The 105,402-nt window shown below is 29.7% G+C and overlaps 10 protein-coding genes, 1 long non-coding RNA gene and 4 pseudogenes across 11 annotated transcripts; 10 read left to right on the top strand and 5 right to left on the bottom strand.

Moving 5' to 3' along the window:
- The first annotated feature begins 2,501 nt into the window (after nt 1-2,501).
- On the top strand, nt 2,502-4,684 carry LOC126554401 (uncharacterized). Its single transcript, XM_050209476.1, has 2 exons — nt 2,502-3,171; nt 3,213-4,684. The coding sequence occupies exons 1-2, from the start codon at nt 2,502-2,504 to the stop codon at nt 4,682-4,684; spliced, it is 2,142 nt and encodes a 713-aa protein (XP_050065433.1).
- Nucleotides 4,685-13,116: 8,432 nt separating this feature from the next.
- Nucleotides 13,117-13,985, top strand: LOC126554402 (uncharacterized). Its single transcript, XM_050209477.1, has 3 exons — nt 13,117-13,548; nt 13,618-13,933; nt 13,981-13,985. The coding sequence occupies exons 1-3, from the start codon at nt 13,117-13,119 to the stop codon at nt 13,983-13,985; spliced, it is 753 nt and encodes a 250-aa protein (XP_050065434.1).
- LOC126554403 (uncharacterized) lies at nt 13,986-14,595 on the bottom strand (annotated as a pseudogene).
- Nucleotides 14,596-15,310: 715 nt separating this feature from the next.
- LOC126554412 (uncharacterized) lies at nt 15,311-18,799 on the top strand. The gene is made up of 2 exons (XM_050209484.1): nt 15,311-15,921; nt 16,552-18,799. Exons 1-2 carry the CDS (start codon nt 15,890-15,892, stop codon nt 18,599-18,601), a joined length of 2,082 nt encoding a protein of 693 aa, XP_050065441.1. The 5' UTR covers nt 15,311-15,889; the 3' UTR covers nt 18,602-18,799.
- A 7-nt stretch (nt 18,800-18,806) lies between these two features.
- Nucleotides 18,807-20,406, top strand: LOC114125040 (uncharacterized). Its single transcript, XM_050209478.1, has 4 exons — nt 18,807-18,992; nt 19,066-19,401; nt 19,475-19,741; nt 20,327-20,406. Exons 2-4 carry the CDS (start codon nt 19,164-19,166, stop codon nt 20,404-20,406), a joined length of 585 nt encoding a protein of 194 aa, XP_050065435.1. The 5' UTR covers nt 18,807-18,992; nt 19,066-19,163.
- A 4-nt stretch (nt 20,407-20,410) lies between these two features.
- On the top strand, nt 20,411-21,429 carry LOC126554413 (uncharacterized). The gene is made up of 5 exons (XM_050209485.1): nt 20,411-20,596; nt 20,745-20,916; nt 21,015-21,123; nt 21,188-21,257; nt 21,336-21,429. The coding sequence occupies exons 1-4, from the start codon at nt 20,564-20,566 to the stop codon at nt 21,189-21,191; spliced, it is 318 nt and encodes a 105-aa protein (XP_050065442.1). The 5' UTR covers nt 20,411-20,563; the 3' UTR covers nt 21,192-21,257; nt 21,336-21,429.
- Nucleotides 21,430-26,821: 5,392 nt separating this feature from the next.
- LOC126554408 (uncharacterized) lies at nt 26,822-33,427 on the top strand. Its single transcript, XM_050209482.1, has 4 exons — nt 26,822-26,988; nt 27,212-27,370; nt 33,093-33,228; nt 33,309-33,427. Exons 1-4 carry the CDS (start codon nt 26,866-26,868, stop codon nt 33,425-33,427), a joined length of 537 nt encoding a protein of 178 aa, XP_050065439.1. The 5' UTR covers nt 26,822-26,865.
- Nucleotides 33,428-36,707: 3,280 nt separating this feature from the next.
- On the bottom strand, nt 36,708-38,315 carry LOC126554407 (uncharacterized). The gene is made up of 4 exons (XM_050209481.1): nt 38,060-38,315; nt 37,746-37,862; nt 37,476-37,672; nt 36,708-36,912 (listed from the first exon to the last, which is right to left on the bottom strand). Exons 1-4 carry the CDS (start codon nt 38,072-38,074, stop codon nt 36,753-36,755), a joined length of 489 nt encoding a protein of 162 aa, XP_050065438.1. The 5' UTR covers nt 38,075-38,315; the 3' UTR covers nt 36,708-36,752.
- Nucleotides 38,316-40,917: 2,602 nt separating this feature from the next.
- On the bottom strand, nt 40,918-41,607 carry LOC126554409 (uncharacterized). Its single transcript, XM_050209483.1, has one exon. It carries the CDS (start codon nt 41,578-41,580, stop codon nt 40,918-40,920), a length of 663 nt encoding a protein of 220 aa, XP_050065440.1. The 5' UTR covers nt 41,581-41,607.
- Nucleotides 41,608-56,148: 14,541 nt separating this feature from the next.
- Nucleotides 56,149-58,676, top strand: LOC126554404 (uncharacterized). The gene is made up of 3 exons (XM_050209479.1): nt 56,149-56,281; nt 56,896-58,422; nt 58,474-58,676. The coding sequence occupies exons 1-3, from the start codon at nt 56,149-56,151 to the stop codon at nt 58,674-58,676; spliced, it is 1,863 nt and encodes a 620-aa protein (XP_050065436.1).
- Nucleotides 58,677-61,992: 3,316 nt separating this feature from the next.
- Nucleotides 61,993-63,579, top strand: LOC126554410 (uncharacterized; annotated as a pseudogene).
- A 5,219-nt stretch (nt 63,580-68,798) lies between these two features.
- On the bottom strand, nt 68,799-78,790 carry LOC126554411 (uncharacterized). Its single transcript, XR_007606663.1, has 2 exons — nt 78,606-78,790; nt 68,799-68,993 (listed from the first exon to the last, which is right to left on the bottom strand). It is a non-coding gene; the product is annotated as an uncharacterized LOC126554411 (long non-coding RNA).
- Nucleotides 78,791-91,893: 13,103 nt separating this feature from the next.
- On the top strand, nt 91,894-92,768 carry LOC126554400 (uncharacterized; annotated as a pseudogene).
- A 1,126-nt stretch (nt 92,769-93,894) lies between these two features.
- LOC126554405 (uncharacterized) lies at nt 93,895-97,084 on the top strand. Its single transcript, XM_050209480.1, has 4 exons — nt 93,895-94,111; nt 94,172-94,370; nt 94,487-95,126; nt 95,255-97,084. The coding sequence occupies exons 1-4, from the start codon at nt 93,895-93,897 to the stop codon at nt 97,082-97,084; spliced, it is 2,886 nt and encodes a 961-aa protein (XP_050065437.1).
- Nucleotides 97,085-97,403: 319 nt separating this feature from the next.
- On the bottom strand, nt 97,404-98,850 carry LOC126554406 (uncharacterized; annotated as a pseudogene).
- Nucleotides 98,851-105,402: the final 6,552 nt, after the last annotated feature.

Here is a 105,402-nt window from a genome sequence, read left to right on the forward strand (position 1 = left end):
ATTTTGCCCCCCCAGATTATCCAATAATGCAAAATGTATTTGAATGTGACATAATATTATTTAACATCATTTAGATTAGGTACTCAAATTATTTCATAAGAGTTAACATTTATTTTAGGTTTCTCTAGTAAAAGTTATTACAATAATCACATTAATGTGATTAGAATCAAAAACAATCCATTAATAATATTATCATTGCATGAAGCATGAACACGATTTATTAATGTTATCTTTAATTATGATTATGACTACGGGAATGGGAGGTTATTTTTAGATCAATAAGAAATTACAATAACCACCAATAATTGATAATACTATTATTATTTTGTCTTGTGTATAGTTTTATACTTTAATAACTAATTTCATTGCCATATTACCATAGAGTATAGACAAGTATATTACATTGCGCTGTGATAGTGTGCTTTAGTAGTTTAGTGTTTTACTGTTTTACTAAAAGAGTATAGACTTTATTATTCTATTATTATTTACCTTATTTTTTTCTGCTGTAATTTGTGAATAATTATTAATTACATCTTAAAAAAAATGTCCAATAAACGGCAGTTGACATTGTTCAATTTTATGTCATCTAAATCTAAAAAGACTAGAAACGCCCAAAGCAGTGAGTACCCATTACTTAAATTTTTAATAAATTTTTAATTTTTTCAAACAAGTTTTTTCTTATTACACAATATGACATTCTTATACATAGTATACTAAATTCTAGTATAATTTTAGATCGTTTATTTTTATAGTTTTAGTATAACTATTAATTATTATTACTAAATAAATTTTATTTCAATCTAAGGAAACGCAGAAAAACTAGATAGTATTGCCACATGTGTGAATAATACCATACACGAAGACTGTTCAATTGGTAAGTAATATATGTTACATATTATGTTAAGTATTAGAATACAGATTCTTATTATGTATTAATTACAATTTTTAAAAATTATTATTTATTATGATCACTAAATTATTTGAATTGCACTTTAAGGAAACACAGAAAAACTAGAAAACATTGCCACATGTGTGAATAATATCATAAATGAAGACTGTTTAATTGGTAAGTAATAATTGTTACAAATTATTATGTTAAGTAATAGAATAAAGATTCTTATTATTTATTAATTATACCTAATTTTAAAAAAATTACTTATTATGATTACTAAATTATTTGAATTGCACTTTAAGAAAACACAGAAAAACTAGAAAATATTGCCACATGTGTAAAGAACATCATCCATGAAGAAGATTTAATTGGTAAGTAATAAATATATATTATAGAATCATTCATTACCTATAGAAATTTTTGTATTGATCACATTTAAGAATGTTTTTTTTAACATTTATATTTTAATTCTTATTATTAAAAACCCATTTATTTTAATTTTTAAAGATAATGATTTGGAGGCTGTTGTAACTAACACTATTTCATTTGACAATGTTAACGATGAACATGAAAAATTCATAGTTGGTTAGTAAAACAAAAAAAAGTACCAATGTTATATTAATATGTGTTTATTTATTAATAATTCATGATTTAGCTATAATTGTTATATTATATTTTAGATTTTATATCGAATTCTTATTTATTAATGTTAGTTAAGAATATCAGAAATAACATTGTATTTTATTGCTTCTATTTCAATATTGTTACAAAAAAAGTAATGCATGTTTATTATTTTTTATTAGATTTTACTGAAATATCAACTTCTGAACTATCAACAAGTTCTACTGAAAATTCAAAGTGTGAAATTGACTGTGATCGCGATCCAGCAAGAAATTCTAAAAATGCATATAGTTTACTTTGTTCTGGTTTTGGTCCATATCAGCCAACTAATTATAACTTTCCTAAAGTTAAAGGTAGACAATTTAGAAAAGAATGGTATTTAAAATTTCCATGGCTTGAGTACAGTCCTTCAAAAGATTCTGTATTTTGTTTTTATTGTCGTGCGTTACCATCTGCCAGTTGTGATAAAGCATTTGTAACTAATGGTTTTAAATCTTGGAAAAAAATGAACGAATATTCTAATAATATTATAACCTTTTGTTGCCGTCGACAACACAAATAACGCTCTGTGCCTGTCTTAAGTTTCCTTCTAAACTAGTTACCCGTTTTTTGCGTTTTTTAGTTCACTAAATCCGGAAAAGTGCGTGCTTCGACTGGTCTCGTTTTTGAGTCAATCTGATTACTATTTTTTCTAAATTTTTTACTTTCAATCATTTGTTAATTAACGTGTGCGCATCATTGAAAGGTAATAATTTATTATAAGTTATACTATCACCTAATTACGGTTGAATTCTTATCGACATCGATAAGCAGCGTCGACCCGTGGAGGCTATCTCGTAATTCGAATCCGGCACGTGCCAAGGTCGCCGCCTATCTTTGTTGTCTACGCCGGGTGCATATTATTTGGCCTATTTATTTTTTGCTAAGGCGCTTTATTTTTGCCCTTTGTTTATCCGCACGTTTTTCACCAATTAGTCGAAAACACATAATGACTCAAAACAATGATCTTCTTTCTTCCGAGTTAAACAAATGGACTAAAAGCATGCTCGTTGACTATATAGTGGCGCAGACTCTGCCCGTTGGTGTGAAGCTAAGTGACGACTTGTCTAAGTTTTTAAAAGATTCTTCTTCTGATCCTGTATTGCCTCCGCATGGAAACTCAGTTGATATTGCTAATATTCTCCAATCCGTGGTTGTGGAGCTCAAATCCGTGGCTCTTAGTAACGCTAAGCTACATGATAAGCTCAACCACCTCAATGCGGCACCTAATGCCCAAACTCCCAAATCAAATGCTCAACTCTTTAAAGTGCCAGTTGATGTACACCCGAACTCGGTTACGGGTATTCGTTCTACTCAACCCACAAATCAATTGACTGCCAGTCAATCTTCGTCTGTAAAATCAAAATTCATTGTTGGTTCTGTAAAGAACTCATCTTCCAAGTTGTCATCAGTGCCTGTGCGTAAGCATGTTGATATTTTTGCATCGAGGCTTGATCCGAGTGTTACAACTGCCCTGCTAGAATCTGAATTATTCAATGGTTACCCAGACGTGACCATCAACAAAATGGTTACAAGGCATCCATCATACTCTTCGTTCCATATTCGTCTGCCTGCGGATAAGCTGGATATTGTCCTCAATCCTGCATTCTGGCCCGATGGTGTAATGGTCAAACGTTTTTGGGGTCGTCTTGCTCCTGAGATGATTCAAGACGCCACTCCAAAAAACTGATATCTTCATGTTCGTCTACCTGTCCTCCTCTTAGTGTGGCATACGCTCCACCCACTTTCAGATCTGGTGTTGTGAAACACCGCGAAAAACTTATCAGCCAAGGAGTGAAGCTACCCATAGGCTACTATCAAAACTGTAGAGGTCTTAGAACCAAACTTTGTCTTTTTAAATGTAATGTTGCTGTGTTTAATTATATTTTCATTTGTTTAACTGAAACGTGGCTTACTAATAGCTTCCAAGACACGGAATTAGGTTTACACTACTATGTTGTATTTAGGTGCGATAGAAGTAGTCAATCCAGTAATTTTAGTAGAGGAGGAGGAGTTCTCGTTGCCATTCGTAACGATGTGGTCCATAACTTGTTACCTGCACTCATTAACAATGTTGAATATTTATTCGTTAAATTTTATGTAAATAATAATGCTTATATTGTTTGTTCCGTATACATTCCTCCTAGTAGCCCTATCCCGGTATATGAGTCCTTTATGTCTGCTGCTCAATATATTATCGACGCCAATCCTGGTTCCGTATTTATTTTCTCTGGTGATTTTAACCTTCCTGACCTATCCTGGTCTAATGACGATTTTGGCTTAATTTATTCTTCCTCTGGCCCTGTAGTCCACTGTGTTCCTGACGTTTTCGCATATAATAACTTTTTCCAGCTAAATCACATACCCAACTCCAATGGAAATTTCCTTGATCTAGTTTTTTCAAATGATTCTCGGATCATTATAGAGAAATCCGTTACTGGAGTGGTTCCTTGTGATCCTTATCACCCAGCCTTAGTTTTTATGATTCATTTTGTAGATGACTTACCATCTATTGATAGATGTCATAAATATTATAATTTTCGTAAGGCCTGTTATCCTCGTATTAGTGCCTTCTTATCATCGTTTAACTGGTTAGAAACCTTAGCAACAACCGATATTGATTCTGCTACGTGTGCATTGTACGATGCATTGCATTGCTGTGTTACAAGTTTTGTACCTTTAGTTGTTTTCAAACCTTCTAAATTTCCATCCTGGTTCTCTAAAAATCTAAAAAACATTGTTTTTGCCAAGAAAGAAATGCACGCTAAATACAAAGCATCACGTAACCCTGCTGACTATAACAAGTTCTCTAACCTGCGCGCTCAGTATAAGTATTATTATAAAAAGTGCTATAAAACATTTCTGGATAACACTGAAAACAAGCTTAAAGTTAATCCTCGTTTATTCTGGGACTTTGTACGTAAGCGTAGATCTAGCAATGGTATTCCCAACTCTGTTCACCTCAATGATCTAACTGCCACTGGTCCTGAATCCATCTCCAGTCTTTTCTCATCCTACTTTAACTCAGTTTATGTGCCTCCCCAGCAAGTAGCCTACCTGTTATTCCATTTGCGCAGCATACTTTACCATCTGACTGCATCTTTAGTGTCGATGATGTCGAGAACGGGTTAGCTGATCTAAAAAATGTACACTCCGTTGGCCCTGATGGTCTATCTGGGACCTTTTTGTATAACATCAGATCTGTCCTCTGTTTTCCTTTATGGTTACTCTTCAGGCGTTCAATGGATGATGGAATTTTTCCATCAATGCTTAAAATCAGCTCAGTCACCCCTGTGTTCAAATCTGGTGACAAATCTAACGTCACGAATTATCGACCCATTTCGATTCTAAGTCATATTACCAAGCTTTTCGAACACTTAGTACTGCATTCCATTCAGCCCTCGGTTGACTCTGTACTAGTCGACGAACAATATGGTTTCCGACCCGGACGTTCTTCCACTTCGAACCTAATTGTGTTTAATAATTTTGTCCTTGAGGCATTTGAAAATCGCTCCCAGGTAGACGTGATTTACACGGATTTTGTGTAAGCATTTGACCGTGTCGACCACGCTATCCTCATTGACATCCTCTATAAGTCCGGTTTTGGCGAACCTATTTTGTCCTGGTTTAAATCGTACCTGTCCGGTCGTGTCCAGTGGGTTAATGTGCTTGGATCAAAATCTGCTGTCGTCCCTGTTCCATCTGGTGTTCCCCAAGGTGGTCACTTGTCTCCTCTGCTTTTTTCGTTATTTATAAATGGAATTACGAAGGCTGTTCCTAAGTGTAGATTCCTTATGTTCGCTGACGACCTGAAACTTTTCCGAAAAATCGAATCTGAAGCTGACTGTCTCGCCCTTCAGAAAGAGTTAGATTCCATTAGCTTATGGTTTAGCACTCTTGGCCTACAATTTAATACTAATAAATGCAAAGCTATGTCCTTCACAAGGCGCCGGTTGGTATTCGATTATTCTTACACTATCAATGGTTCAGTGATTGATAGAGTTGCAAGCAATAGCGACTTGGGCGTTCTTTTCACTGCCGATCTGAACTTCCGCCCTCACATTGACTCCATCTGCTGCCGAGCCCTCAAATCGCTTGGCTTCGTAATGCGCACCATGAATGAGTTCAAGCTGGCTGGATCTCTCAAGACTGTCTATTGCTCTTTAGTCCGAAGCATGCTAGAGTATGCGTCTGTGCTTTGGGACCCATTTGTGGTAATTGATTCTTGCCACTTAGAGCGAGTACAAAGGCGCTTTCTGTCGTCTGCAGCTTACATGCTAAAAATTGTCCATCCTCCCCATGACTATATTCCAGTATTGCGCGCACTTGGCCTTATATCTTTAGCAGATAGGCGCGTTAAAGCTAATCTGGCCTTTTTAAAAAAGTTAATCGATGGTTCCCTAAACGCCCCTTCACTGCTCGTCCAAGTAAACTTTAAAGTTCCTCATCAGGCCACAAGGTCTCGAGTTCCTTTTGCTGTACCTCTCCACTGTACCAATTACGGTAAAAATAAACCAATTGACCGCATGATGCGGTTGGCTAACGAGGACCCCTCCTTTCTCAGTTTACCTTAATATTGTGTTATTTTTGTACATTTATTGTATGTAATTTTGCTTGTGTCCTAATTATTTTAGTTTATATTTACTGTGCCTGTAATTCCGCTGTATTTTCTTTTTAGGCCGTCACCCCTTGTATATGTTAGCTATCTTATTTTACTGAATTATTGTTATGAACTGTACTAAATAAGGAATTTTTTATTCCGTGAATTAATTAATTAATAAATAAATAAATAATCATTCCAAAAGTGTTGGCCATAAAGAATCTTTGACAAAATATGCTGGTTTCAAATCAGCTATTAAACAGGGTAGTGTCATATCTAAAATTGATAGTAATCACAGCAAAGTAGTAAAAGAGAATAGAGAATACATAAGATGTTTATTGGAGACTATTCTATACTGTGCTTATCAAAGAATTCCAATTCGAGGTCATAGAGAAAATGAAGATTCTGAAAACATGGGAAATTTTTTAGAATTGATGAAATTACGTGCAAAAGACAATACTATTTTAAATCGTTACTTTTTACAAAAATAGAAATCTTTCAGATATGTAACTGGTACACATACTAATGAATTTATTAATTTAATGGCTACATTTGTAACAAAAAACACAATCAAAGCCATACAATCAGCTGGTATTTATAGTTTATTAATTGATGAAACTCAAGATCTTGCTAGGCATGAACAAGTATCATTCATCATACGTTATGTTGATAGTAATTTAAGCCCCCACGAAGATTTCATAGGATTTTTTAGAACAGACCGAACAGATGGTGAGTCCTTGACTAATTTAATAAAAGTAGTACTCAATAGTTATAATTTTAGAATTGAAGATTTAAGAGGTCAATGTTATGATGGCGCAGCTTCTATGAGAAGATCATATAATGGTGTTCAAGCCAAAATAAGAACTGAAAATCCATTAGCATTTTATATTCATTGCCATGCTCATATTCTTAATCTTTGTTTAGTTGATTTGGCAAAACAAGTTTCATATGTAAGAAATACATTTGGAACATTAAAGGCTTTACATAGTTTTATTGGTGCTTCTTCTAAAAGACATGAAATATTTGAGCAATTATGGATAAAATTAGGCAATAAAAGTGGACCAAAAACTTTAAAAAGTTTGAGCGACACAAGATGGAGTTGCAGGTTAGATGCATTAAACTCAATTCTTTCCAATTTTACTATCATTCTCAAAACTCTTGAAAACATATCTGAAAAAGATTCAATTAATGGATCTGATGCTTCTTCGTTGCTTTTTTCCATATCAAATTTTGAATTTGTGTTCTGTGTAGTTTTTTTAAACAATGTAATGCGGGAAACTAATATTTTATCAAAATATTTACAATCCCCTAATGTTAATTATGCTAGTGTAAATACAATGACACTACAGACAGTAGATATTCTAAATAATTATAGATCAGATACAGAATTTAATGCAACTTGGAATAAAGCTATGGAAATAACAAGAATAAACAATATAAGCTCTCCAAAACTTGCCAGAAAAAAAACTATTCCACTGAAATTGGGAGGAGGTCAAGTTAATTCATCAAACATAATAAGTGTTCAAGATATGTATAAAATCAATATTTATAACGTTGTTTTAGATATTATAATAAAAGAAATACAAGACAGATTTAAAGAAAATGATCTTAATATACTACAAGCTATGAAGGATGTTATTATCAGTGAAAACCCTGAAAAGAATTCAATAAAATTAGTATGTGAAACATATAAAATAGGTGTTGATGAAGTCACTACTGAGCTTGCCATATTCAATCGGATGTTTAAGACCAAGTATAATGAGTTTACCATCAATAATAAAATAGCATATTTGTTATGTGGTGATATACAAATAGGATTTATTAACTATACAAAAATAGTAAAAATATTTTTAACTATACCAACAAATACTGCTACATGTGAAATATCATTTTCATGCTTAAAACGTTTGAAAAGTTATTTAAGAACTAGCATGGGCCAAGAACGTTTAAGCAGCTTAGCATCACTACAAATTCAACGATCAGTGCCAATTGATTTTGATAAAATAATTGACGAATTTGTTTCAAATGGAGTAGGAGGTAATCGAAAACTAATGTTAAAATAATAATTTTTATATTTATTTTTTAAAATTTGTTTAATAAATAAAGTCTTTAAATTAGTTGTTGATTATTATTATTTTTTCAGCAATATAAAATATGTGTAAATAATATTTATACTATTTCCTTTTTTAAACTACATATTATTTAACAATATTGGTAGTTACCAACTACCTACAATTAGTTTCTATCTAAACCATACAATGAATAAATTATAAGACGTGTGTAAAACCAAATGATTCTATATAGTGTATACAATACATACAATAAAAATATATTTAAACCCGGGGGGCTTAAGATTTTGCCCCCCCTTGATTTTTTCCCAATTAGGCCACTGTATATAATATTTGTAATAATAAGGTACTTAATTTATATCAAAAATTTACCTTGCGTTCAATACTTAAAGCACTTCGCCTTGAAGGTTCTAACATAAACGGTCTAACCTTATCTATTAGGTTTTTACATAGTTCTTTAAATAGTCGATACATACCTAAGAACTGCCATCACTTAAATCTAAAAACAGTGGAGCATAATAAAATATTAATTTATAATTTGCATGCAGGTAGATAATAGGTTAGGTACCACCTGCACCTACTTTTTATATAACTTATTAATATTATTTATTTAAAATAGGTATATAATGTGACTTACGTTGAAATGGATCTAGTGCTTCACGAGCATTGAGAACAATATCAGCAGCATCCATTTCTAATAACTCTAGGTTATTAATTGCTTGTAAATTTTCAAACAAATCTAAAATACAATTGATTGTGATTATATTGCTCCTACAACAATAATATGTATTTAGTATTTTGGTCATAATAAATAACTGATTGGAATATACTAAAATAACTTTTAGATATTTAATAAGAGATATTGAAAAATATATCATAACTATTAGCTCTTATAAAAAAATTTCAATAGATTCTGAACGAAGTGATGAATGTATTGATTTTACAATGATGTATGTATTTTTTTTGTCTGTGTACAGCATAACTAGTCGAAATAATGCTTCAATTTTAAACTTTGGGGGTGGTTTCCGATGGAAAAAGGAAAATCCTTGGTGCATTATAGAGATCAAAAGTAAACATTTTCCAACTGTTTTAAAAAAAATCGATAAATACAACAAAAAAGTGACGGGAAAACGGGAATTTTTACGCAAAACCAGTTTTAGACCAAATCGATTTTTTATATAGTTGTAATTCAAAAACCAATCACTGTAAATACTTGAAATTTTCACCAAATTTTTATGTTAGTGTTATCTATATACAGTCAAATTTTCAAATATTTTGACTTTTTTTGAGTTATTTATAGACCATTGAAATTTTCGATTTTTATGCGAATTTTTTTTTTGAAGTGTCGGTAAAAAAATTTTGGATGACCAAAAAAACTTGAAAATTCAATACAAGGTTCCTTATGAGTTGTTCTTATTGTAGCTAAAAAAAATTAAAAATCGTTTGTCACAATTTTTTTTTTTTATAAGCGTTTATAGTTCAAGTTTTTACGAAATCTGTCGAAAACGCGAAAATTTGCAAGTAATGTTGAAGTTGAAAAATCATAAAATTATTTTCTTTTATAACTAAGTTTTGAAAAATTGGTACAAGGTTCTCCATACATTTTTCTTCAAATATCTGTAAAAAAAACTCTACCGGATTCAGTCAAAAAATTTTTATGAGTGTTTGAAATTTAAATTTTTACAAAACCGCGTTAAATAACGGTTTAGTCTCAAACGATTCTTGATATTTGTTATTATTCAAAAAGTATAAATCGTAGATACTTGAAAATTTTACCAGTTATTTAAATTCGCATTTTCTTTACATGATTAAATTTTCAAAATATTTTGAAGTGTCGATAAAATTTTTTTGGCCCTATCAAAATACTTGAAAATTTTATACAAAGTTCCTCATATGTTATTCTTATAGTGATTAAAAAATCATAAGAATACATAGGCACAATTTTTTTTTATTAGCATTTGAAGTTCAAATTTTGACGAAAATTCGTTAAAATTATGAATATTTGCAAATTATTTTGTAGGTATAATTCATAAAAATGTTTGTATAGGTAGCTAAGAGTTGAAAATTAAATACAAGATTTTTCATAAGTTCAGCTTACAATAATTATAAAATAACTTAAATTTTGGTGTATTCAGGCCATTAAAACATAAACCACCTTTTTCACCAACCACTGGAAATTATATCCTAGGCTGACAAATCATCTTCGTTCAGAATCGTTTTTCGTATACAATGATACCTATCATTGCATTCAAATTTAACCTACCCTAGTCCGAGGTCAACCCCATCCCCTAATGTACGGCAGAACGGTACCCACTTGCCCACTTTTTTAGATTGTATTTGAAATAATTCATATCCTTGAAAAACGTATTAAAAGATGGACCAAATAAGTAATCAGACAAAGGTACCTAACTATAATTGTATTAGTTTTTTATTGTTATTAATAGCTGGAACCCATGTGAATAATTTGCATAAAAAAAAAGTTTAAAAGGTAATAATAATTCCATAAGTTCAGGTCTATATTTATTATAAGGTATTAGATATTATACAACACATACATTTTAATAAAAAAAATAAAATAATGTTATGATACATTTAAATTTAAATAAATTTAAATAATAATAATAAAATCATGAACATTAAAAAATAACAGTTCTTTAGTTGACATTTTTTTTGTATTTAATAATTTAAAAATATAAATAAAATTTATTGTTGTGAATTGTATTTGTATATTATAGTTCTTACAAATATGAAGGGATATAATATGCACCTGAACATATGGTTTTACATGATATGCGCAGAGGCGGATATTTTTTTTTACGTCCCTAGGCACGAGACTTTTTCGGCTCCTATAATAGATAAACAAGTAATAATACTCGTTCCAAAATATTTTTAACATTAAATATGGTAGACAATAGTATCTAAATTAATTTTAATTTTTAAACATTTATTATCATCTTTAGTCATATTTAGCCTACTTCAAATAAAATTTAAAACAATTATCTGGAACATTAAGTCAATTATTATAACATTTTTTCAATAATAGGCAAACAAAACAATAAATATTTTATATAACAATATTCTTAATTTACCTAACTATTTTATTGTAGGTTTAAAGGTTAGTAAGTATAATTAATAATTTCTTTACCCTACTAAGTACAATAAACTGATGTATGTAGTGGACTGTATAATATATTGTGGAACCAGTTGCAATAGTTTATAATAAATATAAAGAATATAAAAATAAATAAATAAATAACATTCAATAAATAACAATTTATAATAATTCTATAATAATATGTTGGCCCTAAATGGCACAACCAACAATTTAATAACGACCAAATGGTATAATTAATACAAATAATAATTTAGAATAGTTATATAACAATATTATGTTGGCCCTAAACGGCAAAATTAATAATTTAATAATAACCAAATGGTATAATTAGTACAAATAATAATTTAAAATAGTTATATAACAATATATTGGCCCTAAACGGCACAATTAACAATTTAATAATAACCAAATGATATAATTAACACAAGCCCGTCGGCATATCATACTCACAACATGAAGATTGAAGACTGCAATAAGTAGCTGATTTCATCTACGCGACAACACCGGGGATTGTAATTACAAATATTAATACTTTACAATTAAAAGGTACAGCCCGCGTGTGTGCGACTACCTTGCAGCCGTCACCAATTACCATCTACCAACAAGCACTGACTAAAACAACGGAAAAAAGTTTACCAACCACGTGTGCGACGACTACTGTTTGTGTCGTTGCTGACAACTTGACTACCTGCTGAGGAAATATAATTAAAACAATAGACACTAAATTGCCTCCGAACGATAATTACCAACAAAGAAATGCAAGATATCGATAATTTGCTGTCAAACCAACTAGGGGATCAGCGTTCGAGACCGACCTTGGTCAAAACTTTTTTTCGCACTTTTTTTTTACTTTTTTTTCTACGCCTACAGGTTGCGGTCGCCGGGATGTAAAATGTAAAATGCATAAAATTTTACTGCGCGTGTTTCGGCACCGTCGCTCCGCTCCGCACAAATCGAAAATATCCCTCGACTTGCTATGTAACGCCACCTCAAATAGACATTGGATTAAAATACATTGTAGGGTACTACTTTTATAATTCAAAACATTAAAAACAGTAAAATTAATTGCGAAAAATCTCCAAATTAAGTTATTAATGAGGTATTTAACATACATACGATACACAGTAAGCTTTATTTTGTGTAATTGTACCTATTGAGTATTTTATAACGACTTATAATAATTATTATTATTTATAATTATTCGGTTCATAAACAGGTACATTAATAGTGGTAAAACATAAACAATTGATTTGATATCAAGAAACCGATAAATAAATAAAATAAAAATAAATATTTTATTATACATTTAAAAGGTCTACTCTAATTACCATATTATAATATACACATCGATAAGATAAAATGACAAATTTAAGCTTTCAATATTACTTAAATAATATTATCCATTGTGTTTTTGTATTCGTACGCGTCAATATTACCTAATAAAGTATTTAAAATGGAAAAACATATAAATTTGTTCGATTTGATAGAGTGGTCAAAATTAGACGATGGGTTAGGTTTGATCTCCAAATTACAAAGTTTTGGAACATTGCCAATCGAAATGAAATGTATCCGAGGGCATGACATGAAACTGACGAAAGATCTATCGAAAAGCGATAAATACAAATGGATTTGTCGGGAAAAAATAGGAAGTAAAAAAGCGAAAAAAACTTGCAACTATAGGTAAATATAAAAATAATAACTAAAAACTTAGAACTAAAATACACAACTTCAATTAAAAACAAAAATAAAACTTAATTTATTAACATTTATATTTTATAGCATGTCACTCAGACAAAATACATTTTTCTACAAGTCCCACCTCAGCATTTTAGAAATATGTAGTTTCGTTAATTTGTGGATAATGAATGCCTCATTCCCTTTAATGAAACAACAATTACGGCTTGCCCACCAAACCCTTACCGATTGGTCATCATTTTGCCGTGAAGTCACATACGAATACGATGCTATGGTGGTACGTAAAGTGAAGCTAGGCGGGTATGGGCACACGGTAGAAATCGATGAATCTAAATTTGGACGACGGAAACACCACCAGGGCCACAGGGTTGAAGGGCAATGGGTTTTTGGGGGTTATGAACGGGAGACCGGTAATTGTTTTATGGTCCCCGTTGAAAACCGTAACGCCATAACCCTACTAGCCATTATAAAAGAATGGATAAAGCCTGGGACGACTATAATATCAGATTGTTGGAAGGTAGTATATTTTATACCTAACATTTTAAATATAAATCTAATAATAAAATATTAAATAATTAATATTTAGGCTTACAATACCCTAAATAACGAAGGCTATGTGCATATGACCGTTAACCATAGTCTCTATTTCAAAGACCCGGAGACAGGCGTCCATTCCAACACGATTGAGAGTTCATGGAGGCATTCAAAAGCCTCCATGTCAAACTACTGTCGGAAAAAAACATTTTATGCAGGATACTTGGCCAAGTATATGTTTACGAAACACTGTCGGTCGCATAAATTGGACCCGACAGCTGAATTTCTCAAACAAGCCGGTTCAGTTTATAATAAAAATAACACCGAACACGATGGTCACAGTGGCAATGAAGATAATAGCGACGACAGCGACGACAGCGATGACGAGGATATATACGGTGAATATGATGAGCAGGATGACGAGAATGAAGATTCTAGTTTTGTTTGGAAAGCATCTCTAGACTTTCGGTCTTCTTTCATTTCTTCCAATAACGTTTCCTGGAAATTTTTTTTCTTTTTCATCTTAGGCATAACTTCTTCTAGTTCATCATCTGAATTATTGTCATCAATAATTGTTATCGAATTTGATGGTTGAAGGGTTTCAGAAGTGATAGATCCAGAAGAAGTTTCAACTTTTGAATGCTTACTGTTAGTAAAAGAACTTTCAATGAGAGTGCTTTTCTTGGGTTTAACAGAGTCTTTTTTGCCAAAATATTTTTTCATCAAGCTATAGTATTCCCAATTAATACAACCTTCTCCGGATTTATTAGCTCTGCGAACGTTATCCCTAAATGTTGACATCAGGTTTCTAAATTTAATGTTGCAATTTGTTCCAGAAACAACAATACCACTTTCACTTAATTTCGCAGATATTTTATCCCAAATTTTATTGTTTTTTTTTGTTGCCATTAAAATCTTGTTCTGCATCTCCTCTGTTTTCAATTAGTAAGTTAGTGGCTCTTACAGTCCAAACTTTAGTTTCTTGTACCTGTATCTTTAGAAAACTGAATCGATTCTTGTGATATATCATAATTCGATGATGTATCTATTATAAATAATTAAATTATTATAAACTAGGTATGTATAATTTGTTTCTAGAAAAGTCAATAGTAAACATTTTACAAAAAATAAAGTAAAACTGAATATATCATCAAAAAGTAAATTTAACATTCAATTTAAAATTTCTCAAATGTCATTAAGATAAAAATATTATACTTTAATTTTGGAAATGTTGCTTAATTACTACAAAAATGAAGTTGTTTAAAAACAAACTGATAAAACAAATAAAATATTAACCAATAACAACAATAATTGTAAAGTATAATATTTGTGTATAGTATATACAATTATACTGGATATAATTACAAGTGTAAAACAAAATATAGAATATATAGTATAGAATAAATAAAATGGATAAGTACTTGATAAAATAGATTCTGGTTTTTCATTTTTTTTTCAATTGTGTACGAATATTTTTTAAAATTATTTCATATTCCATATTCCGAAGCAATAAATTAAATTGTTATGTAATAAACTGATCGACTAATTTTTATTATTGAAATAATTGCATTATAAGTTTTTACCATTCAGGAATTTCAATACCGACGATTCCATTGTCTTAAAGGATCTACAAAATCTTTTGATAAAAGAGATGCAATGTTTGCACTTAACAAATCTTCACCCAAATCTAAATAATCATCAAAGTAAATAGGTATATAAAAAAAAAAAAATAAAAATAATCCCTAACAACACATGACGTCCACGGGAGCTTCCCAAATGTTTCCTATTCAGGAAAGTCCCACGTTTATGTCCACAAACCAACCTTTAAACTTCCCTTCTGAAATTATAATATATAAATTGCGGTCGTTTACTCGTTTATACATGACGTCCAGGGAACTTCCCGGATGTTTCCAAACTACTAGGGTCTAGGACACTTCAACGCAACTCACGCATGCGTAGACGCAAGACGCAAGACACATACCGACATACCTACATTATTATACTTATCTATCTATGCGACATACCTACTGTCCTATGACCTTCCTTTGGACTTTTCTTCCAGTATACATGAAAACCCCTCCACGCAGCACGCAGCTCACCATTTCCAAAATTCCTACCGAATACAACTGATCGTAACCCTGGTTGAAACCAACCGCGTTATTAACCATGTTCCTAATAATATGTTGTAATCACTAATCACGATGCAGATTATATTCTGTGGTATTAAATAATAAATATTAAATATTAATGTTTTATCTTTAAGACAAGACTGCATCGTCATTGTTTTAAGTTTTTATGAATGATTCAAATGAACAATAATTGAAATGGATCATTTAAAGGGTTTACCCAATTTAAGGTATGTATTACAATATTTATTAAACTATGAAAAACGTTGATACTGTTATTATAGTGTTTAAACTTTAAAACAGTCGTATAGTAAATTAAAGTTTATACAATGGAGCATAGGCTGGAAAATAGATGCTTAAAACACATTATCCGGTCTACATCTAAACTAAGCGTTTGCTATGTTATCTTTAGCATTTTCATAATTTTGAAGTGAAACTTCTTTACTTCTTAACTTCTTTACATACTAATGTATATATAATATCAATATAAATATAAAAACTAAATTAAAAAAAAAATTTAAATGCATTTTAAACTATATTTTTTAGATTTTACCTATATTGCATTTTTTTTTTCATTTTAAATGCATATTTTTGACATTTTTAATGTATTTTTTAAGGTTTTTTAGTGCATTAAATTCACAGTTCTAGTTATGATGTACCTACCTACTAATAAGTAAAATAGGTACTTGCCTTGGTATAAATTTTTTTTTTTTTTTTGTTAATATTCTTTTGAAAAACAACATTGACACCATAATCATTATAGCATATTGAAATAAAATTAGTAGTATATATTTTATTTAGGAATAAATTACAATTTTTACATTTTTTTAAATAACGAATACACATTTTTTTTTTTATAGAAAACATAACAAAAAGTTAAAACCAATAAATGCTATATCTATAAAACAATTTAGGAGAAGAATATTACAAGAGCGTGCCAAAGTTAAAACTTCAATAATAAATACAATAAATACTTTACAGACTAATGTTACTACTGTTACCAACAATAGTTTTGTTCCTGGCCTTAGTCATAAAAATGTGAATAATGATAATAATATAATTGAAATTGACGTGCCTACTTCAAAAATTATTATTAATAGAACAATTTCAGATAACTTAGATAATATTGTAATACCTGAGGATAGCAATAATCAGATTCAAATTGATAATTCTATAAATATTTTATCCAATGTAAATAAAGCTAATTTACAAAAACAATTATCTGAATGGGCTACTCAACATAATATTAAACAGATAGCATTAACTCATCTGTTGAAAATACTCAAATTACATATTAATGATGATTTACCTATTGATGCCAGAACATTATTGAAAACTCCCAGAACAACTATAATTAAAGAAGTTATTCCAGGGGAATATTTTCATTTTGGCCTTCTAAGTGGTGTTATAAATTTTCTTAAACAGCATGATACTTTTTCATTAACTAAAACTGATATTGAAATAATAATAAACATAGATGGTTTATCTATTTCAAAATCATCGAATGGCCAATTATGGCCAATTTTAGGGTCTGTTTTCCCTTATAACCATGTATTTATGATTGGTCTTTATCATGGAAAACAACGTAAACCTGATAATTCAAATGAATTTTTGTTTGATTTTATTAAAGAAACTAAAGAAATATACAGAAATAATATTATTCACGATGGTAAAAAATTTAAATTTAAAATTAAAGGATTTTCTGTTGATGCCCCAGCTAAATCATTTATGTTGCATACTAAAGGTCATGGAGGGTATTCAAGTTGTACCAAGTGTGAAGTTGAAGGAGAATATATTGAAAAGAGAATATGTTTCCTTGATGAAAATGTTCGACTAAGAACTGATAAAGATTTTGAAAACTGTAGTGATTATGAATATCATACTGGCAGAACTGACTTACTATCAATTCCTAATATAGGTTTAGTTTCAAATGTGCCTCTTGATTATCAACATTTAATTTGCCTTGGTGTTACAAAGAAATTAATTTCATTATGGCTTTGTGGTAGTTTAAATGTTAGATTAAATTTTAAAAAAGTAAAAAACATTTCTATGTCCATCGAAAAAAATATTTTAATGTATGTTCCTATTGAATTTCAACGGCAACCACGATCATTAATTCAATGGAAACAGTGGAAAGAAACTGAATTTCGCCAATTATTATTATATACTGGGCCTGTAGTACTGCAGTATAATGTTAATAGTGATGTATACTTAAACTTCTTAACACTGCATGTAGCAATTCGAATACTTTGTACTGATAGTTTAATTAAACAAACTGAATTTACTCAATACTCACACAGTTTACTTTTACATTTCGTTAAATCTTTTAAAACTATTTATGGAGAGCATCATGTTTCACATAATGTGCATGCATTAATTTACATATGTAATGATGTACTAAATTATGGAACACTGGATTCTTTCTCAACATTTAAATTCGAAAACTATATGCAAAAAATTAAAAACACGATCAGAAAGGATGATAAACCACTGCAACAAATTATTCGCAGAGTTGAAGAAATTAAAACAAATTATAAAGGAACCAAGTGCAATTGTGAATTAAGTGACACTTGGATTTATAAGAAACAGCATTACAGTGGTCCTTTACCAATTACTATGTCAAATCCTCAATATTTATCTATTACTTGCAGTTCTTTTACAATAATTTCAAAAGATCAAAAAAACTGTTGTGTTTTTTTAAAAAACAAAGAAATAGTTTTAACTGATAATATTGTGTTTAATCAAGGTTCAAGTTCATATTTCTTGGTTGGACGTTCATTTTTAATTAAAGAAGATCTCTATTTAAAACCTTGTGCTTCTAGTTTATTGGACATATATTCAGTGTCACAATTATCAGAACAAAATACTTGGCCTATTTCTATGATTAATAAAAAGATGTTTTTTTTATGAAATTCCAAATAAAAATGGATGGTATGCAACTTTTCCTTTGTTGCATTCTGACAGAACAGAAGTATCTAGTATTCAATAATATTGAAATACCTTTATAATTGTATATAAAAGATTTTTTAACTGTAAATATTTAAATGCATGTTTAGTTAAGCTAAATTTTATAATACATAAATTAAGTATTTTTAATTTTACTTTCAGAAATTTGAATTCCCAGATGGTCTCCAAGTTGTGAGTAAAAATTGGCAAATTAATCATCTCCAATTTTATTATCCAAATGCCGTAAAAGATATCAAAGAATACAACAAACTGTTAATTAATATGGCTAGTCCAGATAATGGAAGTTTAAATTGGACTTTATATACAATAAAAAAAATATAATATGGTTCTGATGGTTAATATTTTATTATTCTATTATTCTAATTGTAATAAGAAAAAATTGTTTTCATTATAACTTTTATGTTTAGATAACTTAAAAAATGCTATTTCGAAATTAAATCAAGCTAAAAATTATTCGGATATAGATGAGGAGTCACCAAAATATAGACATAATCGTTGTATTAAAATGTTATCATCATCTGATGATGAACTAAGCCCACCTATGTTTCGTAGTAAACATGATATGAAAAGTAAAATAATTGATGAATTTCCCAAACCACCAAATGCATTTACCTCAAAACAAACACGTAAGCGTAAAAATGATTCATGCCTCAGTATACATGATCAAGATTCAGAAAGCTTTTTCGATAGTTTACCAAATGAGCCTTTATGTACTTCAACACAAGTCTCAGTTCCTGGAAATGGTACCTTGACTATTTAAATTGTTTATAGCTGCTCTAAATAATAATTGTTTTTATAATATTAATTAACTTTCAGATTTAACATCATACGAAGAGCCTAAAACCAAAAAAAGTCCAATTATATCGCAATCTAATGAAATTATTGACATTGGTATAAATAATAAATCTGGTTTTTTTAAAGATGCAATTGAGTTATCATTGTTTAGTAACAATCACATTGACCCTGATCCAATGAGAGATAATGATATAACTGGTTTGAATTTCGAAGAATTGTGTACTAATGAAGGTCTTAGTGTTCATAATAAAGTCTCCAGTCAAGTATTTGATGCTTCGAAGAATATCAGTAAATATTTAAACATTATATCATATTATGCAATTATTCAAATCATAGTATCGTATGGCCAAAAATAATTTTCAGCATTTTTCAAAAAATAGTTTTCTGAAAAATTATATTTTTGTCTTTAAAAGGATGTCAGAGCAATATTTGTAATTACATATTATAAAAATTGTAGAGGAAAATTATATCACTTTTTTTAATTATTATCTCAATCCAATTTAAACATCATTAAAATATACAAAAAAAATGTATTTTGAGTCAATTAGTAATATAATATAAAACCTGACCAATATGTCAAACACACAAAAATATTATCCATAAAAATGTTTGTATTTGGTGATTTTACTCTAAGATTAGGTACTCAACAATCATTTAAAAAAGATATTAGATGAAAGATTTTGAGCTATGTTGCTATGTTTGCGTGTGTGTCTGAGAATAAAAACAAATTCACTCTGATAACCTTCTAATGACAAAAATTAAATTTTTTAGAAAACTAAATTTTGTAAAACGCTGTAAATAATTATTGGCAATAGATTGTAGATCAAATTAATTAGTATTCGATATAAATACTTATTTCTATTATTCGTTTAGGAGAAGAAAACAATATTATTGCAGATATAGCAGAATTGAATCTCAAAGTTCAAAAAGTTCTTATCAAAGTTCTTATCTAATCAAAATACAATTTTAGATCTATTAAAAAATCTACAAATATCCAACTCTACATTGGACGAAAATGTAATTTCCAGTGGACAAAAAAAAGATTTTGAGCTGCACTACACATCAATATATCCATTAACGGATCTTCAAAAATTTCAGAGAACAAACAAAATGCTTGAAACAGAATTTTACTATGAGTTAATGGTAACATATTAAATTAATAATGTTGTTACTTTTTAATTTAAATTTTTCTTACATCCTTTCATCTGTATATTATGGTGTATTATCAATTTCTTAAAAATCCAATTATTAAATAAAATTCATGTAACTATTAACTACACATGATTTTTAGAAGAAGAAAGTGGCATCATTTGGTGGTGCTGATGTTAATAGTGCACTAAGAATTATTATGAGCAAATTATTTTCAAATAAATTGGGTATTGATATAACTCTAACTGGAACTTCTTTGATATGCAAAGATAAACAGAGTTTACAAAAGTCAAATTTTTATAAACTTATAATAGGTATTTATAAATATTCATTACCTATTTGGTTAAATTCAAAAAATCTAAATAAATTGGATAATTAGATAATTTTTGATTTAATATTTAATTATTCGCAGAGTCAATTAGAATTTTATTCAACACGGCTACTGAAGAGCAAATTAAAAAGCCTATAGCAAGTTGGTTAAAACATGCAAAAGAGCGTTCAAACAGACAAAATAATACACTGTAAATAATTATATAAATAAGTAATTTATTTTCTTGTTAATCAAAAAAAAAATATATGTTCTAGGTAAATGTTCAAAGACGAACAACACATACAAAAAGAAGATGACATTATTTTAATTAAATATATATTGCAGGTAAATCCTATATCTTTAAAATGTTCTTAATAATTTTTCATTTATTTTCTTTTTAATTTAAAAAAAATGTTGTTCTAGATAATTGTTCAAAGACGAACAACACATACAAAAAGAAGATGACATTATTTTAATTAAATATATATTGCAGGTAAATCCTATATCTTTAAAATGTTCTTAATAATTTTTCATATATTTTCTTGTTAATTTAAAAAAAAAAAAATTGTTCTAGTTAATTGTTTAAAGACGAACAACACATACAAAAAGATGACTATTATTTATACATTTATTATAATTATTTTAATTAAATATATTTTTCAAATTATGTTAATTAATTTTTCAATTTATTATATTATAATAAATAAAGTATTATATTCAGTATACAAATACATTGTTATTTATTTATTTATTTTGTTCTATTCATTCCATTCAATTAATTAAATTAATGAGACTTTTTTTAAGAATGTAAATGTAAATTTTCTCAGACATATATATACATACATAGGCATAACTTGGCGGGAGCAAATGGGGGCAACTTCCCCCACAGCCTAAAATTGGTGGGGACATTGCCCCCACAAACTGAACTATAATATTATTTAATTTCAGGCTGTTCTGTGGCCTATAATGACGTATAGTAGGTTTAATTTATGTTAATGTTTATTAATATTTGTTAACAAATAACAATATTCTTATGTTTAAAAAAAGTTGTTTTTAATAAAGTTTCTATGTAATTATAAATATTAATTATGGTTTTGAAAAAAGTAGTTATTTTATTATTGTTTGGTATAAAACTTAAAGTATTTATAAAAAAAATGTTAAAATTTAAATAAGATTATGAAAATGTGTAGAGATTTGCAAAAATTGTTTTTGCCCTCACATGAAAATGCCCAATAGTTACGCCTTTGAAAGAAAAGGTATGTTAAAGGGACTTCCACAGGATGGTAAAAAGTAAAGTCTTAGATCTATAGTATATATTATATATATAAGTATTATATAATATACATTTATGTGACTGCAGTCCATGGACATCTTTAGGACCATGAAAGGTTATTCTTTATAGACTTAAAATGTAAGTGAACAGGACTTCCGTTGGAGGTACAGAATAATATATCCTGACTTCTATGGGATGGTAGTATGGTTACTAGTCTTCACAGGACATTCCTGGGAAGCGGACATTCATAGTTCTGTTGGATATAATATGTCCATCCCATATGTAGACTGTGACCTACACAGGAAGATCCCAGGATAATCCCGTTATCCTATTGGGAAGGTAATAAAACATGCAACAGGAATTCCTTGTGTTGTCAGGGATAATGATAATTAAAAATCGAGTCAAACTCAATTGTGATGAATAACTGTAGGTGCAGTATACTAGTATAGTCTATGCCCTATGGTAAAAACTAAAAATAGAATAATAAATAAAAGAAAATTAAATTGAAATCATAAAGTTATCAGTAATACAAATTTGGCGCGTAAATTCTTATCAAATCAATCGGGTTTGTTACTATCCAGCCGGAAATTTTACGATTCCTGATAAAGCAATCCGATTGATTACCTCCCCTACAGCGGATTGAAGAACTGCTGTATTTAGGAACAACTAATTCCAGCGGATTACCGATCTGCTGAGTTTCGGAACATAAGGGTTGTAACGCTGCGACTCGATCAGCGGTTCGGTACGATCAATCTACATTGTAACGCGGTGTCTCGATCGGCGGTACTCGATTACAAGTATCACTATGATGAAACGATACTTGCTCGTACTGTCTGTGCTTCCGTTAAATCGGTAAACACCAGATACGGCAAGTGAGAGCGGCGGCGGAATACTACGTTCGGCGGCGGCGGAATACTACGTTCGGCGGCGGCGAATGAAACGGCGATACTTGCCCGTACTGTCTGTACTTCCGTTAAGACGGCAAATACCAGATATGGCAAGTAGGTAGCGGCGAAATAAAACAAGGCAAGTCGCGCTGTTTGTGCTTCCGTTACGACGGTAAACACCAGACACGACTGCTGACGAGGAATGTGTTTTTGCCGGCTCACCGGGGTCTATTTACTATATGTTATGATTACGGCGGATTTTGAGAGCATCGACTTCGGTGTGTGGCATTTTGTTGGTATTTGGTGATACCTCTTCCGCGGATAGTCTCGTGAAGTAGTGGAGTGCGTCCTGAGATACCCTTTAACTCGTGGCGTGATTAAGTTTGCCTGTAAGTTGTGTTTTTTCATCTTTAAATGTCGCTGGTACGCATCGTTCCAAGAGGCAGGCGAGTACCGCGACATCTAGTGCGGTTTACTTGCACTCAGTATGGAGAAAACTGTACGCGATAGTTCCGGAACGGTCTGCGGGTGGCGCGTCGTTAGCGCATTTATACGCTATTTGGAGAAACATAAAATAGTCAATTCTGTCTCGTTACAAGACAAACATAAAATTATAGAATTTGCTAACTATTTAGTAGACACATACATAAGTGAAAATTCAATATTTCCTCCAGAATTGTGGGCAGAAAAAATTTGTAGCTCACAAAGAACAATGAATGCATGCGAATCTTTTCATTCGAAATTTAAAAAATGTTTTGATTCTCCTCACCCGAATATATATAAATTTATAGAAGTTTTAAAAAATATGCAAACTGATACCACAATATTAATAAGAAGTAGTCTAGAAAAACAACGAGTACCTAGAAAAGCAGTAAGACAAAGAATAATATTTATAGAAAATAAAATTAAACAATTAAACAATATAATAGAGATTACAATTAAAGACTATGTTAATACATTAGCCAATAAATATAAATACAGAAAATGATATAATTATATTTTTACAATTCAATTTTAATTTTTTTTATAAATATGTACCTATGTGATTGATAACATTATATTTTTACAATTCAATTTTAATTTTTTTTATAAATAAGTATGTTATTATGAGTTATAATTTATATTATTATGGTATTATTATATTTTTACAATTATTAAATTTAAATTTTTTTGTATAACTTGACATGTCTTTATTTTGGCAACATCACTTTAAGAACCCCTTACAATAATTAACCGTAGATGAAAAGGTAACACGAATTGCGTCCAGGACGCAATTCGTTCAAAAAGGTTCGTTTATCTGTTTTGGTACGCAATTCGTGTGTACCCAAATGAATACACCGTTTGGGTACACCATATATCTAGAAAAATAACACGTTTGGGTACATAGAGCCGGGTACCCAAACGTGTTGCTTTTAGGATCTACTGTACCCAAACGTGTTACAGTCAAGTTTTCATAATTTACAATAATCACACATTTACAGTTACACATTATGAAGCTGATAACACTAGCTGTCATCACTATAATTCACTACATATACTACACACTATTGTAACTTTTTAGGTAACTTCGTATTTAACATTTATAATATCCTCATATATGATAACAAATAAGAAGGTTCTTTTCAATTCTTAAAATTTCCATACATTATTTTTTTATTATAGTAATACACATATAGCGTATTAGCGAGGGTATTTATATTTTTCCCAATATTACGACGACGTCTATCGCCAATAAGAATAATATTCTATTGTTTTTTTTTTTTGTCATAGTCATCCGTATATACGTATTTTTTAAACAAGACAAAAGGTTTGCGCTGCCTATAGCAGCGTAGTTCAACGTGTTAAATTTAGTATTACCAAAAGCTATTTTCTTTACAATACACATATAACTAGAGAATTATTTTTAGGAATTTTGTATGACTATAAATTATAATGAATCAAAAAAAAAAAGAATTAATTATATACATTATTATACAATTATTTTTCGTAAATATAAAGTAGTTAATTTTCCATTTTTTTTTTTATGAACGATACAGTAAAGATTATAGATTTACTACCCCCTTAGTTTTTCCGCCTCATAGGCAGATGTGTCATATGCTTATTTGAAAAGCACACATAAGGGGGGGTTCTAGAATAGTAGGATGTTATTATCATAATAGCACCTTCAGGTTTCAAATTAGCACTCCCAGTTCCCATTTAATAACATATTATAATATAATTATTTTTAAATATTTTGAGTACATATTACATTATATACAGTATAGTTGCTTAATAGATTAAATAAATCAAGAGTAGCGATTATATTAACATTAATGCAATTACATTTTTATTATTATTTATTAGTTATTAATTTGTCTATAGAAGTATAGAAGTATACCTAACTACTAACTAGGTTATTAATGTTTTAATTTATTATATTTGTATTATAATTTAAAAATAAGAATATTAATAAGTAACAATTTAAAATTATTGTAATGCAGTTTATTATATTATTAGAGGGGTATTGACTGTGAGCCCCCACGGATCTGTGTACCATCAATTATTCCAGCACCTCTACATTCACACTCAATGTGCGCTTATGTAAAGGGCCCATAGATTAAATTTGCACCGAGGCCCATCTAGTTCTAGCTACGGCACTGTATGAAGTATAATAATTACTTATGAGTTTCTACTTATTTTTTTCAATCTGTATTTTAAGGTAGTAGTAGCAGTAGTAGTATTGAACCTTTTCAAGTGAAACAAAAAAAAATCAAAAGAACCTAGTAAATCAAATCAATTACAAATCCAAGATATGAATTCTGATTGTCTAACATGTATGTAATACTGTTGTTATAATATCCCTTTATATAATTTTGAATATTTATATTCATGTTTTCATTTCTTCACATAGCTGCTTTAAAAACATTATTCGATATGGACAATGATTCTCAGATGTGTGATGATTATAACATATCCTGTAAGAAAACATTTAATTATTTTATTAATACATTCTTAAATTTATATTGGCAAATATTTAACAGTATTTTTTATAATTATAATTCATTAAAATATTAATTTATGTTTAGTTGTTTCTAACTCTAACTCTACATTGGTTACGTCTTATACTCAAACAGCGGATTCAAATATAAATGATATTAATATGACAGGTATACAATTCCTAACTAACTTGGTGTTAATAATTTTTTGTTAGAAAATATATTAGGTACCTATCTATTAATTATTATTCAACTTATTTTTTTGTAAGTATAGATATACAATTGGATAAAGGAGAAAATGAAAATTTAAACTTTACTGGTAGGTGAATATATAAATTACTAACATTCTTTTATTTAATATATTTATCATCCAATTAATAATATAATCAGGTAGGATATTCTTAATATTATTTAGTTTTTTATGTTCTAGAATTGGACAATGTAGGGATATATTCTAGTAAATTGGATCAAATACTAATGCCGGGTTGCATAAAAGCGATTATTTAATGAATTGTTATTTTAATGAAATGTTTGTTTTAATGAATGATTAAATATTTTTAATGAACCGATTGTGTTGCATAAAATATGTATTAAATTGTTTTTGGTTTATACCTAGTATGTGGTTTTTGATTAAGTTTGTTATCACCAAATCGAGATGATATTAGAATAAACTATGAATCATGATAATATTATCGTAATTGTCATATTGTTAATTGTTACGGTCTTTGCCCTGTGACTGGTGTATATTATTTACTTTCGTTTTCATAATTTCGTTTGTGAATTTGTAAAAAGGTGTAGGTACCTATAAAACTAAAAAAATGGAAGACGTGACGATGTGTGACGTTAAGAAGAGACAACGAGGTAAAAATTTTACAGAACACGAAAAAGAGGTTTTAATTGATCTGATTTTGCCTTATAAAGCAATTATTGAAAATGTAAAAGTAAGTACAATTTTTATTTAAATTAACTGAATTGTTACTTTTTTGTTGTAATAAAGTAGGTACCTATTAAAATATTGTATTTTAATATTAGGTATTGTTCATTAAAATATGAAAATATTAATAAATTATAATATAGGTATTAAAATAATATAAATATTTACTAGTTGGTAATAATATCTTTTTGCCATTCAATTTCTGCATTAATTTAAAATAATTTGTATAGACTGATGCTGTGTGGAACAATAAAAAAAATGAGGCATGGTCAGAAATTGTTGTAGCATACAATGCAAATCAAACGTCTGGTGTGAGAAATATAGCCCAAATAAAACATTTGTATGATACACAAAAAAGGGAAGCTAGAAAAGAAAAAAGTCAGTACAAGGTCTGTATAATTTTATAAATTATAATATTAATTATTAGAATATTTATGGTATCTATCTATATCAGTAATACCTATTTTCTTTAATATGTAGTATTTAATATTTAAATTAATATTAACAATAGTATTTGATAAATTTATCTTTAGTCGTGAAATTATAATATAAGATGATAGGAAGTACTTATTTATTAATCATTTGAATATGTGTTGCTGACAATATTACATCAATTTAAATTTGTACAATTCATTAGTATAATCATTGATTATAAATACTATAGATAGCTCACTGCAGTATAAAATACGCTGCGTGGAAATAATTTCCGATAGAGCGCGATAAGCAATTTTGTCTACAATAAAATTAGATATTATTTATTTCCTAATCGACCACCGCGCCGCCGCATCATCGTTGCCGGCCGTCGTCGCACGTAATCGTCGACTGTCGTCGCGTGTCGACCCGCGACCCGCACTCTCCAGTCAAACAGTTTGCGCCCCCAGACCGACGCGCGGAAACTTTCCATTATGAGATCACATAGCTTACGATAATTTTATTTAGTTGTAAAAAATTGTGTGAATTACGATTTTCGATCTTTTTTCATATCTCTCATTAAATATTATGAGTATGATTGTATTAAATGTTGAGCTCTTAATATCAAAAGAATAAAATACTATGACGGAAAACTTACAAAAAACCAGAAATGTCCAATATTTTCTAAGTCTTATACTGAGCTCAAAATGGATTAATAATTTTGAAATTTTTAATGAGTACGCACGTTAGGTAGTTGGTAAAAGTTCCAAGTTTCTAATTCTATTATATTGTTGGAGTTATGGCTAAAAGCTAAAATAGATTTCACGAAAATCCTGAATACTGCATATTCCCGTTTTTTGTCAATTTTTCGGTAGTTATCGCCCACGCTTGGAAAAACTATTGAGAAATTCAAAAAATGAGCTCCTAAAAGTACCATCTCGAGAAAATTTCTGATTTCTTGATATTTTTTTTATAACACGTTAGCACATATTTAAATCTAACTAGTTCTCCTTGTATTGAATTTGGTGGAATACGAATAAGGTACTATAGAAAACAAACAAAACTTTTTTAATGTAGTGTCTTAAAAAATTATAAAGTGTTATTGTTATACCTATAAAGAAATAAATTACATGCTTATAATATTTATAATTATACAATTAATAATTGAAACACTTTAAAACATTATATAAATTATTAATTATAACAATGCTAATTATTATTTATTATTTATTACTTATTTACATACATTACATTATTTATTTTCAAATATTTTTAATTTTGCGTTATTACTTGCATTTTTTGAAATGAATTCGCCTTTTACCCATTTACACTCTTTATATATACGTGTTGTTAGTAAAAGTTTTACTAAATATAAATAATGTTCCTTGCATTTTAATTCTTCGAAGTTTGATATTTTTTTATTTAATCGTCTCTTGATTTCGTTTAACATTACTTTAGCCACTCCTTTTTCACTTTTTATTTCATCAAATAGCTTTTTAAAAACTTCTAGACTAATATTGCATATTAATATTAACAAACTAGAAGGATTTTTTAAGCCTTGACTACAATTTTCTTCAACATATTCAAAAGTTTTCAATAATATTAATAATTGATTAGGTTCATTTAAATTTTTTTCAGTTGTAAGATTAGCTTCGCAATTTTTACACTGAAAAAAGTCAATACAACGCTTAGCCAAGTACCCAGCAAAATAAACAACGGAACATTCTTCCAAGTTTACTTTTTTTACTGTTTCCGTGTCAGTCATGTCTGTAAACTCTGACTCAGATGTAAATGATAAGTTAGAATCAGTTGAGTCCACGTCTGAGGCTTTGAAACAACAATTGTCTGGTATTGGGTCTTTAATTGTATTGTTAATTTCCACGTCAGATAAAATATCAACAGTTAAATAATTGTCTGAATCTGTTTCACAATTACACTTTTCTGAAACTTTCATCAATGAAAAAGTACAAATACTTGCAACGCAACTACGGAATATTCTTGCCGTTGGATTACGAGTGTACCCATTTTTTTGTCTCATAATAGAGAACATGTTTTCTAAAGGATCTTGATTTACTCGGTTTGTTAACAAAAAATATGATTTATTTTCTTCGTCGTAATTTTTTTCATTTTCGTATAATAGTTTTATCGCAGTTAGTGACCACACCATCCCTGAAAAACACGGTGGTACTGACATTGTATTTGTCTTTTGATTGATCTTTTTTGCGTCCCGAAAAGTTGATATTGATTTATTTATATTTTCAAAAATATGAGTATTTTTAGAGTTCATTGGACGCCTATTTCGATTAATATCATACAAATTTTTGCTGTTGCACGCGTCAAATGTATTGTTCATTTCGAGTAAAAAGTCGGCTGTGTCTTTAGCTGTTTTTGATTTTAATTGACCGGTGATAATAGATGTTTTAATAGCTGATGAAACGTTATTACTAAAAATTTGTAGAGCTAGTTTGCACGACATTTTCTGAAATGGGTTGGGATGTAAATGGGACGGCGATATTTTACACATAGCACGAGCTTTGGTACTTAGTGAATCGAGTTCGTAGGTTTTTATGACATCTTTAAAAACTATTTTTTTATTTTTTATTTGAATATCGCCGTTTAATAAATTGTTTCTAATACTCTTAAATATGTGTGGTATATCATAAATTAAGTATAGTTTTTTACCGTGTATTTCTGTTGTTGGGTTCGTTTCAGTACCTCCCAGTAAAGAAAACAATTTCCTATTTTGAGATCCTTGGTCACATATTAATGCCGTGGGCAATAGTCCAATATTTAAAATTTCTTTAACTGAATGTTGTAATAAAGTATCTAAATCATTACCCTTAACACCATTAGAAGTTAAAAAATAACATAATGGAAATTTCCAATTAGTGTATAGCCCTCTTACCATAATGACTAGAGCATGTTTGGCCAATTTTGGAGATCGGCCTAATGGACCCAAGTCTTCAAAGCCCTCAATTATATCAAGAGTTTTGTTATACTCTATACATTTCATTATTGCCATCTCATCAAATAATATGACACACCGTTTATCAATATTGGTCATCGTTGTAACTTTTAATTTCATTTGATCTAAATAATTTTGAATGAAACCGGGTACATAATCAATAGATTTTAACCATCGACTTACAGTACTTTCGGCCGGAAGGACTATACCATTTCTCCTTAAGAATTTGTATGTTAAAGACGATTTATAATAAAGGGACATTGATAATTTTTTTTCTGATTTTGACCACGGGCGACGGTTTTTATGCAAAACTTGCATAGTCATAATGGCTTTTGAGTTAATTGAATTAAATTTAGTATTGTTGAAAAATTGTTCAATATATTTTTTTTAACATTTTTTTTTTCATTTTTTTTTCTTTAAAGTGCTAATGAGAGCCCGTTTTCTTTTTAAAATTCTTCGAAGGTTGTTTATTTTATCTTGAAGTATAATATGTTTTTTATCTGTTATTGGAAGAGGCAGAGACAATTTTGTTTGAGGACTTGGTAAATCTATTAAAGACGATACCCAGGACTTTGTGGTTGGTGTTATAGATAATGAAGGGCTGTTTGGAAATAAATTTTTGCAAACCGGTGTTGATTGTTTTTGTACAGTATCATATTTACGCGTAGGTGTTAAAATTTTGAATGAATCTGGTGATGACAAATTACAATCTTGAACACTAAACCCTACACAAAGTGTTATATATAATTAATTTTTTACTTTTTTTTGTACCTTTACTTTATTTTAGTCTATACCAGAGATATTCAAACTGTGCGTCACGGCTCTCAATTATGGCCCACCATTTTTAGTACCTATTCTTTAGTCAGAGAACGTAATTAAAATATTATGATCAGTTATAGCATTTATTATAGCATTATGATATAGTTGAGGCAGTGAAAGAGAGCCCTGGCAAAAACCAGAGTATAAAAATTACCAATCATAAATATTTAATTAAATTTTTTCTTTACTACCTATTTATTTTTTAATTGACTTATTATTCAGTCGTATGATAAATAAATGAATATTAACACATTATAATAATTTACATACATAATAAAACCATTGATTTTTTTGTCATTACTAATTTGGGGGTTGTTAGAATATCATATAGATATAAAGGAGCCGTGAGATGAAAAAGTTTTAATACCACTGGTCTATACTTTTTCGTAAAATTATAACATTTAAACATTCTTAAAAATATCCATTTACTTCATAATAACGCCCTAAGGAACAACATATTTTATAAATTTGATATTAACATAAATGTATGATTTATTATTTAAATTAATTATTTATATACATTGAGTGAAACTAATAAAATTTAATCTAATTTACTATTGATTTACCTGCTAAATATTTATTCGGAATCGCATTTTGTTTTAGTTTCATTCGTTTCGAATTCATGTACATAGTGTCATCAAAATGATTGGAACATATATACCTCTTTCTCAATTTTTTCGGACTCAAACTTTCTAAGTGAATATTTCCTAAAATAATATGGAAAATAATTTTTATTTTAACCAAAAACATAATTTATGTTTTTATAATATTTTTTATTTTGAATAAAATAAACTTGCCAAAAAAAATAAATACTTTAAATAAATACTTGCCAGAATTAAGTATCCATTGATTATGCAATTCGATTTTTGCTGGAAACGGATGGAAAATATTTTTTGAAGTCCTTCTGGTCAAATTGCAATTAAAATAAACGCATTTATCTCCGGACATTGTTAATCAATAAAAAAAAATTTGGAGATGATTTTTTAGTTTTCACAATAAATTAAAATTCATAAACACAAGCAATCAAAATAACGCAGTACATAGATAATAGGATCAGAGACGATCGATGACTGTCAAGTGTTAACTGTTGTCTGTTTTAATTTTTATTCTGGTCGAAGTAAACAATAATACCTATATACTATAGTATGATCACAACGACGAGTGAGAACATCGCATCTAATTTCTAGAAATCCCTTTATGATTTTTATAATTTTGTATCAATTAGCTGTGGTTCGTGGCGTATAAGAATGTTATTTTTATTATTTATATGTAATAATAATAATATAATATACAAATATACAATCGCCAATTAAAAATATATAATAATAAAGTTATCGTAGCTGGCCCAGTGGAGCAGCTATATTATGACGGCGTGACGTATGGTTATAGTTGTATGGTTCAGTGCGGCGAGTGCGGGATTATACAATATTATTCTATTTTTATGCTATGTTCTATAAAAGACAAGTGATTTATACTGTGGCTCCGTTTAATTAATATTTTGACGTTCAATTGAATAAAGTTCAATGTTTTGAAGGCCTCCCATTCATAGGTATATAAGTGGTGCGGTGCCGCGGCGGAGAGCATATTATTATATTATAATCGGAGCAATAATCGAAATCAGGATTCAAGACGTCTGTCACTGCTGTAAAGAACCTGAAACTGATCCCCACTTCTATAAACTATACTAGCGAGTTTTACGGCACCCGCCAAAACTAAATATTACGCGGAACGCCTCGTAGCGGCACCCGCCACTCAACGCGCAGCGTATTTTATACTGCAGTGAGCTATCTATAGTATTTATAATCAATGGTATAATCAACCAATTTAATTAACATTAAATTATGGCTTAGAGAAATCACTCAGCATACTATGTTACTATGTTACCTTGTGATTTTATACTTAAATATCTAATTTAGGTGCAGCATTATAAAACTGGAGGTGGTAAAAATGCGTCAACATTATCAGATGTTACACAAAAAGTAATAGGTCTACTCGGTGACAGGATGGATCCACTTTTAAACAATGTTGATTGTGATGCTGGCTATAATGCTAGTTAGTAAAAAATTACTTCATTAAATAATAGTATAAGATAAAATTACATAAAACATAATTTAATAAACTACTTTATTCAGGTGAAGATATAACATTTTTAAGTGGTGACCAAATAATTGTTGAAGAAATTTCAGGGGATGAATTAAGTTTTCATTGCTCAAGTAAGTATATTATTAATAAAATAAATTTAATGCATTAAACTGACATCCAACATGTACTTACATCAGTATAGTTTCTTCACAAAAAAATTTTATAAACAATAATTACAACCAATAGATATTTATTTATATATATAAACGGGTAAGAACCCTTTAAAACAATTTGATAATAGTACAGCGTAAATATAAATTACAGTGTAAAACTTACAGTAGATAATAGAAGTAAACTTAATAAGCAATATTAACATTTTATCAAAAAATATAAACATGGTAAAAAAAAAAAAATCAGAAATATATAATACAACTAATTAGATAATACAGATAGACACTACAATTTAATATATAAATTAATTTACACGGAATGTAATGCTAAATAAACATTATGTTTAAATACTTGACGTGACATAAAAAAGAAGTCAATTTTACTAGCGACACTATTAGCCAAAGTAAGTACTCTGGGGAAGAATGATGCGGAACAATAGTTGGTGGTGTGAGATGGAAAAACGAATATATTTTGTGACCTGGTCCCGTGATTTCCAAATTTAAAACTAACCATGGAAAGAAGTTCGGAGGAATCAATGTTACCATTCAGTAAATCGTATAAGAACATCATGTCTGCAACACTTCTTCTAATTTCACATAAAGACACCCCCAGATGGGTTAACTGAAAGTAATATGAGTAGTATATATTTGTATGTTCTGAGCACTTTTTTTACAGGGAGATTTCTTCATTTCAAGGGGGCATTTCTACATGCTCCACCGTGTAACAAAATTCTCAAAAAACCCTAATGTATGTTCTGAGCACTGAGCACCTTTTTTACAAACAGATTTCATAAATATCAGATAAATCATGGTTTTAAAAGTAACAATCTGACTACTAAAATTAACAATTTACAATTTATTTATTACTTATACATGTTGGCTACACTGAGCTGTAATTCTTTAGTAACAAAATTAATTTTTTCTTTACATTTTAGTAAGTGATTAACCATCGTTAAACCAAGTGGTGTTTTATGTTTATTTTTCCATCTCTTAAGAATATTTTTTTTTATAGTTGTTACTACGCTAATGTGGACTGTATGGTATATATAGGTATATGGAATAATAATGAACAACTATGTGCTGGTTGACTCTATGCCGGGTGGCGGCCTACTATTTTAAGTAAACAATATGATAAAATAATTACAGGGGCACAAAGGTGCCGGCCGGCGTAGGGCTCTTAATAATAATACACAAATAATAAAACATAAGAAAGGGAAAAAAACTAAGTATAATAAACCGTGATAATATGGTGTTGATGGCTGGACAACTGCAACAGGGCAACGACGTTCCTGGTGAGCGATGGTGTTTAGCGGATAGTGGAAAAAACGGCAGACGTGATGGTGAAACTCGGTGATTGCACGGTGCCGGTGATCGTTACGAAATGCGCTGCGCGGTGACGGTAAATTGACGGTGACAACACAATATAACATTAAAAACGATGGGTGAAAAAAAACGGTTCGCATCACACGCGCGCCAACAGGTAACAGTCCGAGGTATCAGGTATGGCTTTTGGACGGTATCTTTATCCACGCTATCATAACTAGTTGCATAACGCCCAAACAATAGTAATACGTTTTGATTTTCAATGTCATTTAAAAACATAAACTTACAAAAAACTAGTAATGACATTTCTTCATTAGTTTCTTTAGTACGAAGCAAATCATTCCCAACATATCCGGAATACATTACATTTACATCCAGATTACAAACGTATGACATGTTACCATCAAAAATACCTCAAAATAAATATTTATTGGCTGATTGTGGTTTCATATACAGAGGAGTAAAAGATGTTGTAGAATGTTTTTCCTGCGGACTTGTCTTACACGATTGGAAAAAAGACGATATACCATGGATTGAACACTCGAGACATAATCCGGAATGTATATATGTATTATTATCAAAAGGAAATCACTTTGTTGAATATGTAAAAACCAAATGCGGAAGAGCTAAATGTAATTGTGAAATTGAATCATATGATACCACTTGTTAGTATATATTAAGATGTATACATATGAATAAAAAAATGTTATATAATATGTATCGAATAAATAATCGAATTCTATTAAACAACTTAAATATGTTATTATTCAATCCTTTATCTTGTAAATACGTGACCTAATGGATAAGGCGTGAAGTTCTGTTTAAATAATATAAGGTTTAATTTCAGGTTTGATGCAAATTAATGTAAGTATATAATCATTAATAATTAATAATTCTTCTCCCCTCCACACTTATCAATTAGGTCACGTATTTACTTTTTGCATTTTTTTTAAAAAATAATTTTTAGTATAAAATGTTGTTATACTTAGCAATATTATCAGTAGATGATGAACACTCTAACAATCATAGCACTACTTTAACAAACGTAATTCATTAGAACGAAAAAATAAATCGATAAGAATTTAAAGACCGCTAGCTACAATATGACTTCGCCGGTTGTTTCAAAGTCGGTATTCGAAATTCGACCGTACGGCAAAAAAAGTGTAACAGTTGGATTGCTTGTTAACAAGAAGATTTCAATCGTTATATTATTAGAATGTAAAATAACCAAAAAGATTTTAAACCTTGATGTTGAACAATGGCTTACATTAATGTGTGAAAATAATTACAATGCAATTATCAATAATCTGCAAACTCGATGTAAGCGTGTAAGAATAACTGACAATTTAAGTTATTCTGTTAATGTGAAACAGTCTTCAATTATATTACATTCTAATGAAAATGATATTACTTTATCACATATCGATTTACACCGTTTGAAACAATTGCAACACTGTATTGATTTATATATTATTGAAAAACAAAAAAAATTGTCAAGTCATCAAAAGACTTTTGACACGGCATATTCACTAATTATGGCAGATGTAAACGGGTTACCTTCTTCTTGTCGTCGGAATGAATTTACAAACCAATATATTCAGAATTATGACTTAAGTTATAGTAATATGGAGTCTAACGATATTTCTTTTATGTATGAATTATTACAGTATCATTATAACTCACTATCAGATATGATATTACAAGACTTAGTTGTCTAATTATTTTCTATCAGCTGTTAACCAGTAATTTATATTTATTATTATTTTTTTTTTTTTTATTACTACTTTTTACTATATTTTAAAATAAATGTACGATTAGTTTTTTTACATACATAAATAAAATACTATGTATAAATATATAATTTATTTAATTGATATACAATGTGAGTGATGTATAAATATGTTTCATAACACAAGTATATTTAAACTGAAAATTTTTTTATTTTGTTTAGTACATATTATATATTCAAATTTTTTTCTACTTTCATTAATAAATACATTATTATGCCTTTGATAATTTAGATCTTACTATCTTCCTCTTTGGATCAGACATAAAGCGTGTGAATATTGTTTGTACAACTTCTGTTAAATTATTCTTAAGTTCTTGATCTTTTGCCTGATCGGTTATTGTTACTTTAAGGCTACATTCAGCTTTTTTCCATCTATAAAAAAATATAAATTTTTTTTTAATCTTACTGTAATATGAATATTTAAAAAAACATTTATTACAAGTATATTATATTATGGATCTGGGTAAAGCGGATAGCTGGACAAAGTAAATAATGTTAATACATTTTTGAATATTGGTGATTAAATAATAAAGAGCATATAAGTTGACAGCTATAGTTAATACTTTGATGTATGATTTTAAATTTCCCCAGTAATTTTCTTGTGCATAAAGAAAAATTATCTAATAAACATTATTATGTGTTTGGAATTTTTTATTTTGAAAATTAGAAAATTTTAACTTTAAATTAAGTTAAGTTACTTTTTTTTCAAAGTTAACGTTTAACTTAACGAGTTAACGAAAAAAGATTTGATTAACTTTTAACTTAAATTAACTTAATTATTTTAAAATAACTTAACTTAACGAGTTAAAAAAATTCGTTAACTTGTCCAGCCTTGGATTTAATATCATTCACTAGTTTACATTCGCCATAAAAGCATTTATCCGAAAAATAGTCCTGGTCTCTCCATATATAAATAATATAATATATTATATTACCTGTTCTTGATATCGACATTCTTAATATTTTCTAGTTTATAGTGGCTGATGGTCCAGTACTCGGAACTTTTTTCGTCAGTTGGAGATTTAACATTTATCAAATTATCACCTTGTTTTACCGTAATAGTATTTATGATATCAGTTTCAATTTTTTCATTTTTTAGCAAACTTTCAATATTATCCAAATATGAAATATTCTAAAACAAAAAAATAAATAAAAATGTAATTTTTTTTTTTTTTACTATACAGTAAATGTTTTGTTTTACTTACTTTTCTAGCCATTGTTTTGTTCTTATTTGATTTTACTTGTTTTTTAATTTTACTACGTGTATTTTGTTTTTTCACCGATTTAACCTCGTTATTCATACTCTTATTATTATAATCGTTCTGAAATAAAATAAAATTTGGTAACTAAAAATCTAGTAAAAATATAAACGCTACACCTATTTATTTACATCTTTAAGTATAATATCGTACCAACATAGTTCAGTATTATACAAAATAAAATATTGTATTTAGTCATCTCCCAAATATAACTAACAAATATAATAAATTATATAAAAAACATATTATTTTGTACTTACATCACTTTCGATCATCGATTCTTCGTTACTACTATTTAATGAGCTAACAAATGAAATTTTTTTTTTTTTTATTATTATTATTTATTTATATGTAACTTATTACAGTAGCTAAAATATATTGAGTGGATTTACGTATTGTCTCTAAAAGTGCCTTGCTATTTTGTATTGAATGTTTAATTTATATTTCAGTTGAAACACACTGAAACGGAAAGGGTAAAATTATATTGTTTGACGGAGATGGTAAATTATGTGCGATTATATTTTTTTATTATTTGATATCTATAATAATAATAGTAATAGTAGTGGGCAGCGCCTGCGATAACAAGAATACTGTAGCTACTATAGTATACCTTGACCTATCTTGAGTAGGTATATACTAATAGTATATTATATCACTACTCATATGAATAAACGTTGACATAAAACATAATATGCAAAGCAACATCCAGGGGGGCGTTTGTAGTAATCCCAATACACACGTAAATAAATATTGACATAAAACATATGCAAAGCAACATCCAGAGCATTTGTAGTAAACCCAATACACACGTATTGTGTTATACTATTATTTAGTGTAAGAAAAACATCATCATATCATGCACCTCACACTGCTCAGCACATAAACACACGGAAAAAAGTTTTTTTAATATTTCAACTTCTCAAAGAACATTGTAAGTATAAACATAAAATATAAAATAGTTATAAATCTAATTTAATTTTTTTTAACTTATCTAAAAACATCCACAGTTTTATCGTAAACATTGAACAACGGTCTCACAAACTTATAATATATTGTAACGTGCCACGTACAATCAGTTGAATGATGTCGATTTGGAAAGGTTTTGTGAAATAACTGAACTCTCGAAATTATTCTAAGTGTTTTTTATTTAAAATTATTCTAAGTCCAATTAATTAATTTAATAAAACTTGTGAAAATATTCTAAGTCCAGGAGACATAAAATATTAAACTGGGTGACGTGAAGGTGCTTGCGCTAACTCTGGTGGATCACGTCTGAATTGTGCCTAATCTGGGCCCCCTTATATATCGTCCAGGGACTCCCGCGGTACCTTCAGATCCCTGATGGTCATCTGCACCTGCATCCGCTTCTGCCCACGCTTTGCGTCATCCGGCCGATAGCGTGCGTCAATTATATGACTATAATATTCTATCGGGTGAGTGATTCCGCAACTAATATACTCTACCGGGTGGCAATTGCGTATCCATAATATGTCACCGGATAGTAGTTATATATTATTATCTCCCAGCGGATAAGAAGCACTCGGGCGATGATACTTTTGATTGTTTCCTACTTTTGTTTATTAGATCCGGTCCTAGTCCAACCACACCCAATCATTGCTTGCCTGGTTGCTCACCCTAACATAACTATAAGGATATCCTTTATGCCCCCATGGTTTAGAGTATTGTTGGCTATGGTAATTTATATATTACATTTAATATGAGTATCAGAGCACGTTGCACCTCCCCACGAAAAAAAAGGTTTATGTCTCAAAGACAGAAATCTTTCAAAGTTCAGTACAAAATAGTTAAGTTACAAATTATTACAATGTTATAGTGTTTACAATAATCGATTACAAGTCATTGATATAAGACATACATTACAATTCTCTGTATGCTTTTACATTTAAAGTATTTTCGTTATATAATATGAATATATGATGTATATGTTGTATATATAGTTTTGATTAAATATGGATTGATTACACTTACAAATGGTTAAATAGTTTGATTAAATATTTTGATTATAATATAATTAATGATTATATGGTTAGATTAAATATTTGGTTATACAATTCTATGTTTTAAATATGTTGGTTAGTTTTCTTATAATTTATAATTGTGATTACAATAAAATATAGTGTTAGTAAATAGTACAATATAGTGATTATAATTGATTTGATAATTCCAATAAAATATGTGGTTAGTATATGTGTTGATTACAATAGTTTCTTATATGGTAAATTAATTAATACAAATAATATTTTTTTTTACTTATTATATATTTTAGTAGTACAAAATCTATAAAGTTCCCCACAATTCAAATTTATTTCCATATCCCAATAGTAACTTATTCGTACAGTATGTTTTCTTAAATCTAAGTGTATATATATATTTATTATCATTCCAGTTTGTATGTTTTTTTTTATTTTATTTACTCAATCAAGATTCGCTGCCCATGGAATGACATACTAATCATTTGAAGTACGTCGTCCACATTGACAACAACCCTAATTGATTAATACGTTTACTTGATCACTCTTTACTCATTGGGGATGCCATAGAATCCACCCCATCGATCATATGTCAAATGTTATGTCGACAGGTGTTTCGTACAGCCCCAACCACTTCGTTTTACCTGATCAATTCATTCTAGACATACATTTATCTACTGTAATTCAATGTATCTCGTGGATTCTGTATTATTTCGAGGTAATAGTTTAATTCATAACAGTATGGTTCACCAAATTCTCTGTCTATCGCTATATCATACAAAAATCTTTTGGCTGCCTCAATCATTTCCAATATAGTTTCGTCCTCGTGAGGTACGAGTATATTTTCATTAGCGGTAACTATATGAAAATCAAAACAAGCTGTGTAATTATGCCATTCTCCCCGTGTTGGATTAATATGAAATTGCGTTTCTATGTTAAACGATATTGCCGAAGCTAATTGCTCCATTCTATCCATTATTGGTTATTATTTATTTCGTAGAGTTGATTTGTAATTTATAGAATTATGAATTTCCGAAAAAGAAATTTTACGTTCGTATTTCGATTATTAATGTAACCGTTGTTTTTGTTTTATTATTACTTTTATTGTTATTGTTTATATATTTTTTTTAGAAATGTTTTATTAAATTTTCATATCGCTGTTTCCGTATCACATAATCAAATATACATTTAGTATACTTGACATCCATTCTCGGATCATGCGCATACGTAGTATGGTGTTTCTTTTTACATATTATATCATGGGTCTCTACTAAATTAAGTAGCCTTCCTGTTTTATTATATGTACCGATATCTACTTCGAAAATTATTTCCTTATTGCCTAATTTTTCAAACTGAATATAGAAATTTTTATTAAAATACTTATCGTGGCACGTTATGTTTAACATCGGATAATGGTCTAAATCTAATATTTTTAAAATATTTTTGTCCGAATGTCCGTTCCATACTACTATCACATTCTCTTTATTACCTCTACGTATATAACTGTCAATATATCCTCGTGTTAAATTATTTTTCGTCGAATTCAAACTCTGCTTCATTTGGTCCAGACAAGCATCTCTCAGATCAGTTTTTACTCTGAACACTCTTTTTATCTCTCTTATTGCCACCTGAAGCTCCGTCTCACCCATAGGTCGAGCTTCTTCGTTAAGTGGTAGCAAAAGAGGTCGTCCCTCCAGTTTCCTAATCTTAAAACGGTCTAAGCTATTGGATATAGCTCCGGAGATGACAATCATGCTCGTCTTGTTCACCATTGAGAACTCGAAGTCCATAATTATGAATTTATGTGTCTCTTTTCTGTATAATCTAATTTACTATCTTTATTCATGTTTTTTTTTTTCTTTTTTTTTATTTTCTTATATATTTTTTTCTTATATACTAGTCTCCCTCATCGTGTTTAACTCTGTTCCTTGTTCGTGTATTAGGTTTACTACATATCTGTATCTGTATCTGTTCACACATTTAAAATTATGGTGTATACTAATAATTAGTAGTACAATGGTCATCATTAGAATGCTTACTCCTACACATATTATAAAATTATAATAATGTATTTTAAATTTAGGATTTTCTAGTTTTGTTACGATTTGTGTGCTGGTGTTATTAATAATTATTTTACTAGTTATATTTGTTCTATCCTCTATTCCTTCTGTGGTATCTGACGTGATATCGCCATAGTCAAACTCATTTACTACATTTGTGGAGTCTATCGTTGTTAAGTTTGCTGTAATCATTTGCGATATTATTTCGTAATGGGTATTATTTGTATTTTTGTTATACTCGAAATTATTCAGTGTAGTTAAATTATAGTCATGCCCACTTGTCATGATAGGTTTTATTGTAGTTGAAATTGTCTGCAATGTTGGATTAGTTATGTTGGTTTTATGTAGTAACTTTGAATGTATTACACTTAGGTGTCTAACATTTTTCGGAAATAATATGAATTTTCATTGTCTAATCCTATTGTTTTCAATGTTAATTCACACGTTTTTTCGATAGTAAGTTTTGTTAAAGTGTTATTTAATACAATAGTCGTAGGTTTTATGGAGAATATACACCCTAGGTTCATATGTACCCGTGTGTTGTTCTTATCATTCAAAGCTAAAGTTATACGTTCCGTTGTTCCCCAAGTCGTTCGTTGAAGTTCAACACGACTATTGTTTACTTCATAAAAAACTATTGTTTCTTCATGGCTCGTTACTCCCTTTACCGTCATAATGATTAACCTATAATTTCATTACTTATTACTTATATTATTTTATTATTCTATTACTTATTACACATTTATGCTCTATATCTATACTTAATATTATTATTTTTTTTATTATATTATTATTTTTTTTATATCTATTTCTGTTCATACATTTTCAACAGTTGGTCCATTCTGTCGCTTCTTTTACGACTTACCATCACCCTTCGTTTCATTTCTTTTCTATATTTTTTCCTGTCGTGCTCTAACATTTCGTCAGCCTCCGGCATTACGTCTAACCAATCGTTTATTACTATACAAAATTGTTCTCTCAAGTCGTTTTTTTCATAAACATCATGTATATAAACCGTAATGTTTTTCGTAAATCGCTCTAATTCCGATTGTGAATATGGTTCGCTCAATTTCTTATTAGCATTTTCCATATGCGATTTTAAACAACTAGGTGCTTCGTCCCTTCTTAAGAAAGTAGTAACGTTATGTTTTTCCCGTTTGATCATGTCGTATAGATAATTTATGAATTTGGTTTTCTTTTCCCTAAAAATAAATACTTAATCTTAAACTACACTCTAAGTCTTATTTACCTTATTTATTTAATACTTATTTAATTATATTTAATTTCTACCTAAACTTTCGTATCGGATTTCTAATCATCCTTGTCTAGTTTGTCTTTTTCGTAATATTTTTTACATCATTTTTATGTACAGTCACCTTCCTTCTACCTCTCTGTATTACTACATTTTCGGTATCCAAAACCTCTAAAATTTCAAAAGGTCCTTTCCATAACGGACTTAATTTGTTTTTCTGGGTTTTGTCTTTCAATAATACCAAATCTTTCACATCTAAGTCTTCGCTAAATTCCTTTTTATCATACTGTTTTTTAGATTTTATCTTCTTATTAATTAATCTTTCTCTGGCAATTTTATGTGACTCCTGCATTTTTTGTTTTAAATCGAATATATAATCATCGTAATTATACCTAGGTTCAGGGCTACATTTTAACTTGACTGGTATGTCCAATTCTTTTCCATATAATAACGCGTAAGGTTGGTAATTAGTCGAACTATGTTCCGTTGAATTATATACGAATAATGCATATGGCAATAGTTGATCCCAATTATTTAAATCTTTGTCTACATAGTGTCTCAAATATTCGGCTAAAGTTCTATGTGATCTTTCTAAGCTGCCGTTAGTTTGCGGATGATAAGGACTCGTATTTATTTTATTAATCTTTAGTAATTTACACACTTCTGTGAAAATCTTACTAAGAAAGTCTGTACCTTGATCAGTTAATATAGTTTCAGGTATACCGTGCACACATACGAAATTTACTACAAACGCCTGGGCGATAGTGTTTGCCGTATGATCTGGTAACGGAACACCTAATGAATATTTCGTTAGATCGTCCTGCATAGTCAATATATATGTGTTGCCTATTGCAGTAGGTATTAGAGGTCCTACTATATCCATAAATATTTTTTCAAACGGTCTAGAACTTGTCGTAGTTATAATCATCGGACTACGGTGATGCCTATTAGTTGTTTTATTCGTTTGACACGACGGACAGTTTTTTATATATTCCCTTACTTCTTGTTTTAACCCTGACCAGTTGAATTGTCGTTTAATTTTCTTAACCGTTCTATTTAATCCAGCATGACCCCCTAGTAATGAGTCATGAAATTGCTTGAAAATAATTAATTTTTCCTCTTTAGTGTACTCTAATTTAGTACAGATTATTATTTCTATATCCGTATTTCGAAATATATACCTAATCATTGATCTTGTTTTTGTCCAGTCCAACCCGTCTTTCTTTCCTAACTGGTTCATGGCTAACTTATTCAAGGAATTTTTAATGCAAAAGTACTTTAGATTTAATAATGCAAAATGCATATTTTCACTTGTGGTTAATTGTTTTTCTTTACTTTTAGTTATCAAAAATATTATGTATCTTTCTTCGTAATTAAAATATACTACGTCGCCTATTTGTTTATTTGATTCTAGCATTTTATTCGTTCCAAATTTTCGTTTTAATTCGTAGTTTATTCCCGACTTAAAGTTATAATATTTTTCTATCTCTGATACAATATGATATTCTGCGGGTGATTCTAGTAATTCACCGTTCACCTCTTTCACATTACTATTCGTTATTGTGTTGTTTCCGATTTTTCTAGAAAGCTCGTATAACTTTCGTCCTTAATTTCTTTTATACTATACATTCTACTTAAAGCATCTACGTTTGAATTTTGTACTCCCGGTTTATATTTTATTTCGTAATCGTATTCCTCAAGCTGTATACGCCATCTCGCCAACTTTGATAACGGATCTTTTAAGTTAAATAACCAAGATAATGGTCTATGGTCAGTGAGTATTACGAATTTTCTACCGTAAAGATAGGGCCTAAATTGTTTAACCCCGTATACAATCGCTAAACATTCTAGTTCAGTAGTTGAGTAATTCATTTCACTTTTATTCAAAGTTCTAGATGCGTACGCTATTGGTAGGTCGCTACCTATCGTTCCTTGGGATAGTATAGCTCCTAGAGCCTTACCACTAGCGTCGGTTGTAAGTATAAATTGTTTCGTAAAATCTGGATATTGTAAAATCGGTTCTGCACAGAGTGCGTTTTTTAATTTGTCGAAAGCTACCTGACAATTTTCGTCCCAATTAAATTTAACATCCTTTTTTAATAAGTGTGTCATTGGTTTAGCTAACATACTATATCCCTGTATAAATTTCCTGTAGTACCCCGATAAACCTAAAAATGATTTTATTTGCTTTACAGTTTTGGGCACCGGAAATTCTAATACTGATGTTATCTTTTTCGGATCTGGTTTTATTCCGTGTTCCGAAATTATGTGTCCCAAATATAAACATTCGCGTTTTAGAAATTCGCATTTATCTGGTTGTATTTTTAAATTATGGGTACGTAGACGTTCGAATACGTCTATCAGCTTATTGTTATGATCGCTCAAATTTTTCGCATAAATAATAATATCGTCTAAATATACTAAACATTTAATGCCTATTATCCCCGACAATACGTTATTCATTAATCGCTGAAATGTAGCGGGACTTGTTTTCATTCCCATAGTCATACGTTTAAAATGGTAATGACCTTGACCGGTCGAAAACGCTGTCATTTCACGAGATTCCTTCGCTAAAGGTATTTGATAAAAACCATTTGCTAAATCTAAAATGGTAAAAAGCTGACATTGTCCCAATTGATCTAATTTTTCCGTAATATTAGGTAACGGATGAAATTCATTTAAAGTTACTTCATTGAGTGCCCTAAAATCAATTACTATTCGAAATTTATCTTTACCAGATGAATCTGATTTCTTTTTTACTAACAACAAAGGTGCATTAAAAGGTGACATAGATCGTTCTATGATATCGTTTTGTTCCATTTTAATTAATTGTTGTTCAATTTGCTTTTGCTGTGCCTGTGGCAATCTATATGGTCTTTTATATATAGGCGGTTGATTGGCGGGTAATCTTATTACGTGTTCCGCGGCGTTAGTAAATGTTAAATAATCGTTTTCCAAATGAAATACATCGGAAAAATGTTCGCATATTTCTAATATTGTTTTACGTTCCTCGTTATTTAAATGGTAACTACGTATTAAACTTTTTATTTTATTTACGCGATCGTTATTGTCATTCACTACAGTTATTTCGTGTAATTTATATTCTATGTCATTGTCGTATAATATTTTATTTAATTGGTCCTCATAAATGTTTTGTGGTAATTCGAAATATTCAGTATACTTATCACCGTGTTTCCATTCTTTACCGTGTTTATTATATTAGCGCAATATACGTCCTGTATTAATTCTTGTTTCTGTATTAAAATATTTTTATTTTCCATTATCGGATCAGCTATTGGGATAGATATTATTGTTTCCGTTCGCGGTTTTAATGTGTAACATATTTTATCTTTATTTAATTCGCACGGAGTGTTATCATTTATAGTTAATATATTATTTGCAACATCTATTATCGCGTTAGTTTGTAACAGGAAATGGTGACCTAGAATTCCATCTCGCGGTACTGGAAATTCCTTATCGACCACATGAAATTCCGTTTTTATTTTATTATTATTTAATATTAATATTATTGTAATTTTGCCTATGGTAGTTACTATTTTATCATTAATGCCTTTTAAATTTATTTTTTCTTTTTCGTTTACTAATGTTTCGCCTGTTAATTTATTTATTTTTATTAAATTGATTTCACTACCGGTGTCTAAAAGAAGATTTGCTGTATTTGTTTTAAGTTAGGTGATTGAAATGTAACATGATTTTCATTAATTACTGATACGATGGTGAAACATCGTTGGGTGATAATTCCTCCGTTACGGCCGTTATTTGGTTGATCGAACGGACGCCGTTCCCGTTCGACACTTGACCGTTTCCCGTCCGGTTTGCATTATTACGCTCATCCCGTTGCCTACTATAACAACTAGCACTATCGTGTCCTATCTTATTGCAATAACTACAAGTTATTGGTGCCGAATTATTGTTAAAATTATTATTAGTATTTTGTCGTGCGTTATTATTTTGCGGTTGCTGATTATTATTATTATTCCGACGCGCAACTTGTGTAACATTACCACGACAATCGCGAGCGACATGATTAGTTCTGCCGCAAATATAACATCCGGGATCGTTTTGCTGTCTCCGATTATTATTATTATATTGACCGTTATTATTACGCGGATAGTTATTATTATTATTATTATTATTATTGCGACCGAAATTATTAAAATTATTGTTACGATTAACGTTATTATAATTATTAGAACCTTGTCTATTCTGACCACGATTATAATTTTGCTTATAACCGAATTTCTGTCCATTTGGGTTATTTCCCTGATAGTTATTTGACCAACGATTTCCGTTATTATTTTTATTTCCTTTTTGATTTACTTTAGTCTCGTTATTTTGTAATTCTTTGTTAAAACTAAATTCGATTTCTAACTGCCTAGCCATTTGCATTGCCAGTTCTAAAGTTTCTGGGTTCCTAGCTCGTAATATCGTCTGTAAATCCATTTTTAACCCGTTTATATAAATTGCTAATGCCTGATCCTTTAGAGTTTGCCTTAAAATTCTCGCCTCTTCGGGCGTTTTATTTGCCAATGTTGCATTACACAATTTATAATATAACTGTTCTACGCGACCCGTATAAGTTAATACATCTTCGTCATTTTTCATACGAACTGAATTTAACCCTATTTGTAATGTTTGTGGTGACAATTGCTGTTCAAAAGCCCCCTTATAATATTTTTTAATAGTTTCCCAATCACTGGTTTCCCTATACCGACATACTTCTAACGCTTTGCCAGTAATCCTAGTATTAATAAATTTCACTAATAAGGGTATAGTTTCTTTGTCTACGGCCTCACATGCATAATCGCATGCCCGTATGAACGAACAAACGTCTTTTGCATCGGCACAAATTGGTATCATAGCAGTGACCTGCTCAATTGTAGCCTTTACACTAGACATTTTTGTTCTTTGCTTCCTCTTTACTGGTCCTAATTCTGAGTGGACTAAATTTGGTGTACTACGTAACCCTATTAATCTTTGTTCTAATCCGGTATTTGAGTCTTCTCTAACAGTAGTATCTAACAAACTTTTCCCTGTTGTCTTTTCCTTATTAATTCCCTGTGTAGAGTCGCTACCCTCTTTCGTATTTATACTTATGTTTACTAATTTATTTACTTCAATATTTTTATATAACTCTACTTGAGTTCCGATTTCTTTTGTTGTACCTGTTTCCTCTTCCGAACTATTACTATCGTTTTCACTGTAACTATTTTCTTCTTTTTCCTTATTCATACGTTTATTTTTATATTCATTTATTATAACTTAAATTAAATACGCTTTATTTCTTAAAATAATTTTTTTTTTTATTATTTTTTTTTTTCTAGGATTTTTTTTATCCTCTCTAAAATTCACAATATACGTCAAGTAATTTTTTCCAACACGATAGGACTTTCTCGCCTATAAAATTCACAATTATCTTTTAATTATAACACGGCTTATTTCTGCCTAATAAAATCTCCGACTATTAAAATCGCTAAATACGGCTCTTCTCGGCCTAAATAAATTCGCAATTATTTTTTCACAAAATACGGCTCTTTTTGGCCCAATAAAATTCACAATTATTTTTCAATATACGGCTCTACTCGGCCCAATAAAATTCACAATTATTTTTCAATATACGGCTCTACTCGCCCAATAAAATTCACAACTATTTAATTCACAATATATATGGCTCAAATCCGCCCCAATAATTCCTTTCATCAACTTTTAAAATATGGCACTTTTTCAGCCTAAATAAATTCAACACTTTTAATTCTCAATATATGGCTCAAATCCGCCCCAAAAAATTCCTTTCATCAACTTTTAAAATATGGCACTTTTTCAGCCTAAAATAATTCAATATATATAAGGACTTATTACTTGCCTTCCCAATAATTCAATAAATAAGGTCTTAACTGCTTCAATAAAATTCTCAATTAATATTCTTTTTAATTCACAAAATACTCTTTCTTTTTTTCTTGCGTGTTCCTTGACGTATAATTCACTAATAATTTTTTTTCCTATAATTATTTATTTCCGTATTCTTCACGTATAATTTTCTTTAAATAAAATATTTTCCCCTTAATTATAAAATTTTTTTTAACAATATATTCCTTTTTTTTTTGTATTATTTTTTTTAAAAATAAATTTATTTATACTATTCTTACGATATTTATCTTAAATAATTTTTCCGCATAAAAAAAAATTTTTCTTGTAAAATATTTAATTTTAATAAAATAATTTAATTTTCGTAATTAAAAAAAAATGTTTAAAGTAATTAATAATTTTTCTTTCCTTTATATTAAAAATAAAATTTATTATTATTATTTTCTTTAAAAAAATTTTATTCTTCTGCTATTATATTTTATAAATAAAATAATAAAATAAATTTTATTTTAAAACTTAAATTATTATTTTTTTTTTTTCCTGAAAAATTTTCTATGTCAAAATATTTTTTTATATTTAAAAAATAATATTTTTATTATTATTTTTTTTTCTTTGATTGATTTTTTTTTTAACTTATTATTTTTTTCTGAAAGTTTTTTATGTTACTTTGTTGTTTTCTTTTTGAAATAAAAAATATATTTTTTTTTTTTTTTTTTTAGATTCTTAATTTATTAATTTTTTCTGAAAATTATTTATGTCTCTTTTTTTCTTAAAAAAAATTCTTATTTATTATTTTGTTTTTCGAAAAATTATTTATATTGGAATATTATATATTTTATAACTGAAATAAAGTTGTATTATTTTATTATTGAACAAAAATTTTATGCGTAAAAATAATCTAAGTGTATTATTAAAATATTAAATTTATTTAATCGTTGCGTTTTTTTTATTATTTTTTTTTTCTAGGATTTTTTTTATCCTCTCTAAAATTCACAATATACGTCAAGTAATTTTTTCCAACACGATAGGACTTTTCGCCTATAAAATTCACAATTATCTTTTAATTATAACACGGCTTATTTCTGCCTAATAAAATCTCCGACTATTAAAATCGCTAAATACGGCTCTTCTCGGCCTAAATAAATTCGCAATTATTTTTTCACAAAATACGGCTCTTTTTGGCCCAATAAAATTCACAATTATTTTTCAATATACGGCTCTACTCGGCCCAATAAAATTCACAATTATTTTTCAATATACGGCTCTACTCGGCCCAATAAAATTCACAACTATTTAATTCACAATATATATGGCTCAAATCCGCCCCAAAATAATTCCTTTCATCAACTTTTAAAATATGGCACTTTTTCAGCCTAAATAAATTCAACACTTTTAATTCTCAATATATGGCTCAAATCCGCCCCAAAATAATTCCTTTCATCAACTTTTAAAATATGGCACTTTTTCAGCCTAAAATAATTCAATATATATAAGGACTTATTACTTGCCTTCCCAATAATTCAATAAATAAGGTCTTAACTGCCTTCAATAAAATTCTCAATTAATATTCTTTTTAATTCACAAAATAACTCTTTCTTTTTTTCTTGCGTGTTCCTTGACGTATAATTCACTAATAATTTTTTTTTTCCCTATAATTATTTATTTCCGTATTCTTCACGTATAATTTTCTTTAAATAAAATATTTTCCCCTTAATTATAAAATTTTTTGTAACAATATATTCCTTTTTTTGTATTATTTTTTTAAAAAATAATTTATTTATACTATTCTTACGATATTTATCTTAAATAATTTTTCCGCATAAAAAAAAAATAATTTTCTTGTAAAATATTTAATTTTAATAAAATAATTTAATTTTCGTAATTAAAAAAAAATGTTTAAAGTAATTAAAATAATTTTTCTTTCCTTTTATATTAAAAATAAAATTTATTATTATTATTTTCTTTAAAAAAATTTTATTCTTCTGCTATTATATTTTATAAATAAAATAATAAAATAAAATTTTATTTTAAAACTTAAATTATTATTTTTTTTTTTCCTGAAAAATTTTCTATGTCAAAATATTTTATTTATATTTAAAAAATAAAATATTTTTATTATTAATTTTTTTTTCTTTGATTGATTTTTTTTTTAACTTATTATTTTTTTCTGAAAGTTTTTTATGTTACTTTGTTGTATTTCTTTTTGAAATAAAAAAATATTTTTTTTTTTTTTTTTTTAGATTCTTAATTTATTAATTTTTTCTGAAAAAATATTTATGTCTCTTTTTTTCTTAAAAAAAATTCTTATTTTTATTGTTTTTCGAAAAATTATTTATATTTGGAATATTAATATATTTTATAACTGAAATAAAGTTGTATTATTTTATTATTGAACAAAAATTTTATGCGTAAAAATAATCTAAGTGTATTATTAAAATATTAAATTTATTTAATCGTTGCGTTTTTTTTATTATTTTTTATTTTTGCTTATTCTAAATTTTTCCCTTTTAAATTATTTATTTAATTTTATCAAGATATTTTATTTAATGTTTCACGGGGAATATATATATATACACCTTCACAATTAAAAGTAACTTATACGATGGAGTTTTTAATTCCAAAGGAGACGCGAACAGAGTTAGACGCTTAAAATTATTCTACATTAAGAAAAAAAAAAAATTATGCTTACACAACGATGGTTTGAGTCGATGCTTCCATTCTTCTTGATTGCTGAGCCGTGGTGTTACTTGTTGATTCTTTCTCTTTCGGAGTCGCTGAAGTTGACGTTCTGCAGTTGTCTTCTTCAACAGTGATTCGTTGCCGAATGTGCCTCCGTGAATTCTTCGAAGTGGATATATTTTAAATTTTTTCGAAAAATTTTCGAAGTGGAAAAAAAAAAATATTTTTTGCCGAAAATTTTCTAAGTTCGAAAAAATTAAAATTGTTCGTCCAAAGAATTCTTATTTGAAAGTATCCTACCGACTGCGCCAAATTTTGTAACGTGCCACGTACAATCAGTTGAATGATGTCGATTTGGAAAGGTTTTGTGAAATAACTGAACTCTCGAAATTATTCTAAGTGTTTTTTATTTAAAATTATTCTAAGTCCAATTAATTAATTTAATAAAACTTGTGAAAATATTCTAAGTCCAGGAGACATAAAATATTAAACTGGGTGACGTGAAGGTGCTTGCGCTAACTCTGGTGGATCACGTCTGAATTGTGCCTAATCTGGGCCCCCTTATATATCGTCCAGGGACTCCCGCGGTACCTTCAGATCCCTGATGGTCATCTGCACCTGCATCCGCTTCTGCCCACGCTTTGCGTCATCCGGCCGATAGCGTGCGTCAATTATATGACTATAATATTCTATCGGGTGAGTGATCCGCAACTAATATACTCTACCGGGTGGCAATTGCGTATCCATAATATGTCACCGGATAGTATTATATTTATTATCTCCCAGCGGATAAGAAGCACTCGGGCGATGATACTTTTGATTGTTTCCTACTTTTGTTTATTAGATCCGGTCCTAGTCCAACCACACCCAATCATTGCTTGCCTGGTTGCTCACCCTAACATAACTATAAGGATATCCTTTATGCCCCCATGGTTTAGAGTATTGTTGGCTATGGTAATTTATATATTACATTTAATATGAGTATCAGAGCACGTTGCAATATCATACCACATCACGACGCTCAACACAAACACACACGGAAAAAGTTCAAATTTTTTTCAAATATTTCAACTTCACAAAATAACAATGTAAGTATATATCATTAGTATAGATATTATTTTTATAAAAAAATAATAATATAGACAGATAGGTGTACGTTACATATAGAACGATTCAAACGAATACATGCACATTATTATTGTATATGTGTACAATATTCAATTAAAAATTGATTTTAAAATATAAATTACAGTATGCTTTCAATCGTTTCAAACAATACACGGGATAGAAACATCAACAATCTTCTAGAATCTTTAGAATATTATCGTTCTAACCCAGAAATCACCTTTAGACTAGTAGGAGATATTACCCATTTATGGTAAAGGATCATATATTAAATATTTAAACCGATCCACTTCGAAATTATACATTAGTTGAACTGTGTATACAAAATATAGGAACCCAAAATGGTGTAGCAGTGCATGTTATCATGATGAAAGATCTGGTGGTTTTCGAACTTACAATCCTATATACCAATTTATTCGATTTAAAGATATAGAAGCGTTTAAAGATTATTGTTATTATACACGATGTATAGTATGTAATCGGTTTTTAACAAAAGAATTTATTTAGAAAGTAACCCATTCCCTGCTAGTATTGTCGTCGTACCTGTACCCGTAACATATTCAAGATTTTTTGTTTTAGATATGATGAGAAATATATCTCATCATTAAAATTTTAACTAACGATAAAACAATTTTTTCTAAGATGTATACACACTTTAAAAAATTAATTATATTGTTTTAGTTTATTGTAAAAACGCTGTTGAATAATGATAGTAAATATTAAAATCGCTACTATTCTTTTAACGATAAACAATTACCTATACACAGTTTAAAATAACATTATTATTATTATTATTTTTTTTTTTCTTAATCGAAACCATATTTATCTAACCCTATTATATTTAAACACTTTTAAGGTTATTATTATTATTATAATTATACGCTTTATAATACGAACATTGTTAATATAATTCTTACAAGATATTATATTTTAATTACTACCTACAAAATGTTGTATAAATTTAAATAATGTATTATATTTCGTAAAAAAAGAATGAAATGACAACTATTAAAACTTATTATATTTATGAAAACCATGAATTCATATGATTATACCTATTATTAACATTGAAATCTTTAATGTGAAAGATACAATTAATGTTAAACGTGTTAATACATTTTATCACATAAGTTTGAAAAAATACTATGTAGGTACTTGTATCTATGTTTACGTTCAACATTCTTTATTAATATTTTAACTGTGTTGTAAAAATTTATCACATAATACGAGTTGAATATAACATATAAAGGAAGAAAATAATATCGTATCGTTTACCATTATTATCGTTCGACAAGCGTTCGTATTAACCAAATCCGATCACCAGAGATACGTGTTTTCCGCATGTTTTAGCCACACGCAGCGGAAACAACAGGTTTACTAAATTCGTCTAATTGATTCAAATAACCGATGTACTGTTTCAATAATTCGATTTATTTTAAATGTTCTAATATACGGGTGATCCGCCCCGGTATATTTTGTTTCAATAACGTGATTGTATCAATAATCCGTGTTTCTAATAATAGGCTTCTACTGTATATTAATTATTGAATAAAATATTACCATTTACAGTTTCAAAAATAAAAATAATAAAATGGAATCATTTACGTTCATCAAACTACAAATTGAAGAAATGTATGAACGGCGTGAAACAAATTTTACCGATGCAGACGAAGAAGAAAAGATATACAAAGAAAAATAAGAATAATAAACCAAATAATTAAAAAATTAAAAGATGAAAAAAAACAACTTAAACTTAACTATGAAAAATCACAATATGCATTATTAAATCTGAATTAAGTATACGCAATTGTTTAAATTCACTGCACAAACAATTAGAATCTTTGAATCTAGACTAAAACTATTCTAAAACTTTGCTATATTTATCATATAATAATATACATTAAATAATATAATGAAATTCAATGTAACAATATTTTCGTAAAAATTCAAGGTTGACACGTACCACAACAAAGTATAATTCTACATGTCAGCTTTGAGTTATGTTCCACAGAAGTGATTGTACGGTACGTACGTTTGGTCTATGTGCGTAAATGGCAAAGTTCCAGCGTTGTGAATGAATCGCACCATCGTTGCTGTTCACTGCGCATACCACTATCATGACCCTACAACGCGTTCGTATAATCCGAATCCGATCACGTTCGGTGGCTGTGACATGTCATTGAATAACATACTTTAATTAAATTTCCTGTAATATTCTGGTGAAATAATAATTAAAACGTACACTACAATAAGCTGAATATCTGATACACTAATAATTAAAACATAATCACTTAGGAATATGAACAAGTATTATTATTATTATTTTTTTTAATATAAATTTATTTACAGTTACAAAATGAAAAGAAATACAATCACTAAACGTAGACGGATGGAATCAACTGCTGAGAGTGAACTTGTTGAAATTGAGAGATTTAAAAGCTGTTCGAGAACGTTTATTGTTAAGAACAAGGAAGAAAATAATAGACTACCATGTATTTTTTAGTTATGTTTCTGAAATGTTAATTTCTAAGCTAACACAATCAAGTCAGCAGTCAGCAATTAAATTTAATTTACATGTTGATAGCACGTATGAACAACTTTTAACGAATGAAGTACAAGATATGTCATTTAAAACAACAAACGTATTAGCATGTAAATCATCCAATTTTAATAGCTTATTAAACAAAATGTTTAACAAACTATTATCTGAGGAAGAACAGTTTATATCAAAAAAATCAGGCTGGTCACTTAAATCTATAGATTGTATACAACTACGAATTAATAAAGTTAATCCTCTTAAAGGAGGAAGTACATATTTAGATTTACCTAGTCATATTAAAAAAAAAAAGCAGTTATAAATGTAAAAAATAACGATAACGAATGTTTCAAGTATTCAATACTAAGTAAGTACGATAATCGTTTGAATAAATCTCGGTTTAGTAAAAATATTTTGATATGTTAGAAAAAAAAAGTGGACTAAATTTTAAATGCATCGATTTTCCAACACCTATAACTCAGTTAAAAAAATTTGAAAAAATAAACAATGTATCAATAAACATTTACAGCTTAGATGATAATAATGTAATTTACCCATTACATATAACCAATATTGAAAAAAAAAAAATCATTTTGATCTTTTTCTATTTGGTGATAATAATACAGCTCATTATTGTTATATTAACAACTTCTCGAGGTTTATTAGAAGTCAAAGAACTAAAAATAGCTCAAAGTTGATTATATGTAAGAGATGTTTTACTAGTTTTGGTAATAAACCGTGTAAAAGCAAACTTTGGGGTGAATCAGGTTTAATTAGACATAAGCAAATGTGTATTAAAAATAAATTAGGAAGACCTATAATGTTTGAAGAAGGAGATGACGATTTCATATACTTCAAAAACTATAAAAATACTCAACGAATTCCAATTGTTATATACGCCGACTTCGAATGTATTTTAAACCCAAAACAACCTGTTAAATTCATTCAAAGTGGTAAAAAACCAAAAACTAATATTACACATTTACATAAACTTATGAGTTATGGGTTTTATGTAAAAGTTGACTATAATATTATACCAAAAAAATTAATAAAAAAGTTTGAAATTCCTAGAAAAGTAGTAATTTATAGAGGTAAAAATGCAGCAAAAAAATTTATGAATAGTATGATTAGTATAGGAAATAAAATTAATAATATTTATAAAACTAATTTACCAATTAACAAATTAACTTTAAAAGAAGAAAAACATTTTCAAAAAGCTAAGGTTTGTGAAAAATGTTTATTATCATTTAAAGGTAATAATTTGTTAAAAGTTCGAGATCACTGTCATATAACTGGAAATTACAGACGATGTATTTGTGTAAAATGTAATTTTCAGCTAACTAATCCATCATTTGTACCAATCTTCTTTCATAATCTGACATATGACAGTCACTTCATAATTCGAGAACTTGGTTGTAACGATAAAGATATTCATGTTATACCTAATTCATCTGAAAAATATATATCGTTTAGTAAAGAAATCGCACCAAAATTTAACATTAAGTTTGTTGATACATACCGTTTTATGGCTGAAAAATTAAGTAAACTAGCAAAATTTTATCCGAAGATAAGTTGAGGTTTAGAGAAACTATTAAAGTATTTTCTATTAAAGTGTTAGATTTAGTTACACGAAAAGGAGTCTTCCCTTATGAATATGTTGATAGTTGGAGTAAACTTAATGATTCTTTTTTACCTTCAAAGCTTGAATTTTATAGCTCTCTAACCGATGAAAATATTACTGATGACGATTATATACATGCGAAAAATGTATGGAACGTGTTTAATATAAAGACATTAGGTGAATATAGCGATCATTATTTAAAAACTGATGTTGTAATACTAGCTGACGTGTTTGAAAATTTCAGAGACTTATGTTTATCTACTCTTGAACTAGATCCTGCTCATTATATGACTGCTCCGGGATTTGCGTATGACTGTATGCTTAAATATACTAAAATCGAATTAGAAAGGTTAAAATGTCCTAACATGCTTTTGTTTATCGAGAACTCTATTCGTGGTGGAATAACTCAATCAACTAAAAGATATGCTAAAGCAAACATACCAAATATTGAAGGATTGAATTATAATTCTAATGAACCGATTACATGGATAACATATCTTGATTGTGTAAATTTATATGGAAAGTCTATGTTGACAGAATTACCTTTTAAAGATTTTGAATGGGTTGATGACTTAAACATAGACGTAACTAAAATTGCTGATGATTCTGAAGTTGGATATATATTAGAAGTTGATGTCGACTACCCTAAAAATTTGCATAAAACTCATAATGATTTCCCGTTTTTACCGTTAAACGAATGTCCGCCAAATTCTAAAGTTAAGAAATTGTTAACTACACTATTACCGAAAAAAAACTATATTGTTCATTACAAAAATTTAAAGCAAGCTATTTCACACGGTCTTAAACTTGTAAAAATTCATCGTGCTATCCGATTTTCTCAAAAGAAATGGATGTCATCGTACATTGAATTCTGTACTAAAATGAGAACAGAAGCTAAAAACGAGTTTGAAAAAGAATTCTGGAAGCTTTTAATTAATAGTGTTTTTGGAAAATGTATGGAGAACGTTCGAACAAGAACTTCTATAAAACTGGTTTCATCGGGAAAAAAAGCTAATAAATTAATGGCAAAAACTAATTTTAAGGATAGAACTATATACTCTAAGAATCTTATGGCTATTCATCAACATAAGGAAACTATTAAATTCGATAAGGCGATTTATGTAGGATCTGCAATTTTAGACGTTTCGAAAACTTTTATGTATGATTTTCATTATAATGTAATGAAAAAGAAATATGGTAGAAAAATTAGTTCTTTATATTCGGATACAGATTCCTTGATATATACCATTCAAACAAAAAATTTTTTCGATGATTTAAAAAATGATTTATTGCCATATTTTGACACATCTAATTATCCTAAAGACCATTATTGCTTTAGTGAAATTCATAAAAGCCAACCAGGATTCTTCAAGGACGAACTTAAATCAATAATTCTTAAAGAATTCGTTTCATTAAGACCGAAATTATACGCTTATAAAACCATAGATGATACTGTAGAAAAAAAAGCAAAAGGTGTAAAAAAATATATAATAAAAAACCATATGAAATTTATTGATTACATAGAGATATTAAATGCTTTTATCAACCATAGATCTGTTGAGAAAAAACAATCTCACAGAAACATGAACTTCATTCAATCGAATAAACATGTTGTTCATTCAAAAACAATGAACAAGCTTGTTCTCAGTGCCAATGACGATAAAAGATATATAATGAATGATGGGATAAATACATTGGCGTATGGTCATTACAAACTCACAAAATAATTTATTTAAAAAACTTAATGATTCAACAATCAGTATAAACAGTGTTATCTATCAGTATTATACAACATTCAACAGCTTTATTATTTTCATTGAATAAATTTACCGCTAGGAGCGCTATTATACAACAGTATTATTATTTTTTCATTGAATACATTTATTACTAAATAGCGCTTTCTATTTATATCGATTGCGGATATATTACGTTTTTTAAAATAGACTACGGAGTACTAGGAGAACATGTGAAATAATTAATTTTACTTGATAAAAAACCTTGTATATTTTTTTTATTATAAAAATGTATCATACATTAAAAAAAAATCTTTATTTTAAAATATCTGATGATGTTATCCACGAATTTTGACTCGAATCAAAACCTAGCCATTTAACAAACATTTTATTCCCAACTTTTTTTATAATACGTTCAACCAGGAAGGTGTCTGGAAAATCAGTTAATTTAATTTCCTGTTCATAAAAACCACCTAAGATTATATTGTCTGATCCATCTTTTAGTTGATAAGTTACTGGATTTGTCTGTAAAACTTTTGAAACTGTAAATATTTCCGTTGTCCAATTTGGTGTATATCCTTTACTAAATATATGTTTATACTTAGATATTCTTACTTTGTCATTAACTTTTAATTTTGGTTTGTATAATGTATCATTAAATTGTGTATTAAATTTAATTTTGTTTGTATCCATTCGAGCTTCATTCGGTGTACATTTGATTGTTCTATGTTTTGTGTTATTATAGTTATGTATAATTTTCGATATTGTATTATACCAATTCCATGTACCTGTTGCAGTAAAATGTTTATATATATTATTTTTAAGAGTTTGTATGACACGTTCAGCCATTGAACACTTGATAACACTGTATGAACTGTAATGTTTAATTTTATATTTTTTCATTAAATTTTGAAATTGAATATTATAAAATTCTGTACCATTATCTGTCTGTAACAATTTTGGATGAGCTTTTTTCAATATATTAAACATACCATTTGTACATTCCTTTGATGTTTTATTTTTCAACGCTTCCACCCAAACGTACTTACTATATGTGTCTATGACAACTAAAATATATTTAAAACCATAATTCTGTCTAGAATGAGATTGCATATCCATTAAATCAGCTTGCCAGAGGTCGTCAATAAACCGCGTTATTACACTACGTCTAGGAAATATTTTTCTCGCTGGTCGATGAAGCTCATTAGCTATACTCTCTAAGGTTGTCATTAAACTATAATATTTCTTTCACGTAATTCTTCTAAAATAGATATTATTTCATTATTAACACCAGTATTACCAACACTTTGTGATGATGTTAAAAGATTTAATCTAGTTACTAGTTCATTCGGGTCGTCATAATAAACTAATTGTGTTTGCGGTATTACATCTTTATATAAACCTGAACCTTTCTTAGGCTGCGGTGTTAAAGTAAAATTAAACATATTTTCAACTGCGGGATCTGTAACCATAGAACTGTTTGCTTCTGGATTAAAATAAAATGGTTTTTTTTCATAGTCGTATCATCATTAACATTACTACGTTTAGCGTTCGAACTAGATAAATGATCCTTAATTGGTGTTAAGTTAATTTGAGGAGATCTAAGGTTATTAATTTTAGCTATATGTTCGTTTAACTGTTTTTCTTCATGTTTCATTCGATCATACAGAGGTTTTACAACGACTGACCATTTATGATACTTTGAGGTTTTAGGTTTCCCATCTTCTTTTAAATGAACTCCAGTAGTTTTCAAAATGTTGTAATAGTTTTCTATATCTTCTATAGTTGTTTTTTTCGGTTCCTTCTCACATAATAAAGACCATAGTCCTATAGTCCAAGGATAGTATTTATCGAGCAGCTGTAAGTTACCATGACTAAAAGTTATAGTATGTTTTCCAATTTTATATGAATCACTGACTTTATCATAATACATACCGTAGGATTTATCGTATCGTTTTATTGTAGAACGTTTGTTATTGAAAAAATGTTCAAATGATGAATTTAATTCATCGTCATCATCTTCGTTACTAGAGCATATGGTTTCTATTTTTTTAATTCAGTTGGTTGTGAGTTACATAAAGTATTTTTTTCTGTCCGTGTACTTAATGGTTCGATTATTGGCTTAAATACATCACGGTAATAGTTGTCAGAATCTATAACACCACGTTTCATTTCCATTATTTTCCTTTTAATATTTTTTTTGATGCTATTAAATTTTCTAACAAAACTTTTTCTTTGTTCATTGTAAATTATAAACACAATATAACTGTATCGGATGACTACTGATAGCACTATGTACGGTATAACAGTACTATGGTGTATATATATATATATAAATTTTTTTATTTTAATAAACGTATGGAAACCGCATCTATATCTTCCTTCATTCATTTCCCGAGTTTTATCGATAACCAAAAACCCGTAATCACTGTGATTCCAACAGAAATGACACATTTTCCGAAATTCTGAGAAATCCATATCTGCAGACGAATGATCGTTAAATATATGTCGTAAATTTGTATCATCTTGTTTCAGTATTATTAAAAAATTTGAGTTATCTCTTACTAACTGTTTTGGTATTTTAGAATACGTTTGCGCCAAATAAAATACAGAGCTAGCACCTGAATGTCTGCAAATGCTGAAATATTCTCTGATTACAGATTGTGGTCCACATATAACATCATCAAAAATTATAATAGAATTTGTCTTAGTTAAGTTCGGTTTTATGACCTTATCAACGCTAGTAAATATGAAAAAATTAGCACCTTTTACATCGTCTATTATTTTTTTTAATAAAACATATTTTTCCTGATTGGAGGTTTTAGAGTATAAATAAATATTTTCAAATCTTAACCCATTTGCATGTGTGATCAGATTGTACATTATATTAGTTTTTCCTGATCCGCTGGGGCCGACTAGTATAGCACGTATAGTATCAGGTAATAACGAACCGTGTCTTGATGGTTTTTTTGCCATCTGAACATCTACATTTATAACCTCTAATTTATCTTTTTGATCAATCAAATCCATTTTTTCTTATATATACTCTAGAATTTTCAATTGTTTATCAGTTATAGATGACGCGTTCAACTCGTAAGTTAAAATCAAACAAGACTGGCAAAGAATTTGTAAACTCCCTTATAAATAGTCTCCCAGTTGAAGCCCATGTTTCAGGCTTGTAGTCAATATTGTGGTCCTGGTACGAAATTAAATATTGAAAGGAATATGAAAATTTATTATTTTTTTATTGAAAGGAATAAATTTAGGCGATAGACATAAAGCTGATAAAGTGTTAGAAAATCGTGCTTGGGAAAGATATAAAGCAAAAGACACTCCTAGAAAAGAGAAATTGTTTGTGTACGCGGTAACAAACACGATGAAAGCTAAAAGAAAAATAGGTATGGGTTGTAAAGGTAAACGGAAACGTGTTACAAAAAACAATAGTATGCTAACTGCGAAGAAAAAAAGAACCTCGAAGAAAAAGAATAGTGGTAAAAGGTTGATTCCCATCCCAGGACAGTCAGGAGGTGTAGTTCCCTTAATACCTATATTTGCAGGATTGTCAGCACTTGGTAGCTTAATGTCTGGAGGCGCTAGTGTGTACAACGCAATTCAAAATTCAAAAAGTAAAAAAGGCAATGGTTTATATTTAAACAATAATGGGTTGAGAAAAAAAAAATAATAATGATTACGCTACCTGACAGACCGCTTTCGACCCAAGATATTATAAAATACGTAAGAAAGTTGAAAATCAATCATTTCCGTGGAGTCTTTTCACGTGATAGCTTGCCTAAAAAACCGCACGTCATTGAATGTGGCATATTAAACTTAGACATATCTTCAGGCGACGGGAGCCATTGGGTAGCGTTTCATAAAAATAAAGATAAAGTCATATATTTCGATAGTTTTGGCGATTTACCTCCACCAATTGAATTACAACGTTATTTTAAAAAGTTTAAAATAGTATATAACTATTCTAACTATCAAGACTTTAATACATTCAACTGTGGACATTTATGTCTTGAATTTTTACAATGCATGAATCTCTTACACTAAGTTTAACTGGAAATTCGACTGTATTGACTGCAAATTATTTTCCATCTCTAAATGTTTACGAGGATTCAGAAATAGCTTTGTTATCTTTGCAAACGTTCAATTCATTTCCAAATATTATAAATGCAATTAATAACCGACTGAAAATAGAAGTAATTCCTTCAAAGAGAAATAAATATAAATTGCATACTTTTGAATTTTGTTTGGAAGAAGGATGCTATGAAATAGAAGATATTAACAATAAAATTGCAAAAGAGTTATCCCAAGTTAATAACAACTACGGAACACAGCTAGCATTCAGTGTACGTATTGATCCTGTTGATTTTAAAACGTATATAAAATGTAATGGAATACTTCAGTTCAATACTCCATATAGTATAGCACCTGTTTTTGGGTTTAAAAAGATAAGATGTTGACCGTTTCATGAAGCGGCCAATTTAAACACGATTAACTCTATAAAAGTATTGTGCAATATAGCACATGGGTCATTCAACAACCAACTTCAAAGTCATTCGATATATGAGTTTTTCCCGAGTGGGAGAACAGGAACAAAGGTTGTTCAATCTCCGTCAAACCTTATATATTACAGATTAAACAAAACAGATATTAATTTAATAACTGTTCAGTTAGTTGACCAAAACAATAATCCAATTGACAATTTTAACGAGACGTTGACAGTTGTTCTGCATATTAAACGTCACGGATCTCATTATTAAATTTATATCTTAGATTTTGTAATGTACGAGTCAGTTACTTTAAGTTTAACTGGGAATGCTACCATATTATCCGTAAATTATTTTCCGTCTATAAACCTTTACGAGGATTCAGAAATAGCTTTGTTATGTTTACAGTCATTTAATTCATTCCAAATATTAATAAAATAATAATAAATTTTCAATATATAATTCTAATATCAAATAGTTGACGATGAAAACAATAATACTCCTATGATGTGTTATATTAAATTGGAAGAGGGATGTTATGAAATTGAAGATATTAATCAACGAGTTAAGAAGCAAATAGATGACTATAATAGTGAAAACTTAACCAAATTAACATTCGATATTTCGGTTGATCCTAATGATTTCAGATCATATATAAAATGTAATGGGATACTACACTTTGAGATTCCATTTAGTATGGCACCTGTATTTGGTTTTGAAAAAAGACAATATAAACCAGAGTATGCAATTCATCGATCGGAAAAAGCAGTAAATTTAAACACAATTAATTCTATAAAAGTAATGTGTAATATAGCTCAAGGATCATTCAACAACCATCTACAAAGTCATTCGATTTACGAGTTTTTCCCGAGTGAGAGGACAGGATCTAAAGTAATTCAGACACCGCCAAATTTAATATATTACAAATTGAATAAAACAAATATTGATTCGATAACCGTTCAGCTAGTTGATCAAGATCATAATCCGATTGATAATTTTGGTGAGGCATTGACAATCGTGTTACATATTAAACGTTACGGATCTTGATATGGGATTAAAATTCAATATAAATCCGCTACTTCGGATCAGTTCAACTAGTCATAAGACTAAAGTGGTACCGGTAACATCAAATAAAGTAAAAAAATTGACGTTGACAAATAAAAAAATTTTACAAGCTCTAGGTTATCAATTAAAGCAAAATGCCTGAAAGTGATATTTTAGATATAAGTTCGCGGTATGAAACGGATTCTAAAATAACAAAAATTGAATATCATTCATACACACCGTATACTACATCATTTAATAATAACGACGAAATACGTATATCAATTCAGCAAACAGATGTTTATCCGTATCTACACGAAAGCTTTATTTTTCTGGAAGGAAGTTTTCGGAACCTGACAAAGTTAAACTATCTAATAACGGTTACTCTTATCTCTTTGAACAAATACGGTTGGAAATGAATGGTATAGAAATTGATAGCACGCGTGTTCTTGGAATCACTAGCTCGTTGAAAGGATACTTATCCGGTACACCAGACAACTATAATTGTTATGAAAATTCTGGCTGGAATTTTAAAAACGCAACACAATCAGCAAATGATAAAGGTGAATTTAGTGCTTGCATTCCATTGAAATATTGGCTAGGTTTTTTTGAAGACTATAGAAAAATATTAGTTAATTCTAGATTGGAATTAATATTAACTCGAAGTCATAGTGATTTAAATGCATTAAGGTTGAAAAGTGGTATAAATCTACTACAGTCAGCCAAGTTACTTTAAACAAAATAGTATGGAAGGTTCCGCATATTACTGTTGACGATGGAGAAAGGTTGAAATTATTGAAACTTGTAGAAAAAGAAAAAAGTTTGTTTATTCCTTTCAGATCTTTTGAAACTTTTGAATATCCTGAACTAGGAACCGCTAAAAAAGTTGTATGGAATTTGAAAACTGCATCGAAATTAGAAAAACCGCGATTTATAATAATCGGATTGCAAAAAGGCGTAAAAATACGTTAGAAAAAGACTGTAGTATTTTTGATCATTGTAATCTAACAAACGTTAGAGTATTTCTGAACTCAATAGCTTATCCGTACGATAATTTGAATTTAGATTTTACAAAAAATAATTTTACCTTATTATATGATATGTATACATCATTTCAAGAATCGTACTATGAAAAAAGTATACGAAATCCGATATTGAGTCCTTCTACTTTTCTTTCAAACGCTCCAATTATAGTCATTGATACTTCGAAACAGAACGATTCAGCCACAGCCTCAGCAGTGGATGTACAATTAGAAATTGAAGCTTCAGAATCGCTTACAGGTGTAACTGCTTATTGTTTATTGATTCATGATCGTATTGTAGAATATGTACCTTTTACTAGAGAAGTAAGAAAACTTGTGTAAATACAATTTATAATAATAAAAAAGTTTATTTAATAATTTTGCGTTCTTTTCTTGAAATAATTATTTCAGTAGGTGGACAATATATATGTTAACACCATATTGTGTTACACGGTAAATCTGAGTTAGCGTAACATTTAAACAAAAAAAATTGAGATTTTTTTTGTTACACAGTGAACGTGTGTAGAAATCTCATTGTAAAAAAAGGTGCTCAGAACATACATTAGGGTTTTTTGAGAATTTTGTTACACGGTGGAGCATGTAGAAATGCCCCCCTTGAAATGAAGAAATCTCCCTGTAAAAAAGGTGCTCAGAACATACATTAGGGTTTTTTGAGAATTTTGTTACACGGTTGAGCATGTAGAAATGCCCCCTTGAAATGAAGAAATCTCCCTGTAAAAAAAAGTGCTCAGAACATACAAATATATACTACTAATATGAGTCACGGTCAATGATTACATTTAATTTACTACAGGTTAATTTTAGAAATTTATACTGTACATTTTACAACTGATTTATGTAGAGAGCATAATTGGGTGACCAAACTATAGAGCCAAATTCTAAGTGAGACCTAACAAGTGAGAAGTATAACATTTTCATCGATATTATATTTTTAAAATTTGTTGTGTTTCTGTAAATGAAGACTAACATTTTAAAAGCTTTGCTTGTTATCATATTTATATGTGAAGAATAAGACATATTGGCTTCAAGTAAAATTCCTAAATCCCTAATATGATTGACTCTTGTAAGCGTTTTATGGTCTATTGAGTAGTTAAACAATAGGTTTATGAAGGCGTGTGAAAGTAATTATACTGCATTTATTGATGTTTAATGGCAAACAATTTTGTTTGCTCCAACTTACAAGCTTATCCAAATTATACTGTAAATTTACTGCATCAGAGAGAGATTCTATTGGTGAAAATAATTTTGCATCGTCGGCAAATAGTAAAATATTTACTGAAGAATCAAGAACAGTGGGTAAATCGTTTATAAATAATATAAACAATAGAGGGCCTAAATGAGAACCTTGAGGGACTCCCGAACACACACTAAAATAATTTGAAGTGAAAAGAGATAACTTTACTGCTTGGGTGCGGCATGTAAGATAAGATTCAATCCAATCTAAAAACTTTCCATTAAAACCAAAATTAAATAATTTTTTAAGAAGTAATTTGTGATTGACTTTGTCGAAAGCTTTTTGGAAGTCGGTGTATATGGAATCAACTTGAATAAGGTTTTTGAAGGAATTTAAAATTTTAGATTGGTAAAGCAAAAGATTGTTGGAAATTGACATTTTCGGACCAAAGCCGTGTTGATTTATGCAGATATAAGGAGAAATAATTAAAGATAATTTTTTAGTGATAATTGCTTCAAATATCTTAGGAATTATTGACAATTTAGAAATAGGCCTATAATTCATGACATCGTGTTTGTCACCGGATTTATGTATCGGGGTCACAAAAGACATTTTCCAAATGTTAGGAAAATAACCAATAGTTAAAGATTTATTGAACATTAAATATAAAGGATTAACTAATATTGAACCACAAGCTTTTAGAAAAGATGAAGGAACACCATCTGGACCTGTACTGGAGGTAGTATCTAATGAATTCAAATACTCATAAATTTCACTTTTGCTAATATACCAAGAACTAAGATTTAGAATATTATTTGAATAGTCTCCGGAAGGTTGATTATGTACAAATGATTGTGACAAGTCAGATTCAAAAACACTAGAAAAAAAATTTGCAAAAAGCTGAGCATTATCTTGAATATTTGAAGACGATGAATTTTTGAATATTACTGATTCAGGAATATTACAAACATTTTTCTTTAAAGAATTAATATATTTCCAAAAAGGTTTAATATTTGTTTGAATACTATTTTCAATATGACGTAAATTATCAGAATAATTTTTAGTAGTTAAGATTTTGCATTCTTTACGAAGACGAGAAAATTCTAAATAGTTTTCAGGCGAAGGGCACAATTTAAATTTTTTGTGTGCTAATTTTTTCCCAACAATAAGATTTCTATGGTTAGCATCAGCCCATACTGGAGAATAGTTATTGAAAATTTTGGTTTTGGGGACAAACAAACTGAAAGTGTGGTGAATAATTTCGTAAAACTTTGTTACAATTTCATCTATAGAAAAAATTTTATTATTTAAATTAGATTCAAAATCAATATTTGAGAGGAAATTAGAAATTTCATTAAATTCGCATTTGTTGAAGTTATATATAATAGGATATTCAGAAGTAGGATTGAGATTTGAATTTACAAACTTTAGAAAAATGTCTAAAGGGTGATGATGGTAATCAATTTTAGGGATTAGAGACTCTGATGAGTGATTTAAAGAAATAATTTCAACGTTGTCATTTATCATAATACAATCAAGAGTTCTGCCATTTTGGTTTTTTATATGATTTCTTTGTTTTAAATTTAAAAAGTGTACATAACTATTAAATATTATACTCGCCGAACTATGACTTTGGTAGGTCGGGTCAATAGACCAGTCAAAATTACTCAAATTGAAATCACCTATGATAATGAAATAGAAATCAGGAAAATTAGTGTAGAGTGTCTCAACTACCTCACAGTGACTAGAATAAGTCTCATTATTAGCATCAGGCGGTATGTAAATGCAACCTAAAATTATATTTATATTATTTATCCTAATTTTTAAAAAAATTTGCTCTATGCCTACAACTATTGCAACACGTAACTGTTCACACTTAATTCTATTATGAATGGCAACTAAGACTCCTCCTCCACGTTTTTTCCCTAAAGACAAATCACGATCATTTCTATAGACAGTATAATTACAAAAACCAAGTTCCGCATCAAATATATCATTATTTAACCAAGTTTCACTTAAACAGAACATATCACAATTAACATTAAATAAAGATGTGCGTGCAACGTGCTCTGATACTTATATTAAATGTAATATATAAATTACCATAGCCAACAATACTCTAAACCATGGGGACATAAAGGATATCCTTATAGTTATGTTAGGGTGAGCAACCAGGCAAGCAATGATTGGGTGTGGTTGGACTAGGACCGGATCTAATAAACAAAAGTAGGAAACAATCAAAAGTATCATCGCCCGTGTGCTTCTTATCCGCTGGGAGATAATAATATATAACTACTATCCGGTGACATATTATGGATACGTAATTGCCACCCGGTAGAGTATATTAGTTGCGGAATCACTCACCCGATAGAATATTATAGTCATATAATTGACGCACGCTATCGGCCGGATGACGCAAAGCGTGGGCAGAAGCGGATGCAGGTGCAGATGACCATCAGGGATCTGAAGGTACCGCGGGAGTCCCTGGACGATATATAAGGGGGCCCAGATTAGGCACAATTCAGACGTGATCCACCAGAGTTAGCGCAAGCACCTCACGTCACCCAGTTTAATATTTTATGTCTCCTGGACTTAGAATATTTTTCACAAGTTTTATTAAATAATTAATTGGACTTAGAATAATTTTAAATAAAAAACACTTAGAATAATTTCGAGAGTTCAATTATTTCACAAAACCTTTCCAAATCGACATCATTCAACTGATTGTACGTGGCACGTTACAAAATTTGGCGCAGTCGGTAGGATTCTTTCAAATAAGAATTCTTTGGACGAACAATTTTAATTTTTTCGAACTTAGAAAATTTTCGGGAAAAAATATTTTTTTTTCCACTTCGAAAATTTTTCGAAAAAAAATTTAAAATATATCCACTTCGAAGAATTCACGGAGGCACATTCGGCAACGAATCACTGTTGAAGAAGACAACTGCAGAACGTCAACTTCAGCGACTCCGAAAGAGAAAGAATCAACAAGTAACACCACGGCTCAGCAATCAAGAAGAATGGAAGCATCAACTCAACTAACCCTAGTGGTAAGGCTCTAGGAGCTATACTATCCCAAGGAACGATAGGTAGCGACCTACCAATAGCGTACGCATCTAGAACTTTGAATAAAAGTGAAATGAATTACTCAACTACTGAACTAGAATGTTTAGCGATTGTATACGGGGTTAAACAATTTAGGCCCTATCTTTACGGTAGAAAATTCGTAATACTCACTGACCATAGACCATTATCTTGGTTATTTAACTTAAAAGATCCGTTATCAAAGTTGGCGAGATGGCGCATACAGCTTGAGGAATACGATTACGAAATAAAAATAAAACCGGGAGTACAAAATTCGAACGTAGATGCTTTAAGTAGAATGTATAGTATAAAAGAAATTAAGGACGAAAGTTATACGAGCTTTCTAGAAAAATCGGAAACAACAATAATAACGAATAGTAATGTGAAAGAGGTGAACGGTGAATTACTAGAATCACCCGCAGAATATCATATTGTATCAGAGATAGAAAAATATTATAACTTTAAGTCGGGAATAAACTACGAATTAAAACGAAAATTTGGAACGAATAAAATGCTAGAATCAAATAAACAAATAGGCGACGTAGTATATTTTAATTACGAAGAAAGATACATAATATTTTTGATAACTAAAAGTAAAGAAAAACAATTAACCACAAGTGAAAATATGCATTTTGCATTATTAAATTTAAAGTACTTTTGCATTAAAAATTCCTTGAATAAGTTAGCCATGAACCAGTTAGGAAAGAAAGACGGGTTGGACTGGACAAAAACAAGATCAATGATTAGGTATATATTTCGAAATACAGATATAGAAATAATAATCTGTACTAAATTAGAGTACACTAATGAGGAAAAATTAATTATTTTCAAGCAATTTCATGACTCATTACTAGGGGGTCATGCTGGATTAAATAGAACGGTTAAAAAAATTAAACGACAATTCAACTGGCCAGGGTTAAAACAAAAAGTAAGGGAATATATAAAAAACTGTCCGTCGTGTCAAACGAATAAAACAACTAATAGGCATCACCGTAGTCCGATGATTATAACTACGACAAGTTCTAGACCGTTTGAAAAAATATTTATGGATATAGTAGGACCTCTAATACCTACTGCAATAGGCAACACATTATATTGACTATGCAGGACGATCTAACGAAATATTCATTAGGTGTTCCGTACCAGATCATACGGCAAACACTATCGCCCAGGCGTTTGTAGTAAATTTCGTATGTGTGCACGGTATACCTGAAACTATATTAACTGATCAAGGTACAGACTTTCTTAGTAAGATTTTCACAGAAGTGTGTAAATTACTAAAGATTAATAAAATAAATACGAGTCCTTATCATCCGCAAACTAACGGTTAGCTTAGAAAGATCACATAGAACTTTAGCCGAATATTTGAGACACTATGTAGACAAAGATTTAAATAATTGGGATCAACTATTGCCATATGCATTATTCGTATATAATTCAACGGAACATAGTTCGACTAATTACCAACCTTACGCGTTATTATATGGAAAAGAATTGGACATACCAGTCAAGTTAAAATGTAGCCCTGAACCTAGGTATATTACGATGATTATATATTCGATTTAAAACAAAAAATGCAGGAGTCACATAAAATTGCCAGAGAGAAAGATTAATTAATAAGAAGATAAAATCTAAAAAACAGTATGATAAAAAGGAATTTAGCGAAGACTTAGATGTGAAAGATTTGGTATTATTGAAAGACAAAACCCAGAGAAAAACAAATTAAGTCCGTTATGGAAAGGACCTTTTGAAATTTTAGAGGTTTTGGATACCGAAAATGTAGTAATACAGAGAGGTAGAAGGAAGGTGACTGTACATAAAAATGATGTAAAAAAATATTACGAAAAAGACAAACTAGACAAGGATGATTAGAAATCCGATACGAAAGTTTAGGTAGAAATTAAATATAATTAAATAAGTATTAAATAAATAAGGTAAATAAGACTTAGAGTGTAGTTTAAGATTAAGTATTTATTTTTAGGGAAAAGAAAACCAAATTCATAAATTATCTATACGACATGATCAAACGGGAAAAAACATAACGTTACTACTTTCTTAAGAAGGGACGAAGCACCTAGTTGTTTAAAATGCATATGGAAAATGCTAATAAGAAATTGAGCGAACCATATTCACAATCGGAATTAGAGAGCGATTTACGAAAAACATTACGGTTTATATACATGATGTTTATGAAAAAAACGACTTGAGAGAACAATTTTGTATAGTAAAAAACTTTACGTAGAGTAGGGCGGGCTGACGAAATGTTAGAGCACGACAGGAAAAAATATAGAAAAGAAATGAAACGAAGGGTGATGGTAAGTCGTAAAAGAAGCGACAGAATGGACCAACTGTTGAAAATGTATGAACAGAAATAGATATAAAAAAAATAATATATAATAAAAAAAAATAATAATATTAAGTATAGATATAGAGCATAAATGTGTAATAAGTAATAGAATAATAAAATAAATATAGTAATAAGTAATGAAATTATAGGTTAATCATTATGACGGTAAAGGGAGTAACGAGCCATAACAGAAGAAACAATAGTTTTTATATGAAGTAAACAATAGTCGTGTTGAACTTCAACGAACGACTTGGGGAACAACGGAACGTATAACTTTAGCTTTGAATGATAAGAACAACACACGGGTACATATGAACCTAGGGTGTATATTCTCCATAAAACCTACGACTATTGTATTAAATAACACTTTAACAAAACTTACTATCGAAAAAACGTGTGAATTAACATTGAAAACAATAGGATTAGACAATGAAAAATTCATATTATTTCCGAAAAATGTTAGACACCTAAGTGTAATACATTCAAAGTTACTACATAAAACCAACATAACTAATCCAACATTGCAGACAATTTCAACTACAATAAAACCTATCATGACAAGTGGGCATGACTATAATTTAACTACACTGAATAATTTCGAGTATAACAAAAATACAATAATACCCATTACGAAATAATATCGCAAATGATTACAGCAAACTTAACAACGATAGACTCCACAAATGTAGTAAATGAGTTTGACTATGGCGATATCACGTCAGATACCACAGAAGGAATAGAGAGGATAGAACAAATATAACTAGTAAAATAATTATTAATAACACCAGCACACAAATCGTAAACAAACTAGAAAATCCTAAATTTAAAATACATTATTATAATTTTATAATATGTGTAGGAGTAAGCATTCTAATGATGACCATTGTACTACTAATTATTAGTATACACCATAATTTTAAATGTGTGAACAGATACAGATACAGATATGTAGTAAACCTAATACACGAACAAGGAACAGAGTTAAACACGATGAGGGAGACTAGTATATAAGAAAAAAATATATAAGAAAATAAAAAAAAAGAAAAAAAAAAACATGAATAAAGATAGTAAATTAGATTTATTTTAGTATTAAGATACAAATGTAGTTAGTTTCAAATTTTACACTAATAACCAAAACGTACTATAAGAGTTAAACTATATTATAGGAGCCGACAAATTGAAGTAATATATCTGACAACGGAAGGGCATAGGCGCATAGTGCCATTGGTGGAAAATGCACAATTAGACGTAGTTCCTGAATTCGGGTTGGAAATAAAAGAAACAGCAGGAGGACGTCTGGTGACTCTCCGGTTAAATAAGGGAGATGAAATGTTGGGGGAAATGCAGTTGTACACGTATCTGGGGTGCATGGAGTTTGAAAGAAACCCTGTGTACTCGCACATATGTGCACATAACGAAATCTGCTGGGATTGGCATGAACCACATGAAACGCTGTCAGAGGAATCGGTACTCTGCCAATGTATTTTGGACAACTTCCGATGTGAAGGAAACCGAAGGATACATTTGACACCGATAACGTATGGAAGGCCGCACATGTGGTTGCCTACCATGAACTTGTTGGAAAGCGTGAGCTTTTTTGCTAGCAGATGGGAATTAAAAATCGGATTTCTTAAAAATTGGGTAGAAAAATAAAACGCCAAAAACACTGCTTCTTAGTGGGGGACAGGGAAATCCCCGCCTGCTTTGACCACCATGTGCACTCTGCGGCAGCACTTTTGCCTTACCCGTTAAGTCCTCACGTAATAGAGCAATCTATTGCAACTTTGAGATCAGACCTCTTGAGAATCATACAAAGTGATGAGCCCTATACAAGACCTATGTGCTGGATCATGAGAAGAGAAATTCTGAGGACAACGTCGGAGGAAATTTTTAACAAAATAAATGAAAATTAATTGCTAGTAGTATTTAGTTAGAATTAATAAGATAAATTATATTTGAGTAATAAAATAATAATAACGTAACATGGCCTATAAATTAATTAAGGTAAATATATGTCTAATTAGCATATTATTATATAGGTTTTTGTGTATAATGATGGTGCAAGGACAGTCGCCATACACCATAGAAGAATTTAAAAATGAAACAAGTATATTTTATGAAAACCAAGGTGAAATCAGAATAATAGGAGCTCATTGGGAGCTCGTAACTTATATACCGTTAAGCGATTATGATTTAAGACATTATCAATTAGAATTAGAAATAAGAAATATGGACGAGCATTGTAAGGGAAATATGACCGATCGGGAGATGTGCTCAAAATACGATAATGTATTAAAAACAACTTTTAATGAAATATCCGTCCAACGGAAACAAATGTATGAATCTATTGGTAGATATTTGTCACCAGGGGAACACACCACCATACGTAGTGCTAGAGTGAAAAGAGGTTAGTAAATATGATAGGTTCGGCAATGAAAACCTTATTCGGAGTTGTGATGATGAGGAATGTGCGGAGGAAACTTTACGACACATAGACAAAGTCGAAGGTACCAATGAACGTATGATACATGTTATAAAAGACCAGACCACTGTAGTCAAATCTTCAATAGTAGGAATAAACAGTGCTTCAACTAAACTAAACCAGTTATATGACGAGTTAAGACAAAAGCAACTAAGTTTAGAAACAAACATAAAAGCTTTAATAAACAATACGTATACTTTAGAAACCCTGTTACTGTCAAATAGAATTTTTAGTATATTTACAGCATTAATGACACAATACTCTTACGAAACCCAAACTTTAAGTGCCATAATAACCGCGGCTAGGACAGGTGTTTTACACCCAAGCTTAGTAACACCGCGAGAACTTGCAGCACAACTAGTAGAAGTAAAACTAAACCTACCACTTAACTTGAATTTACCAATGGGAACATTGCCAAGCGAAATACACGAATTTACAAAAATAACTAAAATTGCAGTATTTTATAGTGGTGATCAAATAGTATTTCTGATTAAAATACCGTTGATAACGGAAACTCAATTAACTTTATTTAAAATCATACCCATACCACATCCTGTAGACATTGATCGACCGGATAACAAATCACATAGTATTGTATTGAAACCAGAATACCAATATGTAGGAATAACTAAAAATCGTAGACAATTTACAACGTTTACTGAAACAGAATTATTACACTGTACCGAGACAGAAACTTTTACTATTTGCCCGGAATTCCAACCAATACAACACGAATCAAAAGAACAACCGTGTGAAGTTTCATTATTTAAAAATCCAGACCAGTTACCACAAAATTGTGAATCAGGAGTAATCATTATTTCTAAAAATATATACCACAAACTTAAGTATGCCAACACATGGATATACACAACAAAAAAAGATACATTAACAATTACGTGTCAGGGAATACAAGAACCATATATTGAAAAAATTAAAAATCAAGGGATAATTAAATTAAATCAGGAATGTAGAGCTTATGCAGAACACGTAGTGCTAAATCCGACAAGGGAGATCAAAACAAAGTATTTCACAAATTTCATACCTAAAATCGGAGTAGGGAGTATATCGTATAAGATCAATAACAGTGTCAAGGGCATTAAAATAGAAAAGTATAGACATAAGTTCGACGCACGCAAACTCGATAACATACACGAAATGGCCCACTCACTAGACGATGTAGAAAGAATGATAGACGAGGAAATACTCAGACAGTCCGGAGTGGAAGTACAAAGTAATAACCACTCATTAATGATGTATGCAATTATAGCATTGTTAGTATTCTCCATGTTTCTTTTGGCATTCATATACATAAGTTATAAATGCAAACTGACCACTATGAGGGCCATAGGCCATCGAGCAAGAACTACGGATAACGACATATCGAATAGAGAAAGAGAAGTCATACATATGACGTCATCGGCAAAAGGGAATGGGGTTAAGGAAAAGCTACTAGGTGACACACCAGATAGGCTAGCCCTAAGTAATATGCCACCCTTACTAAAAGAACAATAAAATGTATAAATTAAATATATAGATATTTAGATATAAGAAATAATATTAATAATATAATATAACTTAAAAGTAAATAATAATATAAGTTATTAACAATCACATAAAAGTATAAGTATGTATTAAATGTATAAAAAAAATAAATATGAAAATACAATCACTAATACAAAATGTTTAATTATACAGAAAAGAGACACATAAATTCATAATTATGGACTTCGAGTTCTCAATGGTGAACAAGACAAGCATGGTTGTCATCTCCGGAGCTATATCCAATAGCTTAGACCGTTTTAAGATTAGGAAACTGGAGGGACGACCTCTTTTGCTACCACTTAACGAAGAAGCTCGACCTATGGGTGAGACGGAGCTTCAGGTGGCAATAAGAGAGATAAAAAGAGTGTTCAGAGTAAAAACTGATCTGAGAGATGCTTGTCTGGACCAAATGAAGCAGAGTTTGAATTCGACGAAAAATAATTAACACGAGGATATATTGACAGTTATATACGTAGAGGTAATAAGAGAATGTGATAGTAGTATGGAACGGACATTCGGACAAAAATATTTTAAAAAGATTAGATTTAGACCATTATCCTATGTTAAACATAACGTGCTACGATAAGTATTTTAATAAAAATTTCTATATTCAGTTTGAAAAATTAGGCAATAAAGAAATAATTTTCGAATAGATATCGGTACATATAATAAAACAGGAAGGCTACTTAATTTAGTAGAGACCCATGATATAATATGTAAAAAGAAACACCATACTACGTATGCGCATGATCCGAGAATGGATGTCAAGTATACTAAATGTATATTTGATTATGTGATACGGAAACAGCGATATGAAAATCTAATAAAACATTTCTAAAAAAAAAATATATAAACAATAACAATAAAAGTAGTAATAAAACAAAAACAACGGTTACATTAATAATCGAAATACGAACGTAAAATTTCTTTTTCAGAAATTCATAATTCTATAAATTACAAATCAACTCTACGAAATAAATAATAACCAATAATGGATAGAATGGAGCAATTAGCTTCGGCAATATCGTTAACATAGAAACGCAATTTCATATTAATCCAACACAGGGAGAATGGCATAATTACACAGCTTGTTTTGATTTTCATATAGTTACCGCTAATGAAAATATACTCGTACCTTACGAGGATGAAACTATATTGGAAATGATTGAGGCAGCCAAAAGATTTTTGTATGATATGGCGTTAGACAGAGAATTTGGTGAACCATACTGTTATGAATTAAACTATTACCTCGAAATAATACAGAATCCACGAGATACATTGAATTACAGTAGATAAATGTATGTCTAGAATGAATTGATCAGGTAAAACGAAGTGGTTGGGGCTGTACGAAACACCTGTCGACATAACATTTGACATATGATCGATGGGGTGGATTCTATGGCATCCCCAATGAGTAAAGAGTGATCAAGTAAACGTATTAATCAATTAGGGTTGTTGTCAATGTGGACGACGTACTTCAAATGATTAGTATGTCATTCCATGGGCAGCGAATCTTGATTGAGTAAATAAAATAAAAAAAAACATACAAACTGGAATGATAATAAATATATATATACACTTAGATTTAAGAAAACATACTGTACGAATAAGTTACTATTGGGATATGGAAATAAATTTGAATTGTGGGGAACTTTATAGATTTTGTACTACTAAAATATTATAATAAGTAAAAAAAAATATTATTTGTATTAATTAATTTACCATATAAGAAACTATTGTAATCAACACATTATACTAACCACATATTTTATTGGAATTATCAAATCAATTATAATCACTATATTGTACTATTTACTAACACTATATTTTATTGTAATCACAATTATAAATTATAAGAAAACTAACCAACATATTTAAAACATAGAATTGTATAACCAAATATTTAATCTAACCATATAATCATTAATTATATATAATCAAAATATTTAATCAAACTATTAACCATTTGTAAGTGTAATCAATCCATATTTAATCAAAACTATATATACAACATATACATCATATATTCATATTATATAACGAAAATACTTTAAATGTAAAAGCATACAGAGAATTGTAATGTATGTCTTATATCAATGACTTGTAATCGATATTGTAAACACTATAACATTGTAATAATTTGTAACTTAACTATTTTGTACTGAACTTTGAAAGATTTCTGTCTTTGAGACATAAACCTTTTTTTTCGTGGGGAGGTGCAACGTGCTCTGATACTCATATTAAATGTAATATATAAATTACCATAGCCAACAATACTCTAACCATGGGGGCATAAAGGATATCCTTATAGTTATGTTAGGGTGAGCAACCAGGCAAGCAATGATTGGGTGTGGTTGACTAGGACCGGATCTAATAAACAAAAGTAGGAAACAATCAAAAGTATCATCGCCCGAGTGCTTCTTATCCGCTGGGAGATAATAATATATAACTACTATCCGGTGACATATTATGGATACGCAATTGCCACCCGGTAGAGTATATTAGTTGCGGAATCACTCACCCGATAGAATATTATAGTCATATAATTGACGCACGCTATCGGCCGGATGACGCAAAGCGTGGGCAGAAGCGGATGCAGGTGCAGATGACCATCAGGGATCTGAAGGTACCGCGGGAGTCCCTGGACGATTAATAAGGGGGCCCAGATTAGGCACAATTCAGACGTGATCCACCAGAGTTAGCGCAAGCACCTTCACGTCACCCAGTTTAATATTTTATGTCTCCTGGACTTAGAATATTTTTCACAAGTTTTATTAAATTAATTAATTGGACTTAGAATAATTTTAAATAAAAAACACTTAGAATAATTTCGAGAGTTCAATTATTTCACAAAACCTTTCCAAATCGACATCATTCAACTGATTGTACGTGGCACGTTACATGCGTAAGAAAGGTAATTTCGTTAAAAGGCCTCGGACATTTTGGTAGAAAATATTTAAGATAAAAAATCTACTGAATTGTTATTAGAATGATTAAACTTTGAAATTATAGTCGGAATACCTTTAAGATATTTAATAATCAATTCAGGTTCGCCTTTTGATTTACGAGATTCAAGTTCTTCACGTAACGATTTCATGTAATTTCTCTGTTGTATAGTACGATCGGAGCTGATACCAATTTTTGGAAGGCGGTTGTAGAGTTGATAATTTTTTCTTTGATTTTAAAATATCAAATACCTCAGCAGGAGAACCAAATACGGCTTTAATTGGGCGAGAATAGTTTTGTCTGAATTTACCCAGACGTATTAATTTAATAGGCTTGACCACGTTATCGCTGCTCATAATAGAGTTGATAACGTCATTAACCTGATTAAAGTCGTGCGTAATTTTATCAGCGATAACACTTGAAGTAGATTCCGGAACATTATACAATATTAAATTAGAAGCCCTTATATTACGTTCGTTGATTTCATTTATTATGAACTCCTCCGTACGAGATGGATTTTTGCCTGACGATTTTTTAAGTTCACTAACCTCGGCTAAAAGACGGTTTATCAACAGCTTCAGTTCTGGAATTTCACGTAGACCATTATTGCAAGCGTCACAGAAATATTTTAAATTCCTGTTTTTGAGTGTTAAGCATTTGAGCTCACTTGCCGTAAGGCCCGAACACTTATTGTGAACAACAGCATTGCAACCATCGCAATTAACTTGAGGATCAAATTCAGCAAACATTATATCGCATTTACTGCAATTTTTACTAATTGATACCGACATTATTATGTAGGGAGTAAGTTACTTACTAATAAAGTATTAAATAAAATGCGTACTAGGTATCTAAGATAAAAACAAAATTATAGATAAGAAAGGTAGAACATCAGAACACAACCTCAACGTACGACTGCACAGACACAACTGATATGAACAAGATATGAACATAATATGGTAGAAGACAGGTATGTTTCAATAGTTTATTACATTTCATTTAAATATTTATCAATTTATACTATATTTTAATTTAATAATTTGTTTATTAATTCCATTTTCTTCTTTATCAATTAAGAGGACGTCATACCCGCATGTGTTGTCTGCATCCTACACACATACAAAATAACAAATTTTTGTTCAACAGTTTTGATAGTGTATTGTTAGTTTTATTTTAATTTTTAGGTGCATTAATAGCAAATCTGGTTAAAGAGAAACCACGTCCCTCGGGCACAAATTAATACATTTTTATTATTTTTAAAGAGTTGTTTTCATTTGTGGGGGCACACCACCATATATTGGCCACTGGGTACCTGAAGGTCTTAATCCGGGCTTGGTTATGACTTATGAATTTATAAAATATTACTATTTAAAAATGACTATAAATTGTATAAGAATTAAAATATTGTAATAAAACCTACTAGAAAACACATATTATGTTCTTACCAAAAAGTATGATGATAGATCAATTCTCTCTAATATCAAAACTGCTATCGAAACTAGTAAATGAAAATTTTCTATGTTGTATGTCTGTAAGACGGGGATAACATAATGGGTATGTCCTCTTAATATTTTATTAATAGCTATTCAAAATTCCTAGCATCCTTTCATAATTAGTGTTCCTATTTATTTCATACCTATATTATTGTGTAATACAAGTATAATTACTGGAGTGTCTTACAATAGATTCATAGACTTGCTTAGACAAATTTTTTCAGTTGAAAAATGTTCAATATTCTATGACCTTGACAGTGTTATAAATGATCTCACTAAAAAAAAAAAAGAATCTATGGAAAAACAAAATATGGTCCTTTTCTATAAAATATACAATAGCAAATTTCATTGTACTTATTCACATACAAGTATATATATACATATTATTCAAATAGTAGGCAATTAAATTCTACCTGTGGGCACGTCTATGATTAGTCCTTTCTTTATTTAAAATAATTCCTTCCTATCTTTTTCAATCTTGCTAACAGCTGATTTGGATCAAAACAATTCAAAACTGAGTATTTTGCACGGATCCACACCTAAAACTTCCAGTTCCACTTCCACTTCCTTACCTTCTAACACTCCTCAACACATTAGGCATGCAGAATCCTCATCAACCTTATCATTCGATAACAAACAAACAAGTAATACAGGCAATAAGAAAATTTATGAAGGCCTTGCTGTTCTAAATGATAAACGACTAGAAAAAAACAGAGAAAACGTCGAAATTTGAGGACGAAATGCATAAAATTAAGCTTCTTAAAGCAAAAACAGAATTTGAAACTTGCCAATTAGAACACAACCTTATGGTAAAAAGATTTAAATATGAGCCAGAAAAGATGGAAAGTGATGTTCGTCAAAATAAAATAAAAGAAGACATTTTATTACTAGAATTAAAACATAAAAAAAAAATGTGGGAAATAGAATAACTATCCCTAGCTATTATTATTATTATTTTTAGCTTAACTATTTTAGACTTTATTATAGACATTATAAATGTATGGACTTCACTACTAATTATTAATCGATTAAATATAGTTTTTAATATTCTTTATTCTTACATTTGTTAAAACTTAAAATTAAATCAAATCTTAAAATTGTATTCTATATGTATAATACACTTTTCTTTCTTATTAACATTATTACTTACATATTTATTTTTTATTTAATTAATTGTGCTAAATAAATTGTAAAATATTTTTTTTTAAATATTTTTTTCAATTAAGAAAAAACTGAATTAATTAATTGTGATCTGACTAAATTTCCAGTTTGTCTTATAGGATTTGCGTTCAATTCATGTAAGAACTCCGGTCTAATTGGCTCTTCATTATGTGGCATTTCATCTCGCTGTTGTAATAAGATATTATATAATACAGCGGTGGCAACAATAGTCTTCATATATGTACTTAGTTTGGTGCGTATTCCAACAACTAAAACAGGAAATCTTCTTTTCTAAACTCCAAAGACCCTTTCAACAACATTTCTTGTACTAATATGTTCTCTGTATAAATATAAAATACAATTTTACTTGCATCATCCTATTTGTATACTTAATTTTTGCATTTATTCAAATTAAAATTGTTGGAATTTAAACATATTTAAATACATTTGAATACCATATTACTTGAAATTGTTTGTACCAATTAAGAATAACACAAACTTATATTTTTCAAATAGGAACCCCTTTTTACTACCTTGCTTTTAGTAATAACTAATAAGTTACATTTTACTAACACATGACGTACACATAAGTAATATTATAATGTAGTGCCTACCTAATACTAAAAGTTGGCTTTACAAGTACCTAACATATACAAGTGGCCTATTGACCTTGTAATTGTAACATTTATGGTTTGAATAGCAACAATGTTCAAAATTTGAATAAATATTTTATTAAAGAGAAAATTGGAGTTTAAGAAATCACCCAGTACGTTTGTAATTAGTAGTTTTCTTTAGTAAGTATAAGTATTGATTTAGTTGTTTATTTACTTGATAATTTTCTTCTGCTGGTGTTCTCGTGTTTAATAGTGGAGTCATTAAATAATTTCGACATGGATAACCACCATCCCCTATCATAAAAACATTATTCCCATATTCATGGTTTTCAAACTTTGCTCTGACTAAATAATTGTCGAAAATTGTACTGTCATGAACAGATCCTGGCCATCTATAATATATAATTATTAATTATACTATCTGGTCTATTGGTACAGTATAATAATTTATGTTTACCGAGAAACAATATTCATAATTTCCATATTGCTATTGCATATAATCTGAACATTGAAAGAAAAATACCCTTTTCTATTACGAAACCGTTCACCAATAGCACTATTAGGAGACTGTATTCGTATATGAGTGCAGTCTATAGCACCAATAACACGTGGGAAATTTCTTATTTTATAAAACCCTATGGAAACTATACTTTTTTCATGTGCGTTCTGAGACATGTTAATAAACTGAAGGCAAAGAAGAGCAATAGCAGTTGAAACTCTTTTAATAGTTCTACATACAGTAGATTTATTAACTCTGATATGATCACCAATAACTGCTTGAAATTAAAATTGTATAACTAATATATTTGTATTTATTGCTTTAAAATTTATTTATCCAAGGCGCAAATAGGGGGGTAAGGCTAAGACCTTAAACTTAGCCGTAGCTTCACCCCCCTCTCAAATCCAAGAAATAATCCAGGACAAGTATATATTATACATATATACATATTGTACATTTTCTCTAGTCCTCCATCCCGAAGAATAAAATTGGAATTGCGCCTAATGTATTTATTTTATAGTGAAACTTTAATTTTTATGTTTATTACATTGTAATTTAATATATTATATAAGTTTTAATTGAAATGTTCCAGTAGCATAATAACGAAGAGTTATTAAAACTTGTACTTCTGGAGATAGTGCAACATTTCTTTTTGTTCCATGTTTAACATATTCAACAATAAGATGCATTAAAACACCAAAACTTTCTTTTGAAAGCCTATTAATTAAAATATAGTATTAGTTTATATAGATGTAATTGCATGTATAATAAATGTAGAGATTTCCTATTCTTATAATAAGTGTAATAAACAAACATTGATGTATGTTAGACGTAACCAAACATACACTAATGTATTTATGTTTGGCGTCAATAGGCTCAGTCTGCAATCTGATCAAGGGGCCCTTATGTTATACTAAAAATTGTTAGCTCCGCTTTTTACTTGTTAATTTTTGTATTTATTGAGAGGACGACAAACCCACACATGTGTTGTCTTTGTTTTATTAACATGCCTATATCATAACAAATTTGCATTCGGCAAAACATAATTTGTAACGTTATCTTTAATATTATAGTAAATTTACCTATTATCAAATTTAAAGATAAGAATATTATCTAGAAAATGACAAGGTACTTCACTTTTTATATAGAACTAAAATTTTTTGGACCTAAGCAAATTCATTCACTAAGTAATTTTGAATTATTTATAAGTCGTAAAAAATATTTGTATAATAGTACCATTAATTTATAAAATTCAAATCATAAGTGGTCTATTAAAAATAATATCTGAACATTTACCTACCTAAAACGGCATTTAAAATCGAGGTCATCAAACTCTTCGAGAGGATTTATTCTATCTCGGAAAATCCTTGGCCTTGGTAGATAAAATAACATATCCAAGAAAAATTCATCATCGGAATCCGATGTACTTCTTGCTGAACTAACTGACATTGATAAACGATTTATTATTATATACTACTAAAAAATTACTATAGATGGATAATATATGTAGGTATATAATATGCAAATTGTAATAACTAGTATAACTCGTAGAGCATATAAAACGTAGGCATATAATCTGTCCTGAAATTTGAGAAAATAGGTATATAATTGTGCGATAAACACATAGGCTATAGACTTATAATTTACAAGTCTATTTTATCAATATAAACCGTTGCTTAAATATTTAGTGAGCCGAAATCTGATCACTAATTTAATGATCTGGCAACCTCTCGTTTAAGGAACCAATAAGTTTAATGAACGTTTAATGATCCATTAAATAATTTATTCATTCAATAGCGCGCTATTGGTTCATTAAATGTTTAATGAACGTTTATGCAACCCAGCATAAGTATAACAAATATGTATTTCACTAGAATTGACAAAAAATTAGATGTAATTATAAATTTCATAAAAAAAAATCCTGGCTCAAATATTCAAACTGCAACTTGTAGTGTAGACACTACATTTTTGAACAATTTCCCAATGAATAGCTTAGAATCTTTGATCCATATGGATGAGCAATTAAAAAATCATGACATGATGAAAAAAATGGTAAATATATGTATAATAAATTCATAAATCTAGTAGATGTTTATAAATAATGTCATAGGTATTTAATTTTTTTTTTATTGTATGTACAATAGTATGTGTTGTGTTTCAGAACAATTTAATTTATTCTATTGGTGGCTCTGATTGTAAACATTTTGTAAAGAGAGCACTTATAAAGTTGTTTACAAATAAATTAGCTACCCTTTGCTCTTGGACAGGTCAAAAAAATAACTGCCGATTAGTTGATCATCAAATAATTAAATCTTTGAAAAGTATAATTTTAATTCACTTCTTATATAATTTAAATTAGATTTAATACATTATTTTGTTCATTGTTTCTTAGCAATTTCACATAAGCTGTATATAAACGATGAAAACACATTTGAAATTTGTATTAAAGAGTGGTTTAGACATGCAGCTCAACGCTTAAAGAAAGAATTAATTAACTCAGGTATTTTTATTGCATACTATTTGTGTAGTATTTCTCAACCATTATAGTTATAAATTAATAATTCTGCTGATTGAGATATAAACAAATTGTTTGTATTAATATTAAACAATTATCACATTTAAACAATAAATTGTATAATAATACTTTAATATGATAATTATACTTTTTTCTTCCTGAATCGAATAACTTATATAGGTATCATAATATTATATTAAACTATAGTATCTAACTTTTTTTATCATAGATAATACCTCGCAAGAAACGAAAAAAAATTGAGGAAATTTCGCTTCGGAATTTTAAAGTTTGCAGTTGAGTGTTTCCACAGAAAATATTAAAACAAACAAGGTATATGTATCATCATCAAATGGGTCAAATTCTGATATAACTGTTAATAATATTGAATCCATTTTAATAACTGAGAACTGCAAAAATGAAATGCCAATATCTAAAATATGTATATCTTATGATTCACCTGATAAATTACAAATGCAAAGTTTAGGATTACCTCTTCATGTATCTGATTCATTGGAAAAAATTATAATATTTCTTATAACAATAATCCTACAATTAGAGAAAAACTTCAGCAATGGGCTTTAGATAATACTGTTACAAAAACTAGAGTTAACAGCTTATTGAAGATTTTGAGGTTTGAGGGGTTGGATTTGCCAAAAGATGTACGTACAATGTACATTGATGAATACTCCTAGAACCCATAACATTATTAGTATGAACCCTGGAAGGTATATTCATTTAGGGTTAAAAAAAATGTTATCTATTATACTAAAATTTAATACTAAATTATTAAAAAATTTTGATGAAATAAGTTTTAACTTTAATATTGATGGATTGCCATTAGCACACAGTTCTAAGCAACAATTTTGGCCAATACTTTGTTCAATTATAAATGTACCTTTTATATCTAAATTAGTTTTTGCTATTGACTTATATTATAGTACACTTAAAAAACCAGAGTCTATAGATGACTTTCTAAATTGTTTATAAATGAAGCTATAGAATTGGTAAAAAATGTAATTAATATTGATAATAATATAATACGTATACGTATTAAACAATTTATTGTGATTCTCCTGCTAAAGCTTTTTTGCTTAATGTGAAAGGACATAATGCTCGTGTAGGATGTAATACATGTTTAGAGGAAGGTGTAATTCATTGCGTACTAATGAAAGTTTTAGAGCTAGGAATGATGATGAGTACCATAAAGGTAATAGTCCTTTGGAACGTTTGTCGATTGATATTGTTGAATCCGTACCAATTGATTATATGCATACAGTTTGTCTTGGGGCAATGAAACGCCTATTAAAATTTTGGGTGCGGGGTAAACAATCGACAAGAATCCCCTTAGAAAAATGTGATGTGGCTAACGTAAAGTTAAATAATTTAAGAGATTTTTTCCCATCCGAATTTGTCAGGCTACCTAGATCTTTAAACGATATTGAATATTGGAAAGCGAATGAATTTAGAACTTTTTACTATTCACTGGTCCAATTATATATTAAAAGGAAGACTTAAAAAACAGTTTTATCTTCATTTCATTAAATTACATTGTGCTATAAAAATTTTGGTGACTCCAGTTCTATGTTTAACTAAAAATGAAATTGCATTTAATTTAATACTTGATTTTGTTAATGAATTTAAAACTAACTATGGTGCACATTTTATTACACATAATATTCATAGTTTAATTCATCTTCCATATTATGTTAAGATACATGGGTGCTTGGACAATTTTAGTGCTTTCAAATATGAAAACTACTTGGGAGCTTTAAAAAAAAACCTTTACAAGAAGCCGCCAATAGAATATTAGAAAAAATAAATATCATGTATATTGTATACTGATCATGCAAATACAATAAATATTGAAAAATATAAATTGAGTAATAAATGTGATGAAAATAATATTTTTAATAAAAATCCGGAATTTATTTTTTACCAGACCATAACTTTAACGAGTGCTAATTATATTATTTCCTGGAAGGTTCCAAAAAATAATTATGTTATATTAAATACCAATAAAGTGGCATTAGTTAAGCATATATATAAATATAAAAATGTGAACATTGTTTTAAATGTATGTACATTTGAGAAATACTCAAATTTGTTTGATATTCCATTAGAATCATTTATAATAGGCTCTGTCGTTGTTGATATTACATCCCAATCTAACTTGAAACGAATGAGTGTTTAATGATATTATATATAAATGTTTTTTTTTATTCCTTTATCAACTGATAAGGCAGTAGTTATGTCTCTAAGTCATAGTGAAATATAATTTTTATATAAATTATAAATGTAATAATTAATTTAAAATAAATTAACTATAATTCAAAAAAATATTTCATAATATAATATTTTTTATTTTATAAGCTTAATATAGCAATACAACAAGAAATTATCATTTCAATATTTTATGTTATCATATTAAAAATTGTAATACAATTATTATTATTATTAGTAGTTTTTTTTAAAAATGTGTAACTATATTGAAACATTTTATACAATTAAGAGGACGCTACACCTAAAGCGAAACGTTTACAACGGCCGAGAGAACGCGCTGTTAAGTGTTTTCGAGATGCACAAGCACGCGACGTTTAAGCTACGCCCATTACTCGTAGTCGGCGACTAGCCGACAATTTTGCTCATTCGGGAGCGACGTTTATTATTTTCTCAACCTTCGTCTGTGACAGATCGGGTAAATAATAAAATAATATACAATGCATACACGTATATTATGCCGCATTGCCGTAATATTTTTAATATTCGCGCATACCTACGTGGCTTGTATTTATTGCATTATTAAATACTTACTTCATAAAAAATATATTCAATACATTATAAATAATATCTAATTTATAACTGTAACCTTATTTTTTTTTCGGTTTAAATCGACGACGCCAATGGGACTGCTTGCGCATTGCTTCCGCGGCGCAACTGTAACCTAAACTAGTATTATCAAAATATCTAAATATTAGTTTTTTAGTAGGTCAATTAATTGAATACATTATTTTACATTATACTGCTACCACATAGGTATATTTTTTAAATTACATTTTTTGCGTATTACTAAACATTATACATTTTTCATATATTATAATATAGACATTGGACAAGTAGAATAGTAGAATATTGTTCAAAATATTTTAAAAAAAATCACCGCTTTACTTTTTTCATATCTTTCAATCTAAATAGTAAAAAATCTATAAAAAAAAAAAAATCATTTTTTAACATTTTTTTTTTAATTTGTCGTTGATGTTGAGCGTTTAAAATATGTAGTGGCTCTCTAATATCACTAATCAACAACCTTTTCCCATAAAGAGGGTCTATAATTTCGGGCAACAAGCAATCTAAATAAAATCTAAAACAAATAAAATATTAGTATCATAGATATCATAGACACACACATGTATTACGCATATGAATAAACAATAATTATAGGCTCATTTTAATACTATACTTATATATCACTTATTTCTTACGACTGAAGTTTTTTGACCATTTTCATTTTCCAAAAGGAACTATCAAAATGTATTTCTTCGACATTAATCCAATTTTTTGTGTATATTACGAAATAACACATGTCTCTTTGTGTTATCCTTAGACCTTAACTGACCCATTACTTGAAAGTAATAAGCATGGTCTTTTTTTTAACACAATTTTTCCTTCATTAACCGAACAATATGGCAACTATAACATAATCCCCACATTTTAATACAAATTTGTTTACGTATAGGCATGCTTGTATTATAATTTAATAACATTATACAAACCAATTTTTTTTCCATCGCTTCAATAGCACTAAATACTAATTGTATCTTTGACGGCGTATGGACATTTGATCTCCAAAACGAAATGTTCACCAACTAGTCCATCTATAAGATAATTACATTTTGAGTTAAATACAATTAAAGAAACATTAATTAATATTTATAAACATAACATGTCCATATTTTATAAATAATTAAGCACCTGGGCTAGCTGCTAAGTATGGATACTCTCGATCAATAAACAAACCACACAACTGCACGGAAACTTGAAGTAATGCTTCAAAACTCGATCTGGCTAGGTGTTCAATTTCAATACCGTACGCCATTGATTAGCACATAGCAGATGGTTTGTACAGCATTCCATGGACTTTTATCTTACAGCTTGTAGAGTCTCTCATTTTGCATATATCACCGAATTTTGAAGCTGTCAAACGTACTCGCCTTTCTTTAAACCATATCTCACTATGACTTTGATCCCTAGTAATTTTTTAAATTTCACATCGGTTCACATCAGTGAGCTTTTGTAAAAATATTTTTTTTTCCAAAAAATGTTCATTATTTAAACTGAGGTTATCGTCTAAAGGCTCAGCTAAACCGTAGTTATTATCAGGAGCGCTACATTTATATTTAGGTTTTGTTCGTGCAATTCCAGAACTAAAAAGTTTTCGTCTCCTATTGTTGGTATTATTCCTAATTCTAGTAATATTGGTTGAATATTTATTACCGAATTTTCCTATTAAAAATACAATGAATTATAATTAATAAACTAAATATAATTAAACTATAATTATAACAAATAGTTAGTAAGTCAACAGTATAAATAGTTTATAGTATGCCATATTCGGTGACTATAATGTATTAAAAAAGTTGTTAAGTACCTAGTATATAATTTACCTGGACTTTTGGAAATAATTGTTTTTTGCACAGCACGTATATAATTATGAGAGTTATACGCCACAACTGCAGCTTCCACCCGTGTTTTATAATTATTTCCCTGTGAATAATTGATCCGTTTTCCGCCAATGTGCTTGTTTATGAGGCTGTTGAATTGTTCACAGGGGTTGTTATCTGTGTTTTCAATTAAGCTCTCAGTATTTGCTGCTAGTCTATAAACAATTTTTCTAATTTCAGCCATGAGACCAGTTTCATTAGCTTCAGGTACGAAGTTTCTTTCTCCAACTTTTGGCCCGGTATAAAAGTAGTTAGCACAGTCATCATGCTGTCCAAGACGATGGTATAGGCTGTTTGTAATATCTTTTCTAAGGTCTAAAATAAAATATAAGTAGGTACATTTTAAATAACATAGCAGACAATTATGTATAAAATGTAACCTAACTAAATAATATGCAATTAACTAGGTAATTAGGTATGATTGTTTGAAAAAATAAAAACTATAAAATACATATAGTAATCAAACTTACAAACTTCTTATTTTTTGTTGAAGCGGTGAATTTTCATTTAAATGATGTTCAATAGCCTTAGTTATATCTGAAAGAAAACGTAAAATATTAATAGTAATAAATTTACGAATTATAGCTGGATATTCAATTTTTTTTCGAGAGAACTGACATTTTCATTCCGTAGTTACGAAGGAGGTGATTTCTACATTCAATTTTTTGTATTATAAACTCTGGTCCATAAGGCATTACTTCATTTAATTTATTAGTGACACTGCTGTTACCACCACCTAAAATAAATAAAAAAAATATTTTAAAACGATATTTTACCTTTACACAAACTAATGATCAATTTGTCTTTTTCTTAAAAAAAATTTAACAATCCTATATTTTAACTGGCTGAAATTAATTATTGCCTACCGATAAGTTTATTATACCTTAGTCCATGCATATTTAAACTATTGGAAAACCCTTCCAATATACTATCTGCCTCCATGGCGGTGGATGGTTTTTTCCAATTAAGGAAACAAACGTGAACAGGTGGCTCAGATTTTCTGTTTGTTGCTCGCTGACAAACAGCACAGTAACTATTCCGCACACCAACAAATAGTACTTTTTTTGTGTTGAATCCAATAATAGTCGCCTGAAATAAAATTGAATTAGATTTATTTGAAAATTATTTTTATACGTTTTTTACCGCTCCAGAAAATGAATTATATTTTGTTTTATATGATCTCTTTGATCATTGGCCATCAGCTATCACTGTACACATGGGTATACCATTTTCAACGACATTTCCATTTTTAATAGCTATTTCGCTCTCTTCTTTACCAGCTTTTATCATCTCATCGATAGCAGTATCTTGCACTGAATTGCTTACAGTCGATAAATGACTGATGTATGAAGTAGACGAGATAAATGGTAATTCGATTGAAGCCGATAATTCGGCGAGTTGTGTTTGGCCTATTCCTTTATAATAATAAAATTTTTAGTTAGATTTAAAAAAAATTATCTAATAATAAAATATATATACCAATAGCTAAGCTACCATTTACTATAGCTTTATTTATGGGCAAGTAAGGTGCAGTATTATCTAACATTTTTGAAATAATGTTACACATTTTACATTTAAATGTAAAGACAGACATAAACCCTTTACGAGTTTCTGATATAAATACCATGTCAAAAATTGAGCAGTTGAATGGTTCATTTGAGAATGTTTTTTTGATAACATTCTCTGTGTACATATCGTCTTCGTTACAAGTCAAATTTAATTTAATTTGTATGCGTTTCGCTTTCGCTTGTTAACTTAACAATTCTATGCCAACTCATAGTGCTTTAGAAGTCGATGCAGCCCACCTACTTCAGTTTTTGTGCTTCTTTTCAAGTTTTCTTGGGGCAGCTTGTTCGTGAGTACTGAATTTTGTTTTGTTGTTATCACTTTGTACTCGATTCTCACAACCACCAACAGCTGTTTTACGGAGACTTTAACGGTAGTTGCCATTGTTTCCGAATCACTACACACCGTACCTCCATCTGCTTTTACCCAGTAACTTTAACGCTGGTACATCCTATACTACCTTAAATACAATCCATCCATACTCGTCATGAATTCAGGAAAAAATTCAATTAATAGCTCTTCTTCTGACCGTGTTCTTCGTACGCGCACTACTACTACCCACCTACCTCCTCAAAAGTTCTCTCACCGGTTACAAGTACTTCAACCATTGATGACGTGATGTCGACTCTACTTTCTTTTCGGAACGACTTGACAGCTTCCAATGAGAAGCTATCTACCGCCCAAACATCACAATTCAAAGACTTAAAAAGCGATCTTAAGAAACTTTCATGTCTAATTGCGGACCTTAAAGCCGAAAATACTGCGCTACGAAATGATGTTGACTCACTTATGGACAAAGTTGCGAAACTTGAGTCAGGTTCAACCACTAACATTGCTTCTAATACCGTTTCACAAGTTCTACAGGAGACTTTTGAGCGTGAGAGATGTTCTTATAATGTACTTGCCTGTGGTGTCACAGAGTCACTTTCTTCAAATATTGCTGAACGTATTAAAGACGACAAGGAAACTTTTCAAAAATTACTCGAAGAAAATTCAATTGGGCCCTCTCATGGCTCCAAATATTTTCGGCTCGGTAAAGCTCGTTCTGATTATGTCCGCCCTCTCAAAGTTATTTATACTTCAAAAGAAGATGCAACTAAACTAATTATGTCCTTTGCCGAGTTAAAAAACCAAGGTGTATCAATTACACAGGGATTCCGAGTTGTCAAGGACAAGACCAAACTCCAACGGGAACTACTAAGATCATGTCACTTGGAAATTGACCATAGGACTAGCAATGGCGAATCTGGGCTTTCCATCAAGTATGTTAACGGTTCTCCGAAAGTGATCTCTGATGGGTCAAAAAACGGTGTTCACCCTCGGCGACTAACCGATCCAAAGTCCAACGCCCAAATCAACTAGTAGCTTTCACTCGGCTTCTACCAAAACTGTAGGGGTCTTAATACTAAGTTAACCAATTTTAAATGTAATGCATCATCTGTAAATTATATATTTATTGTACTAACAGAAACTTGGCTACACAGCAATATATCTAATTCCGAACTTGGTCTTATTAATTATAATATTTTTAGATATGACTGATGTAATTCTGTTGTATGTGGCATTTAATAATTAAATAAATAAATAAATTGTATGTGCCAACAAATAATAATAGAAAAACGTTACTTCTTTGTTTAAATTGCGTAATATTAGGCCAATGAAGCAAATGAGCTGAGGCAGCACATTGTAAAATAATATTTAAGGACGTAAGCACCACAGGATAGGGACAGTGCGGGTTTCGAGTGAGAGACGGCACACGTTCTTATTTTTGTGTGTTTGTTTGTGTGTATAATAAAGAAATCCAAAATAGTGTGAATTGTTCTTTAATCTTTTTGTGTACCATCGAGATATAGGTATACTACAGTGGCGCCCAACGTCATTCGTAATCCACTACCCGAATTTCTATTGAACACTTGTGTTTTTGTGTTTTTGTTTTTTTTTTTTGGGTAGATTAAATACAAGTCATTTTTGTGTGTTTTACTTTCATACATATCGCGTTTTGAACCTTTTTTTTTTGAATTCTCACGGCAGGAAGACTACGACCAATTGGGATCATTTTGGTGTTTTACGCACTCGAGGTGAATATTTGTATTTGGTTATAATTGATATATACGTGATATATTTTTTTATTTTTTTTTTTTTTCGTTTATCAATATAACATATATATATATATTTATTTATTTATTTTTTTTTTTTTTGATTTATTATTAGCGTTAATTAATTATATTTTAATTTTTAGTAAGGGTAGTAATTATTTAATTAGTGTATAATTTAATATAATTAATCTAGTAGTATAAATTGGCTGTATAAACACTCCAAATAAATTTTTCTAACAATATATTTTACTAACTCAATATTTCGGAATTTCAAAAATGTTATAATTTAAGTATATATTTTAGTTAAAAGTAATTAATTAAAGTTAACACATTTTATATGACCAGGTATAGATATAGGATTATTTAAACTAAGTTTTCTAATTTACAGTTTAATGAGTCAACTTAAAGACCCTAGATCGGATCTTTCTATTACGATAAATACGGCAACAGATATCTATACTCTCAAAAAACCATTTCTTATTCAATATTGCGAAAATAAAAATCTAAAATCTACTGGAACTACTGCCGAATTAAGAGCTAGACTAAGTAGATATTTAAGAGGAGCTATAACTTTGGAAGACGTGGATGATTCTTTAGACGTTGAAAAACGTAATATAATTCTTAATAATTCGATCACTAATAAAATTGATTTAAAAAATTTACTTAAAGACGCTGAGCTATCCGATTCAAGTCCCGATAAAATAGACAACAATAAAAGCTCACCAGCTACTTACTCAACATCATTAGCTCTATACGACAACTTAAACAATAGTTTAAATTCTTTTTCAAATAGAGTTGGAAAAATCTTAGAAAATTCAAACACACCTGGTAATAACTCTCAAGATCAAAGCACCCAATTGCATCATCTGTAAATTATATATTTATTGTACTAACAGAAACTTGGCTACACAGCAATATATCTAATTCCGAACTTGGTCTTATTAATTATAATATTTTTAGATATGACTGATGTAATTCTAATAGCAAATGTAGTCGTGGTGGTGGTGTTCTCATTGGCATTCGTAAAGATTACCCTGCGTGTAATGTTAAAGTTCCTCAATTAAATGTTGAACATGTTTTTGTCCGTTTTACTATTGGTTCGTGTAGTTTCATAGTTGGTGGTGTCTATATTCCGCCTCTCCCTCCTCCTTTAATTTATGAATCTCACGTCTCTTCCATTGAATGTTTGATTAATACTTATCCTAATGACAAATTTATTATTTGTGGGGATTATAATATTCCTGAAACTAAGTGGGACAATGATGATTATGGTATTGTATACTCATATTCTTCACCTGCCCGTGCCCCATGTATTCCCGAATCTTTTACAACAAATGGATTCTTTCAAAAAAATAATATTTATAACTCAACCAATTCGATTCTAGACCTAGTTTTTTGCAATGATAAAGATTTAATCGTTGAAAAGTCGCTTGACCCGCTAGTTCCTATGGATAAATATCACCCAGCTTTAAATATTTTACTTCCATTTAGTCTCCCGGTACCAAGCTGTAAACAGAGCCGCAGGTTCTACAATTTCCGCAAAGGCGATTATGGGAATATCCGTTCCTTTGTGTCTACATTTAACTGGTCTTCAACACTTTCTCAATACGACCTTGACTCAGCAGTAAATGTTTTATACGACGCATTGCATAAATCAATCCTTGATCACGTTCCCCAAGTCTCTTTTAATGAATCAACATACCCACCCTGGTTTACCAAAAATCTTAAAAGTATATTATTTTTGAAAAAAAGGCTCATATTAACTATAAGTCTTCTTTAAGCATTAATGATTATAGAGAATTCTCTCTCCTCAGGGCTAAACTTAAATATGAAACAAAAATATGTTACCGAAACTTTATACTCCGTACTGAAACAGCCCTTAGGACTAAGCCTAATGATTTCTGGAAATTTGTTAGGAACAACCGTGCTAAGATTTGTATTCCCAAGGAAGTGTCATACAACGAATTCACTTCTAGTAATGAACAAGAGACCGCCAATCTCTTTTCTGACTACTTTTCCTCAGTTTACTCTACTAAACGAGTAGATTTTGATGCCAAAAAAATAGATATTTCTACATATGATCTACCCAATAATGCTACGTTTAGCGTAGAAGATGTATCGCATAGCCTATCTTCGTTGGAAAATGTGTGGTCAATTGGCCCAGATGGCCTCTCAGGTCACTTTTTATATGAATTAAGAACTATTATTGCTTATCCGCTATGGCTTCTGTTTAGAAGGTCGCTTGATGAAGGCGTTTTTCCTTCCATGTTCAAATTCAGTTCTGTAACCCCTATTCCTAAATCTGGTAGCCCCTCCGTTGTTTCCAATTATCGACCTATTTCCATCCAATCGCATATTTCAAAAATGTTTGAACACATAGTCTTAAACGCCATTCAACCAACCGTTAATTCTATCCTAGCCGAGGAACAGCATGGCTTTCGCCCAAGACGGTCTACTACCACATGCAATCTTGTTTTCAATAACTATGTCTTCGACTCTTTTCAACAACGAACTCAAGTAGATGTAATCTACATTGATTTTCAAAAAGCTTTCGATTCGGTCAACCATAATGTACTTATTCATATTCTCAAAGAATCAGGTTTTGGCGAACCTCTTCTGTCTTGGCTAAGATCCTTTGTTAGTAACAGGTATCAATGGGTTAAAGTCTTTGATGTTAAGTCTAATCTGTTCTTGGCTTCATCGGGTGTCCCTCAAGGGAGTCATCTGTCGCCAATATTGTTTTCATTATTTATAAACAACCTCCATCGTGTGCTACATCACTGTCAATTTCTGTGTTTTGCTGATGACATCAAATTATATCTGCGTGTAACCACGCCAGATGATTGTACAAAACTTCAATCCGACCTAGATCGATTCTCAAATTGGATCAACACTTTAGGTTTAGCACTTAATCTCGATAAATGCAAAATTATGCCCTTCACTAGATCACGTTCTCCTATAATGTCCCCATACTTCATCAATAATATAGCTATTACTCGTACTATGGACTATGTCATGGATCTTGGTTTCAAGCTAAGCTGCAATCTTGACCCAACTGCTCACATCGAGTACGTGTGTTGTACAGCTTTAAAAACCCTTGGTCTAGTCATCCGATTAATAAAGGATTTTCGGCTTGAATCGTCATTAAAAACACTTTTCTGTGCGCTTGTGCGCCCCATTTTAGAATATGGGACCGTAATATGGGACCCTCATACTGCAGACAATGCAAGGCAAATTGAGCGTGTTCAGCGCCGGTTCCTACGCTATGCTAGTCATATCCTTAAGATACCTTGTGCACCTCATAACTATACACCGGTTGCTATTCATCTAGGTTTGGCATCCTTAGCCGAACGTCGCCGTGTCGCAGGTCTTAAATTCCTAGAGGGTCTTTTAAATAATAATATAGATTCTCCAGTCCTTCTCTCGCAAATCTCCATTAAAGTTCCATCCCGTCCATCCCGCTCAAAGGCCCTCTTCTATGTCCCGCACGCCACCACTAACTATATGGCTAATGAGCCTTTAAGACGCCTAATGTCGTCTGCCAATGCAGAACCTTCCTTCGACGAATTGCTAAATTTTTAATATACAAATTTAAATTAAAGTTTTTTGTTTTAATGTTTAAGTTTTTATTGTCATCAGATACTTGTATCTCATATTAATGTAAGCTGTATATATTTAATTTAGTTTTGTCTTATTGTAAAATTTCATCATCATATAAAATATACACTGTAATGTCAAAAAGGGCTAAGCCCGTATAATAAATAAAAATAAAAATAAAATGTCGGATTTTTTTAATTTGCTCGAATAAATAATTAATATCCACAATTCGTCGACCTTCGAGGCGTCTAAGTTTATAAATAAATACTAAAATAAATAATGTTATAATAGGTACATAATACTTTTATTTTATTTTATCATACTCAAGAACGACGGATTCCTTATCACTAGTTGATTCTACTAACAAATTATGATCCATAAAATCAGCTGAACAAGGTTCAGAATTTTCAAAATTTATTTGTTTATCTGTATTCATTGATACTGGTGTACTATTCGATACAGGGAAAAATGAACTAGTTTCCATGTCCGGTATAGTAATTTCAGGCATTGTGACATTTAAACTGTTAATATTAAGGTCATATTTTTGGTATTTTATTGCACTATTTTTAATTGTGTAACTTAAAGTTTAGATAAATTTTCAAATAAAATTTTGAAAAAAAATAACATAATTAATACCTTGCATTACATTTTAAAGTGCAAAAGATTCAAGTTTCTACGACTAGAACTTTTTTTAATAATAACAAAAATCTAAAATCGTTTAATAATAAATCGTTATTTAAAAAAAAAAAAAGTCTACGTTTTAAACTAAAAAATCATTTACAAATATTCGTGATTTTGTCGAATTTTGTCAATATTTCAACTTCAAACACTAACAAAAAAAAAAAATTGTGATTATACCTATTTTGATAATTTTTGAATTAGGTACTGTGAGACTATAAATATAGCCATAGAATATAAAATATATAAGGGCAAATAGGTTGGCGAGGTCCGCGAAATGATTGTTAAATTACCATCAAACGGCTAAAATAAATAAATTATTAAATCTTTATGTACATAGAATAAATATATTGGTTATACCTTTGGAGACATTTCACCATTCCACCGTTGCATGCAATGTTCAGTTAATTGCGCTAATGCATACATTTTGAGCTGACTAATGAAATTGACATCATGTTTAGTACTGCTTGCAATAATATGTTCGTCACGTATATTTTTAATAAACGTAGTCATTTCTTCACGACAATGATTCCACTTTGGAAAGTTCACCATTAATATAATTCGTAAATATATCGAATTGTTTTAAGGCGATTGGGTGCATTATAGTTGATTTTCGTACGATTGATTCGAAAATGCACAATTCCAAATAGTGAAGTCGTATGAGTTCTGTACGGTTTAAAAGAATTCGACATCCGTCGTGTATCTTGGACTCTATTACTAAGGAGTTTTTTTACGCTATACATCATGCTAAATAACTTGAAATTCTCTGTCTCAAGAAAAATGGTTCTTTTATACTTCGCCGGCTGCTCCAAAATAAATGATAGGATATTAAACATCAGTAAAAATATTCTTTTTAGAAACTCGGTTGAAATATTAATATAACGTGATGGTGTTATTATATGCACCACCACTCTGAACATATCAGTCGGATCGATCCCAATATGTATGAACTTACGTTTCACGAAGTTCAACGTATAGTTAGTAGAATCGATAAGCTCCGAAGGCGGTGTTGGTGGTACATATGTAAAGGTTTTCTTGTATATAGCTGCATTATCCGTGATTGAACCGGCCATATTTAGAAACACTTGTAAATTTATTTTTTAAACGTGAAAAAATGGTTTTAAGTATAGAGAACAATGACTCGTAGCTAGTGTGAATGTATTACTACTGACGATATTGCACACACCACTCTGCTTTATTTATACCCTAAAATATTGCGATGATAATAGTTTTGTTTACATCGTATTGAGTATATTGAATTCGACTACTTAAAATTTTCGGGGGGGGGGCATGTAGTGGATAGGAATGGAGGAGAGGGGGCATGGCCGGGCAGGTAGTGGAATGGAGGGGAGAGGAAAGGCCGGGCACGGCATGGAGGGGCATGGCAGCGATAGGCATGGCGTGGCATGGCACGCGCACGATAGGGAGGGCGGGGTACCTGGATCTCCTGGATTTACGGGGGATACAGAACCGACCAAAACATACTACTTATAAGGTATTAAGGTCAGAAGTGTGGATAATAATATATAGTTCGATATTATTTAAATAAAAATAAAATCTAGGTTTCTGCTTATGTTAAAAAATAACAATTATCATAAGGTTAACACCCTCACACTTTTTATCCAGGCTTGGGACTGGCAACTTATACATATTATTATGTACCTAAGTGAATAGTTGGCGGTTTACAGGTTCCGTTTTAATCCAATAACAGTCAGATTGTATACAGGTTAAGTTTATAATTTATTTTTAGCTGTGTTATGTTTTTTTACCAATTGGAGAATATTTTTACAATCTTTTTAGAATGATAACATATACATCCTTGCTGTTGTTTGGCCATCTTTTTTCTGCAACTATTGTGTCATTGACGCAAACCCAATTGGAAGTTCCTTGTCTCAGGTATGCAATGTAATGGCCAGAACTCGTGTTTTCTCCCATATGTAATATTGCAGCTTGAGTTTTGTATTGTGCTCCAGCAATTTCCAAAATAGAAGTGAGTACGCCACTAAGTTTTAGATCTGTTATCTTGTTGGGAACAAATTGACCATTTACAAATGTTGGAATAAATAGTTTTAGTTGAATTACTATATACTCATTTGCCAATATTATCTAATGTTTATCTTCAGAACTTCCGATGTTATTACAATTATTGCATTTGTAGTCATCTAATGTATTCCAAACATTTTGATTTGTTGAAAATAATGTTTGCAAAGTTTGTGATCTGTGCTGTGGAATCTCAAAATGTAGAATCAAACTTGTAGGTGCATTGTTGACCGTTGATGATTACAAGTATTGCAACGAATGGTATACAATTCTTGAAATCCAAATAAAGATTCAAATGTAGGTCTACTACGGTCCATAAGTGCTTCTAAAAATTCTATACAATCTTGTTGCTGTTGCAGAGTATATAATATTGTCTCGTTGTCCAAATATTCTCTGATTGTTCGAGTATCACATGATCCACTGTAACTTGTATATTCGTGTAGGCTATGTTGAAGTGTTGGTCCGAGTTGATTATTGCAAATTTCATTTACAAGAGATTGACAATTAAAAAGAACCTGTATGACAGAATTAGCATAACATGATACACCATCAGTGTTAGTAAAGCCACAAAATGTACTACTTGATGTTATGTCAACTTTATTCTTAATACTTGATACTTTTATTGTTTTTGGATTTTTTGACACAGTTGCATTATCACTTATTGTTTCTAATAATGAATCTGACCTTATGTTGCAATTTTCTGGAACTTTGAGAGTATTACTATTGACCTGAATAAATTGAATATCATTAATTATGATATTATAATCAACTATTTTGGTTGATTTAGTTTTAGTTTCTGGAACCAAAATAGTGTCACTATCAACCTGTATGAACTCAATATCGTCCAAGTTCTTATTATTCAGGACCTTAGTTGATTTAATCGATTTTTTAGATTTTTCCACAGGAAATCCATCGATTACAGGAACGTTTGGTTTAATAAAATTGTTTTTGACTTCTTCTTGTACAATTTGGTCATCAACAGTCTCAGAATATTTTTCTATTTCCTTGAAAGTATCTATGTCCATAACCAAAATAGGTCTGTGATCACTTATGAGGGACTCGTATGCCAAAGACGCAATGTCAACATTTGTAATGACATTGTCAATAGTTGTTCCGTGATCTGTAGTAATACCGTCAACCAATATTTTGTAATTGAAATGTTTTAATATTTGAACTAGTTGTTTTGGCGGTTTGTTGAAGTTTATATTGAAATCACCAATAAAGATAACATTGTTTTTGGTGGAAGCTACAGTTTCAATGAAATCACAAAGCTTCTGTACAGGAAAATTTGGCGATGAATATATCCCAATATAGGTAACATCTTCAATGATATCTTCAATGGCTTCTAAGTGTGTGTTTTTCTTTTGATCTTGAAGCAATGTTGTGCTGCAGGTTATTTCTTTATGATAAATGGTTTCTCCAACAAAACAAATAGAACCACTTTTACCATTTGCATGTAAACTGTCTATTCTACAGCATTCAGTATGGTTCTTAATAGTATATGTGTCAGTTGATTTTGAACCAGTTTCTTGGAAGAACATTATTTTAGATTGTAAAAGAACGATATCCGCATTAATATGAGCTTCATATTTTTTTAAAGACCTTATATTGTGTGACATGCAGGATAGTGGCATGTTGTGTGTCATAATTCTAGAAAAGCATGGAATAAGAGCACAACTTGGTGTCCTGAGTCTGCACATCTCATGTTCAACTTTTTCAGAAGGTTTTGGTGGCTTTACAGTTAATATCTAACAAATCGGTTTTTTCATCACGCCATGGTAAAAATAACATAATATTTTCTCTGTAAAAGTCTCGTTCATTTTTATCCACATTAAACCTAACATACCGTATGATTTTTCTGATTTTACGTTTATGTATATACTTGTTTGGTTTTCCGATTAGAGTGGAGTCAATCGGATAAGTGGTATCAGGTTCCTGTGCAGAGATTTCTTGACTCCCAGAAAAAGTTGACGCTATTTTTTTCAGTTGTTCTTTAACCGATAAATCAGTAGAGGACTTAAGATTTTCGACAATGTCTCTCATTAGTTTTGATATTCCACGTTGGCTTTTTCCAATATACTCGATTACATATCTAACACAGGAATAAACGTCCAATATGACCATGTTAGATTGCCATAACGGAAATAATTTTTCATTGAATCCAGAAACCATTCGTTGTTTTATTGTACGTTTTAGAAAAACTGTTGACCGTCTGATAACAGTTCGAATAATGGATTTATATTCATTAACATCTTTAATTGACAATTTTTGTAAAATGTCTTCTAATGTTGGATCTGAAGATGAATCACTGTCCTTGAAGTCCCTGAGGTAATGCAGAAGTTTTTCATACTGTAGTATACGAATTTTTCTTGTGATCGGATTACTTATGTCTTCTGTTAGCGGAGTCAATATACAGGTTTCATTCATTGGTGAATATGGTATGCTGAAGCGACACTTTGCAATTTGTTTGTCTTTGTCAGTTCTGTAACAAGTGTGTGTATGGCTATGAGTATTTTTATGCAAATACTCATGGGCCGGACTGCCATCGTCTACCATACACGTAATGTATTTGTTGATAAGTGTTACACATACACCAAAAGTTTCTGGTTTGGCTGGGTCGAAAACAGGTGCATTGTCTAACCACAATAGCATGTGTACATGTGGACTACTCTTATGTTGATATTCGACACGATAAAAGAAATGTTTCACACTGTGTTCTTTGAAAATAACATTTTTGGACTTGACCAATTCAAAAAGTGCTCTAAACCTATGATCAAAATAAGTAGCTCAAACAACTGGTTCTTGTCGAATTAAATCTGATTTTTGTGTATAAGTTAGGATAGTATCATCAGACAACGTTTTGGAGTAACGCAGTTTATACAAAATCTTTAACAGATCAGTCCAAGTTGATTCACTAGGGCTAAATGTTAGGAATAATGTCGGTTGACCTTCTTGACGCACCATGGCAAAAACATTTTTTCTCATTGCTGCAAGATATGAAGGTGAATTTTGTACGTTGTGTAACATTCGGTATCCTTAATCGTTATCGATAATTTTGTTTAGAACAGCTGGATTTGCTACTTCATTCGCAGTTGTGTTTCCTTTTTTGTTTTTTCGTAAAACAATTTGCATATTGCTTACAATGAGTTTTTGAACTAATACTTAGCATTTAAAAAACAAGTTAGATGAGTCTGATGCAAACCTTCGATCTACGTTCAGCAGTTCAGACCTTACAACTTTTGAGTAATTTTTTAAAGGTGATTTATTTGTACGTGGATGCCCACCAAATAAATCAGGAAAAGCTTTTTCCTCTGCATGGTCATCAATAAGAATAGATAACGGTTTCATGCCTTCGCCTGGTGCAAAAAAAAAAATCACAGTTTTCAATCATCGTGTCCATTGATCCCGGATATATTGGTTCAATATTTGTGTCTTCATCGTCTGTTTCTTCACTTTCGTGATCCGAGCTGTTTTCTAAACTTTTTGTTGTTTCTGACGCATACGCCAGCCAATCATTGTCTATTACAGCATCTTTATATAGAGGTTTTTTAATCAAATCATTCAATGCTGATACTACTAATGATGATCTGACATTTTGATAAAGATAATGCTGTTTAAAGCACGATTTTCTTTTTAATTTTACCTTCATCATCTTAACTGCAGCTAAATTTTCAGCACACCTTGGCAAAATAGATGTAGTCTTAGTCAGATCTATTGGAACATTGATAACGTTACCTTTAATTTGTAGGTGTCCATCACTGCGAAGACATTTGAATATTTTCATAAACGGTAATCTAAGGGAAACCATTTGCTTTTCTATTTGATTTAATTGCGTAACTGAAGACGGAACACTGTTTAGCTCATAACCATTTCCTATGTACAACGGAGGAACTTTGGATTTTTTTATATGCGGAAGACAACTGGAACATTTCGTCACAGTATTCTTGGCATCACTTGGAATTGACATCCCCAATCGACTGAAGATATCAGAGTTGCATTTATTGACACTGGATGGGAAACGTAGTCTATGACACGAATAACATTTTTCTGATAAACCTTGAGACCTTTTCAAAATATATTCAGATATCAAAACGTCTTCCTTCTGCCTAGTTTCATTTGATTTTTGCCGTTCTCGTTTTTTATAAGATATTGAATTTGGTGTTTTCTTTTTAGTAGATACATTTTGACATAGGCTACTATCTGATGGTAATCTTCGCTTTCTCATGTTTCGAACATTTTGAATTTGATATGTTTTTTTGAAAACTGGATCTTGCAATCGTTTCAACATGCTCTTACGACTGGCGATCTGGTTGGCTTTTTTAACATCCGGATCTTGCAGTCGTTTCAACATGTTCTTACGACTGGCGATCTGGTTAGCTTTTTTAAAATATGGATCTTGCAGTCGCTTCGACCTGTTCTTACGACTGGCGATCTTATGTGCTTTTTTAACATCCGGATCTTGCAGTCGTTTCAACATGCTCTTACGGCTGGCGATCTGATTAGCTTTCTTTAAAACTGGGTCTTTCAATCGTTTATTGTACTTTTTAAATTTAACAATTTTCTTTGATTTGTAACAACAATATCATTAGACGCACGGCTTAATTGTTTTCTCAATTTATCCTTTTCAAGTTCTTGCAAATGAAGAACAATGTTTTTGCGTGATATTTTTATTGCTTCTTTTTTATTTTGTGTACGTTTACTCGGACGTCCCATTTTATGAAAAAAAAAATATATATATATATATTAGACAAAAATAAATAAATAAAAATAAACTTACAGCTAAAAAAAAACCTTAATACAAAAAGTTTTTTTAAAAAAAAAAAAAAAAACAACTGCTACCTCCGTCAACCAAAAAAAAAAAAATACAAAATTAGCTGATAATTAGAGTATATAATATTATAAATTAATTAATTTGAAAATTACCTCACAAGTCACAATCACAGAAATCCAGTAAATGAATCAAGAAATAATAGAAACGAAAATGGTCTAAAACAAAATTATGAATGTTACCAAAAAGAAATATATAATAAAAACACCTGAATTTTAGTAGCACCGCTATTATAATATGATAGAGTGTAAGGACACAACCTTAACATATTATTTGACATTTACAATTGATATACAATTACATACTAAATTCCTAATTTATTCATTTTCCTTTATTAAATAAAGTAGTTATTTTTTTAAGAGGATGCTACACGTACATTTGTTGTCTCCGTTTTACACACGCCCGATATACCAAAATTTCGTTCACTAGTTTCAATAGTGGGCTGTTAATTTTGATATTGGAGTAAATTGACCAATTACACAATTTTTATATAATAACATTATCTGTGTTTAAGCGTTGGCTTCTATTCTATAGTTTAATTTTCAAGCGGGATATGAGCATTTATGATTTGTGATATTTCACTGCATACTTGCTCATAGTATGCTTGAAAAAATTGAAAAATCGCCAAAAGCACAGATAATGTTCTTACCTAAAATTTTGATAATAGGTCAATTTAATCTAATATCAAAACTAACAGCACACTATTAAAACTAGTGAACGAAATTTTGCTATATCGGGTGTGTGTAAGACGGAGACT

The sequence above is a fragment of the Aphis gossypii genome, unplaced genomic scaffold, assembly GCF_020184175.1.
Source record: "Aphis gossypii isolate Hap1 unplaced genomic scaffold, ASM2018417v2 Contig00485, whole genome shotgun sequence".
NCBI classification, from domain to species: Eukaryota; Metazoa; Arthropoda; class Insecta; order Hemiptera; family Aphididae; genus Aphis; species Aphis gossypii.

Excerpts from the sequence above, each read along its gene's own strand:
- LOC126554401 (XM_050209476.1), top strand. The coding sequence starts at position 2,502 with ATGACTCAAAACAATGATCTTCTTTCTTCCGAGTTAAACAAATGGACT. Across the intron at positions 3,172-3,212 it reads TCCTGCATTCTGGCCCGATG|ATGATTCAAGACGCCACTCC; the intron begins GTGTAATGGTCA and ends CTTGCTCCTGAG.
- LOC126554402 (XM_050209477.1), top strand. The coding sequence starts at position 13,117 with ATGTCACTCAGACAAAATACATTTTTCTACAAGTCCCACCTCAGCATT. Across the intron at positions 13,549-13,617 it reads TAATATCAGATTGTTGGAAG|GCTTACAATACCCTAAATAA; the intron begins GTAGTATATTTT and ends ATTAATATTTAG.
- LOC126554412 (XM_050209484.1), top strand. The coding sequence starts at position 15,890 with ATGGATCATTTAAAGGGTTTACCCAATTTAAG. Across the intron at positions 15,922-16,551 it reads AAGGGTTTACCCAATTTAAG|AAAACATAACAAAAAGTTAA; the intron begins GTATGTATTACA and ends TTTTTTTTATAG.
- LOC114125040 (XM_050209478.1), top strand. The coding sequence starts at position 19,164 with ATGTTATCATCATCTGATGATGAACTAAGCCCACCTATGTTTCGTAGT. Across the intron at positions 19,402-19,474 it reads AGTCTCAGTTCCTGGAAATG|ATTTAACATCATACGAAGAG; the intron begins GTACCTTGACTA and ends ATTAACTTTCAG. Across the intron at positions 19,742-20,326 it reads TGATGCTTCGAAGAATATCA|GAGAAGAAAACAATATTATT; the intron begins GTAAATATTTAA and ends TTATTCGTTTAG.
- LOC126554413 (XM_050209485.1), top strand. The coding sequence starts at position 20,564 with ATGCTTGAAACAGAATTTTACTATGAGTTAATG. Across the intron at positions 20,597-20,744 it reads AATTTTACTATGAGTTAATG|AAGAAGAAAGTGGCATCATT; the intron begins GTAACATATTAA and ends CATGATTTTTAG. Across the intron at positions 20,917-21,014 it reads TTTTTATAAACTTATAATAG|AGTCAATTAGAATTTTATTC; the intron begins GTATTTATAAAT and ends AATTATTCGCAG.
- LOC126554408 (XM_050209482.1), top strand. The coding sequence starts at position 26,866 with ATGGAAGACGTGACGATGTGTGACGTTAAGAAGAGACAACGAGGTAAA. Across the intron at positions 26,989-27,211 it reads CAATTATTGAAAATGTAAAA|ACTGATGCTGTGTGGAACAA; the intron begins GTAAGTACAATT and ends TAATTTGTATAG. Across the intron at positions 33,229-33,308 it reads TGATGCTGGCTATAATGCTA|GTGAAGATATAACATTTTTA; the intron begins GTTAGTAAAAAA and ends TACTTTATTCAG.
- LOC126554407 (XM_050209481.1), bottom strand. Across the intron at positions 37,673-37,745 it reads ACAAAACAATGGCTAGAAAA|AATATTTCATATTTGGATAA; the intron begins GTAAGTAAAACA and ends TTTTTGTTTTAG. Across the intron at positions 36,913-37,475 it reads AATGTCGATATCAAGAACAG|ATGGAAAAAAGCTGAATGTA; the intron begins GTAATATAATAT and ends ATTTTTTTATAG.
- LOC126554409 (XM_050209483.1), bottom strand. The coding sequence starts at position 41,580 with ATGGACTTCGAGTTCTCAATGGTGAACAAGACGAGCATGATTGTCATC.
- LOC126554404 (XM_050209479.1), top strand. The coding sequence starts at position 56,149 with ATGTTTGAAGAAGGAGATGACGATTTCATATACTTCAAAAACTATAAA. Across the intron at positions 56,282-56,895 it reads TGTTAAATTCATTCAAAGTG|ATAAGTTGAGGTTTAGAGAA; the intron begins GTAAAAAACCAA and ends TTTTATCCGAAG. Across the intron at positions 58,423-58,473 it reads TGTAGAAAAAAAAGCAAAAG|AGATATTAAATGCTTTTATC; the intron begins GTGTAAAAAAAT and ends TTGATTACATAG.
- LOC126554405 (XM_050209480.1), top strand. The coding sequence starts at position 93,895 with ATGAGTCAACTTAAAGACCCTAGATCGGATCTTTCTATTACGATAAAT. Across the intron at positions 94,371-94,486 it reads AGCACCCAATTGCATCATCT|CAAATGTAGTCGTGGTGGTG; the intron begins GTAAATTATATA and ends TAATTCTAATAG. Across the intron at positions 95,127-95,254 it reads AATACGACCTTGACTCAGCA|GCTCATATTAACTATAAGTC; the intron begins GTAAATGTTTTA and ends TTTGAAAAAAAG.